General features: G+C 43.3%; 1 protein-coding gene across 1 annotated transcript; it reads right to left on the minus strand.

Moving 5' to 3' along the window:
- Window positions 1–573: 573 nt before the first annotated feature.
- CCDC3 (coiled-coil domain containing 3) lies at window positions 574–106,433 on the minus strand. Its single transcript, XM_040967948.1, has 3 exons — window positions 105,985–106,433; window positions 102,543–102,717; window positions 574–846 (listed from the first exon to the last, which is right to left on the minus strand). Exons 1-3 carry the CDS (start codon window positions 106,356–106,358, stop codon window positions 574–576), a joined length of 822 nt encoding a protein of 273 aa, XP_040823882.1. The 5' UTR covers window positions 106,359–106,433.
- Window positions 106,434–144,179: the final 37,746 nt, after the last annotated feature.

Raw genomic sequence — 144,179 nt, forward strand, 5'->3', positions numbered from 1 at the left:
GAGCTGGCCCTCTGCATCACCTTGCTGCACTACATGATGCTGCCCTAGTCCCAACTCACTTCCCTCAGCTGAGTTGAGCTAATCAGACCTTAACAGGCCTCGGCTGAGGGAGTCACTGGCTGGGGCCAGGAGTGGCCCCTTGCATGCATTAGTTTATGGGTACCCTCCTTTTAAAAAACACCCGCAAGTTCCAGGCCCAGTGTTGCAGCTCACTTGTCAGTATCTGAGAGCTGAGTGTGACACTGACGCTCTTCGGATGTGAATGCTAAGCCGCTATCTTGTACCCAAGCTCATGCCATCCCGGGGCTGTTCGCAGAAGCTAAGGGTCAGAGCGCAGGCCTGCACTTGCAGGCAGGTGTGCCTGGGGCCTGACTGAGGCCAGGGTGGTCAGCAACCACGGGGAAAAGCCAGTTTTGCTAGTTTATCCAGGTGCATTAAGAAAAGTAACTCCGACAAGGTTTGAAAACAGGTGCAGGCATAAAAGCACCGAAATCTTCCAATCCCACCTTCCTCTCAGAGCAGGCGAGGCAGGGCATGAGCTCGGCAGCCTCCTGGCCACCTGGTGCCCCTGTGCTACCCGCGCAGGTAGGGGGCACGCGCGGGCTCCCGCCCCAGTGCATTGAAGTGTAGTGGTGCTGCAGCAGCCGCCAGCTTCTCGCTGAGCTTCTGGTTTACCAGCTGCAGGTGGCGGCCATTCTTGCGTGCTTGCCGCAGGGAGCGTTTGACCTTCTTGACGCGCTCCCGGAGCTGCTTGTTCCGCTTCTCCAGCGTGGCCACCTTCTGCTGCAGCTTCTTGACATGGTCCTCTTCTTCAAACAGGGCCTTCTGCACCGAGGAGCACATGAGCTGGGGAGAGGAAATCCCACGATGGGAGAGGCAGGTGAGTCTCATGCCCCCTGGACAGTCTCGACAGCCCCGCTCCCCGCAGCTCCAGGCCTGGGTGGGGGTTCAAAACGTGGAACATCCCTGATTGTGACCCCGTGTGGCCCTCTGCCCAGTGAATCCCCCCTTTGACTCGGATGCTCACCGAGTCTCTGCTGTGTGCTGCTCTTTCCTTTGGTTTGGAATTATATTCTGAGTGTTACCTGTGATACAAGGCGTGCCTGTGATAAAAGACTGGAGGCCGTCTTAAAACGCCTATGGAGAGAGGTCTGGTGGATTCAGTTTTGGACCGTGTGTGGGATGGAAAGGTTTGCTCTCTGAGATGGCAAGGCAGTATCTGAGTGTTTGGTGTATGTCTAAAAGCATGGAGCAGAACTGTGTGTGTGACACCGAGAGTGTAAAATACAGTGCCCGTGTGTGTCTATGCAAGGCGTGGCAAGGACGTTGGCCATGTCTGGGAAGCAGAGAGCACGGGAGTGAGATGTATTTTCATTGTGTATCCTTGTGTCTTGAATTCTGTGTCCCCATGTGTAGAGCATGTAGGATGTATAGTAGCATGTAGAAGGTAGGACACAGATCTACCTAAAATGGAGGGGTCTGCCTGCATGGTTCCTTGTGCTCCCACCTGTTCTGCATTATCTAGAGTGAGCCTTCAATAGAAGGTCTGAGCTTGGGTTTCTGCTCCCATACAGTCAGCCCTCTGCGTCTATGACATCAGCATTTGCAGGTTCAACCCGTCTCGACTCAAAAAATACTTGAGAAAAAAAAAATAAAACTTCCAGAAAGTTTATACGAAGTGAAACTTGAATTTGTGGTGTGCCCAGGGTTATGCTGAGGCCATGCAAGTGAAGGGAGGTGTGGTCATACCCTGCTGTAGCTTCCCCTCCTTCCACCATGCCCACCCCCGTCTCTCCAGCCCCTGTTGCTGCAGCAGTGTTTGCCTTGTGTGTGTATGTGCATGTACATGCAAAGCAATTAGGCCTATGATGGTTACCTGAACAGGTGTAGACTCTTTATCCCTAGTTGATAGCACCTACGTTGTAAGAGGATATCAAGAAGCTAGCTCATGGAAGGATGCATAGCTTATGGAAAGATATATATAGTGCAGTGAAAATATTCTGTCATTTGATAGAAAGGCCTTGAGCATCCATAGGTCTTATTCCCTGTATGTAGATGTCCTGGAACAAATCCCCCATGGACACTGCAATAGAGTGATGAGGTAGAAGTGCTTAAACCCAGACTGAGGCCGGGCTGCCCTGGTTTCCAGTCCTGCCTCTCCTGTGATGAGCCTGGCCAGTCTGGGTAAGCATTTGAAGTTCAGGACAGTGGACTCAAGCAGTTGTTTCCTCAGGTTTGTGATGGAGTACTGCAGGCTGACAGCCCTCAGCTGGGTCTCTTCCCACAGTCTGCTCCCTCCCTCCCACACACACTTCATGGAGCCATCCAAGGCCATGCCCCCTTCTCTGGGGCACCAGCATCCAGTGCCTAGTTGACACGAGGGTGTGAAAGCCAAGGCCTCTCCCCACCCACCCATGCCATGATGAAAGCTCTCTGAAGGGCTGTCCCAACCTTAGAGCGGCCCATGAGTCAGGCTGTGGCCTTTATTGAGACTACATCACCATCCACTTTTCCCCTGTCCAGTCCTGCTTCCTCCTACTCCTTTTAACCCCCTTCCACTCCCCTGGTGTTGATCCCAGGAGAACTCTCTAGAAAACTCTTATCTTGGTTTTCTTCCCAGAGAACCTGACTAGCAACACCCGGTCTCCGTGTCCGTATCATAGGAGCCTTGTGGTTGCTAAGAGGATTTGCAGAGTTGGACTTGGAAAGTACTTAAAATCATCATGCTCTGATAAATAGCAAATGTTCAGTGTTCATATCACTGTTAGTCTCTTAACCTTTAGGATTGCACCTACCTCTGCCTACAGTCTAAATGCTCATCTCCTTGCCCCAAGCAAACTGCAGTTGGCTTCTCAGCATACCTGCCTTTGCCCCATCAGGCTCTCTGCCTTTACTCCTCTACCTTCTGCCTGCAGAGCTGTCCAGCCCTAGCTCTGCAGGTCCACTTTCCACGGGGTGTTTACCATGCACCCCTCCAGGGTGTGCAGGGCACTGTGTAACCATTCATCCTGTGGAGCAGAGGAGTCTCTCAATACCACTGGGCACACATTCCTCAAGGCTTAGTTTACTTTAGTCTCTGTATCATTTCAGTCTGGCCATTTTCGTGCCTAGTGGAAAACCTGGGCCACGTAAAGCAATCCTAGAACACCTGCCATTTAGTCAGGCCCTTTGGGCTCTGAGAGTGTCACCATTACCAGGTAACCACACCTGCAGTGCTGCCCTCTTCTGGCCACACAAATCCACTCCAAAAGAAGAGCAGGTGGACAACACAGACTCCAGGGAGAGCTCCTGTCAGGTTCCCTGTACGTGAATGGACAACCATCTGGGAGTCACTGAAGGATTGATGTGGCCAGGTAACAAAGCTAAGCATGTTTATAGCTGCTCTCATTAAATTCGTGGTTTTGATAAATTCTGATGGATTCTTGGAATAAGAGTGAGGAATCCAAGCAAAGTCTAATAAAACAGAAAGACAGTAGTGTGCTAGGTCGTAAGACCAAGGAGAATGGAAGGTGTGTTTTATGGCATTCTTCAAGATACATTTTAAAGTAATGACATCTGAGGATGGTGAACATCAAGTGCCTATTAGTTCACAGAATTCTTTCTGTGAGATGCCAACCCTCTTCACTGGCACCCCTGCGGTCACAGGGACATCTGTTCCCTGCTCTGGGGAGTTCAGGGGCAAGAGGATGAACTTCACTGAAACAGTTCAGTTAAACAGAGGAACTTGACAATAACTTGAAGCTAAGGTGCAACAGAGGCTCACCTTGAAGGGTGTGTGTGTGTGTGTGTGTGTGTGTGTGTGTGTGTGTGTGTGTGTATAGGAGGTATCATTAAGGTGGAAATGATAAGTCCCAAAACAAAATTGATAGTAGAAGGAATTAATGGGATGATGGGAGTTCCTTAGTAGGGGTGTGGTTCTTTGGTCCTCACAGCTTCCCTGTGACATGGGTAGGGTTTCAGTGGCAGCAAAAAGACACCGAAAGATTCTAGTTACTTGTCCATATTGCCAACAGTGAAACCACGATGCAAGGCTCCTTACCAGGCAAACTCCCTGTTTCTGTGGCAAAGTTGGCTATGCCTAGGCCATATGAATGCAGCCTAAAGCCATGTGATAGTAAAGCCAATGGTATCTACAAGGTCTCCTGAATCCTATCACCTCCAAAGAATATGCTCCTTAAAAACGGGCTTGGCTTTCTAAAGGATGTGTGTGTTTCTTTAAGAAACTCTCCCTTTTTCTGAAATGCTTTCCAAATGAAATTAATCTCTTAAAAATGACTTTTGAAACAATACATCAAGACATGTTTTTCACTGGTTTGACTCTGTGGTATGTTTAGTGAACTGTGAGAGGGGGCAGGGAAAGCCAAGGCAAGTGGAAACGGGTACTTGCTACCTTTTCTTAGAATAACCCAGAAGAAATTCCTATGAGACAACTCTGTCACTAGGTATTCCCACCTCCCAAACCTGTCCTTAGGCCCCCAGGCGGGCTGCTCAGATGGGCTGAGGTGGAGAACCCTCGCCTGCCAATGCTCAAGCCCTCCGGCATCCTCCAGTGGTAGAGATTTATTTCTCTGGAAGTTTCCATGCAGCCCACAGGAAGCCCGCTTCAGGGCAGATGGGAGGATTGTCGCTGGGGAGCCTGATGTTTATTTTTCAATAACACCAGAGTCAAGCTGGGCTATCTCTTCTTCCTCATCTTGTAAAAAAAAAAAAAAACACTTTTAAAAAAACCCATAAAAGCAACACATACGGATGGCATAAAAACCGCAATGAAAAACACAGGGAACTAAATGAAAGGAAAATTAAAGTCATGTGTAATTACACCAAGATAACTGCTGCTGGCATTTCAATCTATGTCTTCCTAGTGTTGCTTCAGTGGATGGAGATAAATGTTTTCAGCAAAATTGGAATCATGCTGTGACTAGATTTTCTGTTCTGATTTTCTCCCCCCTGCCCCTTGACTTTTATCAGGACAATTTGCAGACACTGGTTTTGTTGAAACAGAGTATTAGGTGGTTCCACTGAACAACCCAGGACTCAGGGTCAGGTCCCCAGTTCTTAACTCTCTCCTGTGCTTGTGAGCGCAGGCCAAGGGAGACTGGTGCTTCTGCATTCACAAGTGATCTTACTATGGCCGGTGGGCCACCCATCTCCAAAGATAAGCCAAATTCCTGGAGAGGACCTCTCCTGTGCTTCCTCTAATGCCATTTCACTGGATTTCTGGCATCCTTGGGAAGCTCAGGTTCCCTGGGAGTGATATAGTCCATAACCTGAGAGGTAAAGGCAGTGGATCCATGCCTTCTAGAGTCAGCTCTGTCATTTCCACGCCACCTCAGCCTTCACATGTCCATTCAGATCAGCAAGAAATTTTCTGGAACCATTTCATGCTAAAACTTGTTCTGAGGGGCTGTGGTGTCCCAGCAAGCTTTGCATGTAGCTAAACCTAAAGGTGAGGAATCTGAAAATTGCTCATTCATGGCAGTGAGCATACTATATACTCAGAGAAGTTATCTGCCTCCACAGCTGCTTTCAACTTAAATAACCACCTATTAAGTCAAAGTGCATTTTCTGCAATACAAAAATAAGGGAAGAACACTCTAAAAGCAAAACACAAATGGCTTGACTTTTAAATACTTCATTCTTGCTCTTAAGAATGAAGAAAAATGTAGAAAGATCTGGAGTAATGATCAACCAAGTATGACCTTTGGGCCAAATCTGGCCTACCAGCTGTTTTTTGAGTAAAGTTTTATTAGAATACAGTTACACTCCTGTGTGTTTTATATAACCAGTGGTGGTGGTTTCTGTGTTATGCTGGCAGAGTAGCTATGACATACAGTGTGGTCCACAAAGCCTGGCATATGTACTACCTGATCCTTCACAGGATATTCTGAACCCTGCACTCAGGAGGACCACCAGGCCATTGGAGGTGGAAAGGCAACAGCTGGCAATTGCATCAGTTTGGGGTGAAGAATGTGGGGATGACAGAGGGATGGAGAATGCAAGAATGTTCAAGGACCTCCTGCCTGGACCTCACCCCTTGCTTAGCATTGTCTATTCCCGATTTATGACGATTGCCTTGGGCTGCCTTCTCGCACCTTGCACCCTCAATGAGCCACATCCAGGGTCCTTTTGACTCTGTCTTAATGGGTCACTGCCAACTTGAGACATCCATGTGGAAGTTAACAGCTCTTCCCAGTAGGGCTAACCACCCACATTTAAATGTCCCCAACACACACTGTAAAGATAAGCTTTCTAGCACCTACAACAGTGCATCAACTCAGCATGGAGAAACACTGTGAGGATGATGGCCCTGACCAGTGCATTCTCAAATGAGTATGTGGCATTGCGTTTCTGACCTAGTAAAGATCAACCAAGAGGCCTTCCCTGTCTGGCTGATGGAAGAACTCTGGGGAGGTTGTCAAGCCCTCAGCCTCAACCCAGGTCTTCTACAGTTCTGTTTGACCCTTTCTATAAACAGATTGGAAGTGCAGTTTCCTGCCAGTGTTGTTGAAAGCCTTTGCAGAGATGGGTGAGGAAGTCGGTGGGAGAGCCACATTCATACCGAATGGTTTCCTAAATTGACTCAGCAGGTCCAGCCTGGATGACAACCAAAGTTGTTGGAAGTGACAACAGGGGAGTTCTTCTGAGGACTCTCTGGTGGAGCAGCCAGAGATTCCTGTGACTGTGTTTGACTTGGCAGCAGCTTCTTGGTTCCACCCAAAGTCCAAAGGAGCTGCCTTCCCAGCCTGGAGCTCCGCAGAAGTGAAAGCCCAGGCCCTAGACTTGTCATGGTCAGAAGGGAAAGGGAGAGGAGGTCAGGCAGGAGATTGGTGGAGAGAGCTGGAGTGCGGGGCTCTTCCGGGCATGGCCCCAGTTGCATCGCCTGTTTCTCCCCTTCCCACACTGCCCAGGTGCTGGGCATAGCATATAGGAAGATGTTATCAAAACTGGGACTAAGTCCTGATCAGAGGATGCAATGCCCGCAGAAGCAGAAAGCTGTTAGAGTACATGCAGAATGGAGGCCTCAGTACCCTGTCTTCTGATGGTGGGGCTATGCTTAAGTCTGTGAATCTGTGTTAGCTCAGCTGCTCACTGATAAAATGGGCACAATAAGGTCTGTTCTGGAGAGTGACATAGAAATTCAGCAGAGCCCTGTCATCTCTCCCAATGCCATAGTTCGGTTGTCACGCTGTGCTCTGTTGTGTAGTTAGACTATCTCCCAGACCATAGGAGCACAGGGCTGAATTTCTTTATTTTTTTTTAATATTTATCACCTAGCAAGCATGAAGAATGCAATGAAGATGAAGTAAAGGCTGAAATCAGGCTGAACAACTTGCAAGTGGGGAACTAATGTCAAAGTAGGGGAAAGTATCTTTTAAAGACCGTGCAAGGTTCAACACCATCCTTTCCCAGCCCTGTTTGCAAAATTTAAACTTAGTTTGAACTTCCTCTTCTGTTAAGGCCCAGAAATAGCTTTAAGGGTCCCTGAAATGAATGCCTGTTTCTTTTCTGATCTCTGATACCAAACAATCCACTCCTTTTGAAGCTCCCACTCCCCAGTACTAGGGTATTTTGTTCACTGCCGTATCTAACCCCGTAAATGTTGTAAGGCAGTTAGAGGACAGATGCTGGATTACAGAAGACATGATGAACACTGGTACAAGGAACACATTTTAGAGGCTGGTACCCACTGAAAAGAGAGAGCTGGGAATGAAGAGGGGCTCCGGAGCTCATATGGCTAGCATTGAAATCCTGAACTGACCAGGATTCTAACTAGGCAAGCCTGGGCTCGGATGAATTTCCTGCCCTCAGAGGGGAGGGAAGTTTATAACCCAAGTTCAGTTCTAGAGATCATAATGCTGTGAGTTCAGATACGCAGACACTGCAGAGCGTTTCCTGGAGAAAGGGCTACAGAATCTTCATGTCATGAGATGTCTGCATGGGGACCAAAGGGATTTTATTGGCCAATTGACTACAGTGTCTTCCTTTTTGATGTAATGCTTGCTAACACAGACATTCATGCTGCTACAACAGGAAACAGACCTCTATAGCTCACACCTCACTCTGGATCTCATCTGTGGCAGGGTTTTCTTTCCAAAAAAGCAGCAAGCACAGACTAGGAGAGGGAGCAGTTAGCTGCATTGCCCCCAGGAAGCTGGGCAGATCTGTGTTTTTGGCTGTGATGTGAAGACTAGGGAACAGGAGGCCTTGGAATGCGGATGTCAACCCTTCATGTAGTCTTAGACCTACTTGAGTGTGGGTGTGTATGTGTATAGGGGGAGGGGTAATAATGAAATCACAGATGCTAGGGTGAAGATGGCCTCCACCAGCCCCTCGTTTAGCATTGGCACTATGCACATGAGGGGGGCAAAGGTTCCTAAGTGATGTGGAAAGGAGGCCATTTTGCCTTTTACAGACTATCAGAAGTCCCTCCAAAACACCAGCTTCACCACGGTTGGGTAATTTGGGTGCAGTGCCTAATGTGATTGGTGGCCTTGGTCATGACCACCTGTGACACACCTTCTGGAAGATGCCTGCCAGCTCTGGAATCTCTGAGTGGTTCCTCAGAGCTGCTTGGGGATCCCGGCCCTCTGTTAGCCAGTCATGCTCACGTGCCGTGGAAACAACAGGAAGGCCATAAGGCTGCTGTGCACTGGCTGATGCAGGAATGTGCTCGGCTGGGATGAGTGCAATCCTCAGGTGCTGCCGTCTCAGCTTTGTAAATATCTGACTGCTGGCCCTCTGATGTGAGTAAGCTCACCTCCATGATATCCCTGGCTGAGGTACAGGAAGGGAAATAGACCGTGATGGTGGAGCCTCCTGCCCACAGCTCAGCAGTACCATGGGAAGGCTGCTACCATGGGAGTTCGCAAAGGGAGTGCAGCATGTGCAATCCTGCCTCTCTCCTGGATCGGGGAAGGACTCTGATCAACCCTATAAGTTCCATGTCTTGGGTCACCACTGCATATCCAAGGGGACATTGGGTCATCAGCCAAGTCAAGCTGCCCCCTGCTCCTGCGCCTTGTCCCTGGATCCCAGCAAGAGCTTAAAGCAGCCTCTTATCATATCAGAGCAAAAGAGGCAGCTGGGAGCAGTCAGGCTGGACCATGGAGGAAAGGTCCAGGCTCTCAGGTCTACCAATGATGGAATCCTGGACAGGGATCAGCTCAGAGCAAAGCCAGCAGCCCCTCTGCTCTGCTGCCCACCCACCAGAGCAGTCAGCCTGACCCCTGTGTGGTCTGACACTTGTTTCTCTGGGTCACCTTTTGCAGCCTTGAGGTGTTAGAGACGTTAGCCTCCAGATCTACAATTGGAAAAAGCAGTGAAGGGCTGGGCTCTGCCTTGCCTGCCCACGGGCTGTGTGGGTTTGCATGTGGGCATGTGCAAGTGCATGTGTGCGTGCTCCTTGCACTGCTGGCTGCCAGGACTCCTGCCTTTCTCCCCCTTCTGCCACCCCAGACTGTGATGGAAATACACGAGCTATGAATGGGTTCTGTTTACTTCTCAGAACCTGATGATTTGCCCACACCTCTTCCCAGGTCTGACTCAGCTGACTGCTTCCTCGGGAGTGTTTATCAAAGCCAGGCATGGGTTTTTCTGCTACACCGCCCTGGAGCTAGGACCAGCCTACCACTGCCTCTCCTTAGACTGATTTTAGCCAAAACTTAGCCTGCAGCATGGTTCTACCACTTGCTGGCTCTGTAGAGATGATGACACTCTTGGTGTTGAAGGCATAGTAGTTCTCCGTGAGCCTTGAAGCCACCAAATGTTCACTGTTACACTACCAGGTTCAGCGCCAGAATTGTTTCTCAGTAGTTAATATTTCAGTTGGGGAAAAATATCATTGGGAAACCTGTAAACAAAAGATGACAGATGGATCCCAAATGCCCCGTGCTCTGTGTTTTCTGCTAATTCATTGGTTGCCCTTCCTGGTTTGGAAACTGGCATCCACCCTTGCAAACATGAAAATTACAATCATGGTCAGGGAGAACTTTATATGTTGAAAGCATCAGATGACAGAACCCTATCTTGTGCATACTTGTGAGTAAGCCCTGTGACAGATGAAAAATGGATATTATCTGTGAGAGATTTTAGATATGCCTTAATTGTTGTTCCATTATATAAACAACCTAGAAGCCATTCGCAGCCACCTCTTCAGCAATTCCCAGCCCCTTTTCCTGTTCCATGCCTGCACAGCAGGCTCACTTCTCATCCTGCTTCCTGTGTCACCTCCTGGGAATTTTCCCCCACAACCCTGTACATGACTTCCCCTGATTAATCATTAACTGTTGCCTCTACAACAGAGCCTGATACCTCTCTCTCTCTCTCTCTCTCTCTCTCTCTCTCTCTCTCTCTCTCTCTCTCGACCAGTAATGCATGGCTTACATTAAATTCTCAAGAGTGACTATTGAAGGCAACAACAACATATTGTGCAACTATTATATGCTATTTATCTCTAAAAATAAGTTTACTGAAAAGTGGTCACCTGTAATCTCAACCACTCAATATAAGCTCATTCTCATGATGTGTGTTCCCTTTCAAAGTTCACTTAATTTTGGAAATATTTGCTTGTATTGATAAGCAGTAACATTTGGGAGCATAGCATGAAATTTTGAAGTATGTATGCTCAGTTCAAAAGTCCACTCCTTTAGAGTATTCAATCCAAGTCTAAATGTGTGTTTCAAAAATACATTGTTATTCATTGTAATCTCTTATTATACAATAGATTTTCCAAACTTATTCCTATTTAACTGAAATCGTAAAGGCTAAATCTGTGGGTATCCATCATGTTATCTTTATCCATTCATCTGTTGACAGACACTGAGGTGAAGCTCCTATCCTGGACACGGTAAATAGGCTTCAATGAACAGGGGTGTGCACAGGTCTCTTCAACATAACTGATTTCACATTCTTAGGATGCATATCCAACAGCAGAATTTCTGGACTGTGTGGTAGTTCTGTTTAACTTTTGGGGGGGAGGGGAAATCATCCATACTGTTTCCCAAGATGGCTGTTCTAATTTATATCACCACCCTCTCCCCCCAGCCCACAAAGGGCCCTGGTCTTCACCTCTTTCCCAACACTGTTTTTGCAGCTGTCATGGTAATGGGTATGAGGTGATATCTCCTGATGGTTTTGATTGGCATTTCCCTGGAGATCACTGATACTATAGGCCATGTGCATATTTTCTTTTGAGAAATATCTCCTCAGATTTACTGCCCAGTTTTAATTGGGTTATTTTTCTTTTCTTGCTTCAGAAATTCACTCTGTATCAACTGTATGACTTGCAAATATCTTCTGCTGTTTGGTTGTCTCTTCCTTTTGTTGTTTCCCAGACTGTGCAGAAGCTTTCCAGTCTTACCAAACCCCATTTGTCTGTTTTCTCCATTGTTGTAGAAATTATGCTTAAAACTCTGCCCAGAATGTCATTAGATAACCCCCTATATTTTCTTCATTAATATTTGTAGTCTCTGGTCTTAATGTTAAGCCTTTAATCCATTTTGAGTTGACAAATTGGAAGGAAATGAGGATTTAGTTTAATTATTCTATATGTGGCTATTTAGTTTTTCTATCATTTATTGAAGAAAATTGATAACTTAGTTAAAAATCATGGATTTCTTTCTGGGTTATTCTGTCCAATCATCAATATAGCTAACTGGGTTTATCTGTTTGCCAATACCATGCTGCTTTGATTAGTAAGGATCTGTAGTATATTTTGAAGTCACACAGTGTGATGTCTCTTAGTTTTGCTCTTTTTGTTTTCAGCATTACTTTTGCCTACTAGGGGTCTTCTGTGGTTATATAAAAATTTTAGCAATTTTGTCTATTGCTGTGAAAATATCATTGGATTTTTTAAAAAGAAATTGGACATAATGCATAGATGCCTTTAAGGAGCAGAGAATGTGTTCCAGGATTTAGCATCCACTGATGGTAAATAAAATGACACAGTATTTGTATGTAACCCATACACACTCTGACACATACTTAAATCATCTCTGGATTGCTTAGAAATCTTAACCCAATGTCAATGTTAAAAGCATAGTTGTTATACTGTAGTGTTTTAAATTATTATTTATAATATTTGAACCATGTTTGGTTGAAACCACAGATATAAAACCTACACATAAAGAAGGCTGTTAATTCCTCCTGTCCATGCACACAGGATAGCTCTTCATTTATTTGTGTAATATTCAGTTTAGTTTCCTTGATGTCTTACCACTTTCAGTATTCAAGTCTTTTATCTCTTGATTAATGTCTTTGTAAATTGTGTGGAGGGAATGGGATGGTGTAACTGTTGTAAATGAGATTTTATTTTATCTTGTTTTTCAGATAATTTGTGATTTGTGCATAAAAATTACGAAGGTTGTATCTTACAAACATGCATCCTGCAGTGTTATTGAATTCCTTTATTCTAATAGCTTTCTCATGGAGTCTTTTGGATTTTCTATAAACATTAAGATCATCTTGTTGCTAATAGGGACCACTCCATTTCTTTCTTTCCTATTTGCCTTAGATTTTTCTCTTCCGACTAACTGCTCTGCCTCGGGCTCCCAGTACTAAGTTGAATAGAAGCAGTGAGAATAGACTGCACATTTTGTTCCTGATTTTTAAAGAGAAAGCTTTCTGCCATTCTCCATTGAGCATAACAGCAACTGTGGATTTGTCCTGTATAATCTTTACCGTGTTAAGGTACATTTTTACTGTACCTTAGTACAAATTTGTAGAGAGTTTTTTGATTAAATGCTTTTTTATGTATCTGCTGGGATGATAGTAAGGTTCTTTTCCTTTCTGTCGATGTGGTGTATTATTTATAGATTTGGGCATGTTAAACCAGGCTAGAGTCCCTAGGATAAACCCAGCTTGAATATGATGAATGATTGATAAGGTGCTGTAAAATTCAGTTTACTAGGAGGTTTTGTTGAAGTTCTTTGCATCTTTGTTATTCCAGGATTTGGGCCTGTAATTTGTTTTTCCTTGCTGTGTCCCTGTGTGACTTTTGGGACCAGATTTATGCTGGCCACATAAAATGATTGTGAAAGTGTGCCCTTTGAAAGTTGTTTTAAAGGCAGTGTTATTGAAGGACTGCTGTGAGATTTTTAAAAGTTTAGTAAAAGTCAACAGTGAAGTCTATCATTTATTCTAATTAGTCAATCATTTTATAATTAGTTGCATATATTGTTTATAGTATTAATGAATTTTATGATCCTTTGTATTTCAGCAGTAACAATTGTAATTTCTTTTATGATTTTTATTTTTTCCTTAGTCTAGTAAAGCCTTATCACTTTACCTTTGGAACTGTATCATAAAATAATAGAATAAATTTTAAAAAGAAATCAACTTAGGTTTTTTTTATCTGTTCGTTTCTAATCATTTATTTCTGTTGTGATCTTTAAGTTTCTTTTTAAAAATGTCTTCTTTGAATCACAGTTGTTCAGGAGTTGTTCAGGAGCATGTTGAGTAATCTCTGTGTATTTGTGAATTCAAAAAATCCTCTTGTTTTTTATATTTCTAGTTTTATACCACTGTGATCAGAAAAGATACTTGGCATGGCTGCAGTCATCTTAGCTTTATTAAAGTAAAACTTGTTTTGTGAGCTAATGTCCTGGAGAATTTTTTATGTACAGTTGGGAAAATTGTGTTTTATACTGGATGAAACTTTCTGTATATGTCCTTGAGATTTGTTTGGTCTAAAATGCAGCTTAAGTTCAGTGTTTATTTTCTGTCTGGATGACTTGTCTATTTCTCAGAGTACTAACATTCTACTATCACTGTGTTGCAGCTTTTGTCCTTTCAGCTCCACTAATATCTTCTCCATGTAGCTGCCCCAACATTGAGTATATATGTATTTAAAGCTATCACATCTACTTGATGAATTAACCCCTTGGTCACTGCACAGATTATATAGAAGGTGTATCTTGCTTTATAGTGCTCGACTCAAAGTTTCTCTTTGCTAGTATAATTATAACTACCCCTGTTTCTTTAGTTTTCTATTTGCATGGACAATCCTTTTGCTTTCTTTCAGTGTCATTCTGCATGTATAGCAGGTCTCTTGTAAAAAGCATATGGGTTGGGTCCTTTAAAAAAAATCCATCAGCCATTCTCTACTTTGATTGGAGAATTTGATTCATTTACATTTGATGTGATTATTGCTACATGAGGACTTCTGTTATTTTGTTAAATGTTTTCTGATTGCTTTATAAATTCCTTGTGATTATTTTCTCTGCTAGTATACTTTTTATCTTTTGTTAGTTACTGTAGGCTTTTGCTCTGTGGAACTTGCATAAAACTTTTTTTTTAACTTGCATAAAACTTTTTGGTTGTATAAAAACCAATTCCTTCCATTTTATATTTTGAAAGCCACACTTGACATCTTTTTATATTATGCATCTTAACAAACTTTGGAGCTATTTTCAAAGATTTATTTATCTGAAAGCAGAGGTGGAGAGTGAGAGTGAGTGAGAACGAGAGAGAGAGGGGGAGAGCTCTGATTCACTGGCCTACTCCTCAGATGAACTCATGGTCTGAAATCAGGAGCTTTTTCTGGATCTCCTACTTATTGCAAAAGCCCAAAGACTTGTGCCTTCCTCTGCTGCTTTCCCAGGCACATCAGCAGGGAGCTGGATCAGAAGTAGAGCAGCCAGCACTTGAACCAGTGCCCATATAGGATGCTGGCATGGTAGGCAGCAATTCATGTGCTATGCCACAATGTCCCTGTAACTATCATTTTTAATCGTTTTGTCTGTTAACCTTCATAACAAAGAATTAAATGGCTTATATATCAGTGTTACAGTACTAGACTTGTATATTTACCTTTATCCATAATATTTTAAGATTTATTTATTTTTACTAGAAAAGCAGATACACAGAGACAAGGAAAGACAGAGAGGAAGATCTGTCAGCCAATTCACTCCCCATGTGAGTGCAACAGCCAGAGCTGAACCAATCTGAAGCCAGGAGTCAGGAGCTTCTTTCCGGATCTCCTGTGTTGGTGCAGGGTCCCAAGGATTTGGGCCATCCTCATCTGCTTTCCCAGGCTACAAACAGGGAGCTGGATGAAAAGCGGGGCCTGTGGAACCAGAACTGACACCCATAGGGTATCCCAGGCATGCAAGGCAAGGAGTTTAGCCTCTAAGCTACCATGCCAGGCGCTTTACCAATAATTTAATATTTTATGTTTATGCTACTTATTAGGGTCCTTGTCTTTGATCTTGAAGAAATCCTTTTAGTATTTCTTGTAAGACAATCTGGTACAGATGAAATCCCTCAGTGTCTGTTTGGGAGTCTTTGTCTCTCATTTCTGATGGACAGCATTGGTGGGTAAAGTTCTCAGCTGACAGTCCTTTAGTATTTTGAATATATCATCTTGCTTTTTCCTGAACTGTCAGGTGTCTGATTGGAAACCTCCTACTCACCTAATTTGAGCCTCCTTGTAGAGGCAACACCTTGTTTCCTGCTTACAGGATGATCTGAACATGATCTATAAGATGCCTTCAGGTAGTCATGTTTGGATTGGTTCTGTCCTGAGACCTCTGACCCTCCTGTACCTTGATATGTTTATTTTTTTCCCACATTGGCAAAAAGTTTTCTGCTATCTTTTCTTTAAATAAGCCTGTGTTTCTTTGTCTCTTTTTAAACTTCTGTAATTAGAATATTTTATCTTTTGATGCTATCCCATACATTCTATAAGCCTTTCTCATTCATTTTCAATCATATTTTTTTATTTCTCTTCATTATTTCCAAATAGTGTGTCTTAGAGGTCACAGATTTCTTCTGTTGGGTTAGTTCTACAGATGCTGTCTATTGCATTTTTCATTCCTCTTTTTTTTTTTGGCTCTAATCTTTGTGCTTGAGCCTCTTAAAGTAATTGCAATCTCTTCAATTCCTTGTTTTGGGGGGTTTGTTGTTTTCCTGGTTCAGAAGTTATTTCTGTTACTGAAGTTCAATGAACTAACTTAAATTATTTTGAATTACACTTAGTTCATAAATTCCATTTCTTTACAGTCACTTCTTGGTGCTTTGTTTTGTCCCTGTGGTAGTATCACGTTTACTTGTTTATTTTTGGTCCCTCATGGCTTGTGTTGGCATCTGCATTTGAGGACACAGGGGCATATTATGGTCTCCATATACCAGTGTTGGTTGGGAAAGCCTTTCACTAGTAGTCCAGCCAGAGATGCTGAGTAGACTGACTGGTGTGCTCCATGCATAGGTTTACAGGCATGAGTCCTTCAGCATGCTGGCGATCCCTGGGTCTACAGGATTGGACATCGATTCTTGATTGAGTAGTGTGGATCTAGGAATTGGATCTGTAGGAGCTGTCCATAGTCTTGAGTCCAGAAGGATTGACCAGCACTGGGGTGGGCATTGAGTATAGGTGTCACAGAGGCTAGCCAGGTGAATAGTTCAAGGCTGCTCTGAAATTTGAGACTTTTGAGTGAAACTGAACCTGAGTCTTGGAGCCTAGGACCAGCCTGGAATCTGAGGCAATGGGGATTGGTTTAGAACTGGGCCCGCAAGTGTGGTCCTGCATGCTGTTACTGGACCAGTCCAGCACTGAGGTATGCTGAATTGGGGATAAAATCCAAATCTTCAAGTATAAAGCTGCAGAGGTAGGCCTGGCACAGGGCATATGTTTTACCTGTGTCCATGGGCACTGATCCAATTCCGGGGTGGACCTAAAGCCTGGGGTTGTACTGGCTGACACTATTCAGGTCTCATCTGACTCCTCCCTTCCCCATCCATTTATATTACCTCCTCTTTTAGAATTTCCATTTATTCTCAGGTCTGATTAGGCTTGTTTAGCTATTAGGTCTTGTTTAGCTATGGGTTAGTACACCAATGCCATATGGTTTTTATTGGATTATAATGTGTGATCATTTGTTAGATATTTTTAAAAAGACTTATTTGAACAGCAGAATGCTAGAGAAAGAAGTGAGAGAAAAAATATTCACTCCATAAATGACTGCAACAGCCAGGCCTGGGCCAGGCCAAAGCCAGGAGCTTCATCCACATCTTCCACATGGATACAGGGGTCTGTGTACATGGACCTGGTGCTTTCACAGGTACATTTTCTAGGGAACTGGATCAGAAGTGGGGCCACCAACTGATACTTGAACTAGCAGCTCCATGGGATGCCAGCAGGTGGTGACTTCACATGCTATACCACAATTCTGGCCCCAACATTTTTAAAATACTGGTTTTCCATAAACATCTTAAAATATAGTGTGGCATCTATAGATTCCATATGTGTGTTGAGATTCATTGGAAATTATAAACCAGTAGCACATGTACAGAGGGTGAAGTTGCCACAATAACCACATGTCATTCCAAGGGGCTGGTTTGAGTTCCAGCTACTCTGGTTCCACTCAAGCTTCTTGCAAAGGTACCATGGTGATATTCCAAATGCTTGGCTTTTTGGCATCCAAATGAAGACCAAGATGGCGTTTCAGGCTGATGGCTTTGGCCTGGCTCTTGTGGGAATTTGGAGAGAAAACTAGAGACTGGAATCTCTCTCAATCTTTCTCTTTTCTCCCCAACTCTGCTTCCTAAATAATAAATGAGAAACTTAAAACAAACCTGCAGATGAATGCTTAGTTCAAAGTGTATGCTTCTCCGATCAATCTCTCCTACCCATTGCTTTATCTTGAATACACTTTTGATTTATTTCTGTAATTCCTAATTGGGCATTCAGGTCATGAAATGTTATGGTTTCATCTTGGATTTAATCTATAAAGGTGCATTCCCCCTTTTCTCATTACCTATGTAGAAAAATATGCACAGATGTTCACGCAGGGAATCAACAATGAAGATTGCTGCAGGAGTGTTTATAAGCAGAAAAGCACAGAAACAACTTCCATGTCTATCCATTAGGGAACAGCTAAACTACAACCCAAGCACTTGGTGTAATGTGTAGTTAAAATGGTCACAGGAAAAAACTTGCCAACATGGATTATTCAGTGGCGGAAAAAGGACCCACCGAATTTTATATCCATTGCTATTGCATGAGCCCATTCACACAACCAGTAACGAATGTCCATGCATATGTGTGTGAAAAGGTCCAGAATAATCTTTTTCTTCTTTTAAAGATTTATTTATTTTGAAGCTCAGATATCTCCCATCTGCTGGTTCTCCAAATGAGGCTGGGCCAGGCGAAAGCCAGGAGGCAGGAGCTTCATCTGGGCCTCCCAAGTGCATGCAGGTACCTGAACACTTGGGCTGTGCTGGCTGCTTTCCCAGGCGTGTTAGCAGGGAGCAGGAAGGGAAGTGGAGCAGATCTTTACCTTCTGGCTGTGTTTGGGGTGAGGTCTGTGCTTACGGTGTGAAGGAAGTCCTGCTTAGATTTGTACACATTCTTCACTGGTGGTGTGGGTGTTTCTTTACAGGGATCATCAGCTCCAGGCTTGCATTCCTCTTGCATTCACCCTGGTGCTTCAGCACCTTGCAGCTCGCTGTCTACACATTCAGCACAGACTTGTTGGCTCACAATGGTGCCAAGGCGTTCATTAGCATGCGAAGGCACTCAGCTTCCAGGCACATGCGCTGTGAGCTGGCAGGGATGTTCTGCAGGGATCACAAAGCTTTACCCCTGAAACTTCAGCTAGGGAAATCTTGGCTCAGGAAAAAGAGCGAGCCTGGCCCACCACAGCCAGTGACTCGGAGCTGGAGCCTGAGCTCCATCCGTTTTCCCCCACCCCCAGGCACTGATGCACCAGGAGGGCAAGGAAGGGATCATGGGGGCAGGGCAGTCCTGTCAAGTGAGCAGGGAACAGCTGTTTAGTGTGCAGGTAGCTCAGAGCTGGCTCTGGCTGCCGTAGGGGGCATCCACGGAGTTGGGGGGCAGGGTAGATACAGGGAAGAGAGCTGTTCCTTTCTAGCTTTGGTAAAATCTTTCTTGAACATTTACTGTGTACTAGGCCCTGGGCTGTAAGCCGTGAACACACCCTTCATCAATTCTGGCATTCCACTGGGATGGTATGCTGCATTCTTTTCTTCCTTTTATAAAAATGCATACATTCATAAACATGAAGCTCAGAGAGCTAAAGTCCCTTGCTCAAGGCCCCATGAGTGTGGATGGAGCTTCAAGCTGAATCACATCAGCAAGCTCAGAGTCGGTCTCCATCTCCATCACCTTCAGGAAACCTGAGGTCTTAAACATGGAGAAGACTTTTGCAAACCAGACTGGGAGGAGGGCTGGGTCCAGCAGCCTCCCCCCACAACAGTATACACAAACTATTCTACAAACCATTCACTTTCCTGCTACTGTTAAGAAAACAACACACAAGCTATATTATGGTATGTGCTTGGGACATGGTGCCTTTTGTTGCCAAAAATTCAAGTATAAATCACTATTCCAGATGACTGCCACCTTGTGTCCATCTGTAATCCTACTCATTGGCACTCTGGGGATTCAATCTAAAATGAAATTAAAGAGGCTACTTGACTGGGGAAGGATGTTAGCCCTGGCTTTTAAAAACTCTCAGTTGGGCCCAGCATGATAGCCTAGTGGCTAAAGTCCTTGCCTTGTGCACCTTGTGATCCCATTTGGGCACCAATTCTGGTCCTAGAGGCCCCACTTCCCATCCAGCTCCCTGCTTGTGCCTGGGAAAGCAATCAAGGATGGCCCAAAGCCTTGGAACCCTGCACCCGTATGGGAGACCCTGAGGTGGCTCCTGGCTCCTGGCTTTGGATCAGCTCAATTCTTGCCATTATGGCCACTTGGGTAGTAAATCGGCAGATGGAAGATCTTCCTCTTTATTTCTCTTCCTCTCTGTATATCTGATTTTCCAATGAAAATAAATAAATCTTAAACCTCACAGTTAATGAATCTCAAATTCTACCCTAGTCCACAAGAAGGTGACCTTCTGATTCATAAACTTGCTACCACCTCTGGGCTCTGGGCTGTGCTCCTGTCCCCTAAGCTGCTTCTGTGTGTCTGCTGTGAGGGTCTGCCCAACACCCAGATAACTCAGACAACTGTGAATGAACTTGAATCAGGAAGCTTTCTCCACAGCCAGGCTTCACAGACTGATAGTGGAGAAATCAGGACCTAATTTTGACTTGACTTTTTTGTTTGTTTAATATTGCAGTAAAGCATACATAATGCAAAACTGACCATCTTCACCATCTTGAAGTATACTGTCCAGCAGGATTAAGTGTAGATGGTTGGGTAGCCATCTCCAGTGTCTCATCTTTCAGAGTTGTCCTGATCTTTTGTGGTGAAACACACAGGTCATGAAATCTAGCATCCCAACACTTCCATGTGTACAGCTAAGGGCACAGCTGCTGTGACGTGGCCATCACTGCCGTCCTTCTGTCAGGGTAGACATTCGCCTCTGAATGACTCCACTCTGATTCTTCTGAGCACCTGCTGAGCTTCTGCCTTTACAAACTGATGTCTGCTCTTCCAGTTGGTTCTTTGCTTTCTTGCAGGGGGTCTGTGGATCCACATCCCAGTGTGATCTGTCCACGCAGCACAGAGTCCTGTGCTGACCCCCTCCCTGTTCCCCAGGGAAGCCCTGCGCTTGCTTCCAGGCCCAGGCAGACTCTCCCTGCCCAGCAGGGCTCAGGAACTGTTGGCTGTGCAGGCAGCTCCATAGCGGAGGATGTTTTGGGATGGTGCATCCCAGGTGAGAACCTGCCCAGTGCTTTCTTAGCCCTTGTGTGTGTGGCGGGGTGTGTGGGGGTGCCTGATCTAACTTTAAGAACTCTATTCTGACTACCATAAAACAGGGACACTGTGATCTATTAAGGGATGGTGATGAGGAATCAAAAAGGAAGTTTGCAAAGACACTGCAGTACTTGATGCCAGAAGCTACTCTGACCTTCTGCCCTCTAGGGACCCCTCCTGCTCCCTTCCTTCTTTCCCAGCCCTGTCCACAACATCCTCTCCCACCCTTCCCCAGGCTGTGATATGCTGCCTTCAGTGGGAACCCAGCATGTTTGAGTTATCTCAGGATGTGGAGTAAAACAGGAATCAGGCTTGACTTGACCTGAGTGAGCTTCTGGGTCTAACTTACCAGCCACTTCTTGGCTGAATCTGGCAGAAAATGCCTACTTGAGATGTCCCATTCTCATGGTATGGCATGTGTTGAAAGGGATGGTTCCTTGAATGCCCATGTACAGCCCAGAAAGGGAGGTTGGGATAGTGGGGACTCGGGAGGCACTTCCTCCAGCTCTGATTCTTGCTGGGTATCCACTAGACAAACTCTCACAGCTTTTTCCTTTCCGTTCTGTTGTGGGCAGGAGATAAGACAGCCAGTCCCCTGATGCATCTGAACAGTAAATCACCTCATTATTTATTTTTTGAAAAATTAGCAGGGGAAAGTGGACCCTCTGGATCCTTTCAAAAGATCCTCAGAACATGGGCGAGAAGCTTGTAGACAGGACTGGAATCACCTCTCACAGATTCCCCGTTGTGTGCAAGTCTTGTCTTCTAGAAGGAAAATTCATCTTTGATGTTTCCTGCCCAGGCAGTACATGCTGGGACCCTTGCATTATGTTCCGTCATGACTCACCCCAAGCCTGCAAAGTCACCTAAGGCTACCACAAGATAGTGAGCCTCACTCAGTGTTGCTGTTTTGGCATTGCTGTGTTTGTGCAGGCAGCTAGATTACAACCACACTGACCCTGACCATTCCCCAAATGCCACTTCCCAGTCTTTCCTCCTGATGTTTTTTCTTGACATATCCACCTCACACTATCCAAGGCCAGTCCTGCATCCCTGGTCTGCATATAACCCACCACCTGTGGCCTCCTGTGCCACTGGGAACCTCCTGCTTTTGCATTCATCCTGTAGGGGTAAGAGATAAAATCAGTTTGATCTTGTTGTAAGAGCCATAGCTGGGTTTACCTTTGGGATCTGTATCACGGTCATTTCCAGCCCTGTCTGTACCTTTTGCCCCAGGATAGGCAGGACATATCAAACCTCTGATTGTCTTTAAACCTCCTCACCATAAAGTGTGGTTTAAGACACAAGAGTATCATGGAGTAAGCTGCAACAGCTCTAACAGGAATGTGCTCAGTGTATTCTTCGTTAGGTTTTAGGAAACCCTATGCCTGTGGGTAGAAAGAGGAATCCTAGAGTGCCTTCCGAAGCAAAAATTCACTGCCAAAATGGGATTTATAACTGTGTTACCATGGCAGCCAATCTGTCACATTTCACTCGGCCTAAGAATATCTAAACCCTGATGATTCTGAGAATAGCCTAAGTGGAACAGCCAGGTGCAGGCTCCACAAGGGGCCTGGAGTTAATATCCATTTTCTTTCTCCAAAGCCACTGCCTTTCTATGGATCCCAGAAAAGCCCTCTGACTTCTTCCTGTGAATGTCACTGTGGGGACATGGGCTTTTAGACGGGAAATATATGATGCAATTCTTCCTTTTCCCATCATGCTCTGTGGGTGCATGGACGGATGTGTGCAAGACTGTCCAAATCATGCCACTGACTTGGATCTCCAAAGTTATGAGAGCTGAAGAATGAAAGAGAACAAAGTTTGAGCAGATAGAGGGTTTTTGTTTATTAATTTGAGAAGTGGAGAGCAAGCTCCCATTCACTGGTTTAATTCAAAGATATTTATAATGGCGGGGCCAAAGTTGGAAACTCAGGCTCCCACTTGAGCACAGAGACCCAATTGCTTGTGCCATCACTGCTGTCTGCAAGAGTCTGCATCAGCAGAAAGTTGTAGTTAAGATGTGGAGCTGGGATGGAACCTAGGTACTCTTCTTGTTGTCATCTTAAGATTTATTGAAGAGAGAGGGAGAGATTGATTGCCCTATTAGCAGCAATGGCCAGGATCCTGGAACTCATCTGGGTTCCCTCAATGGGTGGCAGAGGTCTAAACATTTGGACCATCTTATACTCTTCCAGGCACATTAGCAAGGATCAGAATTAGAAGTGGAGCAGCCAGGACTTGAACCGACGCCCAAATGGGATGCTGACATCGCAGGTAGCAGCTCTCTTGAATGTAAGGAAGGAATCTTAACTGTTAGGCCAAATGCCCACTCTGATAGCAAGATGTTTTCAATGGAAACTCGCAGTTCTTGCAAGAAAGATCTGAATGTAACAAGTGTGAGGAGCCCTTGGCTTCACACTGAGAACATGTAAAGATGGTAGTTTAGTCTGAAGCCCCAGCAGCTCCTGGGTACAGAATGACAGAGATTACTAATACTTCTCAGGGGGTGAAAGCTATTTGAAATGTTCCAGGAAAACCAAGCTGGGAGCTAAAACAAAAACCCAAAACAAACAAACCTGTGTCAGGTTCATGAGTCTCCAGGGAAGGGGATGCCACAGGAGGACAACTGGAGCAGAGATGCTGGGAAATCAGCCTGCGGGAGAGCTGGGAAGATTCTCAAACTAGGTGATACCTTTTGTCTCTTTGACTTACATTCAGTAGCTCACCAATCCCATCAAAAATAGATCTTTTCCCCTCTTGAAAATGCATTGCTGATCAAGAACAATGTCAGAGCATAGGCCTGTTGAGTCCCAGGTTGTGAGGCCACGTAGGCAGCCTCTCACCTGCTGAAGGCAAGCCCATGGTGGCTCTGCAGGTTCTCCCCCTGCAACCTGCCCCTACCTCAGCTCCCCTGTGGCAAGATACTCTGACCACATCTGGCGGCCGGTGCATTTTCCTTCTCTTTGTTCTTGAGCCCAGTGATCCATCCCAAAGGTAAAAGTAACAAAATACATACATGTTTCCACCTCTTCTTCTAGAGCACACACAATAAACCCATCCTCTGTTTCCAAGGTAGCACAGCCAAGGGCTTGAACCCAGTCATTATTTTCTTAGCTCAGTCTTCTCTCTTCTACAGCAAACATTGCCAGTTACCTGGATCATTTCATGTGGAATTCTTCAAGGCCCTTCATGTTCCAGGTCATCCCACTATGGTGCTCACTTTGCTTAAACAATGTGATAGCTCAGATTTTACCACAACAGATAGGTAAAGAGCACAGGGGACACTCATACGATGGACAAATCAGGTGGGACAGGATTTAGGAGGCCTGGTTCAGCTGCAGAGGCAGGACCTATAGGTGCAGTGCAGATATTAAAGGTGCTGCGCCCAAGAGGAGAGTCTGAGTAGAAGCAGAGGATAGCTGGCTGCTTGTGGACCCCACTGGAAATCAATGCTTTGTTTCTGGAGAGAGAGTAGGATCCCAAATAAGAGCATCGAGCCATGGTATGGTCTGGGAACACATGGTGGCGTGTGAAGACAGCGGTGATTTCGTGGTAACAAGTTGGTCTCCACTCCATGCCCTGGGTTGTACATAACTGTGATCATCAAATCCCTAACCACTCCTGGAAGGGATACTAAAGCGAGGCCTTTAGAGCTGTTTTTATCTGATGTAGGCCGGGAACTGTGATTGATAGAACGTAAGGATGGCAGGCAATAGTGGCTATAGCTGTGAGGTTCAGTGAAAAACAGCCAAAAACAGGATGAGTTAGATTTGTACTGCACAGGACACTGTTTCCCAAGAATGTAATTTAATGATGTCCCATGGAATTGTGTGCATCTCTATGGAGAACTGACTTTCCCTGATGCGTATCTTGCGTGTCTATTAGAACAGGAACAAAGACCAAATAGCAGATGAGACAAATAGAAAACAAAAAACAGCAGGAGAGTAAATCAAACCCAACTCTTCAGCATAAATTGATTCAGTTTAATAGTCTGTTTATTAGAGATGAATAGAAAAGCTACTTTCAAGCAATGGGCTTGTAATATACATACCCAAATATGCTGAGAGTAAAGAGATGGAAAAGAGTGGTCATGTAAGATCACTGGGTGTAAGAGAACATGTTTGAGTCTACAGATATCAGGCAAAGTGGACTCGAGGACATGGAGTAGTACTAGAGATAGCAGGACATTCTAGGTCAGCTCACTGTGTGGGCCTGAACACTGTCGATGCCTATCCCCTACAAGCAAGCTACATGATGCATCCCGGGGGAACATTTAACATTAGTGGCATTAGTGACATGAACAAAGTATAGTCTCTACCCCAAAAGAGCTTCTGTTCTACAAAACAAAATTAATCTTTTAAGATATTTTAAGAAGAACATTAGCAACAAAGCCACAGGTTCTTAGGTCTGATTCTTCTCCATCAGCTTCTATCAGATGGAATTGGGTCCTGTTCTTCATCTCTTCCTAGAAAATTAGTCTCTCTAAACTTTTTTTTTAATTAGGGAAGTTTCCAAACACATCAAAGTGGAGGTTGGGATAAGGAACTCTGAAGACCCTCCCCACTGACCTTCAGCAACTACTAGCATTCTGCCTCTCTCAGTCAACCCACTTGCCCTTCCTCAACTAATTTTTGCTGTGGTACTTTGAAGGAAACCCAGGATGTCTCCTGAAATACTTTAGCAGGCATCTCTAGCTAATAAAGGCGCTGAAAGACGCCAGCTTGTCATCTTCTCATCTCTCTCTCTCTCTCTCTTACTCATGCACTCACTCACAGGTGTCCCTCAACATCTATGGTGGATCTCTGGAACCAATCCTGCCCTGGTGATATCAATACCACAAATGGTCAAGTCCATGCCATTAAAAAGATAAAAAGGTAGAATAAAGTATTTGCATATGACCTATGCCCATCCCCACATATATATCGGATATCAACTCGAGCTTATAAGTAACATGATGTAAATGCAGCATAAACAGTTGCTACCTTGTTTAGGAAATAATGATCCATAAAAGCTGTACATGTTTATACAGATGCATTTGTCCCCAAATATGTCTGATCTGTGGTTGGTAGAACTGATAGGCTCGGAGGGCTGACTTGGTTTGTTTAAATAATGATTCAGATGAAGGCCAGACGCAAGGTCCATTGATTGCTTCAGTTCCTGAGTATCTTTTCTGCTATTTTCCCTTCCCCCTGCCCCCACCTTGAAGAAGCCATTGGTTTCTTAAGAGAAATCAGCTCAGTTAAGCTACAAAATGGCAGAAGATTCTTTGTTAACATAACCATAATTTCTATTACATAAATATGAAAAAAAAACATGTGGGAGCTTAGCAGTGAATATCTCTAAGGCATATTCTTTGTTCTAAAAGGCTCCAAAAGGATTATCTCTCATTCCCCAACTAAGACAAACATGCTAAACCTATTTAGAACCATTTGAACCTCATTAAAATCCCATGGATCCCGTTAGAATTATCTGGAGTGGAAAACTTTTTTTTTTCAATCCCATTTCAAAGTGAAATTCAATCTGCATTTTGAGCACTAGTATGATGTGTAGATTCTATTTACTGCAGCCTGCACACACAGACCAGAAAAAGAACAGGCCCGCGAGGGCTCTAGGACATGAACATTGCCAAATCATAAGGAATGATCTAATTTCCTTTGAACCTCAAGGCATGCAGGGGCACACGAGACACGACAAGGAATGTGGGTGTGCACACACAGGGCCTCAACATGTTAAGACACAGATGCGTAAATGGCATAGCAGCACTGCTCAAATAAAACCCCACCAAGACACACTCAGAGATTAGAGAAGGCGTCCTGACAGCTGTGGGCCCAAGGCTTGGTCAGCCAGCGCCACGAGGAACCATTTCGTTTCCAGCTCTTGCCTGTGCCAGACCTAAGCTTTGTTCTCTCAAAGAGTCGGGGAAACCAAAAATCTTAGAAAATTCAAGGTTCAGAAAGTCCCAGGCACAGGAGAGAATTCCTACAGAATATAACAAATGGAAAGAAAGAGGGAGAAGTGATTGTTTTTTTTTTTTTTCTTTCCCCTGAGCAGTTTTCTGAGCAATTTCCTGACAGCCCTTGACCTCTTCGGCGGGTCATGTCAGTGAGTTGAAGGAGCTGACATTGGTTCATTACCAGTGAACCATATGCTCTTTGGCGGTGCTGTGTTTACCATCAAAGTTGTGTCTTTCAGTAAAAGAGGTCTGCCCATCTCAGTAGCCTTCACTGAGGACTCTTTGGGGTGTATGCTGACTACCAACAGCTGGGCCATATAACTTGTATCCAAGTCCACTGATCTGGCTGCCCGCCCAGAGTGCTCCCCTGCAGGAAGGGACTTCTCCCACAGCAGCCTCTGCCTGTGCAGTGTGAAGGCCTGAGGTTCCTGTACTCTGATCATCATGACATGACTGCATCAGCTGCTCCAATGCATAGGGCTGCAGAGGTAGCTCAGGTGTGACCGGGGATTCTGCTTCCACTCAAGGTGCTTGTAGTCCTCTGCAATGTTCAGAGTAGGTTAGAGGTGTCCCTCTGACATGTACCAGAAGGAGGGAAGGACAGTTCTGGGGGCAATTGGTTGACCTCAGCTGGGTCAACTGGAATATCCAAGCTAAATATCAATCTGAAAATGAAGCAGAAGATGGACTTTCACATTCATTTTTTTTTGCACCCTGCGGTGTTAGCACTCCCAGCCTCATACTCTGCCTTTGCCTTTTCTTTAAGGTCACTGATGAAGGACTTTTCCAGAAGCAGCCCTTGGGTACTATGTGAGATCGTTATCTTTGCTCCCAGTGTGCCCTTCTACTCACTTGCACACTGTCTCTGGGAAGCCCATCTATTCATGGATGGACAAAGCCTACATGCCTAGACACAAGTTAGAGTCCATGGGAAATGACACCTGTGTTTTTCTGCCACTCTCCATTACATGCCACTGTCTGTGGAGGGCGCCTCACTGAACTGACTTTTAAAAACAAACCAAAACAAACCAAAACAAACAAACAAAAAAACCTTCCTTCCCCTGGCCCATAAAGTTCCCACATGCATCCAGGCTGGTCCAACTAAGATGGGTTGACACCACTGCCTCCTGAGCTAGTATCCTGGCCTTCTCCAGATTAGATCTTTGTTTTTTGCTTGAAATGGAAATCATGCTGCCCACCTAATGCAACTAGGCTGGGCCTCAAGCATGACAATGTAAACAGAAGTACTTGGAAAGGCACTGCCACTCAAATGCAAGCTAAGCAACTTGGGAGAAGGTGACATCCAGGAGGGCCCACCTAGACAAGCTAGAATCGCAGACTTTTCTGCTTATCATGTGGCCACTGAAATCCCTTTTTGTCATGAGCTAAAGTAGAAAGCAGCCAGCTAGCAGAAAAGGGGAAAGAAATCAGTAGTAAAATGGCATTTTAAAAATTGTGGCTCAAACATCATTAGGTGATAAGGGGAGGCACTAACTTGGGTGACTGTCTTGGTTTCCCCTAAGCTCCAAGTTGGCATGAGAGTCATTGTGCTATCCAGTCCAACCCTCTCTGCCCAACTTCAGCCAAATTTTTTTTTCTACACAAAGGCCTAGAAGGTTTTTAAAATACTGTCCAGTGAAGGCCAGCTGTAGAGTTTCTCTGAGTAATGGTGTCACATGTTTCAGTTTCTGTTCTATTTGACAAAGGAGTTCCCCACTCTTCCTCCACCTCCTGCCTTCAATGTGGTTTTGAAACACTTTTTACAAGAGGAAGGCAATTTGCACGTGCTTAGCAGAATGAGAATGGACAGATGTCATTCTGCATGGAAACAGGTCCTAACTTCTGCTGGTGGACACTGTGAGTCCTGGAAGGTGTTCTCTTCCCATGGACAGCCAGAATGAGGGTTCCCTGCTGATGTGCTCCTGTTCCTGGATGGTGTTAGCAAGATGCCTGTGACATCAAGCGACTGGAGTGTCACATTGAAATGTGTAAAAACAAAAACTCTTCCTTGTATAATTGCCAGTGGCTACAGCAAGCAATGGCTGCCCTCAATGCACCTATAGTGGATGCTGTGGCTACAGCGAGGATTCTCCAGTGAAGAGGTGGGAATCGGGGCATGCTACCCCTCAGGAAACATGTGTCAGTGTTTAGAGACACTCTGGCTGTCTTCCCTGGAGGACTGTGTTTGGCAGGTGGAGAGAGCAGAGATGCTAGCAAAGGTCCCAGAACACACAGCATTGGCAAATCTCCTCAATAGCCATGGTGCCAAGGGTGAGGAGTCCTGTACTTGGAGGGTAGGAGGAGCTTGGGGTGGTGGGGAGGGCGGGGGCTGAAGAATGGAACTGCAGAGTCCCAGGGGGACAGGACCCTGGAGGACCGCAGGCAAAGGGAGGGCTGCCATCAGCGTGGACACCCCACAGAAGACCAGCAGCTTCCCCGTCCTCTCCTTGGGAACAGTCACTGCCTGACTGCATGCTCTTCTGGTACTGGCCACAGAGCCACATGGGGCCCATGTCTCTCCAAGGCTCTAGTCATGAGTGATGTGTCTGATCAGCTGCAGCGCAGTGCAGTGCAGGAAGGCATTCCCTAAGGACGCCTTGCTCCTTCTCCAGACTCGTTTGCTTTGTCTTCGGGGACTGCTGGAGGGTTTCCACTCTTATCTCCTGAAGGTTTCTGTTGTCTTTAGCAATGCCCTCTTCTGTGGCAAGGGCCACAGCCTGCCTTTGACTCTGATGCTGAGCTGTGGGGAGAAGGACACAACGAACTCGCCAGGTGAACCCGAGGGCCTGGCTATAATCCTAGGGTGGTGTTCTGTTTCAGAGCTGTGGAGCTGCACTGTCCTGGGGCTCCGCAGGGTTTTACTATACCCTCATGGCACCAGGCTGGGCAATGCAGGGTTCAGGGGAGGCCCCCTCACAGGTGCACCTTGACTTAAGGTCCCTGCCCTGCTCTTGAACTGAGAGCTCTCAATGCCATGAGCTGCTGTTCACAGAATGTCATCGCTCTGCAGTTCACAGAGTGGTGGGCAGGTGTACGGCCCCCCACCTCTGCCTGGCCCAAATCAGGGCAGGGCTATGGAAACTCAGCCAGGTCCTGGATCAACCCAGCCTGGCTCTATCATCTCCAGGTGATGAAATGCGCCCCCCTCCCCAGGAGGCAGGGCACCATGGCCTGGGGACAAGCAATTAATTAATGCATGATTTAAAGTTCAGGTAGCCACGATGGGCTAGAATTCCACCACTTTTCTGGGCTCACTTTATGACAGTACAGGGTGGAAAGCTTAAAGAGGACACTGCACAGATTTCCTTCTGGTTGGATTTCAAGTCCATGAATCACAAGCATGGATGGAGGTTACAAAAGGGGGTGGAGGGCAACTGGTCACAGGAGCAGCTGCTGCTCCTCGCTGGCTTATGGGTTGGGTGACTCTCTGGCTGACATTTTGGCAGAAGCAGCTGCTCCCTTGGTGGGCTGGGTCTGTGCTTTTCTGGGAATCACTCCTGTTTCTACTGCCTTGCCAACAAGTGTGCAAGAACAACCTTCCACGTTAAACTATTTTCTCCTTGAAATTCCTAGAATAACTAGTATTTCCTATAATAGAACTGGAACTGATACAGCCAGGAAAGCCGGAAATCCTGATCTGTTCCCATATCCAGTATTAGGTTTTTGTGTTTGTGTGTCTTTTCTGCAGAGTTCTGGGGAATTGAGAGGCTCTGTGGATCTAGGTGGGAAAACAATACCTTTTTAAGAAATTAAATTAATCCAGTGGCCAGTGTAATGGCACACTGCAGTAAGCTGCTACCTGTGATGCCAACATCCTATATGGGCACAGCCTCATGTCCCGGCTCCTCCAGCTACCAATCCAGCTCCCTGATAGTGTACCTAGGTAAGCAACAAAAGATGGTCCAAGTGCTTAAGCTTCTGCACTTCCATGGGAGACCTGAATGAAGCTCCTGGCTCCCAGATTCAGCCTCTGCAGTCATTTGGGTATTGGACCAGCAGGTAGATATCACACTGGTTTTCATATTCTCTTTCTCTCTCTCTCTCTCTCTCTCTCTCACACACACACACACACACACACACACACGCACGTAAACTCAGAGCAGTTTTAACTTCACAAAAAAAAATGAGCAGAAAGACCAGAATTCCCAAGTTTCCCCTGGCCCCAGACAGGCAAAGCCTCCCCAGGGGAAATGCTGTGTCATAGCAGAACATTTGTGATAGCTGATGAGAGTGCATGGACACACTATTGTATTCCAAGGCCCGCAGTCATTGTTATAAACATATAAACAGTCATAAACATATCATGGCATGTACCCACCACTGTAGTACCATACAACAGAGTCTTCTCAGTGCCCTCCACGTCCTCTGCCCATTCATCCCTCATTTCTCCAATCCTACATCGTTTCACTGTCTCTATGGTTTTGCCTCTGGAATGTTGTGTAATTCTTGTTTGACGGTCTTCTTTCACTTACTGAAAGGCATTTAAGTTTCTTCCATGTCTTTTCATGGCTTGTTGGTGCATTTATTTTCAGCAATAAATGCTATTCCATTCTCTGGGTAGGCCATGGTTTATGTACCTCTATTTACCTAGTGAAGGAGTTCTCAATTGCTTCCAGGTTTTGGCAATTATGAGTCAATGTTCTCTAAAACATGCAGATTTTTGTGTAGAAATGTTTTCGTTTCACTTAGGTAATAGGTAAATATTAAGGTGTATGGTTCTAGGATCATATGATATAAATGTTTTATTTTGTTAAGCTAGTAACATGGAACCAGCAATGTTGGCGTAGCATGTAAAGCTACTACTTATTTTGGATGCAAATAGTTTCTTCTGGTGTGTGACTTTTTGTTGATTTTTTGTTTGTTTTTGTTTTTGTTCTCCTGACACTGTCTTTAACAAAGTAGCAGTTTTTAATTTTAAATGAAGTCCACTGCATCTTTTATTTTTGCCATGGATTGTGCCTTTGGTATATTATCTAAAAACAAGTCATTGCAGTACTTCATGTCATCTGGGTTTGTTCTGTGTTGCCTTCTGGAAGTTTTATATTTTTGTATGTTACTCTTGGGAGTATGGTTCATTTTGAATTAACTATTTTGGAAGATACAAGGTCTCTCTTTTTCACACATGGAAATCCAGTTTTTTCTGGTGCCATTTATCTGGTTATAGAAAAGACTTTTATAAAGGTTTATTTTTATTAGAAAGGCAGACTTTACAAAGACAGAGGGGGAATCAGAGAAGCCTTTCTTCTATTTGCTGGTTCACTCCCCGGATACCTGCAATGGTTATAGTTGAGCTGCTCCAAAGCCAGGAGCCTCCTCTGGGTCTCCCATGTGGGTGCAGTGGCCCAGAGCCTTGAGCCATTCTCCACGACTATATGGCAGTAGGATTAGAAACGGAGCAGCTGGGACTTGAACTAGTATCCAAATGGGCTGCTAGTATCACAGGTTGAGGATTAGCTTGACATGCCGCACTTGAAAAAATTATCTTTAGTGCTGGGGTTTTTGCTTCTTTGCCAAAAATATGTTGACCTCTTGGTCTGTTCATGCACTTTGTTATTCTATGTGTTTGTTGGACTCATTAATTTTGTCACTTATGGCCAAAATCACACTGTCTGTATTACTGTGCCTTTCGTGGAAGCTATGAAATCAAGATGAGTCAATTCTCCAACTCACAACCACTTCCTTAGGGTTATACTGGCTATTCTGGTTCTTTTGCTTTTTAATGTAACCTTTTTTAGAATCAGTACCCACAGAAAAACTTGCTGATATTTAGACTGGGATTACATTATGGCAGCAGCTTTTTAACAGGCTTTTTTAAAAATAATCAAGTTGAAGAAATTCCTCTGTTTCTGTTTTGCTGAGAATCTATCATAAATATTAGGTTTTGTCAAATACTTTGTTTTGACGTAATCATGGTTTTTCCCTAGCCAATTGATGTGATGGATTGCCTTCATTGACTTTTGAATGGAGAACTGGCTTTGTATATCTGGCTTTGTATATCAAGTCTCACTTGGTCGTAATATACAGTTTTTAATACATTGTTGGATTTAACTTGTGTGACTGTATTATGTTAAGGATTTTTGCCTGTGTGTTCATGTAATAGGTCCGGTCCCTAGCTTTCCTATCATGTTTGGTTTTGCTATTAGGGTAATGCTAGCCTTGCAGAATGGATTGGGAAGCATTCCCTCTGCTTATGTCTTGTAGAAGAGCTTGAAGGAAAGTGATTAAAATGTTTTCCTTTAAATGTTTAGAATTTACCAGTTAACCAACCTAGACCTGGTGCTTTTGTTTTGGGAAGATTCGTAATTATTCCTTCAATGTCTAACAAAAATAGGCCTATTCAAATGGTCTGTTTCTTTCTGTGTGAATTTTGGCAGAATATGACTTTCAAAGGGTTGTCCCATTTCAGTGGCATTATCAAATATGTGGTCACAGAGTTATTGATAACATTAGTTTATTATCCTATTACTGTTCATAGGATGTGTAGTAATTCTTCCTCTTTCACTTTTGGTGTAACTTTGTGCTTTCTCTTTGCTTAGTTAAAATGGCTATAGTTGTATTGATTTTATTTATTTATAATCAGCTCTTAGTTTTGATTCTTTATTGAGTTCATTTTCAATTTCATTGATTTATACTCTAAATTTTATTTCTTTGCTTCTATCCACTTTGGATTTAGTTTCTTTATTTTACAAAACTTCTGAAGTTGATTAGGCTTTATATATTTCATCTTTTGCATTCAGTGCTGCAAACATTCTAACAATTCCTTTTTATATCCTAAAATTATCATTTAAAATAATTTAAAATGTTTTATAATTTTTTCTCTGAAGTTTCTTATTTGACCTATGTATCACTGGAGGCACTACCAAGTGTCTTTCTGTTACTGATTTCTAATTGAATTCCATTCTGGTCTGAGAGCAGGCAACGTTAGGGAATGACCGTGTGGCCCACAGTGTGATGTCTTAGTTGGAGAAGGTGCGTTCTGCTCTTTTTTGTTGAAGAAATGTATTAATATAAATTATATTCAGCTGATCAACTGTACTATTGAGTTTAGTTATGTTCTGGTTGATATTTGGCCTACTGGAGCTATGAATTTAACTCATTTGAAAAAAAAATGACACATGGCATTTGTACTTACAAGGGTACATTAAAAAGTTAATGGAAATTCATGTTATGTGATGCATGTTATTTATATGTAGCTTTCAAATTCAATTTTGTTCTGAGAAACTTAACTAAATTTTCCATGGATTTTTTTGAAATACCGTCACCTAGGAGGTATGGTGTGGTATTTCAGTAATTTATTTAGTATCAAATGGTCAGATCATGATAATTGGTAATTTATTACTTCAAACATCTTATTTCTTTGTATTGAGCACATTCAAAATTCTATTAGTTATTTTGACTATTAAACGAATTAATGCCAAACACAGTTATCCTGCTGTGCTGTGCACATTAGAAGTTATTCCTCTTCAGGGCCCAACATGATTGTGTAGCACACTAATCCTCCACTTGGGGCATTGGCATCCCATTTCAGCACAAGTTCTAGTCCCATCTGCTCCATTCCCAATCCAGCTTCCCACTTATGGCCTGGGAAAGCAGTGGAGGATGACTCAAATCCTTGGGAACCTGCACCCATGTTGGAGACCTGGAAGAAGCTCCTAGCTTCCAACTGGTTCTGCTCTAGCTACTGTGGCCATTCAGAGAGTGAACCAGTGAATCTCTCTCTTTTTGAATCTGCCAAATAAAAAATTAATAAATCTTAAAAGAAGTTAGTCTTCACACCCAAATGTACTCTGCATCTGTTAGACATTCTCTCCAACCTGCCTCCCCACTACTTCCTTCCCGGGTTCTGGTAACCATTACAGTCTCCCTTACTTCTCTGAGATAAATTTTAGTTTTCACAGTCAAGGGAGAAAATGCACTATTTTCTCATCATGCCTTCCTTAACTCATTCAACACAATGACCGACAATTCTGTCTATAGCTGCTGTAAATAACGGTGTTTTTCCTTTTATGGCTGAATAATACACCATCATATATATTATATATACATATATATATGCATTACATTTTCTTTGTGCACTCTTTAATTGATGGACACCTTGGTTGATTTAAATCTTGACTATTGTGACTAGTGTTGTAGTAAATAAGTGAGTGAGGATGTTTCTTCAACATACTGATTTCAATCCCTTTGGAAACACTCAGTCGTGGGATTGCTGAGTTATATAATAATGTATTTCTAGTTCTTCTTCCTTTTGTTCATTTACTTGAAATGCAGAGTAACATTGATAAAAAGAGAGAGAGCTTACGGTTCACTACCCAAGTGCCGGTTAACAGATGAAGCTGGGCCAGACTGAAGCAGGAATTACAAGGAAACTCCAACCAAATCTTCTACATGTGGGTCAGGGACTCAGTTACTTGAGCCCATCAAGTCCATCATCCACTACCTCCAAGCAGGAAGCTGGATCCGAAGCAGGGGAGCCAGGACTCAAACCAAGCACCCCACTATGGTATAGGATGTTGTGAGTGGCAGCTTCACCCACTGCACCACAGTACTCACTGGTTTCTAGGTTTTTTTTGCACAGCCATCATGCTTTCATAATGGCCATCCTAATTACATGCCCACCAACACTGTGTGAGCTTCCCCTTTTGCTGCATTCTTGCCAGCGTGTGTGTGTGTGTGTGTGTGTGTGTGTGTGTGTGTACACGTGCGCTTTTCATTGTAACCGGAGTGAGAGATCCTTGTGATTTGGACTTGCATTTCCTTGAAAGTCGGTGGTGTTCAGTGATGCATCCTCTTTGTGATCTACTTAGTGATGTTTGCTTGCGTATCATTTTAAAAATTCTTTATTTATGCAAAGTGGACCGATTTCACATCTGCTGCAATACAGATTCAGGGGTTCAGTGATACTTGCCATCCTACTCTTCACCCCACCCACACTGCCCACCCATCCTCCTCCGTCCTGATTTTTTTTTTCTAGTTTTTACAATAACATGCTTTCATTGCGCTCTGCAATCATAGCTTTAACACTCCAGTAGGTAATGATATCAACACATGGCAATTAGAAGGTAATAAACACACACATAAAACCCCTATTGGTCCCCGGGTGTACATATCCTCTTTAGAGAAATGTCTACTGAGGTCATTGGCATGTTTAACTGAGTATTTTTTCACTTTTAAGTTCCTCAAATATTCTTGAAGTCAATCTTTTTCAGATGAGTAGTTTGCAAATATTTCCCCCCATTCTGTAGGCTTTCACTCTCTTGTTTCCTTTGCTGCACAGAAGCTTTAGAATTTGGCATTATTCTATTTGTCAGTTTTGGGGATCATTGTCTAAAAATATTTGCCCACACTTATTTTCTTAGACATTTCTTCTGTATTTTCTTTGAGTAGTTTCAAAGTTTCTGGTCTTGCACTTAAGTATTTGATCCATTTTGAGTTCATTTTTGTCTGCAATTAAAAGGGATCTAGTTTCTTTCATACCAAGTTTCACAAAACAATTATCAAAGAGACTTTTTTTCTCCAGTGTATATACTCACTGGCTTTGTTGCAAATCAGTTGGTTGTAAATGCATGGGTTCATTTCTGGGTTCTCTCCTCTGTTCCTTTGGTCTGCGGATCTGTTTTTATTACACCATCATGTTTCTTTGGTTACTATTCCTTTATAGAATCAGGCATTATAATGTCTCCAGCAAAGTCCTTCTTGCTCAGAATTATTTAAACTATTTGAGGTCTTTTGTGACTCTGTATAGATTTTGCAAGTTTTTGCTTTAGCTTTGTGAAGACTATGTTTTGTTGGAATGCAATGAATATTCAGATACTTCAGTGAGTATGGACATTTTCACAACTTAAAATCTTCCTAAACAGAAACATATCATTCTGTTTGTGCAGATCAGTGTTTTAATAAAGTGTTTTAATTTTTGTAATAAAGATCATTTCTTCTTATAAGATTTATAGAGAGATCACTCTAGATGGCTGAGGCAGGCTGAAGCTAGGAACTTCATCCAGGTCTCCTATGTGAGTGCACGTGCCCAAGCACTTGGGCTATCCTCTGCTGCATTCCCAGGAACATTAGCAGGGAGCTGTATTGTACATGGAGCAGTGGGGACTTAAACCAGCTCTAAGCAGGATGCTGGTACTCGAGGCCATGGCTTTACCCATTACTCCACAGAGCCAGCCCCCCATTTATTTCTTGGGTGTATTAGGCATCTTTTATTACTGCAGTGAAATATAGGTAGCAACTCACTTTATAAAGAACAAAGGGTTATTAGGCTCACAGCTTTGGAGGTTAAAGCCCTAGATCAAGTGATCTCATTGTTTGGCCCCCGATGAGGATGGGGGAGATAGGAATGGCTTGGTATGTGCAAACAATTACATGGGCAGTTGGGATTAGGTAGAATGGCTGGGCCTAACTCATGTTTAGATATATGACCCTGGCCTTCCCAGTTGTGACCCATGAGTCTTCCCTTAGGCCACCTGTAAAATACCGTCTTTGAGTGAAGTTTCTACCCTCTTAGTATCAATCGCAGACTCTGAGGTTTGAATGTTAGCATGCGTTCAGGAATAAAGTCATATTCAAACTACAGCAGCTGGTTAAATTTAATTCTAGTTGTAATAGGTAGCTATTAGGAATAGAAGCTCTACTACATTTTAGCAAGTTCACTATTGGTATATAAACACAAAGCATTTTCATGGGCTGATTTTGTATGTTTCAGTTTTACTGAGTTTATCAACTCCAATAGTTTTAGTCCAGGGTTTCTCTCCATCTGCAATCATATTACAAGTACAAAAGGGTAATTTGATCTTATTCTCTCAGATGTGAACATACTTCATTTCTTTTTTCTGATTGCTGTGACTAAACCTTCCCATGCTATATTAAATGTTAGCATTGGACAGCCTTGTCTGGCTCCAGGCTGTAGATGAAATCACTTCAGCTTTTCTCCATTCATTATGATGTAAGTTGCACATTTGTCAAATATAGCCCTTATAATGCCAAGAGAGATTCCTTCCATAATTGTTGAGGTTTATTTTATCATGAAGGGATATATAATCTTAGTTACTGCCAGGTCTGGTCTGGCTATTTATTTGAGAGAAATAGTTCACTCCTCAAATGGTCAACCAAAGTGTGGAATTCAAGCTAAGTGTTCCATATGCGTGTCGGGGACACCCTTCATCAAGGCAGGAGGCCACCCGAGGAATCAAAATCGGTCATTGTGGTGTGGAACGCAGCGTCTTAACTGTTAGGCTAAACACTGTGCCCAAAAATGTTTGTATATGTTGAGTTATCCTTAATGTTGTTGGAATAAATATCACTTGGTCATGATGTATGATATTTTTTCATGTGCTACTGGATTCAGTATGCTTAGTATTATGTTGATTTGTGTCTCTGTGTTCATCAGAAACATCAGCTGATAGTTGTCTTTTTTGTTGTTGTATCCTTGCTTGGTTTTGGCATCAGGGCTGGCCTCATAAAGTGAGTGTAGGAGGTTTCATTCCTTTCAATACTTTGAAATAGTTTGAAAAGAATTCACATTGCTTTCTGAAGGAATTAAGGAAGAAGAATCAGCAAAGCTCTACCCAGTCATGGGCTTTTCTTTACCAGGAGACTTTTTGTTGCTGAATGAATCATATTAGGAGTCTAGGATTTTCCATGTTTTTTGGGTCATGTTTGATAAGTTATGTATATGTCAGTGTATCAGTTTTTATAGTTTTTTTAATTTGCTATATAGTTCATCATAGTCCCTAATGATGGTCTGCATTTCTTCAGTGTCTGTTGCAATTGGCTCCTCTTTTACCCAATTTTATTGGAGGATTTTCTTCTTGCTTAGTCTAGTTAACATTTGCCAATTTTGTTATCTAAGAACCCAATTCATTTCATTCCTTTTTAAAAAAATTTGTTCAGTCTCTGACATTTACTTGTTCTTGAATTTGTAGTTCTTTGTATCATTAGCTTTTTCAAGTTTTTTTTTCCCGGACATAGGCACCTGCGGCCATAAAATTTCCTCCTAGCACTAGCTTACTTACATCTCATGGGTTTTTGCATGATGCACCTTTTATTTTTATTACAAGAAATCTTTTTTTATATCTGTTTTGCTCTTTTCATTTATCCACTGGTAATTTAAGAGGATATTTAATTTCCAAGTTTTGGACAAATTCCAAGATTCCTCTTGTTGAGCTCCAGTCTGTTCCATTATGATCAGAGGAGATACATGCTATGATTTCAATCTTTTTAAAAAACTTTTTCTGAGACTTGCTTTACGGCCTAACTTATGGACTGTCCTGGAGAATGTTCTGGTTACTGATGAGAAGAATGTGTATTCTGCAGCTATTGGATGAGACAGCCTGTAAATATGCTAGGTCAGTTTGGACTAATGTATAGTATAACACTGACTTTTTTTTAATCGATGCTCTGTCCATTGGTGAAAGTGGAGTATTGAAATTTCCTATTAGAATCTATAATTGTATTGGACTTTGAAATCCCCATTTAAATATGCTTGTTTTATAAAATTGGTTGTATCAGTGTTGGATATATAACATAGAAAATTCTTTCTCTTACTGAATTTGAACCCTTTATCATTATATGGACTTTTATTTCTTTTGAATTAAAGCCTATTCTGTCTGATACAGTTGCAGCTACTCACACAGTGGGTTTCTGTTAGCATATTTTTCTCATCCCTTTCCATTTATGTGTGTTTTTATCACTGAATTCAGTTTCTTCACATACATATCCTTGGGTCTATAAAAAAACACTAAATTGTATATTTTGATTAGGGCTCTCATCAATTTACATTACTAAGGTAAACCCTGTCATTCTGCTGTTAGTCCTTTGTGATTTGGTGGTTTTTGTAGAAAGTTTGGTTCTCTTTCTTGAGGATTTCTGCTCTACTGTTGATATTTGTGCAATACCAGTGTTTTCATGATGGTACCTATATCCTTTTGCTTTTAATGTAGGGCTCCCTTAACCATTTCCTATAGGGTCAGTCTGGTGGTAAAAGTTCCTTCCATTTTAGCTTTTCATGGAAAGTTTTCATTTCTCCTTCATTCTGAAGGAATGATTTTTTTTTTTTTTTACTATCCTTAACTGGCTTTATGTCTTTCAGAAAAATCTTTTAAAAGATTTATTTATTTTTATTACAAGGTCAGATACACAGAGAGTAGGAGAGACAGAGAGGAAGCTCTTCCGTCTGATGATTCACTCCCTAAGTGAGCGCAATGGCTGGAGCTGAGCCAGTCTGAAGCCAGGAGCCAGGAACTTCCTCCAGGTCTCCCACACAGGTGCAGGGTCCCAAAGCACTGGGTAGTCCTCGCTTGCGTTCCCAGGCCACAAGCAGGGAGCTAGATGGGAAGTGGAGCTACCGGGATTAGAACCGGCGCCCATATGGGATCCCAGGGCGTTCAAGGCGAGGACTTTAGCTGCTAGGCCACGCTGCCGGGCCTAGAACTTTGAATATTTCATTCTTTTTTCTCTCGGTCCATGAAATGTGTCATTAATGAGTATTCTCTCCCAAGTCTCTTAGCACTTTTATCTTGCCAAGTTATTCTAAAAGCTCTTCAGACTTTAAAATTATCCTATGTCTTCTATTTTTGACCTGTTGACTATAATATTCCTCAAAGAATTTTTTTTTTGGTGAAATCTATTAGGGGTACTTTAAGTATCCTCACCCTAGATGTCCTTATCTTCCCCAAGATGCAAAAACATTTTAACAAATATTTTATTGAACATTTAGCCTTGTAGCCTTGCCCCTTTTCTTCTTTCTCTGGGACACCCACAATAGGGAATGGTTGTTTGCTTAATGATGTACCACAAATCTCAAAGGCTTTCTTTATTTCTCAAAATTTTTGGATCTGATTGAAATATTTCAAAACACCTGTTTTCAAGCTCAGAGTCCTTCCTGCTTAGTTTTGCTATTGATGCTCCAACATGTTTTTAAATTTATTAAGTTTCTCACATCTGTCATTGTCTTTCTAATTTCACTGAGTTGTTTGTGTTTTCAGATCTGATTTAATTTCCTCAAAATTAGTCTTTTGGATTCTGTGAGTTTTAGAGTTACTGTGTCTCATCTCATCCTTTTCTACTCCTGGTACCCCCATGTTGGCTTGATGCACCTGGTGTAGATGCTACTTCATACTCAGATTTTCTGCTGCTCATGTGTCTTGGGGTGTAGGTGCAATGCTGTGTGGGTGCTTTAGGGTAGTCTTTGTGTAGTGCCTTGAGCTATAATCAATGCCGGTGATAAGTGTGAATTTCTTAGTGAAATTACACTACCAGCTGGGATAGTAGGGAAGACTCATTGACAGCTCTGGGCATGGTATACCAGCTGGGCATGTGAGCCACCCGTCTGTTTCCATGTGTCATGTGAGGATGGGGTTACTGTGGTAGGTCTAAGTGGATGCAGCATAGCATGCCAATCATACAGCCATGCACCTGTCGCAGGGCTCTCAGGGCTGACCTGCTCTGAGAGGTTTGCCCGGCTGTGTTCGTGGGTGAGTCCCAGGATCTACTCAGAACCTCCAAGAACTGAACTTTTGAGATTCATTGCCGCTTCCTGAGGCCCCAGGAGGCTGGTTAGAGACCAACAGTTACTTCCTAAGGGCCTTGGTTGGAGGAACCCCCTCAAAACAGGGTGTTGTGTATTAAGGGGGTATGGTGTGGTGTGAATCCAGCATTTTCTGGAGGAGTTGCTGGGAGCAGCTTCTTTGCAGGATTCTGAATGATGGGCTTCAAGGGAGCTCTGCAGCAAGGGCCTGGGCAGGGAAGCCACTGTCCGGGCCCTTTCTCTGGGGCAGCACAGTAGAGTGCTGTGGTGACCCAGGAACTCCTCCACACCAGGGCTAGGCTGCAATTTTCCAGCAGTAAATGCCTGGAGTGTGGGTGGGGTGAGTGGGATCGCTAAGGATTCCTTCCTGTCCCTCCCGTGCTGAGTGAGGTCACTCTGGGTGCAGGGTTGATCTCAGGGTAAACTGACAGATGGCTGTGTGCTTGTGTGCCTTTGTGTCCTGCCCCACTGCCCATAAGTTAGTCTTCCCCTGTAGTGCTGCTCAAGCTAGAGAGGGGTGGAGAATGTTCCAGCCATGATACTGGCTTCTTGTAGCACTGTTTGTTGCTTGCTTGCTAGATCCACAGCATTAAGAAAATTACTGGGGCCCAGTGAGGTTGCCTAGTAGCTATCCTTGCCTTGCAACTTCTGGGATCCCATATGGGTGCTGAATTGTTTCTTGGCTACTCCACTTTACTTCTAGTTCCCTGCCTATGGCCTGGGAAAGCAGTAGAAGATGGCCCCAAGTCCTGGGACCCTGCACCTATGTGGGAAACCCAGAGGAAGCTCCTAGCTTCCAATTGACTTAGCTCTGCCATTGTGGCCACGTGCAGAGTGAAACAACAGGTGGAAGACGTTTCTCTGTCTCCTCTCTGTATATCTGCCTTTCCATTAAAGATAAAATTACTGACAACCTTTTTCCCTGGAAACTTTGCTTGCTCTGTAATCTACTGTATCTGAAATAGATATTCTTGGAGTAGTGTTAACATACTTTCTCTGGCATATCTTTCTGTCCCTTTGCTTTTAATCTATACATGTCCTCACACATATGTAGTAGGTTTAACATGACAACAAGTATTTGAGTCTAATTTTGACCCACTCTGAAAATCTTTATTGGGGTCTATAGACCACTGATGATTAGAGTGATTGATATTAATTCAATCACATAAATAATCACATTTTTCTTTTTGTTACTCGAATTCACTGTTCCTAGTTTTGTCTTCCACACATTTTCTATCTCCTGTGGTTTTATTGAGGACAATGTTAAATCTTTGATTTCATGTTCTTTGTTTTCTTAGCAGTTAGCTGCCTGCCAATTGATGGTTATCCTAGAAATACAAACTTATCTTTGAATAGCATTAAACTGCCTTCCAGGCAGTACTTTATAATAACAAAACAGTCCTAATTCCTCATTCCAATTTCTTGTGCCATTAATGCCATTCATTTTACTAAAATGTAAGCTTATACAAGTAATCACATAAGCATACACAATTGAATACAATATTGCTTTTATTCTTAATAGAAAACTTGTATTTGTTTCAGATTCTTTCTTTTCCACTCTCCAATGCCCATCTTTTTCCACCTATATCCAAATGTCCTTTCTAAATAAGTTGACATTTCTTACAAAGCAGGTGCCAGAAAAAAATGAAAAACACAAGCAATAAGACTGTAATTTTTATTTGCCCAAGAAAATATTTCTTTCACTTTAAAAGGGTCATTTCAGAGGATACAGCACTCTATTTCCCCTTCATTTTATTTCACTCTGTGTCTTCTGGCTTGCATAGCTTCTGAGCAGGAATTGGAAAGAATTTTTTATTCCTTTATGCACATGCTTTTGTGTTCTGGCCTCCTTCAATACTTAGTGATTTTGCTTAAATTTGAATGATACATGCCTAGCCTCCTTTTTAAAATTTATTCTGCTTGGTGTTCAAGCTTCTTGCACCCAGGGTCTAGTGTCCAGCATTAATTTAGGGAAAATTCCATCACTGTTCCCCTTCCTGTTTTTCTTCTGGTGTCCCTATTACATGAATGTTACATGTTTTGTAGGTGTCCCAAAGTGTTTGGACAGTCTCTTCGTTTCTCCTCTGGTCTTTCGTTATTTAAAAGCAGAGGCGAGTGGGAGGAGATCACAATCTTTCACCCACTAGTTTACTAGCTCACCAGATGCTCACAACAGCCAAGGTCAGACCAGGCAGAAGGACCTGGCACATCATCCACTGTGTTTCCAGGAAGTTGGAAGGGGAGAAGCAAGGTTTGACATGGGATGCCAGTGTTGCAAGCAGCAACTTAACCCTGTGCACTAGCAGAGTGGCCCCTGCTTTTAAGCTTCTATTGCTGTATTTACTTCTCTACACTTGTAAGATGCCTAAGACCATCGTCTTTCCTATTATAGTTGGTTTGTTTCTTTTTGATTCATTAGCATTTCTACCTGTTTATCCAGCTGTTCTTGGAGATGACCTGCTTTGTCCATAAAAGCGCTTAGCATGGTCAAAAGGGTTTTACAGAATTGTTGGTAAGTCCCGAACTCCTGCCATACCTGATTTTTATTACCATTCCTGTTGAGTCACTTCAGACTTAGCTTTTCTTGCCTGGGTCTGGTAGGCTGTGATTAAACCCCAGCTGTTCAGGGTCTGGTCTGTAGTCTCTCCTGCCAGTCCCAGTAAGAATAAGATGCTGTATCTGATGTATGCCCTCCTACCGTTAGCACAAGGCCCTGGGACAGGAGCTCCTAGAGGCAGGTGCCCACAAGAGGGCCCCTTCTAGGTCTGCCTGCCCACCTTTCTGGAGGCTCTGACTCTCAGCTTCTTTGAGGCCCCAGCAATGCATGTGGCTTCTTACCCTGGCCATTCTCACAGCATCCTCCCTCTTGTGTCAAGACAAAGAGCAGCACTTTACTCTGACCTCATTTCTCTAACATTTCAGGAGCAGGGTGGATGTTTCAGGTTTTTCATCTAGTGTGTGTTGTTCAGATGCAGGTAGGACTACCGAGTTCCCTACACATCAGCTTGGAAATGGGAAGTCTGTGTTTATTTTCAGTGATCTCTTAATCTAGGTGCACCACATTACTTTGTTTCAATCAGGAGGACTTAAGATGTCACCAGTATAAACCATCAATATAATCATGCTATAACCAGAACGCAAGAGCACTTCCAAAGTTCATGGGAAGTGGAGTTAAAAGAAATTTAGTTGGATGCAAACAATTTAGAATGCATGGGTGAGTTTATTTTCATGATACACATTTTCCATGAACTTTCTGAATACTTCTTATTTATAAGAATCATGATTTTGGAATTAGAACTGTCCTTATACCTGCTGCTAGATTTGTGTGTTAATAAAGGAGTATACCTATTTTCTAGAGCAGCCTTCTTTAATATTCTCATGGCTTATGTAACTATAGTTGGTATCCTTTGCAATCTACGATCCAGGAGAGGCATGTGGAAGCTTTCCCAGGCTATCAGCTGCAGGACACAGTAAAGGAGACACATCCCTACCCAGGAGCAGGTGGCTAAGGGAAAGGTACTGATCTTGAGGCGGGGGGTGGGGAGAGTGGGTCTGCTGCTGTGGCTCAGAAAGTCACCCTGATCCTTCCAGACAGCATCACTTTGTTAAGTTATTACTTAGGGCTGTGTTTACCTTATACGTGGAACCTCAGAGGCTACCAGTCCATCACTCCGTCATCATCCATATTGTTGGCCCCTTCAGTCTCATCTCTTGTCCTCCTCTTCCAGTTTTTGCTGTAGCTTCACATCTGAAACAGTCCTCCTCTGGTCCCCTTCCTCCCAAATCCCTAGAACTCTGCCAGATAGAAAAGGGGTCCCCAGGCATCTTTGGGTCACATGGAGTTCCCTCCTTTGATTAAGCCTGGCTCTTCCCTGAGAACAAAAATTGTCTGGCTTGAGGGCTGAGCATTCACATTCTCACATCATAGTGTAACTAAACCATTCCTCCTCCACTTACACAGAGGAACGCTTGAACAGGTCTTCTGCTTGCTTCGCCACACCTCTGCATTTTGTCATTGGCTGTCCTTCTGTTACTCTCTGATTCCCAGTCTTGTCTCCCCAAATCATGCTGTCATTCCAGAGCACATTGGGAACCACACAGATAACAAATATGTCAAGAAATACTGCCTCTAGTGGACCTGTGCCCATAGTTGGCATTAGCTACTGTCCCTTGTGTTTATTCCCAGTGCTATGTCATTACCTGGAACCATTCTGCCTTTGAAATGCTTCAACCTATCCTGATCACAGCCTTCTAGATACAGCATGACAACCTTGGGTCTCGATGCCAGAATTCCTGGGCTCAAATCCTAGATCTGCTATGCACTAGCTGTGAGAATGTGGAGAAGATAGTTCATCCTGCCACACTTAGAAGTTGTGAATGACAACAGTCATGCCTCAGAGCTATTGCAGGAAGTAAGAGTGAATGTGCACAGAAAATGTAGGCAAATATTCAGCCTGAGGTCAGCTGGTTAAACATCCATGTTAACGATCAGCTCATTTCTTTCTGATCCCTGAACTTTCTCTAGAAATTCCACGAGCTCCTGTGTTCACCTCCTTCCATTTCTAGCTACACTGACTCCCGAGATACTGGGCCTTCTATTGGAAATTCTGAATCTCAACCCTCGTTCCCCTGACTCAGGGTGGTGACCTCTATCCTGCGGCACTTTGCTGAAACACCTCTTATCCTATGGACATTTTCTTCAGTTTTGGTGGATGACGTCACTTCCTACTTTGTAAGAAAACACAGAGGCCCCCAGGTGCAGACTTCAACTTTCTTAAATACACGTGTATTTTTAATCTTTCCATTCCGATTTTTTAAAATGTCCTTCTTGTAAGAAAGGTCAGTTCTTATTCCTATGGTTGTACTTCATTCAGTCCCTCCCCCTGGAAGATTTTTGAACTGTATAATAAGGAAGCTTTTTCTGCTCTACTACGTGGTATTAGTATTTAATAAACAGGTGGATGGGCTCTGTCCAGCTACTGCTTCTACAGACAGATACCCTGGGATAGAGTTTCTCTTACATTGTGAAACATTTTGAATAGGATTTAATCACAATGATTTAATAGGAATTTAAGCTCTGGACTAAGTCAATTTCCTGGATAGAGATGGCTAGGTACTGAATTTTTTTTCTTGAGTGAATAAAGATTGGGGGTCTTTAAAAACAGGACAGACCTGATCATGATGGCTGAATGCCCATTCCTGCTCTTTCATTATCCTCTCGTTTTACTTGTGTTTTAACAAGTACAGCATTTGAAAGCATGCTGATATTTCTGATACAGAACAGAACCCTGTTGGTGGATGTTTCACATAGAAAAAAAAATAACTCAAAATAAATCAGCTAATTTCAGTTACAGGGCAACCACCAAAAGACAACATCTGGTAAAGGAATAAATGAGATAACTGTTGTTTCCTAAACCAAGCTCCAGTTTACCGTTCCTCTGGGGATGCGTTTTTATAGTCGGAAAGGGGGTTGTGAGGGCAACTGCTGCATCTCAAATGTGTCATTGGTGCACAGGAAAATTCCACAAAAAGATCTGCAAGGACCTCAAAGTTTTATGACCCCTTGAGAGCTATGCTCAGAGCTACTTCCAGGTTAGGGCAGGGAAATAAAGGAGGGAATCAGGGAGAGGCTTTCCCTTTAGTGGAAAGAACATAGTGTCTTGGGCTAGGCACATCCAAGTTCGCATTCCGGCTCCATCACTCATTAGTTGCACGACTGTCCACATACCCTCTTAGCTGCAGGGAGCCTTAGTGTGCATTCACAGTGCTGTGGCTTGCACCTGGTTTGGCTGTGTTCCTCAAAAGCTCATGTGCTACAGGCTTGGTTGGTCCCCAGAGTGGAAGCATCAAGAGATGGTACCAAGTGGGACAGCATCAGCTCTTCTTGGGGGTGGGGGATACTGCCTTCAGAAGAGATTAAGGTGGCTCTCAAGAGAGCATGGCTGTCCTTATGATAGTAACTCATTATAAAAACAGCAGCATCAGCCACTCGTTTCTTTTTACTCCCTCTCGCACCTGCTCCCGCTACTATGAGACCCAGCCAAGGGGGCCCTCACTAGACCGAATGGATGGAAGTGCAGGATCTTAGAGATTCAACCTCAAACTGTGAACTGAATCTCTAAGTACCCAACTTTAGTTATACTTTTATAAAAACATAAAATGGACTATATAGCATGATAAACGATATTGATGGCAAGGCATAAGCTGAGAAGTATCCATGATGGATGGAACCTTTACTCTTCTCTCGTCATCAGAATTGCTTTTCATTGCTGTAATGAAATATCTGGCAGCTAAGTTCTAAAGTTAAAGAAAAACCTGCAATGTCCTTTAGAAAGTATCCTCTTTATACTATATTGTCAAGGGCAACTTATCAGAACTTAGCTGCCAGAGCCAACCTACGTGCAATCTTATATGTAAGTCTTAATATAAATCTTAAAATTATGTTTTTAAATATGATTACATAAATGTTGATTTTCTTTTAAAAAGGAACTATCTGAAGCAAGATACACTTATAAAGGGTTGAGTTTGAACTTTGAACAGCAAGCTAACATTAGGGAGCCTCACGGGCTGGGGAGGGCTAATGGCCGGTAGTGTCACAACAGGAGTGCATGTGGAAGGATGAGACCACATCTCAAAACTGGAAGCCAGCAGGTGGCAGGTGGCCCGGGGTTCAGGCTTGCTCTCACAGCTCTTGCAGAAGCACAGAGGTCCCAGAAGAAAGCTAGTTTGAGCAGTGTCGGACTTTTTTTCCTAGTGTGGACCTCTTTCTGAGCCAGACCTCTTAAAGGGTCCACACCAAACACTACATCACAGTCCTGGGGACCAGGCTGCCAGCACAGGAGTCTTTAAATCATACTTAAATGATAATGCTTTCTGTCCTTAGATCCAAACACAGTGAGATCAGATAGAAAAGAGCCCTAAACCATCCCTATTACAAGTTGTGAAGACAGAGATGGTTGAAAACTCAGAAACTGGGGAAGTCATCTCTGGATGTCACAAAGCTTACCTAGCATCTGTCAGCCACAGGAAAGGGAGATGCTGAGTTTACACCCCCAACCAGGAACCACTGACCTCTCAACCTATGGCGTCCTGGGGGGTGGGCTTCCGTGGGCCGTGTGAACACCTTGACAACGTACAAAGTGTAGCATGTATACTTTTCCTGCGGAAGAATTCGTTGCTTTTAGAAGACTCCCAAAGGGGAGTCTTACCTGGAAAAGGTTAAGACCATTACAGCAGACATTCAAGAGCGACTAAGGCGCATTCAATAAACAGAGACCATAAACCTTGGGTTGCTGCTATACTCCAATCTCCCATTTAACAACGTGATTGAGCATGTAAACAAACAGGAACCTAATTCGGAGTATTTGGAGGCAACAAATTAGTCTCAAATATGCCTCTTGGGCATAAGGACTATTTTTAGTTGATTATTTTGAGATCCCATTTCAAAGCAACACTTGATTCTACATCACACACCTCCCCAGCAGTGTGTAAGGTGCATTGTGGGCCCTCTTGCTTCAGCGGCACCCATCCGTGCCTGGCTTCCTTTGTTCAGGCAGATGATGGGAATGAAGCTCAGTGTCTTGCTGAATACATCTTTCTGCTCTGTCTTCTCTAGGGTCTCAAGAAAAGTCTAAAGGGAATGACTCATTTCTATAGGAGAAAAAAAGAAAAACTCTGAAAATCGAGAAAATGAAAAATCTTAGAAGTGTTTAAACAACTTTAGTTTTACTTATGGTAAGTAAACTGAACTTCTTCCAACTGCCAGAAACACAATTCATATATCTTACAAATTCATGAGTTCTATGTCATTGTATCTGGCACATAGCTAGTACTTTAGAATGAGAGCTCTAAGATTGCTATGTATATGTGCCATTTTTCTCCTCTAGGGTGGTATTACTAAAATTAAATGGAGCTCTTTAAATTATTTCTTAAACTCAGAATTCAAAAGATTTCTGAAGTGAATGTGCTCTGATATAATATTTGGTAAAGTAAAGCTAGTTTACAGTTGGTCAGTTTGAAACAGGCTTGTCTTTGGAGATGTCAGCATTAAATATAACACAGATGCACAATTCTCCAAGGCTTATTAGTGAAAATATTCATGTTACTGGCACATTAGAAAATGTGAGAAAAATAATGTAAGAACATCTGGCTGTTTAATGTGATAAGGTAAAAATCCCATGGGAAAGAGATCCCTCATACCAATGTGCCAGAAGGATGAACAAGGCAGACTGAAAGACATTCGCTCATACAAATAATTGCTTCTGCATAGCCCAAGACCGTAAGAGACCAGGCATGACATTTTGTCTCCTGTACACTTTGTCATAAAGGTTAAAGACAGATAGTTGGGTCTGTTAGTAAGCATGTATTGTGCTGCACTGAAAGATTATGGGATGAGAAAGCACAACTAGTCTATAGCACAGTGGTGTGCCTGCAGGTTACAATGGCCTAATTTTTACTACAAATTAAGGGAAACAAGTCAATGTGAAAGTGTACCAAGGCGGTAAGATGTGATTTGGGTAAGGAGAGTTATAAGATCTGAGGCTTTTTTTTTAAGGGAAAAAATTTTGTTCAAATATAGAATGGCAATGTTGCTGTTCCATGAGAGGGCATTAAATACAGGAGTGCAAGTGAACAGGTAAAGTAGAAGGTTTATGGAGATAATCTTAAGGAGTTTTAATTATGATCAAGATTTTCAGGGAGTTTCAAATTTTTCCATATATGGGCATTAATACCAAACTTCCCATTAAGGTAAAATAATACTTGGGTCTTCTCTGTTAACACAAGGAAGTGTGCTTCGGTTTAAATGAGACTACCAAGGGGTTTAAGTAGCTGGTCTAGGAAACAAAGGTTCTGTTTCATCAAGATGAATTTACTTTGCTTCATTTGACTTCATTGGGTCTTTGATTACTCCAGAAGACTGAATCCTATCTATAATAGAGGTAAGGTTTTTCTATAACTATATGGCTATTTGGATTTTCCTTTGAAGTCTTATAGTTAAATGGACAAGTATTTCACAGGCACCTGTGATTGTAATTTAATCAGATGATTTTAGCCTTTGGGATTTTTCAGAGGAACCTCTGGAATATCTCAAAAGACATTCTTACCACTGAAGCCTAAACATTCCTATTTTAATATGCTGCACTGCATGGGAAGCCCTGTCAAAAAATAAATGATGCTGAACATTTAAGTCACATTGTACAAATGTTATCAATGTTTCTGAAATTCCTAGATCTAATATTATAGAATTATGACATAATAACATTAATCATCTTAAAATAGTGTGTGTTGTAGCAGTAACTGACTACTTAAATCTTTACTTGAAAGACAGGGCTACACAGAATGAGAAAAGGAATCTTCCATCTCTCGGTTTGCCCCCTATCTGGCTGTAATGGCCTGGGCAAGGCTGAAGCCAGGAGCTTGGAACTCCATCCAGTCTCCCATGTGGGCGAAGAGGCCCAAGCACCTTGAGCCACCTTTCACTGCCTTCACAGATGTGTTGGTAGGGAGCTACATAGAAATGGGGGAGCTGGGACCAAAACTGCTGCTCTGGGATGCTGGCTTTGGCAGGCAGACTATGCCAGCCCCAACCATGGCCATCTCAAATCATGTTCACACAATGGTACTTAGCTGAAGGCTGTTACAAGCAAGTCTAAATGGAAAGTTTTCTTTGTCAAAAAAGACAGTAACCAGTACCAGTTTCAGATAACTTTAAGATACTGGAACAAAGAAATTGATAGGTTGAAAAATACTTCTAAACAAGGTCAGAAAAACAATTAGTTGAATGTCAGCAGAACACTCAGCACATTTTTATGCTATTTCAATGTTTGCTTTTTCAAACCTATGATGTTGGTAACCTTATGTTAACAACATTTATGATCCCACCTTAAATGATCAAAATTTCTGATGAATCCTTCCTACCAACTGCTAGACTGTCTCAACATTTATAATATTGATTTCATTCTATTTTCATTGAGAATGAAATATCAAACATTCATGCAAAAGCCATGTTTTCTGATTGAGTAAAAGCTCTCCCACACACAAAGGCCCATGTTGCAATACTAACTGTTCTTAGAAAATGTATTATCATGGTAGAGTGGTTAAGCCACCACTTATAATATCTGCAATCCATGTCAGGATGCTAATTTGAGTCCTGGCTGCTCCACTTCTGATCTAACTTCCTAGTAATACATCCTAGAAGGCAACAGATGGCTCAAATGTTTGGACTCTGTCACTCATAGGGAGACCCAGATGGAGCTATGGGGTCCTGGTTTTACCATCACCAGCTTTGGTTTTTGTTAACATTTGGAGAGAAAACCAACCAATGGAAAACAACTCTACCTTTCACATTGGTGAAAATAAACATTCTAAAAAAGGAACTACTTCTCCTAGAAAGGAAACACAACTTAACAATAAAGTAATTTCAGAAAACAATAAGATAATGTATTAAACATTGATACTTAAGTGGACAGAATTGCCTTGCTCACAAGAATTATCATTTACCTTGAGGGCAATCAAATTCATCTCCTTCAGCATACACATCTACCCCATATAAAATAATTGCTAGAAGACTGATGCCCCTAATCATAGAATCTCCTATATTTCTCACCCTTACATACTCTGATATGATTCAGTATTGCCAAGCTTTAATGTGTTGTGCCAAAGCATATTTTCAGCAGGTAAAAGAAGCCCTTCAGAAGTCAAAGGCCATTTATGATCTAGAACCTGGAATTGCATTTCTTGGAAACTACAGCAAGACTGCTGTGTACTTCACTGGAAGAGACCGCACCAAGTCCTTTAACTTTATGTTGTGCACAACCTTCCGGGTTCCAAGCCTTGGATCCACTTCAACTCCAGAAGCGACTGTACACCCACTGGACAGCTCAAAGTCAAACAGACTGGGATTTCTGCTTCTCGGGTGGTATCTCCCCAAGTACCAAGATCCACATCAAGGCTTCTCTGCCACTATTAAACCTTTGTTCCTCTTTTCTTTGTGAAGTTTTTCTGTTTAATGCATGGCAAGATGGTGCTGTGGTTACAAGGGACAACTGTCCTAGAAGACCTAACAGAATGTTGGAAATACCATAGAAAATCTGTCAAATTACCTTTCAGATCCTGTAACTTACTCTGTGACAAGGTTCCTAATGGTCCAAGTATGACTGCCTTTTCAAACCGCACACCTGGTTCCTTTTATGGGATTGAAATTTTTTACAATGACATTCATAATCCTTGTGTTTCTTTAACAGTAGTAAAACCTTACAGTTGAAGTTTTACAATTAAATGTGGCAAGAAATTGTGTAAGGAAGCCAAAGGGAAATGTAATTATAGTTTGCAGACAGATTCATAACCCTAATTCTTGGTGGCCTCTAACTATGCAATCATCCATTACGGAAACAGTTCTAGTGTTCAATGCTCTACTAACTGGTGACCCCTAACGTGGGAAGTGCCCCACAGGGAACTTGTTGTTGTTGCTCCTTGGGATATATTTTCATCTATGGAGATTTAACAATTAACTATGTGAGAGCAGCTTTCAATCTCAGTAAGTGAAGAGGGTAATGTCGGTTAAAGATTTTAAGGGTACCACTGTCACTACATAACAATAGGAAGCTAAACGTTAGTATAAATCAAGAGGGGATAACCAAAGAATAATTTACAGGCAGGTAGAAATCCCTCTGAATGAGCATTGCTTGCTGCTTCCATGACTTATCACAAATGTAGGTGAGCTTATACTTAGAAATTTTTTTCAAATATTATCTACTCTTAGGGTTGCCCAGCAAACATATCTGAAATATTGGAGATAACAGGATTGCCACAAAAACAAAACCACAACCATGGAATACCTATTTAATATAAATGGATTCTACTTCTGGATCATTCTTCAGTTTAATTAAAAGGGAACTTGATCAGGGAGTGTCTTTCATCCTGGTTGGTGTTAGCTTCCTTAAATTCACCTTCACCGTGCCAGTGTTCCTGGTACGCTTTATGTGTCTTAAATGTTTGCAGACAGCTCTCCACTGTGCACCAACTTCCTCATTCCACTTACAGCAACATATATAGCCAAAAAAAACAATGAATCACTCAGTTGACCTGATATCATGACTTGGGAAGTCCATTACAATGCCTAGTGTTTTGGTCGATCACCCAGGACTGAGAGACTGACCAAAAGGGGAGAATTACTAAGGAAGAGGTCATGAGGGTGTGTCTATACATTCAGTTCCTCCAGAACAAACTCCAGCACAATCTAAAATACATGCTTTGTAACAAATAGCTAGGTTAGTCAACAGGCAGCTAATGGATCATACCATGTTCAAACAAGACAAATGCTTGGCTGTAGCCAATCAGTGATTTTTCTGCTTTGCTTCCGGTTGAATATATAAAAGGTCACTGCTCACACTACTGAGCAGAGGCCTCAGAGCAAGCCCCCTACCTGAATCATGAATCATTCTTTGAGCCAATAAACTGTCCAGCTTAATTTGTCTGAAGTCTTTCTTTTCATACATGTCATTTCACTGTGACCCCAAAACTCATAAACTCCATTTGCTATTGTGGCAGGATAAAGTTTTCCCTCCCTAAGGCATCTCCTGCTTTTCCCTCTTTTCAACATGCATTTCCCAGTGACATGGCTACTTATAAAGCACACTGACCCATTCATATCATCCTATTCTGCCTCAAAACTCTACTTGGATCAGGTAAGACAACCCTGAAAAGGCGAACAATCTTAGAAAATAAAAGGACAAAGGTTTTCTTTTATTGCTAGTTTTCTTGTTTCTACCTCCAGAGTTTATTTTCTGTCAACCTGAAATTCCTGCTGCCTCTGTTTCCAAAGAAAAAGCACAGCTCTGTCTCCTGCCCTGATTCCGGGGCCCCTAACGTTGCTTACAAACAATGCCAGTCCCATTCTGAGGCCAATACTGGAGGAAGATGTCAGGAGACAAGGGAGATGCAGATGGGAGTTTTAGCTTAAGGGTGTTACTTATCCAGTATTTAGTGAGCAATTTGGATTTGAGTCTCCAACAGTAAGAGGATAATGCTCTTCCTCAACAAATAGCCATCTGTCTTCTCCACTTGCTACAATATTCCACCAGCATCACCCATGCGCCTGGGTGTTGGTGCTGATAGAATCATAGCAGACTTTTGTAATGTACCACTTAGTGCTTTATCAATACCTATGGTATTTTGTATTGTCAAGTGGACTTCAAGTTCCTTGTCTGCAAAAACCCAGGTTTTCTATTTCATTGCTCTGTTCTCTGCCTCAGGAACTTAACAGGAGGTACTCAATGCATGACTAAATAGAATATCAAGACTCAGGTTTAGCACTCAACAAATCGCTCAGTGGCTTTTGCATGAAAAGCTGAGTTAAGGCAGAGATGGCTTATACAGATTTTCTTTACATTGATAATAATGGCTAACGTTGTACAGTCACCCTCGGGTGCTATACATGGATTTCTAAGAGTCTGGAGATATGCTTATTATTACCATTATCCTCCAGCCTATCAATGAGGAAATAGAGGGTTAAAAACAGAGCTAAGGTGGTCCAACAATTCAATGGAAGATCCAGGTTTTGAACCAACATAGTCCGATTTCATAGCTTTGCTCTCAACCATGAGCCAAACTGACCCACAGGACTCAAAGCATGCTGGATGTCGGAGAAGAATCTGATGTGGCTCTTGGCAAGGCATACATGTAAGTAGAGAGGAGACAGACCTCTAATACCAAAATCCCCTTTGTTTTTTCCTTTCTCTCTGCTTTCAGAGCTTTTCCTAGAGTAGCTCATTTCTTCCTCCAACCCCAACATAAGGACCATTGTTACAGGTTTGCGCTTACTAACTTAAAGCATTGCACCCAGAGTCTGGGTACCAACTGAAGACCAAAAGGAGTCAAAATTCAAGTTGTTACTACTAGGCTGACTCTTTGTTCTAACACTGCGGGGATACCTATGGAGTGGTGGGCCTGTAAGTGGACTGGACTAGCACAGAGGAAGGGATGGTGGGAGGGCTCCACAGTTTAGCAAAACAGCCAAACACCACCTTCTTCCCTTTTCCTCAGTAATAAAGAGCTCCTGCTGTGTGCATGGCTGCCCAGCATAAAGACCGTGTACACTAGCCTGCCTTTAGCCAGGTGTGACACGTGATTGAGCTGTGGCTATGATTCATTAGCAGAGGTACTGAGTACAACTTCTAAAAGTGCTTCCTAAAGGAAAAAAGCATGTCCTTCTCTTTTTCCTTATTCCTTATGGTTAGACTTACAGATCTGATGGCAGGAGCTGGAGAAGACACGTTGGATTATGGATGATCTGAACCATGGAGGCCACGAGCAGGAGAGCAGACAGATGAGTAAGATTCTACCTAGGCCACTACATTTGGGTTTCCTGATCCTCCAGTTGAACTAATCCTGAAGAACATACCAAGGTTTCCCCTAACAAAACATGACTATCTTTTTTTGCTGAGAGAAAATTACAACCACAGGTTCTCTGTGCTAAACCAATGGAATGAATAGCCTGGCTTTACTTGAGCAGGTCACATCAGTTACTGTCATATCACCCCCCTTGGAAAAGCTATTATCAAAATGACACACATTAACAATGTGGGACAGGATACATGGAAAAAATGAACATCAGTGGGAATGTGAATTAGTACATGTACTGTAGAGAATAGTGGAGATGTTCCTTTTAGAACTAAGAATAGAACTCTATGATCCAGCAATCTAACTACTGGCTATATCTCTCCCCAAATGTAAAATCTTATCAGTAAGATACCTGTACTTGCGTGTTTACTGGATGATTATTCACAATAGCCAAGATAAGGACTCAAACATTGTACTCATAAATGGATAGAGAAAATGTGATACATATATATACACCATAGGATATTAGCAACAACAGAGAATGGAATCTCATCACTTGCATCAAAGATGGAATTGAGGTACATCATCTTAAGCAAAGTAAGTCAGGCATAGAGACACATTGTATATTCTCATTGGAAAAAACGGATCTCACAAGTGGAGTGCGGAATGCTGGTCACTGGAGATGGGTAAGATAGAATGAGGTTAATGAGAACCAATATATAGTGTAACAGTCAGAATTCATTTTGGTGTTCTTCAGCTTAGTAGGGCAACTGAAGTCTCCAACAACCTGTGTAATATTACAAAATTACTAGAAGAGTCCATGCAATGCTTCCTATATGTAAAAATGGTTTAAGATGGAAATGTCGGTAGGATCAGTATGGCAGCCTAGTGGCTAAGGTCCTCGCCTTGCACGCACTGGGACCCATATGGGTACTGGTTCTAATCCCGGCAGCCCCATTTGCTATCCAGCTCCCTGCTTGTGACCTGGGAAAGCAGTCGAGGATGGCCCAATGCCTTGGGAGCCTGCAGCTATGTGGGAGACTCAGAGGCAGTTCTGGTCTCCTGGCTTCAGATAGGTGCAGCTCCAGCTGCTGCAGCCACTTGGGGAGTTAAGTCAATGGACGGAAGATCTTCTCTCTCTCCTCCTCTCTGTATATCTGACTTTACAATAAAAACAAATAAATCTTAAAAAAAAAAAAAGATGGAAAAAAAAAAAAGATGGAAATGCTGGGGCTGGATTTGCTCTTGCCCCTCCCAATCCCACCCCCGGTAAGTGCCAACATCCCACATGGGCACCTGTTTGTGTCCTGGCTGCTCTACTTCCCATCCATCTCCCTGCTATGGCCTGGGAAAGCAACAGAGGATGGCCCAAAACTTGGGACCCTGCACACATGAGGGAGACTCAGAAAAATCTCTTGGCTTCTGGCTTTGGATTGGCTCAACTCTGTATGTTGCAGCCATTTGGGGAGTAAACTTGTAGATGGAAGATTTTTCTTTTTATTGCTTCTTCTCTATAAATCTACTATTCCAATAAAAATAAACTTTAAAAAAATGGAAATTCTGATTATTTGGATTTGATCTCTAAAAAGTATCAAATGTATCAAATTATATTGTACCCCACAGATTTGACAACAGAATATATGTAAATTTTAAAAAGACGATTCCAATAATAACTATTCTGTTCTATCTAGGTTTCTAAGATGTTTTATATTTTCATTTTAGTTGAAATATTTAAATGAAATATTTCATTTTATTGAAATCTGCCCCCTGGTGGTTCATATCCCAAATGCCCTCAACAGATGTGGCTTTGGCTAGGTCAGGCAGATATGAGAACCCCAGAAGTCAATCTGTTTCCCAAGCTGATGATATGGACTCAAGCACCTGAGCCACTCTATGTAGTCTCCCAGAAATGTGGATTACCAGGAATCTGGAAATCAGAAGCAGAACAGTGTGCTGGTGTGGCGGTGCTGCACATTAAGCCTCTGCCTGCAATGCTTGCATCCCGTATCAGACAGCTGTTTAGAGTCCTGCGTGCTCTGATTCTGATCCAGCTCCTCTGCAATGTTTGTGAAAAGCATTAAATCATGGTCTGAGTATTTGAGCCCCTGACACTGAAGTAGGAGACCCAGATGGAGATCTAGGCTCCTGGCTTTGGCCTGGGCCATTTGTGGTGTGAACTAGTAATTCCCATTTTTTTTCTCTCTATTTCACCTTTCTCTTACCCTCTCCCTCCTTCTTCCTCTCAAATAAATACATATTAACAAAAAATAAGTCGCAGAACAGGCCTTGAACCAGGTACTCCCATAGATGCCAACCTCAGTGTTGTCTTACCCAGAGGATCAAGTGTGTGCCCCAATAGAGCTGGGTTTTTCAACCAGGGTAAGTGTAGCTGAGTACTATGGAAACGGATCACTGTGGGTGCTGAGATCATATATATGACTGTATAGACCCTCAGGCTGTGCCATCAAAGAAAGGGGTGGGAGGCAGGTGAGTGGCACAGCAAGTTAAGCTGCCAGTTGGGATGCCTGCACCCAATATCGGTGCCTAGATTTCAGCACCACCTCTGCTGCATACTAATGCACATGGGAGATAGCAGATGATCCAAGGCCTTAAGGTCCTGCCACCCACATGGGAAACTTGGATGGACTTCCTGGCTCCTGGCTTTGGCCTAGCCCTAGCTGTTGTGGGTATTTGGGGGAGTGGATCTATGGATGGAACATTGATTGATCTCCCAATTTCCTTTCAAAGAAATAATAAGCAAAGAGATTTTGAAGCATCCCCTTGATTATTGTTTTAAGTGGAAGTGGATGGAATATGGACTAGGCCCCTAGCTGAATACCTCTCTGAGCATGCTCTGGATACACCCCTGAACACTTATACATGAGCCAAGGGTACCACGAAGAGGTTTAGTCATCTGTCCACACACCTGGGTTCTCTCCTAGCTGGTTCCAGTACATCCAGGTCCATCATTACTTCCTGTGACCACCTCCACAGACTCGCTTCTGGGCCTTCGCTTGCGTTGTTGCCTGGCTTCCCGGTGTCACACCCACATCCACTATTCTCTTCAAGACACAACACCAGGCCACATCAGTTCTTTTCTGCTTTGGTTTGTCACACAAGCTCTCACCTGTGTATCAGCTAACTATGCCTTACTCTCAGGCTGGTGTTTATTTAGTACTTGATGCATTAATCAATAAATCACACATGTTCAATAGGGCCTTGGTCTAAGAGTTCAGGCTAACAGAAACACTCTCCAAAGAATCTCCTGGAAACCAGAAAGCAGTGTATTTAACAGAAAGAATCAGCCGGAGGAGTCAGCAGACTGCTCTGTCCAAGAACTATCTTGAAGGGCCACTGCCCTGCTGGGGTGGTCAGCATGAAGATGGGAACTATGATCTATCACTCACCCCCACATTCTAGCCATCATGACCAAGAGAGGCTCCCACACAAAGCACAGAATGAGGCAAAGCATTCTTTATAAAAAATACAAAGCAACTGTTCTCAAATGGTCGTGCTGATGAATTCTAGAAAAACTCAGACTTGTATTTTGGCCCCTTAACTTGCATTTTCTCACTAAATCTCATGTACAGTATCAGAATCAAGAAGACAAATATTTCTGAATTCCTTACCTCCTAATCTATATAGGAAACCCTCAGAGGCAGCCATATGCCATGCAAGTTGACCCACTCAAAGGTACTGTGACCTGGTCATGTACTCAGCAAGGATAGCAGGCAATAAGGAAGGTGGAAGAAATGCCTCTTATTGTATCACACTTGACTCCACTAATAGTCCCACTGCAGTAATTGGGTTACCCTGCGCTGTCTCACAGTGGACAGTGTATATGCTAAAGTGTGTCTCACTAGGTTTCCTTCATAAAACAAAAGCTGTTATCTGTGCTTCAATCTGCATACTTGCATCAGGTATAACAGGCTAAGAATGAGTTGATATGATCCCTCTCAACATCACCAAGTGTTTAGTGAGGACTGTGAGAAACACGGAACTTGCAAAGCTTGTACTAGCCCACAAGGAGTACTGGGTTCCTGTGTCTCCCCCAGGGACCTGTGATCCAAGAGCAGTGGACCTTGGTCTCTCCCAGCGTGTATGAACAGAGGAGGATGGAATAGAAATGACAGGTAGGACATTCATGCTCCTGTGACACTGGGGTTATAAAAGTCTTCTGTGTTGGGCCACGGCTGGAAATGGAAGCCTGTGATAGAAGGCAATGATGGACAGCCAGTGTGCTCTTGGGGACTCCATTCAGTGTATTACGTGGGTTCACCTTCCCTGGAACTCAGTCCCCAGTCACACCATGTTTGACTTATTCTGAGGCGATTCTTGCCAAACATGGCAAGCATTTAATCTTTTTGACAGATAAGGAAACCAAAGGCACAGAACAGAAATAACTTCTTGTTGTCTCACATAGAACACAAATGAAATGATTGTGCTAAGTATCAGGTAGAATTAGTGAAGGCTAATTCTCCCCCTTGTGGCACTAGCATCTCATAGGTACCAGTGTGTGTCCCAGCTGCTCCACTCTCAACCCATCTCCTTGCTATCGGCCTGGGAAAGCAGCAATAGATTAAGGGCCTGAGGCCTTGGGTCCCTGCACCCATACGGAAGACCCAGAAGAACCTGGAGAAAGCTCCTGGTTCCTACCTTCAGACTGGTCCAGCTCTGGCCATTGAGGCTATTTGGAAAGGAGCCAGAGGATGGAAGATGTGTGGCTGTCTATAAGTTTGACTGTCAAGTGTCATAAAGAATTTTTTTAAAAAATCAGCTAAGATCCAAAGGCAGACTGTGACAGCTCTCCTCACATCTGCGTTTGCACCACAATAGGCAGCCACATGGAACAAGAGGGCACCTGCCTGGGCATCAGTATGCTAGACAAAAGGTTGTCTTTGCTCACTACCCATCTTTAATTCCTAGAATTAAAGTAGACCCTCAGGAAACATACTAGATGAAGAAAGCATGGAAGAACAATGCAGGGCAGACTGTCATACTAAAATGTAGCTATTTTCAGACATAGACCAGGGACTTGACCCTAGAAGAATAAACTTCATTGAGGAGTGATGCATAGATCTGGCTCAACTTAGAGCCGTAAGTTACAGCCAGAGCCAAACACATGTTGACCTCTAGTTGGGAGTATGTTCATGGCATCTCATCACCTGGAATGAACATTAGAGTGGCCTTTGCTGTCTCCTTCCGTGTTCCTACCTGTCTTTCTGGCGGCAGATGCATGTTCTTTCTCACCACATTCTGAACTCCACTGCTTAGCAATAATGAGCTGACTGACATCGCCCACATGGCTGGGGCATGACCTGACAATACAGCCAGGTAGTGTTCTCTACCTGAAATGTGAGTTGTCTGGGTTCAGCAGTATCCTGCCAGCCTTGGATTCTTCCCTAACCATGTACCATCTGCCTTAATCTCTCCAAGCAAGTTCCTGACCATATTGCCACTGTACTATATGCATGTCTACTGGGGCATTTTTAATACATAATTGCAGTTTTGTCCAAGCAGATAATTCATTTTATCACTGCATTTTGATTTCCTTGAAGGCAGTAGTTGAACTTCATCATATTTATTTGCATTACCAATGAATGAATAATTCAGTCCTCTTGGATGCCCTGCCCATCCTTATCCTGTCTTATCACATCCTCCATAAACTTTACCATCTATAGGCATATAGTGAAGTGCTGAAATGAGATTAAAATGGTCACACAGACAGGCCAACACAATGGTGTAACAGGCTAATCTTCCACTGTGGCAGTGGCATCCCATAGGGATGCTAGTTCGTGTTTCAGCTGCTCCACTTTCCTTCGAGCTTTCTGGTTATGATTTGGGAAAGCAGGAGAGAATGGCTCAAGTCCTTGGACCCATACACCCATGTGGGAGACGCAGAAAAGAGCTCTAGGCTCCCAGCTCCGGATTGACTCAGCTCTGACTGTTGTGGCCATTTGGGGAATAAACCAGCAAACGGAAGACCTCTCTGTCTCCTTTTCTCTCTGTAAAAACTGCCTTTCAAATAAAAATAAAGCTTAAAAAAAATGGCACACGAATCTGGATAAAGTTTAAAGAAAAAGGAAATAAATAGCCATTGGTTGATTGTGTCCTAGCCCACTGCTAAGGTGCAGGTTGACTAAATAAAGGCCAGGAAAATGCTACCCTGTCTCACTACTTCATGTTGAGGGCCCACAAGCTAGACAGGCAACTCCTGTCATGTTGCTCCCAGAACTGTGACTTGGGGAACACCACTGGAAGCTCTCAGGTTTGCCCCAAGAGAGGAGAGTAATGAAGTCTGAGACAGGGTCAGTTTAGAGGTCAGGAATCCTGTCTGGAAAGGGCCAGCCTGCAAAAATTTTAGCTCCATGGGATGTCAGTTGTGGCCCTAACTTGTATCCAACTCTATGGTAGAAACAGCCACAGACTTCATGATCAATGATTGAACGAGACTGTGGTCCAATAAAGAATTATTTAATAGACAGCAAAATTGGGATTTCTAATGACTTTCATGTGCCACAAAATACTTTTACTTTGAAAAACCTATTTTAGAAACTTTTTTAAAAAATCACATTTTAAATCCTTATAGAGTCAATGATGGAGATTTCACCAGCTGACCAGATTTGGCCCCCAAGCTATAGTTTGCTGGCCTCTGAAGTGAAGAAAGGATACTATGTAACAACGTGTGGAAACCTTCACTTGGGAGACACATACTGTAGTAGCTGATCCATGACACCCATTATCTGACCTATCCCTACATTTGAATATTTAAACTTAAAGTTCAAACACAAGGTTCAAAAAAACTTTTCCCAACATAAACAGTTGTTACTTTGAATGATCTTGAATTGCCTATCTCTGATATAGGCGTTATTAAATAGAACATACAAGGAGACTTTAAAGAGTCTATGGAAAATGGATTGAAAAGATAAGTTTATTTTGGTGCAAACATTTGTTGAAGTCCACATCTAATTTTGTTCATAATATACATTTTGTGATAATTTTTGGCAGTCTTGTCTCCATGGATTTTGTGTTTTACACCAGAATAAAGGTTTTTCAATTCCATTTTCTATAATTTTTTAAAGTATGGGTTAGGGAAATGGAAAAAGAGAGATCTTTCATTCACTGGTTCATTCCTTAAATGGCTGCTAAGATCAGGGTTGGGCCAGACAGAAGCCATGAACCTAGAACTATTCAAGGTCTCCCACTTCGGGGTCAGCCATTACCCACTGCTTCTTGGGACCATTAACAGGGAATGTGATTGGAAGCACAGTAGCCAGGACTAGGACAAGGCACTCTTTTATGGGATGTTAGCATCCCTCAAGAAGCACCTTGACCACAAAGACTCTTCTGTTCCGTGAACTCTTTAATTGCCCTCACACAGCAATTTCCCAACTGCAATCTAAAGATCCAAGATGACCATTTCCTATCATCCCAACCACCAGAGGTCTATAGGAGGTAAATGGTAAGGTCCGAAGCTCACAACTGGTCCTAGGTCAGGGTTTACCATGGCATCTCTTGGTACCGTAGAACACATGAGACCCAAGGAGGGTTAGAGTTTTCTCTCCCTCCTGAACAGTTCGCTCTGCCTAGCTATAGTGTCCTTTGGGGACAGAAGCAATGAAAGACAAATATGTTCCTTTTGAGTATCATTGGCATTTGGAATCCTTTGGTTCTACATGTGTTTGGGATTATTTTACTGTTTTTCCAGCATTGCCTTTTTGTGTATTTCTGAAGACAGGGACAAGATAAGTGAGAAGAGAGGAAAAGTGAGGCAGAAAGGACATCACTAGGACCCAGAGCAAAGGGGCTGGGTCATGATGTCTCAAAGGATGGAAATTCCCCATGCCTGTGTTGCAAGCTTATCGGATTACTGGCCCATGGAAGGCAGCTGCCAGGCAGGAAGATTAATAGTGTGAGGTTCCAGCCCAGATCCATGTTGAATAAACAGACTGCAGCCCACAATATGCTCCGTGCCTCCAGTGCTTTTGTTCCAGACAAAAGCAGCTTTTCCACTGCACTGGCAAATTATGTATAAACAAAGCAAGACTTGGGAGAGGGAAAGGCTACCTTAGGGTGAGGTGAGAATTGTGGATGGTGTCCAAGAAGCCCAGGCGCACAAGGCTCCCCGCCTGGAGCCAAAAGGTCTGGGCAAGTCAATGCAGGTTAAGAACAGCTCTGCTGCACATCCACAAGCTGGCGATTCTCCCCCTGCACATGGAACACACCACTGTGACCACACTGAGCAAGGTGCTTACTATACAAGCACAAGGGGTTTTATGGCCACCTGTAGGTTTTCTTACCCTTTCTTGTCAGGAATAGCAATCTGAGAATAGTGTATCAGCAGGAGATAAAGGAGCCACAAGGCAGCACAAAGGTGCCCAGCAAGAGGCAGAAAGAATAGAGGTATATTTGTCCTTAGTGACATGGGTCGCCTGTACCACCTGCTGCTCCACATGGTCCTGCATAAGAGGACTTAGCTTGTCAGACCTGAACTCAGCCCAGACTCTGCCCCAAGCTGTGGCTCAAAGGTCTTAGCCCCACCAAACCTCAGTTTCCTCATGGATGACATTATGCACATCACGGAGAAGTTGTGAAAACTCTAGCATCTCAACAGCCTCCTAAGCAACCAAAGCCTAGAAAATTGACTCTTCCCAAGGATGTGTCATTAAAGAAGGCGGCAGAAAGGGTACAATCCTGGCTACAGATGAGCATCTCCTTTAATAATGGGGTACAAACAGCATAAAATGATGAAATCAGAAAGATCCACTAGTCTTAAAGCATCCTAGCAAAAGTCTATGCAGCTAATCTATTTATTGGTCATTGTAAACCTTTGCAAAGGATTGTGGCATAAATGAACTGGGGTGTGTCTTTTTTCCTTTTTTCCAATGGCTCCTTCCCAGAGACTCTGGGGCCACTCAATGTCCCCAGCCCTCAAGTCAGTCTGATGGACTCTGAAACCAGAGGCCACTTAGGACAGCAGGTGAAGTCCATGAGCTTGATCTTCAAAGGAAGATTTTTCAGGAAGAAATTCATGGAGCTTTAGCTCCTTTTATCCCTACATAATCAAATGGAATCAACACAATTTCCATTTCAATCTTTGCTAACCTAGGCTCATGCTGACCAACCCTTCCTTGTGTTCCCAGACAGCTAGCTGTAGTCTGAACTTCAAAACACCGCCACTTTGGAAATGTAGAGAAAGCCAGACCCTCTCTGACCTGTCCGTGAGGGATATGCATGGGAAGAAATGCAGACCTCTGACAAAGGTCTTCCTTTTCTAAGGACGATGTGGACTTGGACATGCAAAATACCAGACCAGAGAACGCAGCCAGCAGCGGGTCTAATGAGGCTGATTATAAATAATGGAGCACATTACTCTCAGAAGATTTAAAGTTTGAAAAAAGTGCCTAAGTGGAATGGAAACACAAGTGCTGTTTTCATACCAGAGTCAGAACTCCAGCCTTTCACCAGGCCTTCTTTGGCTGAAGCGGAAAGATTTGATAGGACAAATTCCTCCCCTAGACACACACCCTCCCTGGAAAGTAACTGACTTGGCCACATGAACATGAAAATAAGCTTTCACATTTAGAGCTTCTCTCCACCTTTTTTTTCCTCTTATAAGAATGCAAGCAGGTGCTTTTGCAGTTGTTCTCATTTAAAATGCCACTTCAAGGGGTGAGAACAAAATAGAATAAATGCTATAAAAATATACCCAAATGGTATAAAATGTCATTGGCTATAACAGGGAACAGTTTTTTAAAGATTTATTTATTTATTGGAAAGTCAGATATACAGAGAGGAGGAGAAACAGAGAGGAAGATTTTCCGTCCAATGATTCACTCCCCAAGTGAGCGCAATGGCAGATGCTATGCTGATACGAAGCCAGGATCCAGGAAATTCTTCTGGGTATCCCACACATGGGTGAAGGGTCCCAAGGCTTTGGGCCGTCCTTGACTGCTTTCCCAGGCCACAAGCAGGGAGCTGGATGGGAAGTGGAGCTGCTGGGATTAGAACCGGCACCCATATGGGATCCCGGTGCGTGTAAGGCGAGGACCTTAACCACTGCGCCATCGCGCCAGGCCCAATAGGGAACATTTTTAAAGTCAAAAATTCTAAATAAACTTCATCATTTGGGATATGCCAAAGTTTTTTGTTTTGCTTTTTGTTTTGTTTTATTTAGTTTAAGTGATGCAGCAAACAGACTAGAAAGAAAATGCCATGGAGCTCGATGAGGTAGCCTATCACCTGAAGTCCTTGCCTCGCATGGGACAGGATCCCATATGGGAAACGGTTCTAATCCCAGCAGCCCTGCTTGCCATCCGGCTCCCTGCTTGTGGCCTGAGAAAGCATGGGAAAGCAGCTGAAGATAGCCCAAGGCTTTGGGACCCTTCACCCATGTGGGGGACCTGGAAGAGGTTCCTGGCTTCAGATTGGCATGTCTCCGGCCGTTGCAGACACTTGGGAAGTGAATCATCAGACAGAAGACCTTTCTGTTTCCCCTCCTCTCTGCATATCTGACTTTGCAATAAAAAGAAATAAATCTCAAAAAGAAAAACAAAAGAGAATTAATAGTCTGAGTGAAAAATCCAAGAAGCCAAGTTGCCTCTTTTTTGGGGGTGAAGGAATTATGACTCGAACTGACATATGGTTTCTTTTCTTCTTTTTTTCCCCTCTTAAGATTTATTTATTTTACTTGAAAGTCATAGTTAAGAAGAGGCAGAGAGAGATATCTTCCATTCACTGGTTCACTCCCTAAATGGCCATAATGACTAGAGCTGAGCTAGACCAAGGTTGGGGGCCAGGAGCGTCTTTCTTGTCTCCTACATGGGTACAGGTGCCCAAGGATCTGAGCCATGCTCCACTGTTTTCCCAGGTCATAAGCAGGAATCTGGATCGGGGTGTGCAGCAACCAGGACTCAAACAGGAGTCCATACAGAATGTCACACTGTAGGCAGAGGGTTAAGCCTCTATGCCACAATGTTGGCCCCAATATACAGTTTATTAGAAGTGTTAACTTTGTGTTTTGCATAAACAGGTATTCCAGTTTACATACTCTTGGCTATTAGACACACACCCTACCACCATCCCCTTTTTTTCATTCTTCCTTCAAAAGTAATGAGATCTATCTATCTATCTTTGATAAAGGATCTCAGCTGTTTGGAAAATACTTTATAAAAGTGAAAGAACACTTTCAATTAGTGAAAGAAAATAGCTGTGAGAAAGAAGCTGTTGCAGCTAAATGTCATGAACATGTGGGGGCAACCGTAACTCTCCTTCGTTTACAAAGCTGTGCTAACTGCTCCCACTGCACAGACCACACCCAGACAAGCCATCTCTTCCGGGCCTCTGAGCATCACACCAGACCTCCCCAAGCATCTTGTGCAGCCCGTTGTCTTCCTTTCTAACAAAATAAATCATTCGCAACACTTCTCAGTTGTATGGATTTCTGAGCCTTCCCCAGTTGGCTGGCGGAGGACTGAAGCCTCAGCCATCCTGGTTCTGCATGCCATAAGGGCACCCAAAAAGCAAACAGGCAGCTGTCTTGGGGCCTCCAGCACTGCATTTCACAGCACCAGTGTAGCTCATACCTTGTATTGTTCCCGCACCCCACCCTCTCCATTCCCTCCAACCACTTAGTCTCCACAGAGTAAGGTCTATCAAGTTTAAAATGCTTGTGAAAAGCCACATCAGTTCGACCCACTCCCGCACACCTCCAAACACCCCAAGAACCTAAGCCATAAAAGGCCTGGCCTGCTGAAGGCCCGGGCCACTGTTTTGTGTTCCTTCTGCCAGCAGTTGGTCACCCTTTTGCAAATTTATTTCTCCTTGACAATAAATTGGACTTGGATGTGAATTCCTAGCCTGTATCTCTGTTCTGCATCATTTTCCCAACACAATCCATGCCAATTACAGTAATAACACCAAGTAGAGTTACAGGTGTAAACTGACAATGGCACAGGGCATGTGGAAAGGCAACTGTCTGTTTAATGGCTTTGGCTGTAACTGTACATACTGCACTTCGCATGACTGAAACACTGTCAGAAGATTCCAAAAATATATGAATCCATTAAAATCATGTGTTACTATCTACTTCCCATGATTTAGTATATGGGATGCCTAAATCCACCTCCCCTTCCTAGAGGGTCCTGTTCATTCAAGTTGCACTCTTTCACAGGGTCATTATTTTGGGGTGGGCTGTCTTGGGAGGTGGGTCTAAGCCTACTGTGGAGGACTTCAAGAGACAGGTGGCTGATAAATTCCAGGCCAATGACACGTGAGGGCCAGTGACATGCTAATCCTAGAGAAGAACTTGTTTGAGAACTTTTTTTGGTTCCTGTTCTGAATGAAAAGGACATAGGAAGAGAGAATCTCTCTTTTTTGGATCTTTCGGTTGCAAAGTTGTTGCCCAGAAATTCTGGAACCTTCCTGAAAGGATAAGGAATCTGGCCCAAAATGGAAGTATTATAGAATGAGAACCCTAACCTAATAGAGTGTCACCAGGAGAAATCCTGAAATTCTAATTATACTATACACACAGCAGCCCCAGCTCCTGCTTTCTTGCCTCATGTGAGCTGGTTGAGTCCCAGTTTCTCTGTTGTTAAAGGCAGCCTTGGTGATATCACCAGCTCTGTTTCACAGAAAAAGAGACTGAGGGCAAGTGACTCACTCAGCTCCACTTTGTAAATGTACTAAGAACTTGCAAACATTAGGGACTCAGATCTGAAGATATAAGTTAAAATAGAGTAAAGGGAGCTCAGGTGTCTGGCTTCCTTCAAGCCGAAGGCAGCTGAAGGACCATCTCTAGATTCCCCCATAGGGAACTCTGATGGACTCCATCCCTTCCCAGGGCAGTTCATCACAGAATACAATTGCTTCTCATCACAGAACAGCAGACTCATGTTAACCCCTTCACCCGGGCATACTGCCTCACAAACCTCCTACCTTCCTGCCCCACCCATCACCCCCAACCCAGAAGATTTGCTCTTCCCTAAACTGCCTACACCTCCCTCAAATCTCCCCTGTGGGGAAGCTCCTGAATCCCACGGCTTCAGGGAGGAAGTCCTATTATTTTCTGTGATGCTCCATGCCTATAAATTTATATAACTTTTATACTATTAGTCTGCCTGTTGTCATTTATTCCATAGACCCAGAGGGGGAGGTCTCCCCCTCATAAACATCATTAAAAAAAAGCATCTGAAATGTAGAAAGAGAGAGAGGGGGGAGTGACAGAGGGAGAGATCTTCTAACCACTGGATCACTTCCCAAACAGTCACAACAGCTGGGCTGTGCCAGGTCAGAGCCAGGAGCTTCTTCCAGGTCTCCCACATGGGTGCAACGTTTCCACGCACTTGGATCCTCTTTTACTGCTCTCCCAGGCACATCAACACAGAACTGGATTGGAAGCAGTGCAGTTGGGACTTGAACCCAGCACTTACATGGGATGCAAGCACTTTAGGCAACACCCTAATCCACTACTCTATAGTACTGACTCCTAAATATACCAACATTTAATGATCAGTATGTACATATACTGTCATAATCATACTTCTTCAGTTGATCTAGAAATTATGGTTAGCAAGTTTATCAACTAAAATTCAATATAAATCTGATTCTTCCATAGATTTTTAGGTTTGGGGTATATGTGTGTGATTACAGGTATAAACTACTGACAGTATCATGAAGCATGTGGAAAGACAACTGTCATTTTTTTCTTTAGTAGTTTTACAACAGTTGATTATGTTAAAGTATAACGTGCAATAATGATAAATCTTTATGCTTATGTCCACATACAATCATGAGCCTAACTTTTGATACTAGCAGTTTCAAGATTTTAGCTATCAAGAAGTTTCATGCAGAACAGAACCTCGAGAAACCTCACCCATAAAGGAAAGAGCTTCACTACATGCAAACACTGCAGAATGCACCAGGAGAAGCAGCAGACTCCCAAGGATGTGGCGAATTCACATTCAGAATAGAATTCACTTTGGAAGGTATATCACTGAGTCTTCAGCATGTGAACATTCACGTTGAAGGACCACACATCATTAAGATTGATGTTCTCCAACACAAAAATGAGCCATCCAACTCAGGCATCTCCTATCCTCTTCTCAAGCCTTTCTCCAGCTGTTCTCAAGGCGGGGCCTCACTGTGGTTTTCAGCCTGTGGTCAGCAGTCAAGAGTGCTGTCAACAGATGTCCTGAATTCTAAGTCCAAAGCATCAGTTTCAGTTCTCACCATTGACCACCAAGTTACTCCTCAGTGCTACTACTTGTTCTTTTCCCAACCCTCCAATTTCTGTGTAGGGAGGGCTTGCATTTCAGGGCATGTGGCTGGCCTCTCCCTAGTCCTGTACCAACACCATCCTAGGAATGAGGGGTGAATTACATCTTGTGGCTTTGCAAATAGGACCCCAGCATGTCTAGCTCAGTCCTGCTCTCTCAGCTTTTCTTCTTGGGAACTAGCTGACCACAGACGCTCCCACCCTAAGCTTCTAACACAAGCTGACAGTGTTAGTGCCATCAGACCCCACAGACAGGAACTTTACTTTTCTGGGATGGCCTGGCATACTTTGGGGGGCAAGTCCATGTATAGGAATCTGTTATCTTGCCTACCAATAAAATTCATTTTTTCCAACGTCACCTTAATCAGTTAAAGAATCAAAATGCACAAAGCAGAACCTTCAACTCAGTTACACTGGAATTTGTGAGAGAAACCTATTGCTACTAATTGAGCTTACTTGAACCCTAACAATTACGAAACTAGAAGACACAGAACCACACCTGACATTGTCGAGTACATGATGACATTCAAGGTACTTTCCTTTCTCTCTTGCTCTCTACTCACAAACCTGGGAGGAAGGCAAAGTTGATTTTCCCAAGTTGGACTCTACTGGGAAATGGAGGCTGAGATATTTTTGAAGAGCTGTCTGGGACAGCAGTACCAGGGCACATTCCACATGCCTTGCTACTGGGCTGCAGCTCTCGCTGGTGCTCCTTACCCCTCCCAGGCTTCCTCCAGCACCCGAAGAGTCCAATACATGAGCAATCTGCCCAAGCCAAATCCCTTCCTACCCTTCCCTAACACAGCACTTCTGCCTTCCACTTCAATACACGATACACTTGTTGAATGTTGTGTCATTTAATAAACATACCGATTTCTTGGAAGCCCCAACTGCAATTCTATAAGGTAAAGACAATTCCTTTGTTAATTTAGTGAATTTTTATTTTTCAGCGGTACATCACTGCTCAAATTGAAAATTCCTAAGTTCTTTGTGGTATCACCAAGATGGAGACACAGGAAATAGCAACAACCTTCATTCCCTTTCCTCCCCCCTTCACCCAATAAAACAAACACAGGCAGTTCTTCACTAACCAAAATAGCTCAGGAGGGCTCAAGAGTCCATGAAAAAATATGCAACACTGCAGTGGAGAAAAACAAGGATAACATTCACATAGAGCGGATTGTTGTGAGATCAGCAGACCTGAGATGCCAGGAGGCAGTTAAGGACAAATAAGGAAGTTGGAAGCTATTAGCATCAGCCATTTGATGGGAATCACTGTGACCCCCAGGAGCCTGCAATAGAGGACACCAGTCTCTTTGTCTACAGAGGCACCAAGAGCCACTGTGGAGCCCCAGAGAAAGAGGCAGCCACAGCTGCACAACATTATCTGCTCTTCCCGCCCCAAAGCAGACACTGCTGAGGTGCTTCTGGAAAGCAACCACTACCTCTCCCAATCCTGCATAGGCCCCAAACCCCCAGACCTTGGCCCACTATGCAGGTGACCACTCCCAAGACCTGAGTCTGGCAGCTGCAGTAGGCCATCCGCATCTCAGACCCCAAAGCCATCACCGTAAGAAGACAGTTCACGCTCTGGGCCCTAGAACCAAGCCCCCACAGCTCCTGTTCATGGAGCAGCTGATAGCTTACTATCCAAAGTCTGTTCACACCTACCCTCCTGTTCTGGACTCATTGACCTCTTCACAACTACCCACACTTTATTTTCTCTCATCAACATGACAGTAAGGCTGCCTATACCACAAGGTACCAGTGCCATGACTGCCCTGGATCTCAGAGCCATAGTTGCTCACTGTGCAAACCCGGGCTTCAACCTTCACCTCCACCACTGTTCCAGGAGTGCCACTCATGCAATTCTGATGTCACCACCATGGCAAGCAAGCCTACAAGCAAGACATACTGCCAAGGATATCTCCTCAGTCTTCTCCAGTGGGAGAATCCACACAGTCCAACTATGAGTAAAGAGAATCAATCAGTTCTATAAAATCTCCCATCAGAAAAAAAGCTCAAGCCCCATGGCTTCATTTCATGCAACATTTAAAAGAATAATCAATAGGGCCCAGCACAGTAGCCTAGCAGCTAAAATCCTTGCCTTGCATGCACCAGGATCCCATATGGTACCAGTTCTAATCCCAGTGGCCCTGCTTCCTATTCTCTTCCCTGTTTGTGGCCCTGGAAAGGCATTTAAGGATCCACATGGAAGACGTGGAAGAGGCTCCTGGCTCCTGGCTTTGTATCTGCTCAGCTCCAGCCATTGTAGTCGCTTGGAGAGTGAACCAACGAACAGAAAATCTTCCTGTGTCTCTCCTATTCTCTGTATATCTGACTTTCCAATAAAAAAATAAATCTTTAAAATTTTTTTAAAAGAATAACAATCCTACCAAAACTCTTCCAAAAACCAGAAGATGGAATAAATTCAAACTCATCTTTGAGAGGCAAGAATTGCCATGATATTAAAACCAGACAGGACAGCTGCAAGAAAACTATAGGAAAATGTCACTAATAAGCATAGCTGCAAAAATGATCAACCATAAACCAGAAAATCAAATTCAACATTTGTCATAATCGAGTGCGTTTATGCCAGGGATACAAGGATGAGTGAACCTACAGAGAGATGAACATGTTAGTACACCACACTGACAGGATTACAAATAAAAATATTCTCAATGGCTGCTGAAAACAGAAAAACATTAACAATGCTTCATAAAAAAAAAAACATTCGGCAAAAATAGGTAGATAGGAATGTAACTCAACACAACAAAGGTCATTTACATAAGTGGGCCACAGATTACATTGTACTCAAAGGTTAGAATTTGAGTTTTTCTTGTAAGATCAAAAACAGGAGTAGGTGCCCACTCTCTGCACTTCTACTCAGCATAATTTTGAAGTTTTAGAAAAAGCACTAGGCAAGAAAAAGAAAGGAAAGGCATCAAAATCAGAAGAAGGTAAAGTGTCACTGGTTGTACAAAATATGATGCTGATTTTGCACATGGAAAATTCTAAAATTGCCACAAGAAAATTTAAATTAATAAATTCAGTTTGTAAGATACAAAAACAAAAATGGAGTAACATTTGCATATGCTGCCAACAAATTATCTGGAAAAATAAAACCACCACATGGACAATAGCTACAAGAACAGTACAATACTTAGGAATATATTAAACCAAGGAGATGAAAGAACCCAGTTGGCTCAGTTTCTCATTAGAGAACATGGTTGTGTAAAAAAGCACGCTGATTTGCTTTTTAAAGAAAGCACCCAATTTGTATGTGTACAGTTTGGATTTGAATCTTTTCCATGAAGCTTCTCCTCTAAGGCTGAATCCTCATCTGAAAAATGAGCACATCATTCTACTCTTAAAAACAACAGCAGTGTAAAGACAACAGCAAAATAACTAAAGGCTACCATTGGTTCAGCCTTCCATGCCAGGTGCTCTGCTACAGAGCAGACGACAAGGAGCAAAACCAACCATGACATTTTCCATTTCCCAGCAGATGAAGGTTCTGCAGCCTGTGAATAATCTGAAGCGACTGATACAGAGGTTGAGTCAGTCATTAACGTGGCAGATCCCACGTTGGCGTGCTTGGTTCAAGACCTGCATATTCCATCTCCCATGCAGCTTTCTGCTAACACACAACCCAGAAGGCAGCAGACAATGGCTCAAGTGCTTTGGTCTATGCCCCCCCCCACATGGGAGACCTGGATAGAGTTCTTGGATGCTGGCCTAGTTCAGTCCTAATAGTTACAGGATGATGAGAAGTGAGCCAGGAGATGGAAGATCTCTGTCTCTCTTCACATGCCATTCAAATAAAAGTGAAAATAAAAATGCCTAGAGAGTCAAAACCAGCCCTTAGAGATACAGGCAACGAAATACAGCACAAGGCAAGGCCCTTTCCCAAACCATGTGTCCTAGTATTCGACCCAATGACAGCATCAGTGGTTACAGCACATGTCATGAGAATAGAGAAGAACCCTGAAATAGAGATCACCCAGCGGGGCAGGGGCTGAACCAAAGGATGAAGCTGGGTACCAGGTCATAGTAGACATACTAGCCTTAGCCTCGAGATCTCAGGGTACTCCTCTGGTGGCAGTCACTGGTTCTTACCTGTCATTTCAGGGAAATATAGCAGGAGCCAAATGTATTCCTCTAACATGAAAGTCTCCTCTAGTGGCTTCTAGGTTCAGAAGTGACCATTTGGTGGGTTCCCAACATCAGCAAAAACTGTTACTAGCCCCATCTCAATGACCAGGGGTAAGTTACTCATTGCACCTGTCACCAATTTTCCACTGGGCTTAGGCTACAGATAAACCTGGCTCAGGTCTTCCATCCCCTAAACTCCTTTTCTAACCTTAGCTTTTTCCTTTAAATAGTAGGATACATTGGAAAAGGCACCAGACCAAGCACCAAACTGACTCAAGACATCTTTCCAAGCCATCACCAATCTCTGTGACCCTGGAAAGGTCACTTACCTCCACATCCTCCTCCATGAAATGGAAACTTTTGAGTTAGAGTAGCAAAGCACCCAAGGAGGGGGGCCAGCATTTGAATAATGGCCAAGAGGGACACATTCCATTGCCCCTTCAGCAGTGGGAGGTAAGTGGCAAGGGACAGAATCGGAAATAACTGAGGTTATTATGACGAAAAACAGTGGCTGGCAAAGGCTTGCTGGCTATGGGGAGAAAAAGTTCATCCCATGCAGAAAGCAGAGCCAGATTTGCAAACTTCCTATCTGGAGTTTCCATTTGAGAGAGACAGGCTGCTCTTTGAATTAGGCTAGACTGGCCAATGTGTTGCATGCAAGGCATGATCTACACAGTGCAAGCTCACGATTGCTCAGCACAGGCCAGAGGTTGCCAGTGTCATGCTGGCACAGACCGCCCACACTCTTCTCTTCCCATTTCCCCTTTCTAAGTGTGTTTGCACAGTTGTTATCTCTACAAGCAGAAGTGACAGAGCAGCCAGTAGATCTATATGTTTTGGTACTACCAAATACAACCAAATGTACAGAATTTGTAACTCACATGTGTGGCCATTCCATTCACCTCAACTCAGCCTCCTGTATCCTTCAGAAGGCAGGGGATGGGTGAGGTAGGATGGGAAGGGAATTATAATCCAGCAGGAACATGATGCACTAGGAACAAGAGGGCGTAGGGCAGAAGATGGATTAAGTTCAATTTGTGAGTCACAGTGGAGCAGGATGCTGAGCTCATATCCAGGCAAGTCCATGCTGGGTTTGTCTCCAAGGCCAACATGATCACCCCATCTTTCTAGGTGAAAGAAAAGATGAATGAGACCAAGGAGAGGGCCAAGTTCTTGCCAGAGAAGACAAATCTCCCCTGTGAATCTCAAATGGAATCTGGGGAGGGGGGAGTGCTGAATAATAGTTCTTCCTGGAAGTCCAAAGAAGTCCTATGGTGCACCCCATAGGCCAATGTTTGCCTCACCTTCTTCTTGTCCCAGAGGACCTCCTGGAACAGTCCCTTGCTGAACCCTGAAGCTGTGCAGCCATCCTTACAGAGAGTAAGACCTGGTGTGTGGCAAGCACCCAGGAAGAATGCTGTGCTCATTTAACCTACCAAGGTGAGTAGGCAAAAGATTGAGAGTAGAGTTAAGATGTGATTCCTCCAACATTTAGATCCTGCAGTTCTCTCTTCTTCCTGGTTAAGGAAGCTTTTCAGAGCCAGAATGGAAGAAGGAGATAGAAGAAGAGAGAGGTGGCAGAATGAGTACTTGCGAGGAAAACATCTCCTGCTGTCTCCCTCCACTTACACACAGGGTCCCAGCCTCCCTAATGCCCTCCAGTGGAAACAAGCCAAGGCTCTTGTAAGGCCTGTCCTCTAGCCCAAGCTAAGAATAGGCAGAAACCATCCAGAGCCCCACTCTACCTTAACACCACCTGCTGGGCTCAGCCTTGTAAAGGGGTAAGAGGGTGAGTTTTCAACACTTTTGACAGGAAAGACCTATTGAAGAGTTAACAAACCTTCTCAGTTGCCCCAGCATGTTCCTACACTTGGGGGAATGATAGACGATGGGCAGATAAGTACTGAAGCATCTTGCTCATGGTTTCAAGGCTAGTCAACCTCCCTTTGTGCACATGACCAGGCCTGCAGCAGGTGGCTATGAAAAGGCAGTGGCCCACCTGCAGGGAATCAGGTGGATGAGTCCTGCTAGCAGTCATCCTCCAGTTTCCAGCACCCTCTGCCACACAAAGGGGACGTCCCTGGCAGGTGTGTGTATAGAGATGTAACAAACAATTTTCACAGAAAGACTCCTTTCTCTCCATTATCCCAAAGAGATCAATCCTCAGTTTGAAGCTATATAGTTTTATTTACCCTGGTTTCAAGAACGAAACTATCCAGGCTGGAAATTCAGGACATGACCCATCATGATCATGGGCCCCCAAATATACCTTTCTGTATCACAGGAGATGTGAATCCTTACCTAAGTAAGCTCTTTGTTATTCATTTCTAACCTTGTGCTTCCCAGGGTGGAGCAGGCACTAGTGCAACATCCTAACCAACAATGCCTGCACCTTTGTTTCTTCTGCTTGGAGGGACAAAGTTTGACAGAGAAGCCACATCTGGGTACTTTCAGGGACGTGACCTCTGCCTCGCTTCCCCTCTGATGAGTGGATGGAGAATGGATAAGGGCGGTGGCAGAAGTGAGAGCAGAGGATGGCTGAGGTCAGCAGATGATCATGGAACAACAGGAAAGAATGGAAAGAAGTGAAGTTTCAGGAGCTGGTGGCTGATCATTCATTCATTCACTGAGCTTTCGGCTGGAGGACTATAGGACTCCAAGATGAAGAAATGGTCCCCTGGTGTAACAGAGCTAATGTGTGTGTTGGGATGCAAGTGGCAAGGGTCAGACAGGGGATGGCCCAGCTTTCTCAGAGAATGCCACCAGATGAGGCAGAACAGTCAATGTCAGAACCACAGGCATACACACAAAAAAGGTACCCTATACAATTTACAAAAATAATATCAAAAATGCTGACAAGTTTGTGGAGGATAGGGTTCCCTGATACATTACCAATTGAGAAAGCAGGTTAGTACAACTATTATGAAAAACAGTATGGAGACTTCAAAAAACACGTGATCTAGTTACTGCACTTGTGGGAATAGATTCAAAGAAATGAATTCAGCATATAAGAGAGACACCTGCATTCCCATGTTATTGTAGTCCAATTCACAAAACCAAACATGTGAAACCAACCTGAGACGTCTATCAATAGTCCAATGGGTAAAGAAAATGTGGTATAGGGGTCAGCATTCTGGCATATCAGGCTAAGCCTCCATCTGCAGTGCCAGCATCCCATCTGAGCACCAATTTGTATCCCGGCTGCTCCACTTTTGATTCAGCTCTCCACTAATGTGTCTGGGAAAGCAGAAGACAGAACAAATGCTTGGGCCCTTGCACCCACATGGGAGACCCAGAAGAGGCTCTAGGCTCCTGGCTTTAGATTGGCTCAGCTCTTAGCAGCCATTTAGGGAGTGAACCAGAGGATGGAAACATTCCCTCTCTCCCTCTCCCCCTCCATCCCTCACTCCCTTCGGCTCTCTCTCCCTTCCTCTGTGTGTCCTTCTCTCTCAAATGGAAATAAATCCTTAACACATACACACAAATAATCTATACAAAATGGACTATTTCTAAGCCATAAGAATGAAAGAAAATTTGGCATTTGCAACAAAATGGATGGAATTAGAGATTGTTATGCTAAGTGCATTAAGCCAGACATAGAAATACTACATGATTTTTCTCATATGTGAAATGCACATACAGAGGTTTAAAATATGTGGATATAAGCTTATTTGGCATATAAATAGATATAAATGTTGTCTATGTTGTCTATGAAATTAAAACATGGGAGCATGTGGCAACCTAAAGGTTCATATCCAGGCAGGTGAAATACCCAGCTTGCCTGAGTATTTCCCCATGAGCTTGGCCCTGGGCAGGGTAGGAGGAGGGGAAGGGAGAGCCCTAGATTAGCATGCTGGCTGGGTGTACTTCATGGATTGGGTTGGGGGAACTTGGAATGGGCCTGGATCTTGGGTGTGTGAAGGGCTAAGGTCCCAGGCAAGCACACGTGCCAAGAGCTTGGGACCCTAGTGGGTAGGCAGAACTCCACGTCAGCTCACCAACTCACCGACGGCTGGGCTTAAGAAGCCTGGGCTGGGGAATCCATGTGCTCCTGGGTGCAGGGATTGTGGACTGATCAGGGAAAAGGGCAAGGGAATGTGGAGGAGGAAGGACTGGAGAGGGAGTATGTTGTAGGTGAGGAATGACTTCTGAGGGATTCCCACTGACAAAGCCACTGCACTTGCAGGTAAGTGAGGGGGCTGAGACTGAGCAGTTTGGAGAGGTGAAGCTGGAAGAAGTTTATGGGTCAGACTGATACACTAGCCCATGCGGGAGACCTGAGTTGAGCTAATTAGCATGGATGACAGTTGACTACCACAAATCAGGGCACACTAAAGCAAACTGAGGAACACATTGAAAAACGGGGGATAAAGAATTCAAAACACTTGTTATAAAACTTCTTATCAACAATGAAAAACACAGCCATTCAAGGAATTTAAGGAATATGTCACACTGGAAATAAATCAAATGAAAGCTGATATATCAGAAACGAAGAATACTGTGGAGCAAATTAAAAGTACAATGGAAAATCTCCAAAATAGAATGAAACAAGCAGAAACAAGAATCTCAAAATTAGAAGACATTTCCTATCATCAGGGGTAAACACACAAAAAGCTTGAAGCAGAGCTGGACCAGGCCAAAAAAAGTATTCAAGAATTGAAAGACACTACTAAAAGATCAAATATGGGAGACGCAGAAGGCGAAGAGAAGCTGGTTTTACAAATGTATTTAATCAAATAATAACAGAAAATTTCTCTAGAGAAACAATTGGGAAACAACATCCAGGAGGGGCACAGAACTCCCAACAGGCTTGATCAAAAGTGATCTTCACCATTACACATGATCATCAAGCTCTCTTCAATGAAACATAAGGAAAAGATCCTTAAATGTGCCCGTGAAAAAAAATCAATTGACATATAAAAGAATGCCAATTGCATTCACAGGAGACCTCTCACAGGAAACTATACAGGCCAGAAAAGAAGAGAATGGAGCGACATATTCCAAATTCTAAAAGCAAAATATGGTCAGATAAAAGAAAAAGAAAGCACAAAGACTCAGGCATGAGAGAACCATATTTGCAATAAGGATTGGGTAGATGCCAAAGGGGGGAAAAAATGACCCTCACAGAGTGTTTCAACTAGTGAATTAATCAGTGAGCTTCTTAGAACCAAATCTAAGCCCTTATAAGACCCGTCTAAGAAGATACAGCTCTTTGTAGTTTAGTTTCAGAGTGAGCTCTTCTTGCAAAAACGCCCACAACACCCAGGACTGGGCCAGGCTGACACTGGCAGCCAGGAACCAAAATCAGGTTGTCACATGGGAGGCTGGAACCTAGTCATCTCAGCCATCACCTGCTGCTTCCCAGGGTCTGCACTGGCTGGAAGCAGGAAACAGGAAGCAGGAATCAAACCCAACTATTCTGATGTGGGACTGGCTTCACTCTGGGCCAAATTCCTGCCCCCAGTAAGACTCTGTATACAGTTTTTAAATGCTAAGAAAGACTATTGATTCCATTTAAATGATGTTACTGTTTCATCATAGACATATAAATTTCTTTTGTTCATGAAAAGAACTTGATATAAAAGATTAGATCCTATTTATTAGTAGGTTCACATGAACATTCACAAAATGTATGGCTGGGAATGAGCGTGACCTTAGCCTTCTCCCAGAAATACAAGCAGAGAATAAACTGGGACCGAAGCTTGTTCATGAGGGTGGATGGATGGTATTGTTTATATGGCTTGTGGAACTCAGAGTCCAAAATAAAAAGCTGATTTCCCCACTCCTTCACAAGATGCCAGTTCCACTCACACTTTGAGGATTACGGGATCAGAGCTTTAAAATTTAGACTTTTAAGTGGAGGTCATGCATTCTTCCACTACCCTCCAGCACCTCAACTCCCACTGTGCCATGGATTCAGCTACAGCTGTCTAACAGAACCTTAGGGTTCTGTGACATAGTAAGGAAGGTCCTGGAAGAGCAAGAGCAATTTGTGGGGCCCAAAGAATGAGAGGGGAGAGAGGAGGAGGAAAGGGAAGGGAAAGGAGAGAGGGAGAAGGAAGAAAAAGGAAGAAATTAGGAGCACTGGAAATGAAAACTCACAAGTGGCACAGTGGGCTGCAGCAGCAGTCAACACGCAGGGAGAAGCAGGAAAGTGACAGAATAATTAGGTGTCAGACACTGCCTAGGTCTAGATCCAGCTACAAACACTTCCCTGATCACTGGGGAATCTACCCTTCTCTGGAGTTACAGAGTACCAACAGGGCCACCACCTAGTACTCTAAGAGGATGCTCTTCCCTCACTTTTTAAATTTCTTCCCCCACCGCATTCGAAAAATTTGAGTTTACTTTGCTTTATTTTGAGATGTGAAAGGGGAGAGTGAGAGTGAGAGAGTGAAGGAAGGAAGGAAGGGAGGGAGGGAGGGAGGGATAGCGGGAGAGGGATAGGAAAGGAAGGGAAAAGGAAAAGAAAAGAGAAAAGAAAAGGAAACCCTCCACGTGCTGGCTGACACGCCCAATGCCCAAGATAGTCAGGGCTGGACCAGCTCAAAGTCAAGAAGGAGCCTAGAGCTCCACGTAGGTCTCCCATGTGGGTGGCAGGGAGCCAAGTACTCAAGCCCCCACCTGCTGCTTCACAGAATGCACACTAGCAAAAGCAGGATCAGAAATGGAGTAACTGGGAACCCTCAAACCAGGCACTCCAACAGGGAATGCAGGCTTCCTGGAGCAACCCAGCTGCTTCACCAATACCTCCTTTCTGCTCTTCACATTTTGCTGTGTATGTGCATTTGCTGCCTTTCTTCAACTTTCAGACAGTTTTGCTTTTGCAATGAAGATGTGACAAAGGCCTCTGCGCTTCTGGAACCCCATGCCAGCCACAGCTGACAGTCTTAATCATCTCATCATTAAACTTCAGATAAGTTACAACAGCATCGCTGAGCCACAGGCTAAGCATGGTAGCTGTGCAGTGGGTCTCCACTTCCCTTTAAAGTTCTTACAGGATGTTACATTTTGAGGTCACATTAAAGTGTCTCTGGGATCCCTTCTGGCTGTGGCACCATTCAGCCTGTGTCCATGCAAAGCAAGCACATGGGCCTCAAGTGTGGGAACCCCAAGTCCCTAAACATGCAGGCAGCATTTGGCTTTGCTTAGATCCCCCCAGGAGAAGCATGTCTGCCTGGTGTGACACTTTTTAAAAAAAAAAATTTAACAAAGTTGAAGACCAGCCTGGGTCTGCTGAGTGGGAGACAATGCCATGTGGGAATGCAGGGGGAGAGCTCCTATGACCCGGGACTCACAGGCAGGGCTATTTTAACTGCAGCAATTCATCTCCAGAAAGTTCTCCAAGCGCCAGTGTGTGCAGAGTCAGAAGAGAACTGAAGCTGCCAGTCAACTCCCGGATGGGATGATATACAGCTAGGACTCCCAGTGAGGAAGGGGTGGGGAAAAGGCAATAGAATCGAAGCCAAGATCCTGGTTCCTTTCCCTCCAAGGAGCTGGCATTGGCCCAATTCTCCCCAGGAGTGTTCAGAGAGTGGCATATGTCCTGGTTTCTAAGACAGAGGGGAGACAAATAATTTATCATCTGAAACCACCATGCTCTGCCAAGAGAGCTCATGAAGTCTCATTCTTCTTCGCACAGGTCCTGCAGGGTCAATCAATACATCCAACCCCCATATCCACATGGCAACAATGAGACCAAGAGAGCTTCGCAAAGTCAGCCCCTGCAAGCAGATCTTGGGAACAAAGTCAGAACTTGCATTTCCCAGCATGTAAGACTTCTGGAATGCTGCATTTCCATTTTCTCAAGCTTTCTTCCTAGCAGTGGGGTATGTTTCTATAACAACAATCCCAGGATGGGATGCGTCATGGGGCCCAAGTGGAGGTTGGCTTGATTTGCCTCCTCTTTGGGGGATAGGAAAGATCCTTTACAGAAGACCAGACCTCTTTTTGCTTCTCTTCCTTTCCACGTTAAGCAGATGATGTTTGCTCTCAAAAGGCTTGCAGGACTACAGAGTGAAACTGGTTATGCAGGGAAAGACATAGAAAATATAGAAGAAATATGGTCCCACTATGACCTCCTTCAGCCAGCTGCGATGAGGAGCTTCTTTTGCTAGTGACTGTGGCTTTGGCAAAGGCACTCCAACCGTGGGTGTTCATGAGGCTGCGTGTGGGACTGTGTTACCAGCCACTCATAAAGTTCCCATTTCAGTTACTCACCAGGTCCACCCTTTCACAACCTCCTCTTATCTACCTTGCTGTTGGGGAAACCAAGTGATGGTGAGATTACATGATTGTTACTGAGTTTTTAAAAAATCCAAGTCTGCAGAGTGTGGGTGAAAGCCCTTGGCTATGGTCATGTGCCACAGTCCAGCTGAGACCTGAGGACGCTCTGCTAAGAGAAACAAACCAGACACAGAATAAATACATAGTCCATGAGTCCACTTACAGAAGACATCTTGAGTAGTTACACTCCAAGAAGCACCATGTAGTCAAACAGTGATGTCCAGAACTGAAAGAGTCAAAACTGGGACAGGAAAATAAAGAAGTTCTAGAGATCTGATGTACCACAGTGTACATCAAGTGAAGAATACGGTAAAACATTTTAAATATTTTTAAGAGTAGATTTCATGGGAGAGGGAAGGAGGTTGGGTTTTGTTTGAATAACTAGTTAACTCACTAAATGCTTGCAATGGCCAGGGCTGGAGCCAAGAGCCTGGAATGCACTCCCACTCAGAAGCTGACTTCCTGGCTACCTTCAGGGTCTATACCGGCAAAAAGCTGGCATCAGAAGCCAGAGTCAGGAGCTGAAGGTCGGCACTCTGGCATGGCATACACATGTTTTGACAATTAGCCTGAATTCCCACCCCTTCTATGATAACTTTAAAATGATCTAACACCAATTTTTTCTCTATCTCTTCCATAAAAAGTGAAAGTAAGAAAATCTAAAACCAGAATTACCTCAATAGCAGAGCCAGCACTGTGGCACAGCAAGTAAGGACGCCACCTGCAGTGCCAACATTCTAATAGGTGCTTATTCAAATCCTGGAAGCTCTGCTTCCAATCCAACTTGCTGCTAATAAACTGGGAAAACAGAGGATGGCTCAGACGTGTTGGGAAGAGGCAACAGAGCTCCCCCCAGCCATTTGAGGGAAGATCTATCCAGGGAAGATCCCATTCTCTGTCTAACTCTGCCTTTCAAATAAATAAATCTTAAAAAAAAGGCTGATGAATATAGATGCCAAAAACAAACTCTCTAAACAAAGGATCAGGAAATGCAAGGACACAACTGTAAGGACATTTCCCATGACCATGAGGCTTGTCTCAGGAATTCATACATACATACATCCACAGAATGGAGGACAAAAATACAGGTCATGTGAATATAGTCAGAAAAGTCATTCAGCATACATTTATGATAGCGGGAAACCCTCAACACACTTAGAAGGAACAGCCGCCTCTCAATCTATCAAGGGCTTTTGTGACAAATCCAAGCATCATAATAAATGAGCAAAAGCTGAAGGCATTCCCTCCAATGCCGGCAAGGGTGTGCACTCTCACCACTGCTATTCAATGTAGTACTAGAAGTCTTAGCCAGAATAAATTGGCACAAGAAAAAAAGAAAAAACACATACGCAGACAAGAATAAAGTAAGATTATCCCCGTTTGCAAATAATTCAATACACAAAGAACCTAAAGATTTCACCAAAACACTGTTTTAACTGATAAACTCAGTGACAAAGATGTTTACCAAGATTAGTATATACAAATCAACAGCATTTTTACATGTCAATGGCAGCAAGCTTATTGAGAACAGTTAAAAAGTAACCCCATTCAGAATGGCTATAAAATTAATATCTTGGAATAAATTTAACTAAGGAAAAGACCACTACAATGAAAACTGCAAAATACTAATGAAAGAAATTGACACACAAATGGAAATATCACCCATGTTCATGAATTCAAAAAATATTGTCAAAGAGTATACTACCCAAAATGATTGACACGTTCAATAGCCGTCATCTAAATACTAATGATACTCTTCACAGAAATAGAAAATATAAAACTCATATGGAAATACAAAAGACCACAAATGGCTAAAGAAATCTTGAACAAAAAGAACAAAGCTGAAGGCATCGCACTATATCAAGATACACCATAGTTATAGTAACCCAAACAACTTGGTACCACCATAAAAACCAACACACAAGCCAGTGGAATACAGATACCAGAATTGAGTCCATGCAACCCCAGCCAACCAACACTCAACAAATATGATAAGAACATACACCGGAGAAAAGACAGCTTCAACAAACATTCCCAGGAAAACTGGATGGCCATAGGCCCAAACCAAATCTGCTTGTCCTGTATCAAAAACAGCGCAAATCGGATCAAAACCTAAACCTAAACTTTAAATTCCAAAACAACTAAAAGAAAATGCAAGATGTTGGTATATACAGGCAAAGATTTTTAGGATAAAGCTCCCCAGAAGCACAAACAACAAAGTAGAAATGGGCACATAGGACTACTTCAAGCCAAAAAGCTGCTCATCAAAGAAACAGCAAAAAGAAAGCAACAGAGTGGGAACAGTACACCTAAGCTGTCCATCTCATGAGTGTATGCGAGCATAAGGAACTTAAGAGACCAAACCAGAAGTCCAATTTTTAAAATAAGGAAATGACCTGAATAGAGATTTCTCAAAAGAAATGTTAAGTGGCCAGGAAAAAAATAATGAAAAATGCTCCGTAGCATTGGCTGTGAGAAGAATGCAAATCAAAATCACAAGCAGATATCATTTCACGTGTCAGAAGGGCTGTTTTCAAAAAAACAAACAACAATGGGAATATAAATGAGCACAGTCACTGTAAAGGATAGCACCCATGTTCATCAAACACTTAAAAGTAAATCTATAACGTGTATGTCTATCTATAAATCTGTAATATAAATGTCCTACTTCTGAATATTTACCCAAAGTAAATCAAATCAGTATACCCAAGAAATACAGGCCCATGATCACTGCAGCACTATTCACCATACCCAAGAAATGGAATGAACTTAGGTGTTTATCAATGGATAAATTCATGAAGCATGCAGTACATACACACACAGAGGGAAGGGATATTATTCAGCAATTTTTAAAAAGTGAAATCCTATATCATGACATAGTACATTAAGCTGTTGCCTGAAATGCAAGCATCCCATATGGGTACCAGTTCAAGTCCCAGCTACTCCATTTCAGATCCAGTTCCCTGTTTATATGCATGGAAAAAACAGAATGGCCCTAGTGCTTGGGTCCCTGCACCTCCAAGGGAGACCTGGATTAAGTTCCTAGCTTCTGCCTGGCCCAGTCTCAACCATACAGCCATTTGGGAAGTAAGCTGGCCAATAGAAGATCTTTCTGTATCTCTTCTCTCCCTGTAACTCTGCCTTAAAAAAAAAAATCTTATTAAAAAGCAGGGGTGGGAAGAGGAACCCTGTAATTTGCAGCAAAATGAATGGAACCGAGGTTAACACACTAAATGAAATAAGCCAATACAGGAAACCAAATGTTACATGCTCTCTCTCATACATGGCCATTTAAAAACATCAACTAAGTCTGAAGCTAAACAAACATGTAGCTGAAAATATGATTAACCATCCTTAGCCATTATGAAATTATAATTACAGTCACAGTAAAAACAATCCATAGAAAGGGAGAAAATGTTCTCAAATCCTGATAAGGTTCTAGCACCCATAATCTCCAAAGAAGTGATTTCAATTAGACAATAGAAAGGTTTCATTTCTATATGGACAAAGGACTTAAATTAACATTAAATTGCCCATAAGCACAGGAAAGATGCCCAACATTAGAGATATGCCAATCAAACCCCCAGTGAGATCACACTCGGCTCCCATTTAGTTGGCTAGGATCAGCCAGACGAGACCTGGAGAACCTGGGAAGAAATGGGTCTCTCGTGCAAGACTGAGGGGAATGGAAAATGATGGGATTGCAAAAGCAAACAGCTGGACAATTCCTGAAGATGACACAGAAATAACACATGACCTAGCAACTCCATTCCCAGTTACACATCCAAGATAATAACACATTTACATTCATGTAAAAATCCATAGATGAATATTCACAGAAACATTTTATGATGAGCCAAAGTAGAAAAAACTCAAATGTCACTCAGTAGATAAACAAAATGTAGCAGAGCAATATAATGGAGTATTACTCAACCATAAAAAGAATGGTGTCTTGATTACAGCATGGATGAAATTTAAAAACATCATGCCAAATGATAGTGGCCTGGCAGAAAAGCCACATATTGTAAGATTCTACTTATATCAAACACCAAGAATGGCTAAGTTCAGAGAGAACAGTGGTTTCCAGGGCTGGGAGAAAGGTAGAATTGAATGTAATGAAATTTCTTTTTTGGGTTATGAAAATGCCCTGGGATTAGGAAGTGATAAGAGCCATATATATGAACCTAAAAATTCTGCACTTTTCATTGCAAAAAAAAAAATTTTAAGCTACAATGAGATAGCAGCACTTACCTATCAAAACAGTCAAAATTTAAAATTAGTGGTAGCACTAAATGCTGGCAATGACACAGAAAATTGAATCATTCATATTTTTCTGATCAAGATGTAAAGGTATTGTACAGGCATTTTGGAAAATAGGTTAAAAGCTTATTTTAAAAACAAACAAAAAATGGATTTACAATACAACTCAGCAATGATACTTTTAAGCGTTTTCATGGGTACCATGACAGAATTATGTGGTAAGGGAACAGGTCTGTATCTTGACTGTGGTGGAGATTACAAAACTGTATAAGGCCTTACCTACATACGCATCTGTATACCTGATAATACATGAATAAACACAGAGACAGGCAGAGAGAAAAATGGGTTTCATCTGCTAGTGTGTCTCCCAAATGCCCATGAGGGCTAGGACTACACCAGGCTAAAAATCAAGAGCCAGGAACTCAATCCGTGTTTCCACATAGGTAACAGGAATTCAAGTACTTGAGTCTGGACCCACCTCTGAGGGATACAGCTGTCCCGAATACAGGCTGGACCAAACACCTGCCCCCTTCATTACTTGGCTTTGACATTGTACTGTAGTTACACAAAACATCCATGTTCGGGGAGATGGATGAGGAGTATTTATGACTTGCCTTTACAATGGCTTATGAATCTAATTAAATCAAAATGAAAAGTTTCCTTTAGGCATAGTTAGAACATCAGCCAATGTTTAACAATGACTGTTGGCACCAGCTGTTGCCATATGGGCACTCCACATCAGATCATCAGATCAATTCCCAGTTACCAGGCTTCCATCCAGATCCTTGCTAATGCAGCATAGGGAAGTAGCAATGATAGCTCCAGAACTTCAGCCCCTACCTCCTGTGTGGGGGATCCGGATGGAGTTCCAGGCTCCTGGCTTTGGCCTGGACCAGCCCCAGTGAGCAGAAGAATGTATGTATATATGTATGTGTCTGCATTTGAAATCTTTAAAAAGGCTAACAGTCATTTCAATAAGTCTCTGTTCAACAGGAAGAGGCAGCCTACTCAGTATAGTCAAAACCTTCCCTCTCCTTAAGCGCAGAGCTTCCAGCGCTGTACCCACTTTCTTGTGTGACCCTCTTCTTCCTCAGCACCTTCACTCCTGCCTCTGAGTCTTCATATCTGCTCTTCCCTTTCTGAATTCTTCTCTCATCTCCACCAAACCCTTCCCATCTTATAAGGCATAACCTTTTCCAGGTGAGTTAGATGCACTCTATCCACTAACCCGAGTTAGTGGCAAGTCTTAATTCTTCGATGTTGTCCAGAATGTGTGGCACAATGCTAAGAATATAGGTGGGAAACCTTAAAGATGCAGGTGGATAGATTAAAGGCCTGTGTGTATCAAGATCTTATGGGAAAAAAAAAAACAGGACATGAGCACCATTTGACTATTACTTCAGGTTAGTTTATTTTGAAAATTACAACGCTGTGAATGAAGCACTATAACAACTGGGTGCACTTCAACCTACATCACGAAAAAGAAACGCAGTTCACAATAGTCAAGTGGTAGCCAGTCACAAAGCTAGTGGTGAGACTTCACTTTAAAACTCTACTAAGTGGTGTAAAAGTTTACTTCTCCACTTATATCCCTAGCATCTCATGAGTGCCAGTTCATGTCCTGGCTGTTCCACTTCTGAAACATCCTGCTTATGCCTAGGAAGACACCAGAGAAAGGCCCAAAGCCTTGGGACCCTGTACCTGCATGGGAGACTCAGAAGAAGCTCCTGGGCTTCTGGCTGCAGACTGGCTCAGCTCTGGCCATTGCAGCCATTTGGGGAATGAACCAGTGGATGGAAGATCTGTCAATCTTTGAATCTCTTCCTCCAACCTGGACTTTCAGATAAAATAAATATGTCTTGAAAGAAAGAAAAGAGAAATAAGGAGAAAGATAGGAAGAAGCCAAGCTAGTAAGATATCCGTGCATGGCATAGCACACACTTCTCCACCTGTGGTGCCAGAATACTATATGGGCACCAATTCAAGTTCTGACAGCTTTACTACTTCCAATTCAGCTCCCTGTTAAGGGCCTGGAAAACCAGTGGAGGATGGCTTAAGTCTTTGGGCTCCTGCACCCATGTGGGAGACCCAGAAGAAACTCCTTGTTTCAGAGCGGCAGCTCCAGCAGTTAGTCATATGGAGAGTGAACCAGTGGATGGAAACTCACTCTCCTTTTCCATGTAACTTTTCATTTCAAATCATAATAAGTGTTTTTTAAAGAAAAATCAAGTTGTAAAATGCTGCCTTAAAACTTTGTCTTCAACAGGGTATTAATGAATCATGGCACAAATGTTCCCAAAGGAAGCATTAACATTTTACAAGACATGGCATTAGCCAGCTGCCTGGGGGAGGCTGAGGCCTTGCAGGAAGAGGACACAGAATGTAAATGTCTTAACAGGCAGGGCCAGAGGAGAGGATTGTGACCAGGGACACATGGGAAGGACACAGGCAGAGCTCCACTTCTCACACCTCTCCTGAATCCAGCCGTTTCTCTCCAGCACCCTGCTACTTGAGACTAGGCCTCCATTTCCTTTCCCTGGATCATCTCAGTCATTTTCCTAGCTTTCCCGGTTGGTCTCTTTGCTTCCCCATGACACCCAACAGTTCACAATTCATGCAACAACTAGAGCATGACAAAACGAATCCTTTTGATGCACACTTTACCCAGTGGCTCCCCAGAACACCAGGATCTCAACCTCTGCTTGCTCACCTCTCCCAAGAACTCCATTTTCCTCCTGTCCCACCCATCAACACCTCAATCATTCTTTCCTATTTCTTGGACACACCAAGCTGTTTTCTTCTGGAAGCTAGCTGTTTTGTTTCTTTGTTTGTTTGTTTTTGCCTAATGTGTTTATCGCTCACCACATGTCATTAAGATTTCAGCTCAGATACCTTCTCTATGTAAAGCTAGCATTATATTATGCTCTGATTCTTACCCAAGTACTTAGGAGCTTGAACCTATCTTACTGACCAATATATTGATTGATGCATTGTCTCAATCCCAACACAACACAAGCTCCTGGAAGTGAAGTTCTTTTCTTATCATATTGTATACATCCCCATGACTGACACAGATGTTTCATACACACTTGTTTATATAGAACAAAGGTATGAATGAAAATGATGAGACCACTATGCAACCTACTTCATAGCTTTGGCTAGATTTGGCTAGATGAGTGCTCTGGTAATGACAATAGGTTAATAGCTTCCACACAGATGGTAATGAGCTGCATGATTCCAGATATCTGAAAAAGCATTTTGAAAACCGTATATTGGGAACAAGTGTTTACCCTAAGCATGAAGATACCCATATCCCATACTACAATGCCTAAGTGTGGTTTGTGCCTCCAACTTCCTGCCAATGCCAACAGGCAGCAATGATGGTTCAAGTAATTGGGTCCCTGTTATCCCATGAAAGACCTAGGTCGCATTTCTGTATTTACCCCAGTCCCAGCAGATATTTAAAGAATGAATCAGCAACAGTGAGCTAGTTAACTCAGCATCTCTCTCTGCCCCACAAACAATTTTTTAGAAAAATGTACCCTTGATCATTCCAAAAGATGACCCAGATCCAGTCCTATTTTTCTCTGAAATCTTCCTGCAATAAACAAAGCCTTGGTAATCGCTTGAGGACCCTTTTGCAGTTGTTTCTGTCCATACCACTCTTGTGATAATTGCCTTTGTTGTATTGAATCTGCCATTCATCTGCATGAAGGCCTAATAAATACAGGGAGCTGTGCTAGGCCCTAGGAAGAAAGCAATAAAAAGAGTTGACATTCTGCAAATCAGATGGGCTTATATCTGTAACCACTAGGTCTGGCAATCATGACTTATATTGGGATAGGAGCCATAGGAAGAAATGAAAATTCACTAACTACATGATGGCAAAATCAGATCACTGATAAAGGAATGAAAGCAGGTGACACCAGGTCAGGGAAGGCACAGTTACTCTGTGAGCTTGAAGTCTCTCAGCTCTGGGAGAAAGAAGACCAGGTAGCAGGTGGGATGATGAAAGGAAACATGGGCCAGTAAGGTGATAGAGTAGGTGAATGTTTTGCCTGTGATGCCAGCATCCCATATGGACACTGGTAGTGTTGCAGCTGCTCCATCTGATTCAGCTCCTCTGGGAAAGCGGCAGAAGGCCCAAGTCCTTGGGCCCCTGCACCCATACTGGAGGCCTGGAAGAAGTTTCTGGTTCCCGGCTTTGGATCAGCCCAGTTCTGGTCACGTGGCCATCTGGGGAGTGAACCAGCAAGTGGAAGATCTTTCTCCATCTCCTGCTCCATCTGTGTGTGTGTGTGTGTGTGTGTGTGTGTGTGTGTGTGTGTGTGTGTGTGTGTGTATGTCCTCCTCTCTGTAAATATGGCTTTCAAGCAAAAATGAGTCTTTAGAAAAAAAGCAACAAGAACAACAACAACACAGAACCAGCAAAAACCTTAGCCAGGAGACCTCACATTTCAACGAACATGAGCCTCCACGGACTTTCCAGTGATATACAGGACAGAATCAATGCTTAGTGTTTATAGAAGCATCAGGGAAAGAAAACAGCTCTTTCTTCTCCAGAAAGGAAGATTATTTTCATGAGCAAAGTATGTATTAATTATGTGCCGAGTGCAAAGATATGTAGAGATGAACTTAAATTGCCCAAGATCACAGACAGCGCCATGGATTCAGTCCAGATTGGAAACCATGTGTGCCAGCTCGCAGCCCTGGATTACCTTCAGAAATATTCACAGCCCCTGACAACCTTACTTGTGTGACTTCACACTGTCCCCAAGAAGCCCCAGCTGCTGAGGCCATTCCACCCTCACGTCTACTCCAGTACTTCTGAAACTCTGGCCTCCAAACTGAGGTCACCCTGTTTTTTTCAGACCATTAAATATTCCCAATCTTAAGAGCTAGGCTCTATCAACAGTTTCTCCCCTCCCATTCTCCAGCTCTTGGTCCAGAGTGGCAGCAATAGCTGGGATTTTCCATGACCGTGTCAGTGCAGACTGAGATCAAAACTATTTTCAGAATAATTCCACTGTCTTTTCCACTGTGTTAACACAGACACTACTGGAACAAAAGCAAAAGTGAGTTAAACTTCTGGTCCTTCGGTGCAAATCGGGAGTTGTACCAGTGGTCACTGTGGGCTGATAGAAGACAATGGCAGTATCACAATGTACTTGTTGGAGCGGTACAAGCTATTAACTTTATCAAATGCTGCTTCTTGGATAGACATGTTTAGAGACTACTCCAGGAACCGATGGGGACAAACAAAAAGCAGTTCAGTGGCCTGCACAAGGACAGCGACCATCTCAAGCAAACACATGCACAGGACTGAATGGAGTCTAACCAGTAGCTCTCTTCACCAAGCTCCACGTTTATTTTCAAAGAATGAAAGACTAACCAGCCACATGTGCTCAGCTTTGAGCATCTGATAGACATCTTCTTCAGAAAGGCATCCAGCAAGCCTGTCACTTCAAAGCACACAAGTGACACAATGGCCTGTAACACAATTGGAGCTTTCAAGCAAAATCTCGAATTTTAGAAAAGCTGCCACAGTGAGCTTGTCTCCAAGATTTAATGACTTTCCTGATATCAGTGGTGAGATTAACAGAGTTTTTTTTATTATTATTATTTTTATTGGAAAGGCGGATATACAGAGAGGAGAGACAGAGAGGAAAATCTTCCGTCCGATGATTCACTCCCCAAGTGAGCGCAACGGCCAATGCTATGTCGATCCGAAGCCAGGAGCCTCTTCCGGGTCTCCCGCGTGGGTGCAGGGTCCCAAAGCTGGATGGGAAGCGGGGCTGCTGGGATTAGAACCGGCACCCATATGGGATCCCAGGCATGCAAGGCGACGACCTTAACCACTGTGCCATCGCGCCAGGCCTGATTAACAGAGTTTTAGACGGCAGGATTAAAGTCACATTTGGAAGATCTACACAATGCTGTGGATCAGTATTTTCCAAATGTAATAAAATCATGTGTAGATTTTATAAATCCACTCAGGGGCCCGGCGCAGTGGCCTAGTGGCTAAAATCCTTGCCTTGAACATGTCAGTATCTCATATGGGCAACGGTTCTAATCCCAGCAGCTTAATTTGCCATCCAGCTCTCTGCTTGTGGCCTAGGAAAGCACTCAGGATGGCCCAAAGCCTTGGGACCCTGCACCTGCGTGGGAGACCTGAAGCAGGAAGTTCCTGGCTCCTGGCTTTGGACGGTGCAGCATCAGCCATTGCGATCACTTGGGGAGTGAATCATTAAACAGAAGATCTTCCTCTCTGTATATCTGACTTTACAATAAAAATGAATTAATCTTTAAAATCCACTCAAAATTCAAAGGTAAGGTGTGAGTTTGTGGGCTAGTGGTTATGATGCTGATATTCCACATATTCAATGCCTACATTCCTCAGTTCAACACCTACTTCCAGCTCCCAACTCCAAGTACCTGCTTATGCAGACCCTGGTGGGTAACAACAGTGCCAGCACAGGGAACTAGGTTCCTGCCACCCATGTGGACGACCTGGATTGAGTTCCTGCCTCGGTCTGGTCTTTTTGGGTGTTTGAGAAGAAAACTTCATCAGTGTTCAGATACTCTGAACAAAAACTTACACTTGAGCATCCCTAAGACATAAGCACCTTTGTTCTCCAAATCACCTGTCAGGCCTGCCACTCACAGGGACTCCCTCAGTCGGATTGTTCCAGGATTATTTTGAAAGTTCTGGATGACCAGAATTTGCACATCCTTGTTTAGGGGCTCAAACCTCACTTGCAAAACTACAGATTCTCTCATTCCTGGTTGCTTTCAACTGTCAGAAGACAAAGTAAAACACACGATGTGTTTCCCTCTTCATGCTATAGGCAATCACCACTTGACTAGATGTTTTTAATAAGGATTTCAGCTTCCAAGTAGGGTCCAGATGCAGTAAGTTGGCCATAACCTATTGACTTCCAATCACCTGAAACTATAATCTCTGTACAGGATACAAAAAAAAAAAAAACTGAACCATAAAAAATTAAACTGGAGCAATGGAAACTTGAAGCATGGGACTATTCAGCCAAAACTCCAGGGAAAAACCCTTACTTCTCTCCAGAGACATACAAAATGGTTCCCAGTATATGGAGAAGGCCTGACTCTCATCTTGTTCCCATACTTTTCTTTTTTATGCATCCTGGCCCTAAAGCCAGCCTACTTTCACATCTGTACTGCCACAGTGGTTCAAGCAAAGAGATAACCTTCCAACCAATGGAAACTCTGGACCCAAGCTATCAGTTGATGAAATCTATTAGGCTGCTATAGGCAGAAATAGACCAAAACACTAAATTCATTTGCTGAAGTCCTAAATCCCAGAGACTCACAATATGACTGCATGACAAGACCTCTAGTCCAATCCATCTGGAATCCTTAACAGTGCCACAGCATAGTAAGCTAAACTAGTGCCAGCATCCCACATGGACACAGGTTCATATCCTGACTGCTGCACTTCTGATCTAACTCCTGTACCCATGTGCAAGACCCAGAAGAAGCTCCAGGCTCTTGGTTTTGGACTGGCCAAGCTCCAATCATTTGGGAGGGTGAATCAGTAGATGGTAGACTGCCCCCTCCTTCTCTAACTGCCTTTCAAATAAAAATAGGAGACAGAGAGACAAGGAGGGAGGGAGGGAAAGAGGGAAGGAGGAAAAGAGAGATTAGCACACATTCAGACACACAGAGGGAAGAACAATTCCCAATACATTTTGCAAGGTCTTCACTGCATGATATTCCATTGTTGATTACAAGGTAACTGTAAACCAACATTCTTTATGAATATAGAAACAGTAAGAAAAATTAGCCTGTGAAATCCAAACATACATAAAATTGGGGTTTATAATTCATTTAGTTTAGTAGTACAGACATTCATATTCCAGATTGGAATGCCTCAATTTGATTCCTGGTTCCAGTTCTTGATTGCTGCTTCTTGCCAGTGCAGACCCTGGGAAGGTGGAGATGACAGTTCAAAGAATTGGGTTCCTGCCACTCAAATGATAGACCTGGCTTGAAGTTCCTGGTTCCTGGCTCCATCCTCAGCCTTGCCCCAGTCACTGCAGCATTTGGGGAATGAGTTAGCAAATAGGGTATTTATGTGTTTCTTCATCTGAAATAACTTAAATAGATTTGAGGATCAGCAATTTGGCATAGTGCATTAAGCTGCTGCTTGCAATGTGGCATTCCATACCTGACAGATCAACTCCTGGCTGTTGTGCTTACAATCCAGCTTCCTGCTAATGTGCCTGGGAGGGCAATGGAATATAGCCCAAGTACTTGAGTCCCTACCACCCAGAGTAGGGAACAGGATGGAGTACCTGGCTCTAGCCATGTCCAGGCAGGACTGTTAGGCAGTTTAGGGAATGAACTGGCACATGGTGGCTCTCTTGCTCTTGCTGTGTGGTGTGCGTGTATTATGTGCATATGTGTGGGGTGGGGAGGGAAAGACTAAAATATTTATCTGAAAAGTAAATACGTAAAAAACAGAACTTATTATAAGAATAAGGCTGGGTAAGAGTTCTTATATATAACACCAAAAGTATGACCCAGAAACAAAGACAATTGATCAACTGGAACATAAAAATTGAAAACATCCGCTACGTGAGACATGAGCCTGTGAACAGGAGATTAAAATGACAAGTCTTAGATTGGAAGAAAATGCTTAAGAATATGTTGGACAGAGGACCGAAATCTAAAACATACAAAGAATATATATATAAACAAGATCCGATTTAAAAATTGGTAAAAGACTTGAATAGACAATTTGCCCAAAGAAAAAAACTAGGACAACAAACAGTCACCTGCCATCAAGGATCAGGGAAATGCATGTTTAGCTGCAATGAGATGCCACGGCACACCACTCAGGATGTCCACTCTGTGGAAAAGCTACACATTAATTTAAAAGACAGAAACAGAGTTCCTCTCTGCTGGCTCACTCCCCAAATAACTGCAAACGCCAGGGCTGGCCGGGGACTAATGCTGGGAGCTGGGAATACAATCCAGGTCACTGGCATGAGTGCCAGGAAACGATTACCTGAGCCATCACCACTGTGTCCCAGGTCTGCATTAGCAGCAAGCTGAAGTTAGGAGTCAGAGGCTGGCCCCAAACCCATGCTACATGAAATGGATTACCAGCCCTCTTCACTGTTTGAAAAACACCCATCCTTAATTTTTTTACTTAAGAAAATAACTGACAATACCAAGCACTGATGAGGACACAGCAACTGCAGAGTAACTCTCAGATGTTGCTAATGCAAATGCAAAATGGCAGCCCCCTCTGGAAAACTGGTTAGCATTTTTATATACAAACATACCTTTCCTGGAGAATCCAGCAATCTCCTCCTAAGCATTTCCCCAAAAGAAAGTGAAGGTTTGTGTTCATGCAAAAGGCTGATCCTATGTGCCAGAAATGACCTAAATATTCCCGCAAACACTGGCCATGCAGGTGACACTTCCTAGCAATGAAAAGGAGTGAGGTACTGATACTTGCAATGTGGAGGCATCTCAAGTCCACGGTGCTAAGTAAAAGAAGCCAAATTTACAAAGGCATTCTAGCCATTTCTAAGGCATTCTGGAAAGGGCCAATTAGGAGTGATGGTGAGCCACTCAGTGGCAGCTGGAAGTTTGGCCAGGGGAAGGGTCCGATGACAAAGGGAAGTTTGTGTTGTTCTCAGCTGTGTTTGTAATTATGCACTCACATGTGTCTAGCTTATAAATGTTTATGAGAAGTTTATGCACAGTCAAGTTAAAACTAATAAGAGAGGAGGGGTGGAGCTGGGCCATGCAGCTCTTTAGCTAAGACATTCATTTCAGGATGGCTCAGACAGCATAAGCAGGCATCAAATACATAAAAGCACACCTACCAGAGATTCCTGCCCTTGGCCAATTGGCTCACACTGCCAGACAGTCACCCACACACACCATCTCCACAGTCTCACTTCGCACACCATTGCAGCCCACATGTCACCCTTGCACTTTATGCAGAGTAGCTCTCTTGAGGCCACCAGGCCAGCGGGCACTTCTCAGGCCTGCCTCAGGCAACCACTCATCCTCCCTGGAACACTGCTCCTTTGGCTCAGTGGTTTCCTGACCTCTGATCATCCTGCATAGTGTCACTGTTCCAAAAGGCAGAGGGCATCTACTTTTCTGACTCTGTTGGGGAGCAGAGAGGGACTTTTTTCCTGACAAGGGCCATTCAGATATTTGTGACATTCATATAGAAATATGCAAAATTACCAATTAAAAAAACTTAACTTGCTATGGATTCATTGACCCTTTTTTCCCCTCCCATGAATGCAATCCTGTCTGCAGCTGGCTCGGCATGGCTACATCAAAACGTATTCTAGCATTCCCCATGTCTGCGTACTCTTGCTTTGGATATCACTCCCACCCACGATCAAGGGGATTTCAGTATTGTTGAGTCCCAAAGCTGTAGCTTCCTCCCAGAGCTTCCCTCAAGGTTCCAGAGCTCCAGGTCCAATCAGCTATTCAGAATCTGTCTCAAAACACCTTGACTTCTCATGTTCCAAATCAGACTACCCCCACGATAGCCACATTACAGCCTTTCAGTGTGACTGCTGACACTTAAAAAAATATATTTATTTTTTATTGCAAAGGCAGATATACAGAGAGGAGGAGAGACCGAGAAGATCTTCTGTCCATTGATTCACTCCCCAAGCGGCCATAGCGGTCAGAGCTGAGCCAGTCCAAAGCTAGGAGCCAGGAGTTTCTTCTGGGTCTCCCACATGGAGGTACAGGACCCCAAGGCTTTGGGCCATCCTTGAATGCTTTCCTAGGCCACAAGCAGGGAGCTGGACGGGAAGCAGGGCTGCTGGGATTAGAACTGGTGCCCATGTGGGATCTTGGCATGTTCAAGGTAAGGACTTTAGCCTCTAGGTTACTTTGCTGGGCCAGTTTTCATGTCAGGAATCCAAGGGTCATCTCTTGCCATCCCTCCTCCTTTACCATCTGAATCCAGACCATCACACACATCTCCCACATTCACATCCTGTAATGAATTCTGGTCATCTTTTATCACCTTAGCATCCATCTTCCACTAAAGCTGACCCTTCTCACACCAAGAGCATGGCGCAGTCACCCTTGACCGAGTTCCCATTTTTCTACCTCTTTGCCTTTGTGACTGCCTGCGGTCCAACCTGCTTTATGTCTTCCACTGCTCCTCCCCCACCCTGTTCCACATGGACTGCCTGAGTCACAGCCTACTCCAGCGCTCACGCCTGCCTGCTTGCTCTATGCTCCCAGTACAGCTCCCCAAGGGCACTTTCTGTGCTGTTCTAAAGGGCACTGGCACACAGGTCCCTTGCTCTGCCTCTCCCTCCTTCCCCATCTACTGCTTGCCCTGGTAGGTAGGCTCCCCTATTGTGACTGACACAACTGACCCCAAACTTCTTTCCTCACCAAGATTCTTTTGGAATGATGGCTACACTGCTGCCCAGGACACAGCATCCTACAGCAGAGTGCCTGGCTTCAGGCCCACACTCTACTTCCATTTACAGTGTCCTGCTAACATACATCCTGAGAAGCAGCAGTTAATGGCTCAAGTACTTGACTCTGCCACCCACCACAGGAGACACCAATGGAGTTCCATGATCCTGGATTTTACTTAGCCTTGTCTGGGCTGTCGTAGGCACTTCGGGAATAAACTAGCATTGCAAGATACGTGTGTGTATGTGTGTGTGTGTGTGTGTGTGTGTCCCTCTGTGTGCCACACTGCATTGGAATAAATAAACACATCTTTTTAAAAACTAAACATCTAAGATCTATGAATAGGGCCCAGTGTGGTGGCCTAGCAGCTGGGATCCTATCCTTGTGTGCCTTGGGACCCCATATGGGTGCTGGTTCTGATCCCAGCAGCCCTGCTTCCCATGCAGCTCCCTGCCTGTGGTCTGGGAAAGCAATCAAGGATGGATCAAAACCTTGGGACCCGGCATCTGCGTGGGTGACTTGGAAGAGGTTCCTGGCTTCAGATTGGCACAACCCTAGCCATTGTGGCAGCTTGGGGAGTGAACCAACAGACAGAAGATCTTCCTTTCTGTCTTTCCAACTCTCTGTATATCTGATTTCCCAATAAAAAATAAATTTTTTTAAATGTTAAAAAAGATTTGTAAATAAAGCAAAATATGGTGAAACCTGCATGAAACACTACCATTTTTGTCTGTTCTGATTTTCTGTAAGCTCAAAGCACTTAATGTCTATGCAAGAAATTAGTAATGGGAGCTCCTGGTTTTGAAAATGGGTGAGAACTGATGGACAGTATCGGAGCGAGGAAAGAACCCTTACCAGCTATCAGTTTTTCCTTTCAAACTGCAAGCCATGCCAATATGCTCTATGGGTATAATTTGAATACACATTTTAAGTGTCCCTTGCATAAACCCAGTAAATCTGGATGAACAAGAAAGAGGTATGTGGCCAGGATTGTGGTACAGTGCATTAAGCCACTGCTTAAATGCCAGCATCCCAGGCATCCTGTACCAGAGCACTGGTTCAAGTCCTCGGTGCCCTGCTCTGACACGTATAAAAGCAGTGGACAATGACCCAAGTCCAAGAGTAGGATGGAGCCCTGGCTCCTGGTATCAGTCTGGTACAGTTACAATCCTTGTGGCCACTCAGAGAATGAACAAGCTGATGGAAGAACTCTGTCTCTTCATTTCTTTATGTCACTCTTACAAATCAATATGTAAATCTTACAGAAACATAGGTATGTGACTCATCTGTTACCATTTCTAGCCTGTATCCCTGTCACTCCTAATGTTCCCATTCTGTCACATAGTGTATTAGGAGCTCCCAGGCAAGTAGTACAAAATCATTAGTTTTGTAAATGTCAAAGTAATATATAACATCAATTTACAGTCATAAACCCTGGGATCATTCTCTACAGCTTATGAAGTACTTTCAGGAGTGCTAATGAGGCCCTGACAAAGACCTCACTATATTAATTACTTTATGTCTTATAGTCTTATAGATAGCCAAGACTGGAGTTGTGAGAAACAAATGGACCTGACCAAGGTCCTTCTGGGAAGGGCAGAGCCAAACTAGGTATTGTAAGGGCCAACATTCCTGCTACTGTGGTTTAGGCACACCATCCCTCACCCAACCCCGTCATCTGTCCCCACTACAGAGAAGGAACAAGAGAAATTGAGGGCAGCAGGACCTTCCCAGATGCCTTTTTAACCCCATGACATTTGTGGGACTGGCTGATGTAAGGCCGGGTTGGTCTAGACCTGGTCCTAGGGGACAGTGCTGGCTGAAAGCAAAAAGGATCCAACTTCTGTTTTGACTGTTACACTCGCCTGGCAGGAGACCAAAGAGGAAGGAAGAATGTCCTTGGCTGGTGTGAAGTGAAGCCTGCCAGGAAGTGCTCTGTCATGCCAAGGACATCCCCCAAGTCCCATTAACACCATGATACCATACTGGAGCAGCGCTGAGCATACTCAGTGACACTAAGTTCTTGGCAACTTTTGAAAGCAAGATCGCATTTACTGACTAAGGTGTGGGTGGGGCACTTGAAAATGCTGGAAAGGCACCCAGGGTATGGGAGGGTTTTGCTCCTACAACCCCAGTAGAATGTCACCCTGGGGTGGAGGCGGGTAGAGAGTGCAACATAAGAGTTTTTCTAACATTTTCCTCTGCTTTGAACTCTTCACCTCAAGATCCACTGAGAATCCCAGATTCTTGGACTCCTACAACATAGAGGCAGCAAGAGCGAAGACAACAAAATGTGGCTCTGTATCTACAGTCTGGATCCGCACCCCCCACCTCCCAAGCCAGGAGAAGCTCAGAAAGCAACAGCCTCGACCACAAGAGCCCCAGAGCTTGCTGGCGTGTCTGGGGCATTCGCAATCTGAGGACCAGCACCCAACCAAGCAAAGTATGTGTGCAAAGTCCAGAGCCCCTCCAAACCACCTTCAGACCATGCCAAGCAGGAAGGGTGTTCTCTTTAGCAAGTCTCTGGATCCTTATTCCTGCTTGACTCTTTCTGCTGACCCCCAGGCTCCACAGGGACAGCAGTAAACACAAAGGGACCTGAGTAATAATTCCGATCCTTCCAAAAGCTGAAGAAAAACAGGATGCTTCTGGCAGATGAATCCTAGGTAGAATCAATGCTTACTTTCCCCAAAGAGAAAGTTTTAGAACTTCTAAGGAGGAATAATCATCAATAATTACTTAACTCTGGATCAATCTGAATCAATTCTGGATCAACACCTATTTCAATCACTTGAGTATGCTAAACTGTGCTAAGGAGGGCTGCATAATTCTTGAAATTTCAATTGACTGTCGGTTAAAATGTGGAAGTAGGGGGCTGATTTCATGTGGCTCCCATGTGGTCCCTTTCAAAGCCGGTAAGGAGTAAACACCAAACTCACACCCAGCTTCTGAAATGGGCTCTCAGAAGCTCAGCCATCTGCTACCATGATTTTTCCTTTCCTCAAATTCACTCTCCCACACTTTGTTATCTAGGAGGTCAAGAAGAATCAAAGGAAAGGGAAAAGGAATTCTCCCCAAGATCAACATCTGATCCACAAAAATAGATCTGCCTTCACACTGAAACTATGCTCCACAGCTTTATTGTTCTATTTTTTTTAACCTAAAAAGATGGAAAAACTTAATTCCCAGAATGTTAATAGTTTCATTATGTGACCGTTGAGCTAATAAGCTATGCAGCTCAAGAGCTTTTGGGCTAAGCTACTGAGGTATTTTTGGAATAGTATCTGATGTGTTGACATAAATCTGTTATCAAGGATCTAGTCATATAAGCAAAGCTCCCACAATAGCAGGTCCACGGGCCAAGTCTGGCAAAACTGCATCTGCAATATGCAGGAGAGGTGACTCAGGCTTGCACTTGGCACATCCATTTTAACACGGAGTGGGCAACAAACAGTAACAATTAAAGAGGGAAAAGCAACAGGTGCTTGGAATCCTGTTGACAAGCATTCAGAAAATTCCAGCAGAGCTTGGAGGCGGGTTAAAAGAGCCCAGATTATTGTCAACAGTGTCAAGCCCAAGAGCGAGCCTCTGAATGATGTTAGAGAATAAACACATTTCCTTTGTTAAACAGCCCTCTCCATCACGTGAACAGCTTTCGTCTAGGAGGAGATGGCAAGTGGGGGCCAGCAAGTGCTGGGCAGAAGCCGAAGAGGTTGAAAAGAATAAGAAGCTTACCTGGATGTTCAGGAAGGCACTTCCTTCAAACCCTTCATTTGTAAGTAAAAAGCAGGCGATTTAACACACAAAAATGGGGCTTCAAGTGATACCCATTCTAGAACCCTCTCCAGCAGTCTACTGCATTGTCCTAAAAACATCTTCGGTAGGGGACTGGGCAAAACAGGCCAACATCTCACCAAGCTAGACCCACCCCATCTTCCCTCCTACCATGCCAACCTGTGGTTGGGGCAGTGCCACCGCTTCGACAGTCCTCAAAAATTCAACCCCCGCTTCTGGCACTAGACTCCGATTGGAAGACCTTTCTAATTTCACACTCAAAACAATCACGACCCTTACATTCCACACACACTCTGGCCACTCCAAACTCCTGCATCTTAGTGGAGAACCATGGGATTGTCAGCTGTCATAGTTACTTAGTTTTATTTTTTGAGAGCTTTTATTCACTCCATGACAAGTCCTCAAAACCCTATGCCATCAGCAACAGTAATGACGATGGTCATACCAACCCACTCACACGTATTCAACTTCCTTTCATGTGCTGTGCCAAGGCATTCATCCATGAGCGTTCTTTACATACTCAAATCACATTGTATAAGCCCATGACATAGATGCCACAACTGCCTCCATTTTGAAAAAAGAAAGGAAACTGAGGCACACCTGTGCCACCCTTTATCCCACCTCATATTTTATAAGGAATCTCTTATTGAATAGCAGAGCCTCGGGATTCCAACGTTTCTGGTCCATGTTTTCTAACAGTTGGGAAAAAGGCAGAAAGACAGGGAAGAGTAACAGCCTTTGGATAAATATTCTCAATTCCTTTGACCCCAAAACTCAAACAGGATGTAACCACGCTTCTGCTTTCTCTGCGGCACGTTCTTACCCGGTTGTCTTCCTGGATCTCCCAGTCACTGGAGGAAGTACCCAGCTGCTGCCCATGGGAACAGTTGGAAAACTGGAAAAGGCTGGAAAACATCCTCCTGTTCTCCTGAGTGTCTGGAAAGATGGCATCTTGGAAATTAACTCCGTGAGGCAAGAGGTTATAGTTTTCATCCATCCTAAAGGGGGACATAAAAACAATGGAGATGTGAACTGGGCAGCCGAGGAGGGTCCGGCCTCAATCAGGAGTCACAGAAGCCTGAGCCAGCGTGGCCTGCCCCCCACCCCTCCTCCAGTGTCTCCCATGGCTCTCACTGTAGGAGTTACTCCAGGGATGACCTCTACCATTGGGATTTTCAAAAACATGAGTTTAGCCAAGGTAAAGGAGACGGTGTGTGTATGTGTGAGCATTTGTCCATTTGTGCCCCCTCCCTGTCCCCCAGACCCCTATAGACCTTCCTTCTGAAACACACAGTGCTCCTAGTCCCCTGATGAAAGGCAGGCCTGTCACAGGGACCAGGGTTCAAGTCCTGCTTTGTCACTTAATTGCTCTATAACATGAAACATTTTTTTCTCTAAACCTCAGTACATGGGCTGGTGCTGTGCTATATAGCATACTATGCTTCCACTTGAAGTACAGCCATCCCGTTTGGGCACCTGTTCATATCCTGGTTGTTCCACTTTAAAAAAAAAGATTTTTATTGAAAAGTTAGATTTATAGAGAAAAGGAGAGACAGAGAGGAAAGATCTCCCATCTCCCATCCACTGATTCACTCCCCAAGTGGCTGCAATAGCCAGAGCTGAGCTGAGCTAATCCGAAGCAGGAGCTAGGAGCTTCTTCCAGGTCTCCCACATGGGTATAAGGTCCCAAGGCCTTGAGGCCATCCTCTATTGCTTTCCCAGATCACAAGCAGGGAGCTGGAAGGAGGCAGAGCAGCTGGGATACAAACCAGTGCCCATATGGGATCCCTGTGCTTGCAAGGCAAGGACTTTAGCCACTATGCTGGGCCCCTGGCTGCTCCATTTAAGAGCCAGCTCCCTGCTAACATTCCATGCAGAGCAATGGAAGGTGGCCCAAGGCCTGGAGCCTCTGCAATTTCCTCATGGGAAATTGGGAAGAAGCTCCTGGCTCCTGGCTTTGATCAACTTAGGTGTGACCATGGTGGTTGTTTCTGGTGAGTGAACCAACGGATGGTAGATCTGTCTTTTCTGTAAAATCTGCCTTTCAAATAAAAATAAATCTTTAAAAAAAAAAAAAAAGACCTCAGTACTTTCTCAGTGGTGTTGTCAGGACTGCATTTAAAAACCCAAGTACAGCTGTTGCCTCTCACCCATGTTTTCACTTCCCATGGTTTCCATGATCTGTGGTCAACCATCCCAAATTAGAAAGTTCTTTTTTTAAAAAAAAAAGCCTATAAATATGAAAATGTAATTCTTCTATTTCATTATGAGTTACTGTAGTTAACTTACACATTAAAAACATAATAAAAGATTAAAGTAAGCACAGGCAATGCATATGTAGAAAAAAAAATCTCGTGTATATAACCTTGGTACTCTGTGGCTTCAGGCTTCATTGGGGAACCTTGGGGTGGATACGAGGGAACTGTGGAAAAGCAGAATGTGTGTAGCTTAAACATCAGTAAACATTGTTCCAGAGCCTCACTCAGCCTGACAGTTAGCTAAGAAAGTCAGGACAAAGGAAAGGCAGCTATGAGGCAAGTTCCCGTGGCTGTGCTCCCAGTCCACCTTCCCCTAACCCCCACCCCCTACATACGGAACAGAGTCTGTTCCCGTCTCCCTGGGTCCCAGAACAACACAGGCAGGATGATTTGTGTGCAGTTGTTAAGACACCTCAGAGCAAGACAACACTGGGAAAGGAAATTTGTCAGGCTTCTGTTTCACTTTGCATCTGCGCCCCCCCACCTTTTGGAAGGCAATTATAGCAAAAGACAGAGAAGCCAGCTGATCAGCGCAGCCACCAGGGGACCAAAGTCATAAGGATTAAAACCTGCACGTGTGTGCAGGTCTGTGGGATCTTTGTGCCTTGGAAAACCAAGTTTGTTGCTAAATAACTTTATAGCCAAGACCTCAGGTCTTCCCCTAAATAAAAATGTCAAAACTCCCTGCATATGGCAATACACTCCCTAAGTTCTTGCCTACTTTATTTAGAAACTATTTCCATGGCAATACTTTTTTTTTTTTAAGGAAGAGTTCAACATAATCTCACCAAACCGCTCAAGCCAACACAAAGCAGGACATGTGTTCTAAACTTAGATATTTTGGCTTCGCTGTGGAAAACACGTGTCGCCGCAAGCTTACCAATGTCTCTCTGTGGAACCGTTTTCTTTCTCAGAGGGTGAGCTAAAAGTGAATCTGCAGACCCAGGGCAGAGCCATCGCAAATATCCTCTATGTGCTGCTCACGGACCAGGAAGACTACTGGGATCACTATGAGGGATCAAGACTTATAGATGAACTCACATATCGCGTTGGCATTCTGCTGTTTGTTTCAGTCGGTCTGTATCACAACAGGAGACAACTGATAAATCCGGGGCTGCACCTGCCGTTCCCCTGTGTAAACTTCTGAATTGTCAATCAGAACAGACTGAATTCTGATGCAGATGAATTCCATCATAATCAGGAATCATTTTTTCATTAGACTTCACTGGATTCCAGGCGTCTACAAATCAGAGAGGGCCTCTGCCCGATTCAATTTCTTGACTCCTCAAACCACTGTGATGGGGGGGGGAGGGGTTCTTACCCCCAGCAGGACCCCTATAACCCTAGCTATTTTGAAAAACCTGGCAGCTGAGACAGTGAAAGCAGTGGCCAGCCAGACCACATTCCATACCATTCCCATCTTGGCAATGAAATGGTGACAGATGAGAGAGTGGATATTTGCTGCAAAGCTACCATGCACATCCCACCTTGCTTCTCACTGCCTGCAGGGGAAGAGGCCCTTGGGGATGGTACACAGACAGCTCAGAAATCAGTGAAGCTGTATTTTACAGATTGACTGGCAAACCAGCATCCCAGGTGGGAGTAGGTGGGTTCCCTATGTGGCTCTGGCTGTTGCTAATGCAGACCAGGGGGTTGGGGGGGAGCTCCAGTGATTTTGGGCTCTTGTCACCAAACTAGAGAAACCTGCGTTAAGTTCCTGGCCGGCCCCGGGGCTACTGACTACAGACAAACCAACTTTTTGCAAGATGAGTCAGGTAGGTTTTAGGAAAGCCCTGGGGAGGCTTTCCTGTAACTTTCAAGCAGACACCAGGTCACCGAGGCACTCCTGCCCCTGACTGCTGGAGCCAGGAGCCAGAGAGAACTAACAAGGGACAGGACAACTGTACAGGACACACCTTCTGCAGGACTCCCTGCAGGCTCCAGGTTAACGGCACCGCGGGGGAGGCACGCATCTGCCAGGTGACAGGGGCCAGGCGCGGGACTCACCTGAGGAAGAAGAAATAGGAGTAGTCCTGGACCACGGTGTGCGAGTGGCACGAGAAGTAGCCAAGACCGCTGAGGTTGAGCCTGGAGCCGGCGGGCACCTCCAGCATGCTGCCCCACGCCTGATCGCACAGCATCTCCACTTCGGCCGAGTAAAAGAGTCCGTCTTGGCCGGCGTCGGACTGCCATGGCAGGTAGTTATAGAGGCCGGGTACTTCGGGGTGCAGCGCAAGCACCTTGGCGTACACAATGGTCTCGGCCAGCTCGGCGCGGCAGCCCTCACTCAGGGGTCTCCACTCGGAGGGCAGCTGGCAGGCACGGGCGGGCGCCGGACGGCCGGCCAGGCAGAGCGCAGCGAGCAGCAGCGGACGCAGCATGCCGGCGGCGGGTGCGCGCTAGCCCGGGCGCATGGTGGTGTCCCGCGGGGCGGCCGCCGGGTGCGGGAGAGGCCCGCAGAGGACAGCCCTGGGCGCTCGGGCTGCTGGCGCCGCACCCGGGGGAGGTAGGCGCGCCGCTCGATCTACCTCCGGCCTCACCATGCCCGGCCTCGCCCGCCACGCTTTAAAGGAGTCGAGGCAGCGCAGAGCCGGGCGCCCGCCCCCAGTCCGGGAGGGGCGGGTCCGCGCGGGGCGGAGACCCGGGCGTGCTGAGCGCTGCGAGGCCCCGCTCCGAGCGCCCCTGTACCACTGGAATCAGAGCTTGCCCCGCGCCCACGTTGTTCCAAAAGTCTAGCGTCCTGGAAATAATTATGGTGCGCTTGCATGAGCACTGTCCTTAAGCTTTTTACATTTTCTACGCAGTTCAGGTGGAGTCCAACACACGTGAATCAAATCTTACTTTCACTTCCCAGAGGCTACCTGCGAAGTTCAGAGTGGGATAATAAACTACCTCTCCTCCTCTCACTCTCCTCCTCTCTCCTCCTCTCCCTCTGCCTCTCTCCCTCTCTCCCCTCTCCCTATCCCTCCCCTCTCTCCCTCTAGCCCTTTCTCCCTCTTTACCTCTCCTCCTCTCCATAATTATTTTACTAAAACCTTTGAGAAGAGATTCAGAGGCATTCTACCCTGCTTTTCCTACAGCTACACCTGGTGAGAAGTCAATTTATTCATTCCGAACAGCCTTTCCCAATCCAGTGAATTGCAGACCTGGACAATTCAATTTGCTTTTTAAAGGGTCCTTGTTATTCCCTATAAGAAGAAACAATAAGTTGGGCATGGCGCCTTGTCTTGACAAGTTAAGCCTCCGTTTGTAGTGCCAGCACCCCATATAGGTGCCAGTTCAAGTCCCAGCTGCTCCACCTCCCTTCTAGCTCCCTGCTTGCGGGTGGGGAAGCAGCTGAGGATGAAGCAGCAGGGTCTTGGGACCCTGCACCCACGAGGGAGACTTCAAAGAAGTTCCAGGCTACTGACTTCAGACTGGCCTGGCCCCAGCCACTGTGGTCTTTTTTCTAACTCTGCCTCTCAAATAAAAATAAATCTTTAAAGTAAAAAAAAAAAAAGAAGTAATTTTATCAATTATAGCTATGTTGATGGTATAGTCATATTAATTACATCATGCTATCATTTGTATAATAGGCATATCATGAATATTATAAATTAGCAAAAATTATTTCTATAAAATTGTAAATTTACAAGATTGTAAATTACACTTTTGTATCTTATAAGTATATATTATAAGTTACCTATAATTTTATATATGCAAGTAGATTTATAAGTGAACATGCCTTAACCTGAAAGATTGTTCTGCAAGCATCTTACCAATTTAAGTTTCTGAAGTTTGAACCTTGGAGCCAGTTGCATTCTTCCTTGAGTTTTAAAGAAAAAAGCAAGTTTCTGGGACAATGTGGAAGTCAGGCAAGGAGAAGGGAGGCTACTGAAGTTGGGGGATAAAATTCAAGGCCACACCTGCCCTTCCCATGACTCTCTTTCAAAGGTGCCTCAATATGTCATTTGTCATCATTAAATTCACGGATGCTGTGTGGACATAGTTGTTGACGGGTGACTTGGGTCTAAGTTCAGCCTCTGTGGAAAGGATCCAGGAAACGGGGCTATGGGAAGCACAGTGCTCTGGGAATCCAAGGAAATCTGAGGGGGCACTTGGGGTGCCCTCGGATAGGGATATGATCATAGAACTCCAGGCAGCCTGATTGCGCTCCTGAGGGACTGGAATGCTCCCACTAATGGCAGGGTCACCTCCCTCGTTCAGAGTCTTGTCATGACTCTCCCAACTGAATTCTCATCCTCACAAACCTTTGATGACAGACCCCAAAGTGGGAAGAGCAGAGAGTTCCTCAAAGACAGTGAGGGGTCCCTGCGTATCTAGTATCCAGACTCAATAAACCCTGTGAGGGAAAGCCTGGTTATCAAACTGTGACTCAAGCAGACAACAGACACAATGGTACAGAAGATGTAGCCCTGACCCAGCCGAACAAGTACCAGACCTCCACCCAGTGGGTAGATGGTGTTCAAGGATGGAATCAGAGGTTGAATGTCAGCACTGCTAATTGGTCTCTTGCAGAATATTTCAACTTTGGAATTTTAGCACGTGATTGCATGCACCTGCCAGGGCCACCATAACAAAATATGGCAGAGTGGGTGGGTTTATGGCTCACAGATTGGGAGGCTGGCCATTGAACGACAAGGTGTCAGCATCCACATTCACATCTGCTGAGGGGTCACTTTTCCTAGTCTGTGCACAGCCACCTTCTGGCTATGTGCTTGCATGGATTTCCTTTTGTGTGCTGTACAGAGAGGGAGATCCAGTATCCATTTTTTCCTTGTGAGGCTGTCAGTCCTGCAGGGTTAGACACACACACACACACACACACACACACACACACACACACACACCACTTTATGACTCCGTGTAACTTTAACGCCCTCCATTAAGGACCATTCTCCAAATACAGTCACAGTGAGGCATTAGAGCTTCAATACCAAAATATGGGGTGGGGCTGTGCATATAGTTCAGTCCACAGCAATGATTCAGCAGGTGTTTTGCTAGTTTATAGGAGGGATAGGGTTTTCCTCCTGGCAGACAGACTCAGAGTAATCATTGCCAAATTGTAGGAGTAACAATTACTAGCATTTGTTCATTTGCTTACTCTGGGCCACACATCGTTATAAGGACCTTATCTATGTTATTTTAATTAATTCATCAAGCAACAGTCTGAAACAAATATGACTGCTCTCTTCATCTCACAAGTAAGGAAAGACTAAAGGGCTTACCCAGATCACAGAGTTGGCAAGTGACAGGATTCAAGTTTCAACAATCGCTACTCCACTTGAGGAGAGACACAAATAGGATGCTTGAAGGTCCAAAGTGGACCCTGTTCCTAGGATGTATAGAGAGTATATGAATAGTAATAACTGTAGCATTATCACCAGTGATGACTCAATGAGTGTGTAACTGACCTAATGTTAATTTCTTATTACTTACAAGCCCCAGTCCACTTCAGTCCTATGCTGTCACTTTTGCAGACAAGGAAGTTTATCTTTTGAATTTCACCTGTGTCTTCAAATCCCTCAGAAGCCTGGGAAAGATTTGGCTACTTCTATAAATTTCAGAACCCTGAATTTTCTTTCCACTTAGATGAGCAACTAAATTAAAAAAAAAAATCAATGTGTTTTGTCTGTTTCCTCTCCTGTATAAACTTTTCTTTTTATTAGACCTCCATTGCACTTTTATTTGATGTGATATTTCGGACAGTTATCCAAAAAGCCCAATTTAATGAGGTCAAAATGAAACAAACACCAAAACAGTATTTGGGATTTCCATTTCTCATCCTTATTATCAACACTCACTGCCTCCTGTCATCAATATTTATTAAGCATGTATAGTGTACTAGAACATACAAAAAACATTGTCCCTGCACTTGAGGAGCATACATTCTAAAAGAAAAAAAAAATACAGCTCTTTTAAAATCGCATTGCTGTTTGGTGCTTTCTGCAAAGTACTGAGGAAATGTCTTACAGGGTGAGCTTTGGGTATAATTTAGCCCCATCGTTATTTGAAGAGAGGAAGAAAGGATTTTAAAAGCAAACAGTGGAACCTGACGTGGTACCTAGTGGCTAAAGTCCTCGCCTTGAATGCGCTGGGATCTCATATGGGCGCAGGTTCTAATCCCGGCAGCTCCACTTCCCATCCAGCTCCCTGCTTGTGACCTGGGAAAACAGTAGAGAACAACCCAAAGCCTTGGGACCCTATGCCTGTGTAGGAGATCTGGAAAAATCTCTAGAAGAGCTCCTGGCTCCCTAGCTTCAGATCCGTGCAGCACCGGCTGTTGCGGTCACTTGGGGAATGAATCAACAGACAGAAGATCTCCCTCTCTGTCTCTCCTCCTATATGTATATCTGCTTTTGCAATAAAAATAAACAAATCTTTTTTAAAGGCAAACAGTGATAGACCATTCAGGATATGCAGTGTCTGGTCTGGTTGGGGAGCTAACAGGACAACCTTAGTTGGGTTGAGGTTCCCACCAAGGAGCGCGTGGGCTGGAATGGGGGCTGCATTCTGGTCAGGATACGGCTGTAGTCTCCCTTGGCACAAGTGTGGACTAGGATTGGATGCACCGAGCTGAGCCAGACTCCAACACCCTCTGGTGTCCTGGAGGACCAGGGTAGATGTGGGATGGACTAGGCAAGTTCCCTGCCCCTACTGAGCCATGTGTGAGCAATATTTGGGTATGGACAAGCCACGGCTGGGCTAAAACATCCAACAGCAAGGACCAGTTTGGGTTAAAGATCAGTCAGGAAAAACCACTGTTCCTGCTAGGACAGGAGGTGAACTGAGTAGGGCTGGCTCAGGGACCCCCTGGTGGCACAAAATCTGGCATTGGGAGAGGTGCTGATGGAGGGGCCTGGGCAACTCCTCTAGCAGGACACAGACCCGGTAGGTAAGCACAAGAAGCATGGAAGGAAATAGCCCAGAACAGGCCATGGAAAGTTACCCACTGGCATACATTTGGCACGGATCGGGAGCAGACCAGACTGAATCACTTCAAGTGATCCACTGGCAAATCCGAGCACCAGAACAGAGTGAGGGTCAAGCCAGGTTCGGTTGCGACAAAAATCAGTGCACAATATGGAATGCCAAGGTGAGGTTGCCTGTACAGGATGTGACCGCAGCACCCAACCAGCACACGTGAGAACCAGGAAGGGAGGGGGCAGAGCCGGCAGGGGGAATAAGGAGGGTTCCTTTGCTGGACAGCTACTCCCACTGGAGAACGTGGGCTTGTATGGGGGCAGACCAGACTAAGCAGGGCTACAACACCTATGCGCCTCATGTGGACTAAATCAGGGAAAAGCCAGGCTGGGTTGATTATTCCTACTGGTGCAAATAAAATTAGAGTGGGTGAGGGTTGTTTGGGCTTAGTCAGAGCATCAGCTGGCAGAAGCTGGCACTGGGGGCTAATTTTGTCAAGTCAAACCACAGAACTACCTGGAGAGTGGGAGAGTTCTGGGAGGGAAATAGTGGCTCCTCCCTCTTGGGTTACCACTCCCACGGGAGGGCACGAAAACTAGGACAGGGGCTAGGGTGGCTAGACAGAGAGGCATTCAACAACACCCGTGAGGGCTTGATTGTTGAACTGGTTAGATGAATCTAAGCTTCAATGCCAATTGCCATGTACGAGAGCCAAGGGGGTATGGGACAGACTGGACTGGTCTGCTATACATACTGGCAAACCAGGGTAGGGAGTGGGCCTGGTGGGGGTTATTGTGGGTCGCTCCAACTAGGCTGCAGCTCCCACTGGTTTATGCGAGGGCCGAGTATGTGCTGGGCAGAACCAGTCTGGACTGCAACACCCATTGGTTCCAGTGGAAGGCGGGCTGAAAACTGAACCAACCCAACAATTGCAACTACCAGCTGATTGGGGTGATGGACTGTGCTGGGCCCTGTACTTGCTAGCACATACAAGAATCAGGTCCGAGAACACCTCAGACAAAGTTTCTCCCCAATCGAAATTCTGGACTCAGAACCCTAACCAAGAAAAGAAAGAAGACAGAACAGATCAATCAACCATCTCAGCTATATGTTGGCAATGAAATACTAGGCAAACGGAGACTCTATGATGGACTATGTCAATCAGTGGATTCTTCAAAGACCTCATCGTGCTTGGAGTGGCAAGATTGGCAGCGATTCATAACTGGTGAACCATCAAAACCACTTGAGCAAGAACCTCGGAGCATGCCCTACATCTGGGACCTGGGGAGGGTGAGAAACTGGGTGGGGCTTCTCCCTCATATTCCCCTTTAAACATGAAGGAAACAATATGGAACTAATAGTCTTACCCACTTTGTTATAGCCCTTAAACCTTTTTACCCTAATTAACTATGTAAAGATTGTCAAAAATATAATAATAGTAATAAAAGAAATCAGGAAAAAACAAAGATAGGCAGTGTCTATCAGGGGAAGGATTGGCTGCAGTCAAGAGGATGCGGGGAGAAGTGTGGGACCGAGCAAAGGAAGCACAGGCTCTGACAGTGAAGGGAGCCAGAGAGAACATGTGGCCTTTTCCTTATCCATGGCCTCTCTATAGGAACGGTTAGTGACAAGATCAACAATTTCAAAAGGAAGGCAATCTTGTACACCTGACATATTGAAAGAATAAAGGATCTAAATCAAAGACAAGCTTTCAGAGTTAACAAGACATTCTTAAACCAAGAGTCGGGCCCGGCGCGATGGCACAGTGGTTAAGGTCCTCACCTTGCATGCCCGGGATCCCATATGGGTGCTGGTTCTGATTCCGGCAGCCCCGCTTCCCATCCAGCTCCCTGCCTGTGGCCTGGGAAAGCAGTCAAGGACAGCCCAGGGCTTTGGGACCCTGCACCCACGTGGGAGACCCGGAAGAGGCTCCTGGCTTCGGATCGGCATAGCATCGGCCATTGCGCTCACTTGGGGAGTGAATCATCAGACGGAAGATCTTCCTCTCTGTTTCTCCTCTCTGTATATCCGCCTTTCCAATAAAAATAAAATAAATCTTTAAAAAAAAAAACCAAGAGTCATATGGAGGCACAAAACTTACAGTCAATGTTACCTTGTGTCATGACAGGCCACACCAAGATGAAAACAGATAACTCTCTAAATGTCCCACATCCCATTTGGCTCTTGTACATGTCAATGGGTATTAAAGCTTAGTTCCATCTAACCAGCTCCACTATGCAGCCCACACAGATGCTGTTGGGTGTCTCTCTGTCTAGCCACCCCAGCAAGGAGCTGAGTTATCAAATGAGAGGAACCTCCTCTCACCTAGGTCTGCTTGTACATATTTACACGTTAGAATCTTTGCAGCTCTACACTGGCCTCCCTCCAGCCCTTATTCTACCTCTCCTCACGGGTATGACATCATACCTCATTGCGCATTTGTTGTGCATTTTCCTAATCAAAAATAACATTGAACATCTTTCTTGTCTAATCGTCCTTCGTATGTGTTCTTTGTAGAAATGTCTGTTCAAAACTCTGCCCATGTTTTAATTGTATCTTTTTTTATGGTTGACTTGTAAGATTTTTAAAAAGTTATTAATTCTGGATAATAGATACTTATATATGATTTCCAAGTTTTTTCTCCTACTGTGTGGGTTGTCTTTTTTACTTGTTGATAGTTTCTTGGGAAGCACAAAGTTTAGATTCTTTCAAGTAACCTTACTTATTTCAAAAAGCAGAGTATGAGAGAGAGAGAGAGAGAAATTTCACTTGCTAATTGACTGCCAAAAATGTCTGTGGAAACCAGGATTGGGCCAGGCTAAGGCAGATCTTAGAACTCCATCTCAGTCTCTCACACAGGAGGCAGGAATGCAAGTAGTTGGACCATCATCTGCTGCCTTCCGAGCAGCATTAGCAGAAAGCAGGGTAGGGAATGGAGCAGCCAGGACTCAAACTGGCACCTAAATGGGATGTGGTCGACCAGGTGGCATGTTAATTCCCTATACCACAGCTCCCACCCACAAAGTTTTGAATTTTCATGAAATGCCATTTCCCCATTTTTTTCTTTTCTTTTTTGTTTGTTTTGTTTTAGGTATCTAAGAAATCATGGTCTAGGAACTAGCATATGGTACAGCCTGCAATGCTATCATGTAATATGAGTGTCAGCTCATATCCCGACTGCTCCATTTCCAATTAAGCTCCCTGCTAATGTACCTGGAAATATAGTAGATGAAGATCCAAGTTCTTGGTCCCCTGATACCCAAATGAGAGAATAAGATGGAGTTCTAGATTCCTGGTTTCTGCCCAGCCCAACCCTGCCCAACCCTGTAGCCTTTGAGGTATGACATAGCAGATGGAAGAATCAATATCTCTCTCTCTCTCTCTCTCTCTTTCTGTAACTCCGCCATTCAAATAAATACCTCTTTAAAAAATAAAATCATTGCCTAATAAAGTTAACAAAGATCTACAACTAAACTTCTTTCTAGAAGTTACAATGTTTAAGGTCTCAAATTTAGACCTTTGATCTATGTGGAAGTCATGTATATAGGGGGTCAAACTTCATTTTTGAATATCCAGTTTTCCCCAAATCATTTATTGGAAAGGTCGTAGGTTTAGTGGCTTGTCAAAATATCGGCTGTAAGTGTTCATTCTGAACACTCAGTTCTATTGTGGTGATCTGTAAATCTACTCTCAGGCCGCCACCACCACAATTTTGATCACTTTATTATATAAAACTTTGAAATTGAAAAGTGTGAGGCTTCCAACTTTGTTCTTTTTAAAGATTATTTTGGCTATTCTGAATCCTCTGTATATCCATGTGGGTTTCAGGGCTAGCTCATTAGTTTCTGCCCCAAAATAAGAGCCACTTGACATTCTGGTAAGTGTGTGTTGATTCTGTAGGTCAATTCCCATATTTAAAAGATAGGCTCATATTCAGTCTACGTGTACAAGGTGCTCAAACAGTTACATCCTGACACCAGCATTTCATTCCAGGCCATGGGCATCATCAACTCCATCAATGACACCTTCCAGCGCATTGCTCGGGAGGCATGGCACCTGGTGCACTACAGTAAGCGCTCAATCATCACATTGTGCAAAATCCAGATAGCGGAGTGTCTGCTGCTGCCCAGTGAGCTGGCCAAGCATGCCGTGTCCAAGGGGACCACAGCTGTCACCAAGTACACCAGCTCCAAGTGCCTACCTGGGCATTCTTCACCCAAAGGCTTTTTTCGGAGCCACCCATTAAGTCTATGAAAGATCTGTAACTTAAGTCTTGGTATTTAAATATGTTGTTTACAATTTTAAAAATGAAAATAAAATTTAAAATGGGCTCACTCCCCAAATGGCTGCAACTGCCAGACCTAGCTGATTTGAAGTCAGCAGCCAGGAACTTCTTCTGAGTCTCCCATGTGCAAGATCTCAAGGACTTTGCCATCCTCTGCTGCTTTCCCAGACCACAAGCATGGCATGAACCAGCACTCACTTGGGATGCCAGTACTAGCAGTGGCTTAGCCTGTTGAGTCACTGTGCTGGCCCTGGCTTTATATTTGCTATAATAGTCCTGTCATTTATTAGAATGTTGTTTCTGAAATAGCATTCATTGGCAGACTGAGACAGATTCACTTCATTTCCAATCTCAATGACTTTTGTTTCTCTTCTTTGCCTAATTGCTTTGGCCATAACTTTGCAGTACTGAATACAAATGACAAGAGTGTCATCCTTTTCCTTGTCCTGATCTTGGCCAAATGCTTTCAGTCTTTCACTATTAAACGCATTCGCTATGGCCATTTGGGGGGCTGGTCAGGGGTAGTTTGAGGATGTTCACTTGTGCTTCTAATTTGTGAATGCATTTTTGTAAGGATTGTTGGACTCTGTCAATTTTTTTTTTTTTTGCCTACTGACAAGTCATATGACTTTTGTCCTTTATTAATAACGTGCATTGATTTTTGTCTGCTGAGTCAACACTGAATTCCTGGGATCAATCTCACTTTGTTATGAAGAATAATCCTTCTTATATGGATTCTGCTTGCTACTATTTGGTTGGACATTTTGGCACTCATAACAGATCTTGGTGTGCAGTATCATTGCTTATTGCTGTCTTTATTTCATTTTAGAATCAGGGTTATACTGGCCTGAGGGAGTGAGACAGAAAAATCCTCTTATTTATTTCTCATCTTTTATTCTTGGAAGAGTTTATGAATTGTAACTTCTTTAAATGTTTGGTAGAAATCACCAGTGAACCCACATATTGCTGAGCTTGTCCTTCATTAAACTGATTTCTTTGTGGTTAACCTGGAGCACCTCTGCATTTGCACAGACGCTGTGTGACATTCCAACACATACATACAGTATGCACTGGTCCACTCAGGTGGTGAGCATTTCCTTTTAAGAAATAATATGATATAGAGAGATAAAGAGAAATCACGAAATGATGCTCTACTCCCCCAAATGCTGCCAATAGCTGTAAGGGGGTCAAAACCAAGACCTGGGAGCCCTTTTCAACTCTGCAACTTGGGGATGAGCAACCCAACAAAGGGAATCATCACTGCTGCCCCCTAGTATCCATGAAGGCAGGAAGTTGGAATCAGAAACTACAGCCAGGAACAAAACCGAGGCATTCTAGTGTGGTATACGGACACCCTAGCCAGTGGCCTAACTGCTAAGCCAAACACCTACCCTCATATTTAGAACCTCCAATATTTATATTTCCTTTGTGTTTAGAGTCTGCAAACTCCTGACTTCTATTTCTTCATATTCATTATCAAATATTGCTGTGAACTCTCGTTTCCACCCTCTGCTAAGGAAGATTAGAATTCACTCTATCTGCTTTGGTACCCATAATCCAAGTTCCTTCTATCTGCCTTCTTCCTCCCCTCCCATCTCTAGTAGTCAGCATTAGAAGTTCAGATGAAAAAGAATATTTAACTTCCAATATGAGAGAGAATATGAAGTATTTATCTTTGGCTGATTTCACTTAATATAATGATCTTAAATTCTATCTGTTCTGCTGCAAATAACAAATTTACAATGGATGACATTCCATTGTAAATGTAAACGTACCATGTTTTCTTTATTTATCCACTGATGGACATCTAGGTTGACTCCACATCTTGGCTATTGTGAACAGAGCTGCAGTAAACCTGGGGCAGTGTGGGTATCTCTTTCATATGCTGACTTTATTTCCTTGAGACCTATACCTAGACAGGCTAGGTGGATGGACTATTTTAGATCTACTTTTCGTTTTTAGAGGAACATTCACACTTTTCTCTATAATTGCTTTGCTAATTTGCTTTCCCTTGAACAGTTTCAAAATTCCCTTTTCTCCGCATCCTCACCAGCATGTGTTATTTGCTTTTTCTTAACCTTTTCTTTCAAACTCTCCCTATAGTTTTGGCTTATGTTTTCTTTGTGCTTGATATTGAACTATTTTTCCCGTTTGTATTTCATCTTCCGAAAAGTGTCTATTCCTTTGGCTGTTTCTAAAAATGTGTTGCTGCTGCTGCTGTTGTTGCTGTTGTTGTTGAGCCCCTTTGAGTTCTTAGCAGCTTTGTTGAGTTTACTTGCCTGCATGTATGTGGATTTCTTTCTGGGATCTGTGTTAGGTGAACCCAGGTCTGTGTGTGCTTTTAGTAAAGCATACAATTCAATAATACTAGCTCTTCTACTCCATGAACATGGAATGTCTACATCTTGTATGTCATTACATTGTTTTCATTAGTCTTTGGTAAATTTCATTATACCAAATGAACGTTGGTATAATGAACATTGGATAACTTTATTCAAAAATATTTAATTTTTTGTAGCTATTGTGAATGAAACTGTTATTTCTCAGTGAGCTCTCTGTTGTTATACAAAAATGCTACTGATTGTGTGTTCATTTTATACCCTGAAACTTTATTGAACTCATCAGTGCCATTAGTGTTCAAGTGAAGTTTTTCATGTTTTTCTATATTTAGAATTAAATCATCTCAAACAGGGATACTATGACTTCTGCTTTCTTATGTTTGTCTTTATTTTTCTCGTCTACTTTTTCTGGTTAATACTTCCAGCACTATGTATAATAACTTCAGTGAAAGCGAACATCCCTATCTTGTTCCAAATCATGGGAGATGTATTGATAACTGACTCAATTTCTTTATTCTTATATAGTCCACTAACATTTTTTATTCATTTTGACATCAGTTTGGCTAGCTTCAGCTTGATTAAAAACTTGTCTGTGCCATCTAGATGATCCAATTTGGTTTTTTAAGTGATGTCTTGATATGTGCAAGGTAGTTTTGATGTGATTCCAAAGGAACATATCTCCTGGAGAGAGACTGGGTAACACAATAGGAGGATACTTCTTGTGCTAACTCACTGATCTCAGAAATTCTCACCTACAAAGGTGTCATGAAGCAAGCCTTTATATTAAAATTTTAGCATGCAATGCTTACAAAACTAAATACAAAGAAGCTCAAGTAACTAAACACATCAACAAGTTGTTGGTGAGTTAAGAGCATTTATACTTCTGAAATTATAAAAACCTCAAAGTACACTAAAACTTTTGGGACATCCTGTTATATGTGCATATAGATACACACACAGAGACATTTCCTAAATCTGTCTACCAGGAGGGCCCAAGAATGTAACTACTCTAGAAACAAGGAGAGCACCTAGCACCCTGATTGTGGTTTCTAAATATCACTGTTCAGTACAGGGAACTGAGCTCTTTGGAGAGGTAGCTCATTCCAGAGAGTAGATGCTGAGAGGACATGATGATTTTTGGATGAGCCAGCGGTATTTTGTACCAGTAAGTCAGGCAGAGCTCACAGAATTGAGACATGCAATAAACACACGTACCTGAAGGCCCTCCTCGTGATTACTTAAAATTAATACTGATAGCAATGACATACATACTCGAAGAATAAGAAAACTGTGACTTCATTCTAGTAAATACACAAATTAACACTGAGACAGTCTAAAGATACTTGCATAATTACCAGTAGCTTCCAACAAAATATTTACCTGTAACAAACAGCACAAGTCCAACTTTATAATTGAAGGTTTTTGGCGAAAACTACCTTTATTAAACTAAATATCACGAGTAATGAAACAAATTGGTATATGTGCCAGGTAATAAAATGTAGGGTTAATTTTATGATATATGCATACTAATGTTTCAAGATATAAATATTAAAATATCAAATATATATATTTTAAATTTTCTAATTTTCTTTTTAATATTGTTTATATAGTTGAGAGGGATGCATGCCCATGTGCATCTCTGGCTAGGGTAAGGAGGGTCAAGGTATGAAGGACGGTAAGTGGCAAAAATGTCTTAGCTTCCTTTTTTCTTCCTTCTGTGTCCTCAGGGGAAGAGGGGAGAGAAAGGGTCCTGCTCTTTGCTGTCAAATTATATCAGCATCTGGGGGTGGAGACAATCATTTGCTGTCACCTCAATGTTCCAAGGGTGCTGCCTGAGTGATCTTAACAGTGCTGAGACCTGTCAACATCATCACATCAGGGTTGAGAAAATCTTTCTAGGATATATTAGCTGACCAGGTCTACGTTGGTAAATCCACAGGCCTAGACATTTGCCTGAAAAGTCTGGCCAGGAGAGTTGTTTAATCTGCTCTGATTTACATCTTTTGATGAGGCACTGGATGTCCTCTCTTGACTTAGATGGACTGGCTGTTTTCTCTTTTGTATACATATGGGTATGTTCTCTGTTGCATACATATGGGTATGTTCTATGGGTGTCAGAATCTGAGGAGGCAAAGGCCTAATACACGCTCTCCAAGGTCAGACCACAAATACCATGATTTTCCATGAGGCTTGGGTTTGAACCCAGCATTCTAGATGGGGAGTCCCCCAAGACCCTATACTTGGGGTGGCCGTACACTTGTCTTGTGTGCTTTAGCCAGTAGAGGGTCAGGTTCAGTCTGTCACCTGCACGAGCCAATGCATAATCTGGTAAATGCATCTGCATGGTCAGTTCTGTTCTAAGTCCCATCTCTCTCGTGAATCAGCGGGTGCTGTGGCCTAGCCCTGCCCAGCCTACCACATGCCTGCCCCTCACACACACCAAGCAAGTGCTGTGGTCCAAGTAGAGCAGCCCAAAGAATCCTCACCAGGCCTTCCCCAAGTCCTGCTTTTTTGTGCATTCCAGCATGTGCTAGCCCAACCTTTCCAGATATACTGTACAGTGATTATGTTTGAAACAGTGTAAGAATCAACAGCCATATTAGGAAACAGATCTTTTAAAATATGAACTCAATATAACATGTAGAACAATTCACACTGACAACAGAGTAGTCTGTAAGTTGTAGCACATTCATATTCTTAAATAGTCAGCCATAAATATATTGTTAAACACTCAAAATGGTTAACACCAAATGGAAGGGAACGCAGGGGAGTTGTGGGACTGTTCCACTTCTTGAACTTGGTGGCAGTTATATGATCGCATATTCTGTTTCATTATTGTAATGCATCTTCCTGTTTCATTTAAACACTGTTTTAAAATATATATTGGGGGGACCAGAGTTACTAACTAGATAGCTATTTGCAAAAAATAATTGGAATTCCCAAGAAAGCGTCACACCAGAGGCAATATCCTTGCTTTTTCAGTTTGTCAAGCAAGAATGATTTCAAAGGAATTTTGAAGGATATCTAAGGCATTTACCTTACAATCCTGCCTTAATTTCCTTTTGTATCCTCATCTTAAAAAATCTTCAAAGGATACTCATTTTTATTCAGTTACCAATGCAGAAAAAACTACATTGATGTCATTAATTCCCAAGAATCTCAGTCCTTTAGGGACTGGCTAAATGACTAATATCATCACTTATGAAAAAGTGTCTTAAATTTGATGGAATTCATGTTGAGAAATAAAGTTTGTATTTAAAAAAATTTTTAAATATATACAGGGGGTTCTTTTCCACATTGGACTATATAACAGGACTTCAAAAACATTCAAAGAAAAATAAAATTAAAATATGAAAATTTAAAATACAAATTTAATTTTTCAATAGAAGCGCCATCAAGTTGAAGACATTTTAGTGATAATACTAACCATTTAGTCCATCCCTAAAAATCGAAGGACCTGAGAACTTAACAATAAAATTTTTTTTACATTGTTAGCAGAAGATGCGTGTCCTTAAAAGTTTTTTTTAAGATTGGGAAGAAAAGGAAGTTACAAAATGCAAAGTGAATGCCTACTGGTTGCCCAACACAACTGTCACAAAACTGCCCTTTTTGATGACAGGAATGCACAGGAATATCACAATGAAGAAGGACCCTTCAGGGAAACTTAGCTAGAAATTTTTCTGACAGAGCTTTGTCTAACTTTTCCAAAACATTCTCCAAATAAACAAAGGTCATTGTTTTTCAATCCTTTAGAAAAGAAACAATCAAAAAAACTATGAGCATCCCCCAAAATTGTTGCCAAGACTTTTATTCTCAACAAATTCACTTTTCTTCTTACTGCACTACTTCCACCTCTTGGCAGCCATTTCTTTGTCTTCAGGAAAGGACTGACAAAGTGTCCTGTCCCAATCCTTCAAAGAAATGCTTCTGCTACTTGTCCCCATTTGTTTACATTTTTCACTATCTGCCGCCAATCTGCATGTGTCACTTTGGGGATCCATCAAGCAAACAGTTTGCTCCACTTTTTCGGCCAGAATGATGTCAGCAGAATCAGCTGGGAGTCTATGACGCTGATTGGACTTCCTGCTGTCAATCACTAGTTCTCTTTAAAGGAAAGCATGGAAAAAACTTTTTTCCTCCTAAGTTGATGTGGATAATCTGATGTGGCAGGCTTCATCACCAACCTCATCTCATCGCTTCTTTTTTTTTTTTTCAAGTAAGCAATATATTAAGATTAAATGCAAGTTCTTAAACACATCCTGTGACTACTTTGATGACATTACAACAATTGAGGTGTGAAACAGTTTAGGAGGGGTGTGCAGAGAACTTCTCAATACGTTGGTGAGGAGTACTTAATCTTCGTGTCCTCCCTAGTGAAGCGTGTATGAGTTTATGCTCCTCAGGCTTTCCTTTTTGTTCTCTGCCTATCTATTCTAACTTGTGTGTGTTTGGAGTCGGGGCTCTGGAGCCACCCTAATGGTCATTGCAGAGAGGGTGAGGACCCAAAGTTGGAACCAAACAAGGACTAGAGAAAGCTCCTCTCCCCAATTCCGAAGATTTATTGTTCTTCTGGCTCTGAAGACCATTCAGGGTTCCTGTCTGTTGTTCCGAAGACCCTGGTTCCCACAATGAAGGGCTTGGGCTTCTTCCATCCTGTGTGGTAGGTCCAGAGAAAAGCGGGGGGATGTCCTCAGAGTTCTCGGCCTCCGAAGGCACTCCAATTCCCCGTGGTCTCCTTGGCAGTTGGGATGCAGTCCTTGGTGCCCGTACTGACAGTCTTTGGTGGGGATCCGGGAGTCTCAGGGTTGGGACACAAGCCTCCTCCTGTTCACCTGCTCCACTCTGGGTGCCTCCCCTGCTCTGTGCATGTGACCACCTGTTAATAGGTTGCTAAGATCACTTTTGATTCCCCCTGTATGTCTTTGTAGTTTTACTATTGTCTAATTCTATTTTGAATCTATTGTCAATAGGTTACCTGCTATGCTCCTGATAGCTTACGCTACACATCTTCCTCACAGCTTCAAAGCAAATGGAAGACTTCCCTGCTCTCCCACTCCATTTCTGAGTAGCACAAGGTTTTGACAGTATATTAGATATTGCAATTTTTCACAGCACATGGTTTGAGACAGTATTGATTACAGGTTCGTCTGAGGAAGATTAACTGTCATTGGGGATCGTTAGGATTGATTCATGTTCACAAAGCACTGAGGGTTCGAAATGGAGCTATCTAAGTAGCAATCAAAGTACCAGTTCCCAGAGCTCCCTGGCCGGGCAGCCAGCAGGCAAAGCCTCACACCAAATGGCATGCTGGCCGCCCAGGTGGCAGCTCACCACTTACACGTGGTATCCACCGTGCGCGCTCATCGCTTCTCAAAACAAGTTTTTTATGAACTGTCAATTTATTTGGAGTTTTATCCTCATCAACTTTCCATAAAGCATCAGTGATTTGACCATCCTTGCACCAAGCTTCACTATTCATTGGATGTCTGTCCTTGTTTCAAGTTTTGCAGAAATCATATTACTCTGATAGGGATTTTCCTGTATTAATGTCTTATCCTTCTTGAAGCCTCAAACCAAACTGTGCTCAGATCTGTGATAATGTGTTAGTATGAGTTCACTTGGTGCAGAAAGTCTTTTGAATCCTGCATTATTTTTCCATAATATGCTTTTTCCCATGAACCTGTCACAGGCCCCTTCTATTTTAGAGACTCAACTTTTCAGTAGACTAAGACAGTCACCCTCTTATACAGACGAGGAATCATGTTCCAAAAAGGGTAAACCTTTGCTCTCCAGCAGCAGATACGTATCTTCATCCATGTCCTTGGCCAGCCACAGAGACAGGAGAGGTAACAGTCCTCACAAGGGTTCCTGCAAGGGTTTTGTGTCGGTATACAGAGCAGTTCACAAAACCCGGGGCCCTCACAAAAGCCATGAGAGTGTTCTGACTTTCCTATGAAGGAAAAGAGGCACGCACCTGCCAGAACCTGGTAATTAAAGAAACACAAGCTCAGTAGCAACTGTGTCAGACACTGAAAAGATAAACACAGAAGACACAATTCCTACCCTACAGCAGCTTACCATCCTGATGAGCTCCAAACACAGACTGACAAATCTGTGCCAACTACTGTTGTATAGTAAGATCTAGCTGCTTTTGTCCAAACATGATCCAAATGTAGAAACCCATGTGCATCCCACCAAGTATTGGGGCTGAGTAGAAGTGACCCCAGTTCCCTCCAAAGTCAAACAGACACTCCATCCAAAAATGGTGGAAATGCAGAGTCTGCACAGAAGGTCAACATCTGCCATGATAATTCATCTGCCAGCAGAGGCACCCCCAAGAAGTGCCTCAAGATCAACCCTCAGAGACTACATATTCCTACGAGCTTCAGGAAGAACTCCAGCCACATTTTCAAAATGACTCTGGGTGGATAAGTATCTCCTCCCTCCATTCCTATGTCCCCACTCAAATGTAACATTTTTTTCCATCCCAACCATTTCAAAATGCCTCCCCTGCCTCCGATCCTACTAATAATTTTCTACCTCATGTTAACTAAACAGACTAAACAATTTGCACCATTCAGGAAGCAACTCCAGTGTCGATATTGAGAGATCACCACTCATGTCATGGCTTATTCCAATGCTCACTCCACTAGTAATTATAGGTCTCTTATTAACTATTGCCCCTTGTTTCCTAAGCTTCATTCAGAAGAAACTTAAAAAAATACTCATGGACCACCTTCAACCAAATGCTGCTTCACCCCCACATTCTGGTTTCCATGGAACCTTTTCTGGACCTCACTTAGGGAAAATGTCCCCCTTCAACAGGAAGTAGCTAGATCAACTTGGTCACCCTCTTTCCTACTACCAAGAGGCCGGAATGATGGTTATCATGGTAACCAGAGGAGGGCAGAATTGGCAAAATTCTGGAGGACCCCTCAGGCTGTGAAACCACTTGTATTAATCAGGGGCACAAATTCATATCCCCCACCAAATAAGGGCTGAAGCAACCCCTGTTTCAGCTTCCATGTCAAGGAGAGTTTAAAAGGCCCCTGCATGTCTCTTCCTGGCTCTTCTTCCTCTGTAGCCCACTCCTTCACATCTGTCTTTCTCCTGCTGGGGAAGGGAAGCCTGTGACCATAGTTCCCTGAAATGAAGGCTATCTAAATTCTTTTTATATTTGGCCGAGTTATTCTTTCCCTGGTGGTCAGCAAATCTAACACCAAGGTTAACAAATGAACAAACAAAAACCCAACCGCTGAGACTCCAGTGTGCCTCCCTGAGTTAAATTCAGAACTCTCTTATACAGTTGCCTTCTAATTTATTATTATTCTTAGGAAACAGGTCGAGAGCCTAAATGGAGACGCACAACTCAAAACAAAAGACACTCTTCCTGTAATATCACATTTCCTAGGCCTACAGGGCCCTCCTGGAAGGCTTCCAGGAGGCAGTGTCAATGGTAACTCACTCTTCCTTCTGATATCCTTGGGAGGCAGGAAGCCAGTGCTGTTTAATATGCAAAGAAGTTGGAGTCTCAAGAGGTTAAATGCCTTGCCTGGGACCAGGCAGTTGGAGGTGCTGGGAATGGGGCTTGAGGTTAGGACTCCCTGCCTGGGGTCTTCTGGCTCCCAAAGGGGGCCTAGTTCCTGAGACATTACTGAGACATTAGCATGTTAAAATTCCACTGGAGGCATGTTCTATAAAAGGAATGTCATGGGAGTGCGGAGGCAAAAAAAAAAAAGTGCAACTTTCTTCCCCTGAACCCTGGTGCACACTACGTTTTCAGGAAGGCAATTTGGTGTGAACCACAAGATTCTGAGAAAACACACGAGCCATTTTGTGGACAAAGCCCTTTGTAGTCCTTTGCTTTACTTAGGAAAGAAAGAATGTCTTGGAGAATCAAGATGGCAGAATAGAGTAAGGACACATTTAAACCGACGGAGAAACATTAACCTGTATGAGGCAGAGAAGGCACATTCCAGGAAATAGGAGAGGATAGAACAACAGCAGAGGGGTACCTGGAGACTGACAGACACAAGAAAGCAGCGGACACAACAGGGAGGTGGTGATGCAGTGTCTGATATACAAGCAGCATGCAGTAAACGGTGATCTGAACTCCACCAGCAACAAGGTGGGAAGGGACTTTCACTGGGAGCTCAGAAGGTGAATCCAAAGAACTGGCCATCCTGCTGGTCTGTTTGATTCGACCAGGAGGAGAGACAGAACAGCGGATCCCAGATGGGCAGCGGGGGAACAGGGTGGATTTCACAGCCCGCTCTGCCCCGCCTAGAGGCAAATTGGGAAAGAACTGAGCATACACTGAGTGGGGAGTGAACTCATTTTTGATTCAGCAAACTGCAACAGCGTGGCATCCTACAGGTTCCACCCAAGACAGGTCTGGGTAGCCCTCAGACCTGATGGCCAGCAGATCAGGAACTCTAGTAGTGGCACATCAGGCACCATTTTGTACAGCATGGTAAAAGTTTTAGGACTGCAGGAGCAGTGAGCTGCGCATGTGCTGAGTTTGGTGAGAACTCACTGAGCTCAGTACATTGCACTGGTACCACAGGAAAATAATACCGACTGTAGCATTGTTCAGGTCAAATTAGGTCGGTATGGCCCTCAAACCTAAGAGCCAACAAGTTCCTGCAAGGTTACTACCAACAACAACCCAGCTAAATAGGACTCCTGGTGTCTCTCTAATCCTCAGACCTGCTCCAACCGAAAGTGGGAGACACAGACAACAGTGCAACCTCAGCACGGTATCACAGGAGGTGGAGAGTGGTAGGCCAGGAGTTGGGGCTATGGAGACCATAGTGGAAATCTAACATAAGGACCCAGATCTGGAACTTGCTGGAGGGAGTGGCACAACTGGCTGCGAACAAAGAGCTGTGTACCAACTGCATTAAATAAAACCAAACTGTAGACTAATGGTTGACACAGCTTAGAAACCTGCCCCAAGGAGAAGATTCTGCTAACCAGAAGTACAATGACCAAGAGTAAAAGAAGAGACAAAGGCACAATGAATATTACTGAAGATTCCCCTACAAAGGAACAAAACCCTACACCAACTTCAGAGTTAACTGAGGAAGACATCAAGAAAATGGGGGATAAAGAATTCAAAACAGTTGTTATAAAGTTTCTAATCAACAATGAGAAGCACGTAAAGCAGCCATTCAAGGAATTTAAGGAATATGTCACACTGGAAATGAATCAAATGAAAGCTGATATATTAGAAATGAAGAATACTGTGGAACAAATTAAAAGTACAGTGGAGAATCTCAAAAATAGAATGAAGGAGGCAGAAGAAAGAATCTCAAAATTAGAAGACATTTCCTGTCATCAGGGGGAAACACACAAAAAGCCTGAAGCAGAGCTGGATCAGGCCAAAAAAGTATTCAAGAATTGAAAGGCACTATTAAAAGGCCAAATGTAAGAGTTATAAGAGTTCTAGAAGGTGCAGAAAGAGAAGCTGGTTTTACAAATATATTTAATGAAATAATAAGGGAAATTTTCCCTAATCTAGAGAAAGAATTGTGGCCTATGGAACTGTATCATAAAATAAGAATATTAATAATAATTAATAACAAATTAAAAACATATTTAAAAGATAAAAAAGAAATAACATCTTGCAAATTCTGGAACATTTTCATTCAAACTTTCATGGAACTGGTAAGACTGAGATCAAGTAGGCCCAAGCCTCAGGAGAACCTCTACAAAACCCTCCTTGCCTTTGTGGGTGAGCTCTTACCCAACAGACAGCAAGTTTTCACTGAGTTTGATTTCATGACTTCATCCTTGGAATGAAGTGTGTGGGGGTAGGGAAACAATCCCATGTCCTGGGAGGGGGCAAACTTCAAGGTTATCATAAGAGTTTCCTTGAGATGTTGTCAACCAACAGGAAGTCAAGTCTCCTGGGGAGGTGGTAGTAGTAGAAGCCATGGCCAGCACAAAGTGGAAGAAAGTTCATGAAAGCAGATAGCGCCCCTGCCAAAGGGAAGACCCACAGCTGGGCTGGCTCCATGGACTGAAATGTCACAAACTGTATACACATTAGACCAGTGTTCACCTCTGACATACATGCCTGCCATCTCACCACACTGGTATCTACTAGGGAATGTGCAATGTTGCTGCAACAGCATACATGGGAAAGTTCATGGAGGTTCTAAGCACACATACCATAGTGTGTTTTCAATTTGCTGACTCAAGGACTCTGCCAGCTACTCAGAGGACAAAATTCCGTTGAAAGGCTTGCAGGAGAAATGGATTGTGATTGCAGAGGAAAGGGGTTTTGTGGGATTTTCAGCTTGGTAAGACCATGTGATGAACTGCAGAGAAATGAACAGAAAAGTGTAGAAATTTGGCAAGTGGTTTGTGCACTATTCACATACTGTGTTAAAGGAAGGACTTACTAAAGACGGTTGTGAAACATAAATAAAATTAGATGGTGCTGATCTCAGCCAGTCTTTTTGACTTTAGGAGAAAGTCCAACTTGTGTGTTTATAACAAACCCCAAAGGCATTGCACATGGAGTGTGCTTTTCCCTCAGTCATTTTTTACTGGCATTCAGCATTTCTTAGCCTTTCTATTTGTTTCCTAATTGCACGCATAATGTGATGGACATTTCAGCAAATTCCATCCCTAAGGTACTTTGTAATAGCATATCTGCTTTTTTCCCCTGAATTTTACATTATTGGCTTTGTTATGTTTTAAAATCTTATAGTTTAGGCTGACGAATCCTATACTTCTTTTTAAAGAAGATTATTTATTTATTTGAAAGGAAGAGTGACACAGAGAGATGGAGAAATAGAGAAAGGGGTTTTCCATTTGCTGGTCCACTCCCCAAAAGGTAAAAGTGGCTGGCATTTGGTGAGGCTGAAACCAAGAGCTACGAATTCCAGGGAATTTTCTACACGATGGCTGGGCCCAACCACTTGGGCCATCTTTTGCTGTTTTCCCAGGCACAACAGTAGAAAGGTGGATAATAAGCGGAGCAGTCAGAACTCTACCCAATGCTCTCATATTTGATGTCAAGATCTCAGGAGGTGGCTTAACCCATTTTATCACAATGGCAGCCCTGATTTTATGCATTATACCTTTTAAATATAAGTTTCCAAAACCTGCATTAATATTATGAACAGTAGACTTAATGACTGGCATTGCTCAGCCACTCAGATATTTCTTGAATGAGTGAGTGAATGTGCATATTCTGTAACTATAACAGCTTAAGCTTTCTGGAGTTTTATTCAGCACGAAAACTGCTTATTCAATTTAAATGCTCTCTTATATATTTAGTTTGTGTGTGCCAACTCGAATAGGTAACTGGCTTGATAAATAATGATAAACTCATTGCTTGAAAAAAATGTTGTTCTTAGTGGAAATAAGTAGTTTAACGCTAATAAAATTAGATACAATTCTGGAATAAATTTATTTTGAACAGCAGAGTCAGAAACCGATGGACAGAGATTTCCTAACCACTGTTTTTTTTTTCCCAAAATTCCCTCGGTAACTAGGGCTAAGCCAGGCTGAGGCTGGCTCAAACCAAGAGTAGGGAACCAATCTGGGTCTCCCATGCAGGGAGTAGAAACCCAATACTTGGGTTATTTACCTGCTGCCTCCCAAAGTGTACTTTAGTAGGAAACTAGAACTGAAAACAGAACCAGGGCTCAAAATTAGCACTCCAATATGGGATTGTGAACACAATGGCATCTAACATGGGGTGCTAAGTGTCTGCCCTGGAATAACTTTATAAAATAAGCTACTTCAACATGTTATTGCTTTCCTTCCATCTTTATACTGCTGTCAATCACAGCTTAATCTTACGCTGATCTCCAGATCCTCCCTTGAAGACAATTCCCTCCTAATTCCATGCAAAGACTTTTGGGCAAAGTTAGCTTCAGAATATCTTGCAGCTTTTTCAGCAAGAAGTTCTGAGAATTTTAGCTTACACAAGCGCCCATTCCAGCTCTGGATGTTGTAACCATAGTGGGAGTGAATCAGAAGATGGAAGATTTCCCTCGCTCTCTCTCTCCCTTCCTTCCTCTCTCTGTGTAACTGCAATTTTCAGATAAATAAATCTGATAAATGAAGAAAGAACTGTGGAGTAATCTGCCCCTTCTTGACTTCGTTGCTTCCTAACTTCCCATCCTAAAATGGGTTGTTCTTTCCAAATCGATGAATATTATGAGGTTGTAGGTTGAATCAGTCCTCTTGCCCTACTCCTACTTTATTTGCCTCTTTCTTTCCTCACTACTCCCATGAGGTGAACAAGGACCATTTTTACTGCTGAAAGCACAGGGCATTCCTGAGGTCACACCTTCCAGTCGTCTTTGAGGACAACACAGGTGCACTGTTGGCTTGCTTCATCCTCCTCCTGTGGCCCATATGGAGACTGCCTTCTCCGGGAAGGCTTTTCCTCACCAACAGTGGCATCTAAATAAGACAGATCAGGAAGATCCACTTTGTGGAGGAAGTATATGCAGAAAAAAAAAAGAAAAAAAGAGAGAGAATGCGGCACTGCTGGTCCTTGGAAATACCACCATCATAACACCACCAAACATCTGCTTCATGCTGTGAATGAGTTGATTTGTCACTTTGCCCTTTCACCAGTTCTGTAACAAGACATTGGTAGCTGAGTGTGGCTTGAAATTACATACAGTGGTACTTTCTTTTTGTGCCTTTATGACTTACACTTTTACAGACTGCTTTAGTACGGCACTTCTGCAGAAATTAATTCTCCAGGGCCTGCAGTCATTCCAAAGAACATTCTGAACAAAGATGCAGCTTTTAAACAGAGGTTTGATTTTGTTCTCTGCAACATGTTACAGCTTTAAATATGTTTAGAGAAGCCTATTTCATGCTTCCTAGAGTTACACAGTCCATACTTAGCATTGAATACCTGGGATGTCTCTTTTTCACATAGAGATTGAAAAAGAAAAAAAAAAACAGCAGTGACTAAATTCATTAAAACATTGGAAATATTCTACATTCTTACCTAATCCTCAATTTAACTACAGGCTATTTTTTAAAATGAATTTAAAACCCAGCCAGATATTGACCAGTTTGGTTCCCATCCTCCACCCAGAATGTCTTAGTTTAATCTTATAATAGTTGATGTAACAGAAGCTTAAAAAAGAAAGACTTTACTCCAGCATGCATCTGAGAGGCACTGTAAGTGATCTGGCTAATAGAAAATGTTCCCACAAACTCCATGATCTCAACAGTGCTGTCCGGGGCCTCCCTGAGTAGGCTGCCCCTCATACTCTCATTTCCTCCTCTTGAACACTTCTAGTATTTTACCAGATCTGAGATTTCCTCTCCTTTCACATACTTTCATGAGCAATTAAACAAAGGATAATTTCACCTTGCTCCATTTCCAAGCTCCCTAATTATGGCCTGGGGAAAAAGCAGAAGATGGCTCAAGCCATTAGGCCCTATAACCACATGGGAGACCTATAAGAAGCTTGTGGTTCCTGGGTTTGGATTGGCTCAGCTCTGGTCATTATAGCATTTAAGGATGACCCAGTGGATGGACAATCTCTATCTCTCCTCTCCGTAGATCTGCCTTTCAAATTAAAAAAAAAATCTTTATAAGTTAAAAAGTTTTAGAAAATAAATTTTGGTGCTCAAATAAAATTATTTTAATTTCCTTTTCCACAAACTTTTTGAGTACCTTTAAATATTCCATGGAACTCAATATGTTCTGTTCAAATCCTATTCAAGAAATGGCCATATTATCTCACCCAGTTTTTTTTCTTTAATCTCAAGAATATCCAGCTTGAGGCAGACATTGGTCTAGAGGATGTCCATGGTCTATGTAGGAACTTCTGGGTTCAATAGTAAGATCCAGCCTCTGACTCCAGTATCATACCAACACCAGTCCTGGAAAGCAGCAGTAATGGCTTAGATAATTGGGTTCCTGCCACACATACAAGAGACATGGCTAAGTTGCTGAGTTCAGCTTTATCCCATCCTGGTCATACTGGCATTTGGGCAGTGCCCAGCAGATGAAAACTCTCAAATCAATCAGTAAGTCCTAAAGGTAGAATATGGCAGTGTCATGGTGACTATTTATACACAATTCAAACCTCCTTGGCTTAAATGAACCTGAAATTGGCACAACTTGAAAAGCCTCATCAGAAAGTGGGTTTGAATAGAGAAACCACAGACTGAAAAGCTTGTTCTAAGGAAAAAAAGAAGAGCTGAAGTGCCTGTGATACCATAAGGAAGTGGCTGTCATGAAATGCTTTGACATGATAAGAAAAAAATGTGGAATAAACACTGCTGTAGGGGTAAGAGGTAGAATGGATCCTGCCCAATGTCTTTAAACTGTTGACATGAATGAATTTACTATTTTTCCCTCAAAACCTTTTTTTAAATCCATAAAATTGGGACTTCGAATTATGGTTTAAGGGGTTAAGTCAGTGTTTACAATGTTGCATCCAACACTGTTTTGCTGGTTCAAAGTCCCCACTGCCATTCCATTTCCAACCGAGCTCCCTGTTAACGCATCTTGGAAGGCAGTAAGACAGCTCATGCACTTTGGCATCTGTCATCCATGTGCAAGACCCAGATGAAACTCCTGGCTCTGGCTCTGGTCTTGACCTGGCTATGGTGACTACTTATGGAGTGAACCCGCAGATCTAAAGCCATAGTCTCTTTCTCATTCTCATTCCCTCCCTCCTTCCTTCTATCATTTTGCCTTTCAAAGAAAGAAATACATAAATCTTTCAAAATCCATAATTTTAAACTTCATGCAAACCATGGCAACTTTTACAAATAGAATCCTCTTTCTCAAAGAGCATGCATCAGACAACTCCTCCAAAGATGCTCTCTGTAAGCCAGAGACAAAGCAAAGGTATTACATACTTTGAGTGTCATTATCATGTAACTAATATCCATATTAATTAAAATAGTCAAATTCCTTGCATGTTATTTTTTAAAATAGAAATTTACAGTAATTTCCCAAAAAAGAATTGAACTCACAGGGGTTTCAATAATCATTCACATTTTGCCCTACATTCCTGATTCATTTATCCTCACTTTTTTCTAAGCTGAGGTAGTCCAAAGAAAATTCAAACTTTCAAGTCATTTTACCCAGAATACTTTGTTTGGCATCTCAGAAAAATTTTTTTGCTTATTTTTATGTAACCATAATGACATTAGCATATCCACCAAAATGAATCATAAGATGTCTGATCCTGCATAAAAGCTTCCCCAGTACTTCTGTGTCAAAAGTTTACTTGAAACATAAATATCATATGTTCTCTCTGATATAAGGCAACCTTCATGCAAAATGCTAAATAACAGATATTAAGCAAACATGTATATACATAAAGTCTCACAGATGAACTGTGTAAGGAGCCTAGCAGACCAGGAAGTAAAGATATATTGCAGTAGGCACCTCTACTCCTGAATAAATGAAGGACTCCCAGTGAAACAGTTAAATATACTTTGACAATAGCATACTAGATTTTCTATCTTTGACTATATGCACAATGGCATGATGCACCTAAATAGCAGAATTTTTAAAAATCTTTTAAAAAATAGTTTACATAGTTAAGAGGGATGCAAACCATGTAGGTCTCAGATTAGACTAGAGAAGGTCAAATGTGGAGAAAGAGGTATTTTAATTTTTTCTTATTCTGTATCTGTGAGGCAGCAGGGCAGGGTCAATGGGGAGAGAGGAGAAAGGGTCACTCCTTTCTGTCAAACTACATCAGCACCCAGAGTGGGAGACAGTCGTCTGATGATGCCCTAGAGACCTCGATGTGGACCAGCATGTGGACTGGGTCTGAAGGAGGGCTGGGGTGCTGCACCAACTAGTGCATGTAACAGCTATAATAGGTGTGGTCAGCTGAGCTATAGCACAGCATTTACTGGCAAAAAGTAGGACCAGATGCAAGTCATGTCAGGCTGGGCCACAGTACCCTCTGGCAAGTGCAAGATCCAGGGCTGGGAGTGGGCCTGGTAGGGGAACTGTGGACACTCCCCTACTAGGCTGCAGCTCCTACTGCTGAGCATGAGAGCTAGGGCTGCAGGTGGACCAAGCTGGACAAAACAGCAGTGCTTGGTGGCATATTTGTGGACCAGATCTGGAGGCAAGGTGCACAGAGCTAAGCCACAACACCCATGTATATGAGAACTAGGTGGAATATGGAACAAACTGGGTAAGACCCCAACATATGCTGGCACATGCAAAATGGGGCTGGGAGAGGTCTTGGTGGGAGCTATTGAGGGTCACCCTGACTTGTCTATGACATCTGCTGGTGTGTGTGAAGGCTGGGCCTCTGGCAGGTTAGGCTGGGCTGCAGTACCTGTCAGTTCATGTGAGACGTGGCTGGGGTTGGATCTGAGCAGGCAGCTGCATCACGTGTTGGCTGGTCCAGATAATGAGCCAAACCTGACCTTGCACCAGCTGGCATGTACAAGAACAAAGTGTGGGGTCATCCCAGGCAAGGTTTCTTGGGGGAATCCCCTACTAGATCACTGGACTTAAACCCCAGCTATAGGGAAAATCATGGGATATTTGGTCCAACCTTGGAGTGCACATAAATAGCAGAATGTTAGACCTGTGACTGTTACTAAAGGACTATATTACTGTAATGGTATGGGGGAAACTGGTGGGAGGGGGTAGTGGGGAAGGACAAAGTGGAGGGAAAGGGGGGGAAATTCCTATACTTACAAAACTGTATCATGGAAAATAATAACAATTTAAAAACTAGAACAGAAACTTCATATAAGGTTATTATGTCTCTGAAGTATCACATTTTAGCCACAACCAGAACACTTTCTGCAAGGAACTGGCATTTGAAGAAAGTGACTTCATTTTCTTGAGGAACTTGCCACTCTCCCCACCAGCACAGGAGCATAGCTGGCTTCTGTCTTACCAGCCCCACCCCTTCCTTTGTATTGACAGAGACCACAGAATCAGAAAAGTAGAAGCAGTAAGGATTGTGTGCGTGCATGTGTGTGTGCGCGCGCGTCTTCAGCAGCACCTATGCCTCCTGTTGGTCACATTTTGCATACTAGCTCATAGCTCCTATTCAGTTCTGGGCTACTTTTGAAGATCCAGTTTCCCCCATAATTCAGAAGAATTCAAATGAGAATCTATGAGGCAACTAGAAATTCCCAGAAGAACTCTTTTGATGAGATACATGGACCAGCAGCTCGCATGTCCACATTTCAGTTCAGATGAGCAAACACTAGCCACCCATCACAGGGTGCCAACATGGTGCTCAGCACTGGATATATAAGCAGACAAGGAATCTTCACTCAGAGAATAGTCTGTGAAATCCTGATATTATCTTTTTAGCAAAAGTACTTCGAGAGTGGATTACAACTTAAATGATTATACTGCCATTTGTACCCATGCAAATAGTGTTTAAGCTATAAACAACTAATGCATTATTTGAGGTAGCTATTTAATACAATTTAATAGGACTTTAGAGCATTTTTAAAATATTTGCTGTGCCTAGTAGATAAATTAGACTGTTCTTTTCTAACAATTTCATAAGGATAAGACTGAGAAGAATTCAGAGATGAATTCAGAATTTGTGACTGAGTTGACCTTTTAAAGGAAGGACAGAGAGAGGAAAGAGAACAAGCTACTCTTCCTCCTTGGCTGATGGCTTCCTCCCTGTTTTTGTTCATTTTGTGTAGCTATAATGAAGTATTTGAGGCTAAACATTTCATTTTTCAAAAAGGTATATGGGTTTGCCATTGTAGTGCAGTGGTCTAAGCTGCTGCCTGCAATACCAGTAGCCCATATGACTGCCAGTTTGAGTCCTGACAATTCCATGTCCATTCCAGTTTCCTGTAATGCACCTGGGAAAGCAGTGTAAGATGGCATAAGCACTGGTGCTCCCACCACCTACATAGCAGATCCAGGCTATGGGCTTTGGCCTAGTCCAGAACTGGCTGTCTCAAACACTCAGAAAGTACACCAGGGGATGGACGAGCAAATACACACATACATACATGAATCTATCTTTGAAAATAAATGCAAAGAGTTTATTTAGCTCATAGCTCTGGAGACTCAAGAGTATGTTGGTGAAGTCTTCACAATGGAAGACATAAAGATGGCAGCAAGTGTAGAAAAATAACCTGGTAAGACTGGAAGCAAGAGATTGGCTTTTTTTGCTTCTTTGCAACAACCCACATCCACAGGAACTAATCTACTTCTTGCAGACCTGACTCACTGGACCCCTCTCCTTAAAGAGTCCACCAACTCCCAACAGTGAAACAAGCTTCCAGCACACACACCCTTAGGGTCCCCCCTCAAACCACAATCAAACTAGAGGCCTTTTCTGTATAGCACTGTCTGCTAAAATAGTAGGAGGTTTGCTCCCTTTATGCCCAGTCTTTCAGTTGTTATAGCTGTGTCGCATGCATTTCTGATACATATGTAAGTAGTAACAAGAGACAGAATGCTCTTTGTCCTACACACAAACACACACACACACACACAAATCTATGGGAAAAAGAAGAAAATCTTGCTTCTGGAGCTGCGCACAGCACTATGGGTGATCACCAACACTGGTAAACAATCTCTAACATCTTAGCAGTGTACAGTCTGTCAGTAACCGCCTCTACAAGTCTAATCACAATAGGGACTGAAGTCCATGTGTCGGCTGAATTCCATGTGCACAGAGCATGATGAAGACATTTCAGAAATTAAAGATAGACAGAGAAAATTAGGATGCAGGCTACCATTTGCAAAATTTTTTTGTTTGTTTTGTTTAGAATTTCTACACTCTGCTTGGGAAAAGCCCCAGGATTTCACCCCAGATTTGTTTACAGGTTCCATACAGAGTTTAATACACATCCTTTCCAGTTTATAATAGCTCAACATAATTTTTCAACTTTATGATGCTGTGAAAATAATATGTATTTAGTAGTGTATGTTGAAACTTGAACATTGACCTTCCCCTTGGCCATCCATCTGCGGTAGCATTCCTACAGCTCTCAGTCAGCCCTGGAATCATGAGGTGGGAAATCAAGGCTCTGTAGTGCACTGAGTGCACTGCTCAAGCTGAGTGCTTTGTAGGGTAAGTTAATTCAATACATTTTCTGTTTACAAATATTTCCAATTTATGATGGCTTTATTAGCACAGAACCCCACTATAAGTAAGAGAGTATCTGTATTTGTTACACTGATCATATGTTCACCAGCTCTCAAGATAGACTCTGAGAACAGGAACAGAATCCCACCTAAAAGTACAGGATGACTAATCAGCATTGTGGGTTGAACTCAAAAGTAAGCAGTGGAACAAACCAGATGGGGAACATGTGAGATACATTACATGTTGTTAAGCTCTTGGCCATATACATGCACAAGCGTCAGCTGGCCTTTGAAGCTGACCTTGTAGTGTGTACAGTACTGTTTTCTTTCTCTAGTGCTAATTATACTCAGATTTACTCCTTTAAGACTTTAGAGAATAAATGCTTTCTAGAAATTCCAGTTGATTTTATAATGTTGAGAACTCAGACTCAAAAGTTATGTCTCTCATCTAAGAACAATAACAGAATCAAGCTACAGAGATTATTTATCCAATATGCTTTTATCAGTGTTTTTAGGGACTACAATAAAGATGTTATCCTCAAAAGTTTTTAAAAATAACAAAGCATGAAGTCAGCTTACTCATCCAGAAATACCTATCCATTTGGTACCCTTTGAGCTAAATGGAAACAGATTGTGTACTTATGCTGGTTTCTAAACTACTTTGTCTTCCATTAAAAATAAAAACTAAAGCTAGATGACTGGTATTTTGACATCCGACCAAGTCTCATTTCCGGTACTACTATATAGACTAAAACACCACTCACAGTAAATCTCTCGATTTTTATGTGGAATGTTTGTGTTCCTCTTGTCTTGGCTCCACACCATGGTTTCTTGTTCAATGTCAACTATCTGTGTATGTTGATTTTCCCCTCATTGTCTCCTAAGTCTATTCCAAGTGTCTGGTGGAGACTCTCACTGGAAGATCCCAGAAAGTCGCCCAGACATCAAAGGAGATGAGGAACATCCTCTGCCATCTCCAGTGGGTGGTCTAAGAGTAATGAGTGGGCCACCCAGATTCACAAGATCCTTGATGATTTGCTTTACCCTGGGATTACAACAGACTTCCCCAGAAACAATAAAATGTATGGAGGTTTATTGGAGACTGATGGCCTTGATCCAGGTATCAACTCTGCCATTTCTTGCTGGGCAAATCATTTAGATCCTCTGTGCTCTAATTTCTTTATTCATCACAGCAGGCAGTAGTGGGGAGCAAACAGAAAATGTAGCCCCAAGCACTATGAAAACTGCAGATCTTCAGGTGGCTGTTGATGACTAAGAGGGTGGTGACTGCAGAGGGCATGGGAACAAAGGCCATCTTTGGACTATCAGCTGAATAAAGTGGGTATTATAGAACTAACGATACCATCACACTCCCAGGACAATTTCTGTGAGGTGACAGCTTAGTCTATTTTGTGTTACTATAACAAAATTCTTTAGATTGGGTAAATCTTAATGAACCTGAAGTGTCTTGGTTCAGCACTCTGGAGATTAGAAAATCAAAGATTGATGAGGTCAATGGATGGTGAGGGCCACCTCCCTACATCATCCCATGGCAGCAGAGCAGAGAGAAGGCAAGAGAAGGACCCCCACTCCCATCTATGGTAATGATTACTGATCCATTGATCTCAGAGTCCTCATGGCCTACTCATTTCACTAGACCTCACCAACCAACACTGTTTGGCTAGGACTGAGTTTCCAATACAAGCTTTGGGAAAAACTGTCTAGGTCTGCATTGTTATCAAATATGAAAGAAATGTTAAGAACATGTCAAAGCATCATCCAGACCATATTATTTCCATCTCTAAATCCCCATTTTTTCATTCATAAGTGTTATTTTGAAGGCAAGGAAATTCAATTTTTGTTTGGGCATCTCTGAAAATTATATGGTGTCTCACACTTGTTTTAATTAAATGTCTAAAATGTTTCATCCTGAGCTTATACAGGATATAACTGCCAAATAAGAAATACTGAATATTCAAAATCAAATTCCAACACGACCTTTTCATACATTTTTTTTAATTATTCACTGATTTATTGAAAGGCAGAGTTACAGATATAGAGAGGGAATTGGTTCAATCTCCAAATGGCTGGAACGGCCAGGGTTGGGCCATATGGAAGCCAGTAGCCTGGAATTCCATCTGGGGAGCTGGATCAGAAGCACAGCAGCGGGGATTGGAACTAGTGTTCCAGTAGGACACCAGTATCACAAATAGTAGCTAAGTCTGCTGTACCACAAGGCTGGCTTCCTGATGCAATGTTACTTTTCAAAATCTTTATCACAGAACCTAAATGCCACAGCACCTTGATGTTGAATATGATTTCATTTTAAAAACAAGCATACACAAATAAATAAGCTCATTTTTAATAAGTAAAATAAATACATACATAAACCACAAAACTTCAGGGAGCAGGGGCTTGGCCCAATGGTTATGATATCCATTGCCCACATTTGGAATAGCTGGGTTTAAGCCCTTGCTCCTGCTCCCCCAATTCGAGTTTCCTGAAGACCCTGCAAAGTAAGCAGATGATGGTGCAAGTAATTGGGTTGCTGTCACCCACGTGGGCGATCTAAATTGAGATCCAATCTTTGGCCCATCCTAGCTTCAGTCATTTCAGGTATCTGGGTATTGAACCAGGATACTCTTTCTCCCTTACATTCAAGGAAAAAAAAAAAAGACATAGAGACCTAAACACAAGACCTAAAATTATAAAATTCCTGAGAGAGAACATAGGCAAAGGAGAAAATCTCCTTGCTAATGACCTTGGCAATTTTTTTTTTTTTTGGTGATTTAGAATTTTGTGTGTATGCATCTGTGATTACATTAAAAGCTCAGACTATATAAGCCAAAATAAATGGAAATAATATTCCTGGGTGAGACATTAGTCAAGAACAAACTTTCAATGTTACCGAGACTGATTCATGGGCCAAGGCTGGGGTGGAAATACAATAGAGGCTGCTAGAAACAGCAGGAAGGAATATACCTGGCACAGCTGACAATCAGTGCCCAAGGCGCTGTAGTGAAAGGGAAGGGATGTAAAGAATAATTAAGTCTCATGGTGAAGCCACGGTTCTCAACCAAATGGGGAGCAGACAAAACTTAACAGTTCTGCCTGGACAAAACATGGCAGAACAAGCTGGAGCCAAGGATCCTTCTGCTGTGGGGGTAGAGAAACTCTGCCTTAGGTTCGTCCTGCAGGTGTGTGTGCAACTGTTCAACTGAGGGTGAGCAGAGAAGTGTCCTCTTGATGACACATTAGGAAGAGCCTGGAAGGTGCAGGTTGCTAGCATATATACTTGGCAAGCTTTATTGAGTGCCTATTTGGTTAGGTCAGATTCCTACCACATAGGGAAGTTGATTTATTATATATATGTATTGGCTACACATTATGTGTAGCTTAGACTAAAACAAACACACAGAGATCTGCTGCATAATGTCATGTTTAGACTCAACTTGAACACTTAAAAATTTTTGATTTCATGCTTAGTGTACTTACCAAATAAAAACCCACACAAGTAAATTCCAATGGTCATTTCCATCCCCTCAAATCCTCTTACACACTCAATTTGGGATACTCTTTTGTCCCCCAAACAGGAGGCGGAATCAAGTAAAGAGGTTTTCCCTCCAATCTTAGGAGAAAAACAATTCATTTTTTTTTCTGATAATAACTAATTTGAAAAGAATTGGGTTGCTTTTTTTTTGTTCTTGTAGTTAGCAAAATTAAAATAAGGGGGATGAAAACATCTGATGGCCACTGCTTTATGTCCCCAAAAAAGAGCTCACATCAATTCCGTGTGTGTGTGACAAAACCGAAGGCAATAAAAACAATGAAGGCTACCACTTCTCCAGGGCAGGATGCTGAACTGACCAGAGGGCCCTTTAGAACCATTTGTTGTTTACAAACCTGAACCTGACACCCTATTTGTGTAATACTCTGCCCCAAATGAGGACTGCTTCATTTAGTCCTGGCAAGCTGTGTAGGCAGTTGTGAAGGTCATACAACAAATGGTATTGCCTGGCATCATGTGGTAGAGAACACAGGCAGACAGCAGTGTGTGGGGCACAGAACAAGGGAATTCTGTGAAGGGGACACCTCCCCAGGTGTTTCCCCATTCAGCCCAAGGTAGCCCTTCGCTTAAGTTTGCTTCTCATGCCTTTGTGCAGTTGCCTTCTGCCTGTGATGCTTTTGATTTTTCATGGCAATCTCCTCCAGCAGTTCATCAAGTCTTACTTGTAAATTCAGTTTAAGTTTTTGGATATGGATAGCTTCCATTGTTCCCCTCCCTACCACCTAGCTGTGTCTGCCCAGTATCCCAATAAACTGTATTTTCAAGTCTCTTAGTGAATGCCATGGGGGACAGGGATTTCATCTCAGTGCTCATTAGACCTCCTTGTCTTCTCCACCCTGCCATGTTTCATACCCTGCCATGCCCTTGGCCATCCTCCTTATCCTGTGTCTCAGTTACATGCTGCCGCAGGACAAAGCACACTATTGAAGCAGCTAACAACATCGTTTATTATTTCTTACGATTCTGTAGGTTGGCAGATTTTAGATCAACAAGTCTATTCTGGGTAGTGTGAACTGTAGTCAGTTAGGCAGCTGGGAGCCAGAACATCCGTGCAGACTCTGCCCAGATGACAAGCAGCTGGTACTCCTTCTTGGCTGGGCCTCTCTTTCCCCCTTCCTAACGACACTTCCTCACAGCATAACCACTGGGTGCCTACGGACTGGAACCTGCCTGTGTGCTGCATTCTGGCGGCCAAAGCAAGTCACACAGCCAGCCCAGAATCAACAGAAGATGAAATGGAACCCACCTCTTGATGAAAAAGAAACAGGTGTATGCAGGAAGAGTCAAGTTATTGCTGGAAATGAATAGTTCTCATTAACTTACTAGTTACTTACTTGACTCATAAACTTAACTACATCATATAGCCTCTTCCTTTAATGCTAGCCACAAATGAAGTGTGAGCGGAGTGCTATGCAGGCTCTCAGAAGGGGTACTTATGTGTGAAAACAATTCTATTGTTCTTCCTCCCTGTGTTCATATGTTTGTGTATATTTGATGGCAGCAAAGTTGGCTGGAGTAGGTTGAGATAGTATCTACCCAAGTGGGGTGCAAATGATGAACTTTTCTTTGCTCATTGGAGCGCGTATGTTTTTCCTCACCTACACACCTCTCTTCCTAAGCAATTTTTAATTTTTGACTCAATTTAACATTAAACTATAAAATTGAATTACACACGACTGCATCAGTCAGCAGAAAACGGAGGATGTGGAAAACACACCGCTGTAAACCCAAGGGACAGGATGACTTGTAGGCTGCATCTGGTTTCAAGATGTTACATATTTGCTTACATCTTAGCTGACTATGGAGTTTTAAAATTGAGAAAAATAAAGATCATGCATACTATAGGTTAATACTGAGAGTCTTCAAAGGATGTCTATAAAAAATATTTATTTTACCTTTTACTTTTTTTGAAAGGCAGGGTTTTGGAGAGACAGAGAGAGAGAGAGAGAGAGATCTTTCATTTCTTGGTTCACTCCCCAAACGGCTGCAATAGCCAGAGCTGGGCTGATCCAAAACTAGAAGCCAGGAGCCTCCTCCAGGTTTCTGATGCAGATGCAGAAGTCCAATGATTTGGGCCATTTTTCCACTGCTTTCCTAGGCCATTAATAGGAAGTTGAAACAGAAGTGGGGCAAGCAGGGCATGCACAGGATTCCATAATACCAGCTAAGCAGGTGGATGCCTACTCTACAGCAGTATGGCACAAGCCTGAAAGATTTTCTAAAAGGAGACATGAAAGCACTTCAAGACTCAGTAGGATGGCCTAGTGGCTAAGATTCTCACCAGGCATGTGCCAGGATCCCTTATGGGTGCCAGTTCTAATCCCAGCGGTTCCACTTCCCATCCAGCTCCCTGCTTGTGGCTCAGGAGAGTAGTTGAGGATGGCCCCAAACCTCGGAACCCTACACCCTTGTAGGAGATGTGGAAGAAGCTCCTGGCTCTTAGCTCCTGGCTTCGGATTGACTCAGCTCCAGCAGTTGATACCACTTGGAGAGTGAATCAAAGGATAGAAGATCTTCCTCTCTGTCTCTCCTCCTCTCTGTATATCTGACTTTCCAATAAAAAAGTACTTCAAAATGGTTGTAGAAGATGCAATTAAATGTTATTTTGTTGCAAAAAAAATTAAGAACCATGTTTTTTTATCATACATATTTTCCACATTTGAACTTTTCATCTGTAGATCATTCTTATTTCTGTAGTCTCTTGGTTTTCTCTTTACTTACACATATCTACTAAAATTTTTATTGTTGTTTCTTGAGATAATGCCCGGGGTACTTAAATCAATATAAAAATTATTCTTACAAATAAAAAGGACCCAGCGGCGTGGCCTAGCAGATAAAGCCCTCACCTTGAATGCGCCGGGATCCCATATGGGTGCCAATTGTAATCCCGGCAGCTCCACTTCCCATCCAGCTCCCTGCTTGTAGCCTGGGAAAGCAGTCGAGGACGGCCCAAAGCTTTGGGCCCTGCACCCATGTGGGAGACCTGGAGGAAGTTCCTGGCTCCTGGCTCCGGATTGGCACAGCACCGGCCATTGCGCTTACCAGGGAGTGAATCATCAGACAGAACATCTTCCTCTCTGTCTCTCCTCCTCTCTGTATTTCTGACTTTGTAATAAAAATAAATAAATATTAATAAAAAATAAACAAATAACAAGATGGTCAAAAGCTAATGTGGAATAGGCATTTGATATAGTGGTTATGATTTTTATGCCCCACGTTAGAATATACAAATTCAAGATCTCACTTCAGATTCCTTATAATGCAGACTCTGAGAGGACACTGGGGCAGCCTAGGTAACCGGATTCTTCCCATCCATATGGGAGACCTGGATCGAGTTCCTGGTCACTGGTTTCATTCAGTCCCACCCCACCTGTTGAGGACATACAGGAATTGAACCAACAGATGAGAGCTATCTTTTTCTGACTCCCCGCCTCTCAAATACATCTCTTTAAAAAGATAATACAAGAACTTATTTCATTAAAGATACAATGGCTTTTGTGGCTTCTCTGAATCCAGGCCTTTGGGATGTACCCACATATATTAATTATGGGCTTGACCATATATATGACTCACTTTGGTTGGTGAGATAGGAGCATCTACACAGAGACTACAAAAAATAATCTTTTGAACCTGTCTTCTCTCTTGACCTCACCCATTGTCATGAAAATTAGCTGAGCTTAGCCCAATATAGGAAGAATCCATGGGGTGGAGGGTCGACACATTACAGTCAAGGCCATCCACTGGCCAGCTCTAGAAATCTATCAATTGACCACCAGTACATCAGTGAATCTAGCTGGGTTCAAGTATGATACAGATAGGATATTGATTTTGGGGTTCTCCCAAAGGCTAATGTACTGGGGAATTGGTCCCTAAAGTCTTAACACTTAATAGTTTAAGGATGGAAATTAAATCTATCTACAGTGCCTGAAGGTGGGAGCTTCTGGGAAGTGATTAGATGGGATCAGTTTGCTGGAGTGGAGTTCCCATGATCTAAATGTGGTGACTTTAGTAACATTAAATCACAAA

Source organism: Ochotona curzoniae, unplaced genomic scaffold (genome assembly GCF_017591425.1).
Source record: "Ochotona curzoniae isolate NIBS_2020 unplaced genomic scaffold, NIBS_Ocur_1.0 scaffold_4683, whole genome shotgun sequence".
In the NCBI taxonomy this organism is placed as follows: Eukaryota; Metazoa; Chordata; class Mammalia; order Lagomorpha; family Ochotonidae; genus Ochotona; species Ochotona curzoniae.

Coding starts and splice junctions, on each gene's coding strand:
- CCDC3 (XM_040967948.1), bottom strand. CDS start 106,358: ATGCTGCGTCCGCTGCTGCTCGCTGCGCTCTGCCTGGCCGGCCGTCCG. Junction 102,718..105,984: donor TCCTATTTCTTCTTCCTCAG/GTGAGTCCCGCG, acceptor GTCCCCCTTTAG/GATGGATGAAAACTATAACC. Junction 847..102,542: donor AGATCCAGGAAGACAACCGG/GTAAGAACGTGC, acceptor TCCTCTCCCCAG/CTCATGTGCTCCTCGGTGCA.